The sequence below is a fragment of the Moschus berezovskii genome, chromosome 25, assembly GCF_049115385.1.
Source record: "Moschus berezovskii isolate FMDL1 chromosome 25, NW_MosBer_1.0, whole genome shotgun sequence".
NCBI lineage: Eukaryota > Metazoa > Chordata > Mammalia > Artiodactyla > Moschidae > Moschus > Moschus berezovskii.
Window position 1 is genome coordinate 248,724 of NC_142484.1, and position 121,896 is coordinate 370,619.

General features: G+C 55.7%; 4 protein-coding genes and 1 long non-coding RNA gene across 10 annotated transcripts; 2 read left to right on the top strand and 3 right to left on the bottom strand.

Moving 5' to 3' along the window:
* The first annotated feature begins 57,461 nt into the window (after window positions 1–57,461).
* B4GALNT4 (beta-1,4-N-acetyl-galactosaminyltransferase 4) lies at window positions 57,462–69,985 on the top strand. 4 transcript variants are annotated; one of them, XM_055415103.2, is made up of 20 exons: window positions 57,462–57,893; window positions 60,623–60,726; window positions 61,057–61,152; window positions 61,226–61,321; window positions 61,400–61,490; window positions 61,563–61,663; window positions 61,821–61,888; window positions 62,037–62,115; window positions 63,244–63,310; window positions 63,431–63,565; window positions 63,645–63,754; window positions 63,873–63,973; window positions 64,059–64,156; window positions 64,267–65,155; window positions 66,981–67,270; window positions 67,362–67,515; window positions 67,652–67,724; window positions 67,827–67,980; window positions 68,316–68,442; window positions 68,924–69,985. In XM_055415103.2, the coding sequence occupies exons 1-20, from the start codon at window positions 57,479–57,481 to the stop codon at window positions 69,060–69,062; spliced, it is 3,387 nt and encodes a 1,128-aa protein (XP_055271078.2). In that variant the 5' UTR covers window positions 57,462–57,478; the 3' UTR covers window positions 69,063–69,985. The 4 variants fall into 4 exon arrangements, with proteins under 4 accessions (XP_055271078.2, XP_088688252.1, XP_088688253.1 ...); XM_088832126.1 differs by having other exon boundaries at window positions 60,623–60,723; XM_088832128.1 differs by having other exon boundaries at window positions 57,698–57,828; window positions 60,623–60,723; window positions 68,924–69,984.
* A 559-nt stretch (window positions 69,986–70,544) lies between these two features.
* LOC129548589 (uncharacterized) lies at window positions 70,545–78,390 on the bottom strand. Its single transcript, XR_008684352.2, has 3 exons — window positions 78,131–78,390; window positions 73,045–73,189; window positions 70,545–72,946 (listed from the first exon to the last, which is right to left on the bottom strand). It is a non-coding gene; the product is annotated as an uncharacterized LOC129548589 (long non-coding RNA).
* A 1,270-nt stretch (window positions 78,391–79,660) lies between these two features.
* PKP3 (plakophilin 3) lies at window positions 79,661–88,266 on the top strand. Its single transcript, XM_055415104.2, has 14 exons — window positions 79,661–79,839; window positions 81,327–81,522; window positions 83,472–83,548; window positions 83,677–84,302; window positions 84,390–84,513; window positions 84,923–85,127; window positions 85,474–85,648; window positions 86,118–86,235; window positions 86,308–86,475; window positions 86,554–86,739; window positions 86,964–87,117; window positions 87,326–87,518; window positions 87,615–87,702; window positions 87,887–88,266. The coding sequence occupies exons 1-14, from the start codon at window positions 79,759–79,761 to the stop codon at window positions 87,920–87,922; spliced, it is 2,427 nt and encodes an 808-aa protein (XP_055271079.1). The 5' UTR covers window positions 79,661–79,758; the 3' UTR covers window positions 87,923–88,266.
* Window positions 88,267–89,266: 1,000 nt separating this feature from the next.
* On the bottom strand, window positions 89,267–97,486 carry SIGIRR (single Ig and TIR domain containing). Of its 2 annotated transcripts, none has more exons than XM_088832102.1 (10): window positions 97,030–97,486; window positions 93,399–93,564; window positions 92,396–92,594; window positions 91,763–91,896; window positions 91,592–91,664; window positions 91,021–91,130; window positions 90,494–90,596; window positions 90,279–90,429; window positions 89,905–90,094; window positions 89,267–89,600 (listed from the first exon to the last, which is right to left on the bottom strand). In XM_088832102.1, the coding sequence occupies exons 1-10, from the start codon at window positions 97,255–97,257 to the stop codon at window positions 89,437–89,439; spliced, it is 1,518 nt and encodes a 505-aa protein (XP_088688228.1). In that variant the 5' UTR covers window positions 97,258–97,486; the 3' UTR covers window positions 89,267–89,436. The 2 variants fall into 2 exon arrangements, with proteins under 2 accessions (XP_088688228.1, XP_055271088.2); XM_055415113.2 differs by lacking the exon at window positions 97,030–97,486 and adding an exon at window positions 95,200–95,641 and having other exon boundaries at window positions 91,021–91,164; window positions 91,524–91,664; window positions 93,399–93,561.
* A 1,776-nt stretch (window positions 97,487–99,262) lies between these two features.
* On the bottom strand, window positions 99,263–121,674 carry ANO9 (anoctamin 9). Of its 2 annotated transcripts, none has more exons than XM_088832193.1 (24): window positions 121,560–121,674; window positions 114,641–114,715; window positions 114,412–114,537; window positions 114,093–114,235; window positions 112,887–112,933; window positions 112,703–112,761; window positions 112,549–112,622; window positions 112,192–112,326; window positions 111,891–111,987; window positions 111,697–111,757; window positions 111,534–111,616; window positions 111,140–111,244; window positions 110,899–111,060; window positions 110,780–110,816; window positions 110,457–110,568; window positions 102,321–102,378; window positions 102,132–102,229; window positions 101,872–101,999; window positions 101,641–101,793; window positions 100,765–100,912; window positions 100,136–100,237; window positions 99,971–100,039; window positions 99,760–99,869; window positions 99,263–99,687 (listed from the first exon to the last, which is right to left on the bottom strand). In XM_088832193.1, exons 1-23 carry the CDS (start codon window positions 121,563–121,565, stop codon window positions 99,806–99,808), a joined length of 2,142 nt encoding a protein of 713 aa, XP_088688319.1. In that variant the 5' UTR covers window positions 121,566–121,674; the 3' UTR covers window positions 99,263–99,687; window positions 99,760–99,805. The 2 variants fall into 2 exon arrangements, with proteins under 2 accessions (XP_088688319.1, XP_055271091.1); XM_055415116.2 differs by having other exon boundaries at window positions 99,971–100,064.
* Window positions 121,675–121,896: the final 222 nt, after the last annotated feature.

A 121,896-nucleotide genomic window follows, 5' to 3' on the forward strand; every position in this document is an offset into this window, starting at 1 on the left:
GCATCTGCAGTGATTTTGGAGCCCAAAAAAATAAAGTCTGACACTGTTTCCACTGTTTTTCCATCTATTTCCCATGAAGTGATAGGACCAGATGCCATGATCTTAGTTTTCTGAATGTTGAGCTTTAAGCCAACCTTTTCACTCTCCTCTTTCACTTTCATCAAGAGGCTTTTGAGTTCCTCTTCATTTTCTGCCATAAGGGTAGTGTCATCTGCATATCTGAGGTTATTGATATCTTTCCCAGCAATCTTGATTCCAGCTTGTGCTTCTTCCAGCCCAGCGTTCCTCATGATGTACTCTGCATATAAGTTAAATAAGCAGGGTGACAATATACAGCCTTGAAGTACTCCTTTTCCTATTTGGAACCAGTCTGTTGTTCCATGTACAGTTCTGACTGTTGCTTCCTGACCTGCATGCAAGTGGGGTCCTATTTCCCCGAGCAAGTATTGAACCTATCTCCCCTGCATATGAAGGCAGATTCTTAACCACTGGACCGCCAGGGATGTCCCCAAGAAGTACTTTTTCACATCGCAGTTGCCACGGGACCAGAGCGTCCCTGACGACAGGGCTCACGGCCTAGCTGCCCAAAGACTGGAGAGACGCGGCCGCCGGAGCGAGTTCCGGTTTCAGGGCAGCTCTGCCTGCATCCCGCAGCTCGCGGCCCGGAGCTGCTGGAGGCGCCGCCTCTCTTTGCAAGCCCGCTGCCCGCGCGCCTTCCCCCCCGCGCGCCTTCCCCCCGCCCCCGCGCCCCACCCTTCCAGGTCCCACAGCACCCGGGAGACGGGTGTAGGTGCGGGTCACCCGCGAGCACCACGCGGCCCCACATCCCCGTGGCCCTCAGGAAGCCCATGGTGGGCCCTCACCCCAGCCCGGGGTTCCTGGGTCCCTGGGCCCCTGGGTGAGAGGGACCTACTGCCCACGGCCGCCCACCCACGTCTAGTGGCGGCAGGAACAGAGCTTTCGTGGCCGGCACTGGGGTCAGGGTCACGTGTCGCCTCGGCACAGTGCAGCTCACCCTGACCAGCGCGGGGAAGCCCTGTAACTGCGGCCTCGGGCCAGGAGAGAACAACAAAAACCTGTTCCCAGCGGTTGGAAAGCCCAGCCCAGTGAAGTCTACGCTCTGAATGTTGTGCGTCAGCCTGACTGAGGCGCCAGGCCCAGAGTCTTGGTCAGAGGTTATCCTGGGGGTCAGGGGGTGTTTCTGGATGAGCTTCACTTTGAAAGGTGGGCTGAGTGAAGCAGGCCCCTCCCCAGTGTAGGGTCTGTGCAGCCCCTCAGAGGGCCTAGTAGAAGATAGAGCAGAGAGACCCGCCTTATGTGGGCCTGGGCCTGGCTGCCCCCCCAGCCCCTCCAGAGCAGAACTTTTATCCGGAGAACCCTGCCTGATGAGGAGATGGAGGGGCACCCGGCTCCCGGTGATGTTAGGAAGGTGGGCCCGGAACCTAAAGCCTTGTATCCCTGGGACCAGGTGTTGGTCAGAAATACCCACCACATGCTGTTTGCTGCTCTGTGTGTTCTGGCCTCTGAGCTCAGAGAAAAGGGCTGGTGGTGAGATCAGATGAAAGGAAACAGAGAAAGTCCAGGGAGGCCGGGGTGGGAGCAGTGACAGCACCTCAACCCCAGCAGTAAAACGTAAAATGACAGATTCTCAGATTCTCCAGCTGGGGGCCACTTGCCCACCTCAGCCTGGCACGTCAGATACCTGCCTTGTGGGGTGGCGGGGGACGTGGGAGTGAAGGACAGAGGCCGAAAAAATGAAGAAAAGCAGCAGCGGGCACCGTGGGGAAAGGACTGCCAGGCGTGACTGGCACCTGAACCTTGAGCTGGAAGTTTTAACAGTTGACCGCGTATACGAACAAGTTCTCCTGTCCCCCTAAAAGGGTCAGCCTGAATCCAAAGCCTCTGTGCTGGCTTGAGACCTACAATAACCCTGGGGCCCCTGACTCTCTGTGGGGAGAAGGGGCTGGGAAAGCCTTGGGGTCTCCAAGGCCCGTGAGAACAGCAAGTGGGCGCGCCCTCCAGTCTTGCCAAGGAACGAGTGCGCCCAGGACCGGCTCCTCAGCACAGCTGCCGGGCCTGCAGGGCCACACCCGCCTCTGCTCCCTGGTCTGCGCCGCTAGTGTGGGCCTCCGGGACCCCTGGGTTTAGCCCAGAGTCCGCCCACTTGACGTGAGGCCTTGCAAGGCCTCCTTTGCCTCACTTTCAGTCTTCATGGGGCTGGAGGAGGCGTCGAGATAGTCCCCCAGGGGACAGGGGAAGGAGCACCCGAAGTCTTCTTGGGCAGGTGTGAACGTGGGGCCCCATTCTGCCTGATCCCGGTGCAGCCAGGCTGTGAGTCCCCAGTGCCCTTCCTCTGCCTCCAGCCTGGAGGCCCCTTCCTTGGTCCCTGCCTGACTGAGGGAGGCAAAACCCCGGGCCCCTTCCTCGGGGTACAGTCAGATCAGGACACAGGGACTTGGGGCTATCTGTGCCACAGCCTAACCCGTGTGTCCTGAGCAATGCACCCTTCCTAGTGGTCAGCTGGGGGTCCCAGCTCATCTCCCGCACACAGGAGACCCCAGCCTTGCTTTCATGTTTTCCCAGGCATTCTCCTGGTAGAATTTGATGACCTTAGGAAAAACAGTTGCTAACAAATCCACTGCTCCCAGCGTTTCCGTTTGCTAGTGTCTTAGGTGCTAGCTGTGTTGTTAGGTACGTATACTTTTAACCTTTCCTTGCTGTGAAATTTCACAAATACACCAAAATGCAAGAAACGTGGAAGTTCTGCCTCACAAATTGCTAGAATGCAAACGCCTGCAAAACTACCGACTCACAGGTCGCCCCCTGCCGCCACCCCACGAGGAGTCCCCTGCTGGCCCTGCGGAGCTCACCACGCTCTGGGCCTTTATGCTATGCGCGTACTTGCCCTTGTTGCGACATTTATCCCCTAAGTGGAGGTTAAACTGAGCCTAATTCAGCGCAGGCTGAACCTGAACACTAATTCGCCTATTTCAAATTCATGGGGCAGAGGAGCCTGGAAGGTTACCATTCCAGAATTCAGCAGAGTCGGACACGACTTAGCGACTAGAAACAGCAAAGTAGCAGAAACAGTGAAAGGGCTGTGCTCCCCAGTGTTCTCCATTCTTCTCAGCATCACACTCTGAGCCCTGCCCCGGCTGTAGCAAAAAAAGTAGCAGAAACAGTGAAAGGGCTGTGCTCCCCAGTGTTCTCCGTTCTTCTCAGCCTCACACTCTGAGCCCTGCCCCGGCTGTAGCTGCAGCTTATTTATCCTGCTCGGTGTTGTGTCCTCGGTGTGACTGTTCCACAGCTTGTCTATCTCCTGTCCAAGGGCAGAGCCACTTGCCATCGGTGGCCGCAAGGGACGATGCTGCTGTTGAGAGTCCACCTGACACCAAGGGTAGCTGCTCTGGGGGTTGTGTAACGCTGTCTCTTTCTGGTTTCAATTATCTATTGCCACAATAAAGTTGCATAATGACCAGCCACAAAACCTCAGTGGTATATACCAATAAGTGTTTGCTTTTGCCCAAGAGTCCAGGGACTCCCGCTGACCTGGACCAGCCTCAGTTGGCCTTGGCCGGGCCCATCATCATCTGCTACCAGCTGCGTGTTGAGGGGACAGTGCCAGCCCTTCTATGGGCACACTCATCCTTCAGCATGTCAGGCGGGGGCTTGTTCTTAGGGCCACGGCAGAGTCCCCTCAGAGACAGAGGTGTGTGAGGGGCTCTGCAGTGAGGTCTGGGGACTGGCCGTGTCGCTCCCTCCACACTTGTTAAACAGACACGTGTAGAAAGAGGTCTGCAAAAGTGGCCACAGTGGCTCCTCATCCAGGACCCTTGTTGCGGGGCTGGGATGGAGACTCGGGGCCACTTCTAGAATCCACCCACCAGAGAAGGCTGGCAGCTTTCCTCATGCTTGATGGCCATTGGCTGGAGACAGAAATACAGCCATTGTTTGTATGTGAACTTTGCATCTGGCATCCTCATCAGCCTCTCTTACTAATTCCAGAATATCTCTAGTTAGGCTAATGTTTGTTATTTTATGATTTCATCCAAAAGTGTGGATACTCCACCCCACTTTCCTGTTATCTGAGTGGGGGTTGCTTACAATGATGACATCGCTCTGAGACACTGAGGTGTCTCCCTGCCTGACGATGGGACGGAAGGCCTACCTCCCTCCTGATTATGCCATGCTTCCGTGTTCTTTAATTTCTCATTTTCTAACACACGACGATGTGATCGTTGTTGGTGCCACTACGATCGGTTGACAGACCACACACGGGTCTTGTGGCTTCTCACCCCTTCACACCCAGTCCATCCACGTCCTTTCCCTTTGGTGTGGAGAGCTCCCTTTGGTGGGGGCTTGCTGGTGGCCACAGTCCCTCAAATTTGTTCTCCAAAAAGAAGAAATCTTACCTCATTCCTGAAGAGTACTTTCACACAGTAAAGAGTTTTAGGTCCAAGCTGAACACACAGGCCATTAGCTTCTGCTTCTGCAGTTTCTGTGGCGTCAGCTACGGTGGGGCTCTTACTCCTTACCAGGAGATCTGAATCGTTACCAGAGTGTCTATGACTTTGTTCACGCCTTTTATTTGCTACAGATTTCCTTGATGTGCAGAGGTGTGGACTCATTTGCATTTGCTCTGGCAGAGGCTTCTCCAGGTGCTTCCATCTGTGGGCTGGTCTTCCAACAGCTTTAGGACCTTCTCACCCAGTTCCTCCACTCTCCACTTCCTCTCCCCCGAGAAGGCAATGGCACCCCCTCCAATACTCTTGCCTGGAAAATCCCATGGACAGAGGAGCCTGGTGGTCTGCAGTCCATGGGGTCGCGAAGAGTCAGACACAACTGAGCGACGTCACTTTCACTTTTCACTTTCACACATTGGAGAAGGAAATGGCAACCCACTCCAGTGTTCTTGCCTGGAGAATCCCAGGGACGGGGGAGCCTGGTGGGCTTCCGTCTATGGGGTCGCACAGAGTCGGCCATGACTGAAGCGACTTAGCAGCAGCAGCAGCCACTTCCTCTCCTTCTGGACCTCCAGTTAAGCACAGATTAAAGTTTTCACTGTCTCTGCGGTTTCGTCCACTGCACGGTTTCTCTCCACCCGTCTTCCAAAGTGGCGGTCCTGGCAGCAGTGCCAGCCTCACCTGGAAGCAGAGTCTCCATGAGGCCCGAGATTCACTCCAGGTGTGTTGCAGGTGTTGTAAACCCCCCAGTGAGTCCTATTTCCCTTACAGTATCTTCGGTTCTATGATTTCTAATTAGTTTCTTTTCAGTTCTGTAAAGTCACTTTTAATGGCTTACTATTCCTGGTAAAATATTTCTGTTTACCTCCAAGAGCTTAGTAAGCATGGCTGGTTCATTACCTGGAAATTCCAGTATTCAGAGTTTCTGTGATGTTTTTCCTGCTGATCCTCAACTAAGTTTTCTTGTCTCTTTGGGTTCTGGGTCCACAGTTGGTCTCAGGCCTGAGAGGGCATCTCACCCCGGAGAGGATCCTGATGATTTTGGCAAAGAATCACCTAAACCCAGTTTCAGGGACTTCCCTGGCCACCTAGTGGTTAGGACTTTCTTTCCAATGCAGAGGGTGTGGGTTCCATCCCTGGTCAGGGTATTAAGATCCCCCATGCCTCAGGGCCAAAAAACAGAAGCAATATTGTAACAAATTCAATAAAGACTTTGAAAATGGTCCACATCAAAAGAAATAAAAATTTAAAAATAAATCCAATTTCAGAGACAGAGACTTCTCCATATTTCTGGGTCTTTTCTTAATTATACCCCCTGTTGGATCTCTGTTTCTAATTCATATAGTAATTCTGCAGGGACTTATTTCTGTCATGTTTCTCATATTTGTTATTTGCTCTGCTCGCCAGTTTCTTTCTTCAGTTTTGTTGATTTTCATTTGTCGGATCTTCTTTTTAAATTTGTAACTTTCATAAGCAGTTATATTCACTCACTCACCAATGAACACTAAGCACCTACTCTGCCCGCAGCTGTTGGGTGGTGGACACGAATGCGCTGCTGTGTCTGCAGCCTCTGTCCGCTCCCAGCACCGAGCGCCACGGTCCCTGACACCGCCACTCTCTGGTGTCCCTTCTCGTGCCCTGTCACACTGGCACTGCCCAGAGTTTTACGTGGGGCTTGTATGGCTGCCCTTTTGCCCTTTGTTCCTGCCTTTTTGTTGGTAGTGGTTTGTTCCTAAAACAGGAAAAAGCTTTGCAAAGATGTTTGGCCCCTGGCTTCCTTTGTGGCTTGTGGATTTTCCTGTGTGTTTTTCCTCGTTTTCAGTTCCTGCTTCAAGAATGTTATCAATGTAGGTTTGGGAGGGGCACATTCTGAGGCTTTCTGGAAATATCTTTGTAACATTCTTACATTTGAATGACATTTTGGCTGAATATTTAATTTTATATCTTTTTACTTGTAATTCTTTAAAATATCACCCCACATCTTCTCGTATGTTTTGTTTGGAAGCCTGGGATCAGCATGACTCTTGTTCCCATGTGTGTGGTCTGGTCTTTCTCTGTGGAGCCTTCTGTTTGGACACTGTTCTCTGACCCTCTCAAATGTCACGGTGGCACGTCTAAGTGGGGGTTATGTCTTATCTTGCCTCTCCGTGATCCTCAGTCTGAAGCCCTTCATCTCTCTTCACCTCGGGGAAGTTTGGCTCCGTTTCTTCCTCAAGCATTCCGTCCTCTTATTTCCGTTCTCCTTCTATCCCAGGACATGAGGCACTGCTTTCCCAACGGCTCAACTCCCTCTTCATCCCCACCTCTGGCATGTCCACTGCCACCTCCCAGGACCACCCTAGACTGACATCCCACACACCAACCTGCCTGTCAGGGGTCCAGCCCTGTTTTCAATTCTGGTCATCACAAGAGTGCTAAGAGCCAGCCCTTCCAGGGACTCAGTCTGCACCAAACACTGTTCTCAAGGCTTCATGTGTATTAATAGGTTTAACCTCTTAACAACCTGATCAGATAACTGTGCTTATTTTCCTCATTTTTGACAAGAAGCAACGGAGGCATTAGGTAACCTCTCCAGCATCACATGGCTGGACAGTAGTGGAGCAGGCCTAGGTACCCAGGCAGCTGCCTCCAGGCTCCAGCCTGCTTATCCTAGCACCATTACTCATTTCAACAAGCCTAACACTGACTTTTCCCTAGCTCTGCATTTTGAAGCAAGTTTAGACACATGGAAATTCTCAAGGACTGCGGTCCCTCTTCAGCCAGGTTCCCCATGGTACCATCACCAAACTGGAAATTGACATGGGTACGATGCTGTTGACTAAACTGAAGACCTTGTTCAAATGTCGCCAGTATTTTCACCAATATCCTTTTTCTGTTCCAGGGCCCCGTGTTGCATTTAGTTCCAGCCTCCTCCAGCCTGTAACAATCTCAGTGCTTCCTTGCCCTTCATGATCATAATACAGCTGAAGAGCATCCATCAGTTGTTTTGCAGAAGAGTCCTCAGTCTGGCTTGTGTGGTGTTTCTCAGCTTTGGACTCGAGTTAAGCAGAGGCTTCTGATCATACCCTCATGTATACTCACTCCTACCCAGAGAGGCATGGCCCTCCATAGGAGCAAAGCCTGAGTCGTAAAGGCCTCCTGGTGGGTCCTTCCTAACCTCTGTGTGGATCCAGGGGAGCTGACCAATGCGGGGGGGTGGGGGTCTTTGTGGAAAGCTAAGGGCACAACTTGACCACCTACTAGGCACTGCCTGGCTGTGTGCCAGCATCTAGGCTTCCAACAGCCCAAGAAGGGTGATAACCACCCCAGGCAGAGGTGAGCCTAGGCCCCTCCCATCAGGGCACGTTGTTCATGGATTTGTTCACAGGGCCTGCTGGCTGTGTTTACCTGTTTCTTAAGCCAGGGGTCAATCAGGTTTTAAGCACATGTGGTAAGAAATCTTCTAGTCTGAAATAAAGTCGTTCTAAATACCTGGCAAATATGAGTGCTGCTGGAGATATTTCTTAGCTGCGGAAGCAGCTCTGACCTAGATAACCACGGGAAGCTGAGGATGCAAACACACTGAGATTCAGGTAGTTGTGTGTGATAGCGCAAGTACAATCATAGTTGGACACAGGCTAAAACAAGACACATAAGGTAACAAAGAACAAGCCCGACTCCATCTCAGATCTACTGCCTTAGCTCCAATCTTTGCGGTACTTACGGCTCTGCACCCCAGCTCCTCAAAGCTGAAAGCATGTTGCCTTGGGAATTCCTGGGTGGTCCAGTGTTTAGGACTCCATGCCCTCATTGTTCAGTCCCTGGCTGGGGACCTGAGACCTATAAGCTGTGTGACCTGGAGCCAAAAATTTAAAAATTAAAAAATAAATGAATGTTGCCTACAGCTTGAAATATACATAATAGCCCTTTCTCAAGGCTTTGCCTCCCAGGCTGGACTTTTAAAGGCATAACAATGTTTCATTCAAATAGAGGAGAAAAGGCTACAGAACAGAGAATGCACTTGTCTCACTGGGGGTTTGCAGACACATTGTGACCAGACCTACACGGGCAACTCCAAGAACAAAGGATTATCGTATCCCCTCCAAGGTCTTGAAGAAGGCTGCGACAACCCCCTCGTACGGAGGTCCAGCCTAGGCTGAGTCCAGGGATGCCCTCAGGATGAGCGGCGTCAGCCAAGAAATGAAAGCAAGGAAAAGAAAGCAAGTCGAGTCTTGGTTGAGAGCAGACTCAAGACTAATTTATTTTTTCTACATCAGTGTTTATATACCTTAAACTAGTACAATTGTAAAGGGGAGTGAACAAAGTCAGCTCAACATTACGTCAGTTTGCCCTTTACAAAACCAGAATGTTTTCCGCATACTTCTCTGTTTATGAGAGTCTTCTGTATGCTGCTGCTGCTACTGCTGCTAAGTCATTTCAGTCGTGTCCGACTCTGTGTGACCCCATAGACGGAAGCCCACCAGGCTCCCCCGTCCCTGGGATTCTCCAGGCAAGAACACTGGAGTGGGTTGCCATTTCCTTCTCCAATGTGTGAAAGTGAAAAGTGAAAGTAAAGTCGCTCAGTCGTGTCTGACCCCTAGCGACCCCATGGACTGCAGCCTACCAGGCTCCTCCATCTATGGAATTTTCTAGGCAAGAGTACTGGAGTGGCTTGCCATTGCCTTCTCCGAGTCTTCTGTATAGTAGATATTAATACATTATCTTCTGGCCTTAGGGCCTATTAACATCTTATGACCATTTCTTACAAGCTAGGTGAATGCAAAGCTGTTTTTTGTAAGCTATTCTTATTTTTCCACTTGCCTTGAGCTAAACAGAAAATAGAAAAGTTATAATCTCAAGGGTAAAGATTCAGCAGGTTGCAGCGTATTAGAAATTTAACACAATGGTCAGATCTTTCTAGTTACTACAGACTGTGAGGCTCCAGTGAGGCAGCCTCTGCCTACCATTCTTGGTTAAATATTAACAATTGTCTTATTGTTTCTACACTAGGGCTGCTGCTGCTGCTGCTGCTGCTGCTGCTGCTGCTGCTGCTAAGTCATTTCAGTCGTATCCGACTCTGTGTGACCCATAGACGGAAGCCCACCAGGCTCCCCCGTCCCTGGGATTCTCCAGGCAAGAACACTGGAGTGGGTTGCCATTCCCTTCTCCAATGTGTGAAAGTGAAAAGTGAAAGTGAAGTCGCTCAGTCGTGTCCGACCCTTAGCGACCCCACGGACTGCAGCCTACCAGGCTCCTCCATCCATGGGATTTTCTAGGCAACAGTACTGGAGTGGCTTGCCATTGCCTTCTCCGACACTAGGGCTAAACTCTTATTATTCTAAATTCTAACTATAGTAACAGTAATTTCTACATCAAGAGCAAAAACATAGCTAGGAAATGTTGATCCAGTAACAACTTCTAAAATAATATTTTTTATATATTCTAATAGGGCTTCTTCACCCCCCAAAGGGCTTTGCGCCTCTTAGGGCTTCTGTGTGATCAGGTTCTTCACGCTATTTATGATTAAGGCGTTGTGAGCAGCCATGTGCATTAGTGCCTAGGGCATAAACACGTTGATTTTATTTGGAAAGAGGTCGGGGAGGCCTTCTGCCTGAGTCACAGAAGTTAAGGAGCAGCCAGAAAGACAGATGTCATCTTTAAGGTGAGCGCCGGGCAGCTTTTTGAAGCCCCTGAAGTCCTGATCTGCCTTGCTTGTCAGGTCTTGTCCTCGTGACCTTGTCATGGGTGGGATCTCGCGTGCTGGCTCCCGGCGCCCTCCCCTTTCAGTATAAGAGAAACCTGAATTCTCACTCAGGGAAGGTGGTTCTTTGAAACATGAGTCTGACATCTCCTTCATCTGTGCAAATAAAGTTACTATGCATTGTCCCAACACCTGGTTTCTTGATGTATTGGTCCGCCATGTGGTGAGCATACAAGCTTGGACTCAGTAAGAGCTGAACTCAGGAAAAGATTTCCAAGGGGTCTTTTGTAGTTTGCAGTGACATTTGGGGAAAAGAAATTGGCCTCAGGGAGGACCAGGGGTCTCCAGAATCGGACAAATCAGAATCTTGGGTGATACGTCAGTAGTATGAAAGGCCACCCTCTTAGTAAAGCCCAGGAGATACTTATGAGGACGATATCTGTAACTGTAACCTCATCCAAGCTCACAGGACAGGGCAGTGCGTTGAGAGAACAGTGTTAGGGAAGAACCGAGAAGAGGGTAGACTAACGTCTTAAGGCCCATCTTAATGCAGCCTGCGTTCATAACAGGAACGTGGGAAGCCTGCCGAGATGAGGTCAGGAAGGGTCCACAGTCCACAGTCTTTGTTCTTGGTCAGTTGACTCGAGGTGACATTAATCTGATCTGGTCATCATGCTCCTTCAGATCAAATAAACAAATGTTTACTTTTCTTGTTCACATTTCCTTATCACCCTGTGGGTTTCTTTGAAAGGGTGCTGCCACGTACACCCCAGGCTGTGGGCAGAATTCCTTCAGTGACTAACGTGTGTACACAAGGCTGAGCAGAGGCTTATTACTCAGGGGTTAAAGCAGCAGCAGAGATGGATGCCAAGTTCCTCAAACAAGAGGCAGGTGGGTCTTCATTCCCTAAGAACAAAGAATTCTGCAAATTGTCGTGGACACCCCTTGAGGAGTAGCTCGGACTCTGTTTTTCCTGAACTGTCGTCATTACTTCCCCCTTTAACTGATTTTCCTCTGTCTCTGCATTCTCTCACTTCCCTAACCAGTAACTACCTCCCCTGCTCTTTGGAACACAGGGAGGGCCTGGGAGACCAAAACCTTTTTCAGCAGACAAGAAACAAGAGGACACAGAGGGGTATTTGTACTCCGAAGGGCCCCACGGGACCCTGCTTGGTTTCAATCCTCCCTTTTCTTTGATACCCCTGGGTCCTGAGCAGAATGGGTGGTGGGAGACAGGAAAAGGAGAAAGTTTTTGGATAGAGAGGCTCATCATAAACTCCGCAGAGAAATTCAGTTAAAGGGGGACTCAGTTTCAATGCCAGAGTAAAAGGAAAGAATAAGAAAGGTTTTGCGTTTTAGTTAGAGTCTGAAACCTTGGTCCAGGGTCCGGGTGGCAGACACGACTTCTCCTTGTCTGTTTGATCTGGAGGTCCCCAGCGTCTGCACAGGACCAGTTGTCAAGTGGGACCTTTTTTAGCTGTGAGATGTGTACCCAAGGCTCTGTAACTAACTTTGCAGTTGTGTTGGTGGTCAGTAAGGCCCCTTCCCGTGACATCAAAAGCTGTCTTCCTCTGGTGAAGTTTCCAGAAGACTCAGTCACGAGGCTCTAGACTGAATAGCTGGATTCTTTGAATTGGAGCTAGGAAGGCTTCTTCAGCCTGTTGATGACAAGCCTGAGCATAAGAACTGGAGACTTACAGTAGCTGGTGGCACTGGCACGGGGCAAAGGATCAACAGAAGTTGGGACCCCTGTAGACATCAGTCTGCTGTCTTTCTGCTGATGACTTTGCTGTGGAGTGAGTTTGTGATTACCAAATTGGGTCCTTTGAACCGTCAGCAAGACCCTAGGCCTGGGGAGTCCAGTCTCTTGGGCAAATTTATCCATTTTAAGCTTGACAATCCCTGTAGTTCTCTTGACTTTGCCTGACAATTGAGGGTGAGAGAGATGGTGACAGTGAGACTGCAAACTGGGCCTCTCTGCTCTGGTGCTGAATTGAATCTTGGAAACAGAGTTTTTCGTGAAGTAGAAAAGAATAGCTTTATTGCTTTACAGGCAAAGGGGGACACAGCAGGGCCGTGCCCGCAAAACCGTGTGTCCTGACCCCGAGGCAGTGGATCAAGGGTGCGGCTGTGCGGAGGGCTGGGGTGTGTGCAGGGCCTGCCTCCATCAGCCTGGCCTCAGGTGGCCCCTGACGAGCGTCCCTGGCGCTCAGGGTGACCAAACCGCGATCCTCTCTGGAAAGAAGGGTGCTTGTCGGGCTGACAGCTTCGTTCGTGGGGGTTTGAGTTCCATCTATCCCCTGAGGCAAAACCCCAGGCTGCACTGTCGTTCTCTTGGCTGCTCCCCCTTTGTCTCTGCACCCCGCCTCCCTTCCCTGGTTACCTTTGGGCTTCAGGGAAGGTCAAGAAACAGGGGACACAGAAAGGATTTCATGCCCAGGAGCCTCGAAGGGTCCCACTTGGTTTCACTCCCCCCTGTTTCCTGACACTCTTCAATCTTGAGGAGAGCAGACATTGGAAAAGAAAGGAAATAATTGTTTCAGACAGAGGCATTCATCATAAACTTGGCAGAGGAACTCAGTTTTAGAGGTACTGGCTTTTAATACCCACTTCTGTTTTATCTTTCCCCAGATTGTTCACGGAACAGCGTGGTGACTGCTCTGGCTACTTTCTACTGAAATGGGGTGTAGTCCCGCCTCAATCTTCAGGTGAGTTACTACCAAATTAGAAATATTTGAGTTACAAGTCCTGGATCTGAGTATTGTATGATTAAAATCTCGATCTCCTGGTCTGCCGTTTTGATGCCACAGACCCAGTTAGAAGCAGGAGGAGTGACAGCTGGAACTTTAACAGACAAATAGATCCCACTTCCTGAGGAACGCAGAAGAACAAGCCTGCAAGCCAGTGTAGAGCTTGGGAGACTTGTCGCAGTTGTCTGATTTTACCTAAGTAGTTTTTAACTTACGGTGTAACATTAACATATACCTAGCAGGGGCTATTAGCTGCTACACATCGAGTCAGTTCAGTTGCTCTGTCACGTTTGACTCTTTGCGACCCCATGGACTGCAATACGCAAGGCTTCCCTGTCCATCGCAAATTCCCGGGGCTTGCTCAAACTCATGTCCATCGAGTTGGTGATGCCATCCAATTGTCAGGAGAGTGTATGCTCTTCAGTTCTTTGTCTCGTCACAACAAAGATTTGGAGTGACGGACATTAAAGCCCACTCGGCGTGTCACATCTCTCGGGTCTTGGACAGACCGTGTTATAGGTCTCAGGTCTCGAATGGACCGTGTTATAGCTCTTAGACAAATCAGTGTTACAGCTCAGTGTTACAGCTCTATTTTATTTAGAAGATAGTCTTTGCGTGAAATGTTCCCTTGGTATCTCTAATTTTCTAGAAGAGATCTCTAGTCTTTCCCATTCTACTGTTTTCCTCTATTTCTTTGCACTGATTGCTGAGAAAGGCTTTCTTGTCTCTCCTTGCTGTTCTTTGGAACTCTGCGTTCAGATGGCTGTATCTTTCCTTTCTCCTTTGCCTTTCACTTCTCTTCTTTTCTAAGCTATTTGTAAGGCCTCCTCAGACAGCCATTTTGGCTTTTTGCGATTCTTTTTCTTGGGGATGGTCTTAATCAACCCCTCCTGTACAATGTTACACAACTCCATCCATAGTTCTTCAGGCACTCTGTCTACCAGATCTAATCCCTGGAATCTATTTGTCACTTCCACTGTATAATCATAAGGAATTTGATTTAGGTCAGACCTGAATGGTCTAGTGGTTTTCCTTACTTTCCTCAATTTAAGTCTGAATTTTGCGATAAGGAGTTCATGATCTGAGCCACAGTCAGTTATCCGGTTTAGTGTGTGTTTTTGAGTACTTCCTTGAGTTCTGACACCACAAGAGCCCCCAGGCTCATCTCGGGGGCTCCCTGTTCCAGCCCTGGAATCGGCCATTTCTCCAGGGCGCCTGGTTCCTTTACTGGAGAACGAACGGTCTCGGAAACCAAGACCCGGGCACCGTGTGCTCCTTGCCTCCTGGACTCTCAGCAGAGACAGGAAATACACGTGCGTGTCGTAACGGGTCCCACATCCTCTGCTCTGTATCTTTCTGGGTGTAGAATGCAGACTGCAAGCGGGCAGACCCACAGGGCCCTACACAACACTGCCTTCCCTTCCCTCCTCTTAATCTCTTTCTCCGACAGCGAGGTCGCTAACTTCTTCAGCCAATGCAGTCACTCAGTCCTGTCTGACTCTCTGTGACACCATGGACAGCAGCACACGAGGCTTCCCTGTCCATCACCAATTCCTGGAGCTTGCTCAAACTCAGGTCCATCGAGTTGGTGATGCCATCCAACCATCTCATCCTCTGTCATCTCCTCCTCCTCCTGCCTTCAATCTTTCCTGGCATCAGGGTCTTTTCCAGTGAGTCAGTTCTTCCCATCAGGTGGCCAAAGTATTGGAGTTTCAGCTTCAGCATCGGTCCTTCCAGTGAATATTCTGGGCTGATTTCTTTTAGGATTGACTGATTGGATCTCTTTGCAGCCCAAGAAACTCTCAAGAGTCTTCTCCAACACCACAGTTCAGAAGCATCGATTCTTTGGCGCTCAAGTTTCTTTATGGTCCAACTTTCACATCTATTCATGACTACTGGAAAAACCATGGCTTTTTCTAGATGGACCTTTGTCGACAAAGTAATGTCTCTTTTTAATACGCTGTCTAGGTTGGTCATGGTTTTTCTTCCAAGGAGCAAGTGACTTTTAATTTCATGGCTGCAGTCACCATCTGCAGTGATTTTGGAACCTAAGAAAATAAAGTCTCTCACTGTTTCCATTGTTTCCCCATCTATCTGCCATGAAGTGATAGAACTGGATACCACGATCTTAGTTTTTTGAATGTTGAGTTTTAAGCCTGCCTTTTCACTCTCTTCTTTCACTTTCATCAAGATGCTCTTTAGTTCTTCTTCCCTTTCTGCCATAAGGGTGGTGTCATCTGCATATCTGAAGTTACTGATGTTTCTCCCAGCAATCTTGATTCCAGCTTGTGCTTCATCCAGCCTGGAGTTCCTCATGATGTACTCTGCATATACGTTAAATAAGCAGGGTGACAGTATGCAGCCTTGACGTACTCCTTTCCTGATTTGGAACAAGTTCGTTGTTCCGTGTCCATTTCTACTGATGCTTCTTGACCTGCATACAGATTTCTCAGGAGGCAGGTAAAGTGGCCTTGAAGAATTTTCCACAGTTTGTTGTGATCCACACAATCAAAGGTTTTAGTGTAGTCAGTGAAGCAGAATTAGATGTTCTTCTGGAATTCTCTTGCTTTTTCTATGACCCAGTGGATGATGGCAATTTGATCTCTGGTTCCTCTGCCTTTTCTAAATCCAGCTTGAACATCTGGAAGTTCTCAGTTCACATACTATTGAAGCCTAACTTGGAGAATTTTGAGCATTACTTTGCTAGCATGTGAGATGAATGCAATTGTGCAGTAGTTTGAACGTTTTTTGGCATTGCCTTTCTTTGGGATTGTAATGAAAGCTGACCTTTCCCAGTTCTTACCCACACAGATTTACATATTTGTCCAGTTCTCACATCCACATGCCCAGACCACAGCTAGAAGGAAGTCCGGTCACCACACTTTCACACACAGCCCTTTCTGTCGGGAGCCTGTGACCTCCTGTCAAGTTCTTCTTTCCACAAGACTTGGCGAGTTTTCCCTACTCTGCCCTGTGTCTCTTTTCCACAAATGAGCAGACATATGTCATCTTCCTTCTTAGAAGAAAGGAGCTACTATAGGTGACTTTCTGTGCTTCTTCTCTTAACACAGTGCCTGGAAATCACACCGTCCACTTAGAGTGGCCTTCCTCCTTTTTCTTCAGCACGCCACTCTCGTAAGTGTGGGCATTCAGGTTGTTCCTAACGTTTTGTGGTTACAAACAAGTCTGCAGTGAATTCTCTTTGCATATCTGTTTCCCACTCTTTGAAGTGCATCTTCAGGTATGTGTGTGTGCTCAGTTGTGTCCCGCTCTTTGGGACCCCACGGACTGTAGCCCTCCAGGCTCCTCTGTCCGTGGAATTTCCCAGGCAAGAATACAGGAGTGGGTTGCCATTCCCTTCTCCAGGGGATCTTCCAGACCCAGGGATCAAACCCATGTCTCTAGCATCGCCTGCATTACCTGGCAGATTCTCTACCACTGCACCACCTGTGAAGCCACCTTCAGGGTAGGTTCCTAAAGACAGAGTTGTTGGTCAAAGACAGTGCATACACGTTTTTGTCTGACCCAATTCCACTTCAGGATTTACCCTTTGGGGTTCCCCGGGGCTGTATGAGGACGCTGGTTTCTCTGCAGCTTCAACAACAGAGAGAGTGATAAAGTGAAAGTCACTCAGTCATGTCTGACTTTTTGAGACCCCATGGACCATGCAGTCCATGGAGTTCTCCAGGCCAGAATACTGGAGGGGGTAGCCGTTCCCTTCTCCAGGGGATTTTCCCAACCCAGGGATCAAACCCAGATCTCCCACATTGCAGGCGGATCTTTACCAGCTGAGCCACAAGGGAAGCCCAAGAATACTGAAGTGGGTAGCCTATCCCTTCTCCAGCAGATTTTCCCGATCCAGGAATTGAACTGGGGTCTCCTACATTGCAGGTGGATTCTCTACCAACTGAGCTATCATAGTTTTTATTTTTTTGCCACTTTGAGAGGTAAGAAGTGAGACCTTGGTCTTATATTAATTTCTCTATTAATGAGTGATTTCAATGTTTTTTCATATGTTTAGGATTTTTTTTAATATAAACTGTCTGTTCGTGTATTTTCTCCATCTACCTACTCATCTTTCAGACTTCTTGGCATATCAGGGTTACAAGCACTTTTTCTGAGTGTATGTTCTGAATATTTGCTCCTAATTTGTCAAGTACTTGTACTTTGTATACTGAGTGTTTGTCATACAACTTTGAAAACTGCTTATGTAGTCAAATTTATTCACCTTTTGTTTTGTCCGGATTCTAAATCTTAGTTATATAAAAAACAAAATTCCACTGAGTAAATCTGAAGCTCTAACCACTTTACAAAGTCATGTATGGATGTGAGAGTTGGACCATAAAGAAAGCTGAGCACCTAAGAATTGATGCTTTTGAACTGTGGTGTTGGAGAAGACTCTTGAGAGTCCCTTGGACTGCAAGGAGATCCAACCAGTCCATCCTAAAGGAGATCAGTCCTGAATATTCATTGGAAGGACTGATGCTGAAGCTGAAGCTCCAATCCTTTGGCCACCTGATGCGAAGAGCTGACTCATTTGAAAAGACCCTGATGCTGGGAAAGACTGAGGGCAGGAGGAGAGGGGGATGACAGAGGATAAGATGGTTCGTTGTCATTACTGACTCGATGGACATGAATATGAGTAAACTCCTGGAGTTGGCGATGGACAGGGAGGCCTGGCGTGCTGCAGTCCATGGGTTTGCAAAGAGTCGGACACAACTGAGCGACTGAACTGAACTGAACCACTTTATTTGGTAATTAATGAATTGGCAGCATCTCATCCAGCAAGCACCAGGGTGCTCAGAGGAGCAGCACAAAGTGGAAGGCTTTATAGGAAGGAAGATGGGGCAAGAAGATCACTAGCTGAAGAAAGCAAGGCTACTGGAGCCGGATGGCTCCTCTTGAGGGCAGAGGGAGGGGAGAGGAGCAGCCAGATGTCCCTCGTCTTCCAGGGATGGAGAGCACCCGCAGGGCACATCACCTCCTCAGAGCTGACCGGGAAATCGTAGGAAATTCTGGGGAAGGCTGAGATGCAATCGGGTAGCAGGCGAGGTTTGGTGTCGTGGACTTTAGCACAAGCGACGCCACTTTGGGCCCGTGCTTTTTTCTTCACCAGCTACCCCAGAGGTCAAGAGGGACTCACCGTGTTCCTTTGGCGTTTTGTGTGTTTCAGATTCCAGTTCATCGGCACCCCATGCAAGAGCATCACCCTGTGCTGGGCTCAGTTCTGTTCCGTTCCCGAGGTCTGTCTGCTGCCCCAGTGCCAGCAGATCTGACTGTGGGGAGTTAGTTATGTTGACCACATTTTTCACTGTTCTGGGTCCATCTGCTGTGATGACTCAGTCAAATGCTGTCAGCCAAAGGGCTGTTTTTCTTTTTAAAGTCTCCGCTTCCTGCTCTGGGGGAGCTGCTCCCACTTCCTGGGGATCCTGGGGTGGGGGCAGGGGGAGGGCATGAGAGTAACTGTCCTCCAGCCCCGCCTGGTGGGGCCTCCTTCTCGGCGAAGCCTGAGGGCAGGGCAGGGGCGAGCCTCCTGGTGTCCAGCCAGGAGCCCAGCGGGAGGAGGAGGAAGGAAGGAAGGAAGAGCCTGTGCTGCTGCCACCGAACTGACCACTGACCAGAGGGTCCCTGCCGCCCTCTCCTTTCTCCCTTGAACACCCCCCAGTCTCTGTTCCTGGAGAGCCCTGGGTTTTTCCTGGAAAACCTCTGGGAAGAGGAGAGAGCTTTGTTCCAGATTGTGCTGTTGTGGAGCTGGTGAAAATCATACTCATCCTAGTAACCCTTGGGCCTTTTTTAAAGAGACAGACTCTGGGTATTGATGAGTCAGCCCCAGGCAGGGAGAGGAAGGCGGGATGGAAAGTGCTCAGGGGACACCCCGGCCTTTCCCTCTGCGAACTCCAGGCCCCAGAGGGGCAGAGCCATGGAAAATCCCCAACAAGTATTTTCTTCTTCAAACTGAAGGGGAGCAGGTTTTGCCACCACAAAATACTGATGCTGAAAACTGGGCCTCTGTGCTCTGGTGCTGAATTGAATCTCGGAAACAGAGTTTTTCATGAAGTAGAAAAGAATAGCTTTATTGCTTTACAGGCAAAGGGGGACACAGCAGAGCCATGCCCTCAAAACCGTGTGTCCTGACCCCGAGGTATTTGGTGAGGAGTCTTGTGGCAGTGGATCAAGGGTGCAGCTGTGCGGAGGGCCGGGGTGTGTGCAGGGCCTGCCTCCATCAGCCTGGCCTCAGGTGGCCCCTGACGAGCGTCCCTGGCGCTCAGGGTGACCAAACTGTGATCCTCTCTGGAAAGAAGGGTGCTCATCAGGCTGACAGCTTCATTCGTGGGGGTTTGAGTTCTGTACGGAGCTCAAAGACATTGCTGTGTACCCCTGAACCAGGACCCTGCCCCAGGCTGCACTGCTGCTCTTGGCTGCTCCTTCTGAAGGAGGAATTCACAGGGCCTGGACTCCATCTTAGGCCTGTTCATGCTGATCATGCTCAGCCACCTCTCCAATGAACTCTGAACTCTGTGCTGAGCGCCCATGGAAACTACAAGAGAAGGATTAAGACCCCCTCTGGATAGGGGAATCTTGAAGATCACATCCAGGTCACTCATTGCCTAAGAGGAAACATACTCTAATCACCCCTGCCTCCGGACAGATCATAAATTCTTTCTGTCTCTATCGGAGTGTAACCGCAGGCTTGCTGATTATTAACTGTTTGAACACCTAACACATGAATGATGGGGTTATTGTGATTGTATTTTCCTTGGTTTATGTAAGTCTCAAGGAATTTGGGGTGGTGGGTTTGGACACGTACGCATGGGGTACAAAAGATACTCACAAATGCTGGTCGGGGTCCTTGGCTAAGAGGAGACTCTGCCTTGGGCCCGCCGGTGTAATAAACTGCACCCCACTATCTGCACTGTCCTTCTGAGTGAGTTTGTTTCCCCGGAACGCGTGGCTACATTTGGTGGGTTGGCCGGGAAACTTCTCACTTTGAGGAGACAAGTCCCATTTGGGACTACTCCGAGGCCTTGCAGCTTGAATCTTCTAGAGCGGGGAAGGCGCCTCACCCTTCTGGAAGGATTCTGCTTCTCAACGCCCAGACCTTTCATGTTAGCAGGTAGTGGACGGCAGCAGGGGAAGCTGAGCGCTCAGGTGAGGAGGAACCCACCTGGCAGGGTGGAAGAGGGGGCCTGATCACCCCCCTGGGAGGGACTAGAAGGGGCGCGGACCCACAGGAGCCTGGAATAGGCAGGCCGCGATTGTTTGGTACACAGGTCGACGAGCGTGCTAGGGCTTAGGAAGGGAATTTGTGAAGGTCATTTAGGAGGTTTGTCCACACCATCTCAGGGAAAATTATTACCAGCAATCGCCAGGGGATTTTTACGATAGTAAACTGGTCCTTGTATGCTCGTATTCTGCCCTCCCCCAGGAGGTGTCCCGTCTGCTGTGAAATTCTTGACCCCCTTGGAGTTGTCAGGCTAGAAGGAGGGGGATACATAAGTGAGTATGAATTGGCTTTTCCGGAGATGGCCCGGAACGTGGGATATTTAACCCATCTGTGTTTTCATCCGCACCTGATCAAGCCCACCAAGGCAGAACGGACTTTAAAAGTTAAGGGAGAAACAGTCTTGGACCACGTGGTGTTCTGGTTTGGCTGTGCTGACTGGCAGGTGAAGACACGCCGATCCCCCTTCTCCCCTGGGATCTGGCAGGATTTGGACGGGAATGACCTGACCCCTCCCCCATACTGGATAATGACGCACCTGCCTCCCAGTGCTCCACCAGGACCCGAGGCCGCCTTAAAGCCCGGTCCAGGGCCAGGTGAAGTTCCTGCAGCAGCCGCTGCTCCTCCGCTAGCTCTCCCCGAGGTCTTAGAGCCGCCACCTCAGCTGACAGAGGTGACAGAAGCTTCTGGCCAGCACTTCCAGGATCCGGCTCCAGCCGAACTGCCCAAGCTGTACCCGCCTCTCCCGGTGAGCACGGACAAGAAGGGGAGGGAGACGTTGGAATTAAGCAGAGACTGCGCTCAGCCAGAGAGCCGGAGGGATGAAAGAGAACAGACAAGAGATTTGCAATGCTAGCTGCTGCTCTGGGAAAGTCTATCTCGGGCCCTCCGGAAAACCTCCTCTGTCCCAGGGACAGGACAGTCCTTCAACCGGTCCCAACGGAGGCCCTGAGCCCTGTTACACCCAAACCAGTGTGCACCGAGCTGGTGCCGAGGTTTTGGCCACTGGAAGAATGAATGCTCTAAGACATTGTTGCCAATGAGAAATAAGTTTGTTTACTCCTGTAGCGTAAAAATCCATGCTTCAGAATTCGATGAACTCTTGGAAAGCATTTTCTGCCTCCTGTTGATTGCGGAAACATTTTCCCTGCAAAAAGTTGTTGAGATGCTTGAAGAAGTGGTAGTTGGTTGACAAGAGGTCAGGTGAATATGGCGGATGAGGCACAACTTTGTAGCCCAGTTCGTTCAACTTTTGAAGCTTTGGTTGTGTGATGTGCAGTCAGACGTTGTTGTGGAGAAGAATTGGGCCCATTCTGTTGACCAACACTAGTTGCAGGCATTGCATTTCTCAGTGCGTCTCATTGATTTGCTGGGCATATTTCTCAGATGTAACAGTTTCTGAAGGATTCAGAAAGCTGTAGTGAATCAGACTGTCAGCAGACCACCAAACTGAACATCAGATATTTTTTGGTGTAAGCTTGGTTTTAGGAAGTGCTTTGGAGCTTCTTCTCAGTCCAACCAGAGCTGGATATCGCAGGCTGTCATATAAAATCCACTTTTCAATGCACATCACAATCTGATCAAAAAATGGTTTGTTGCTGTTGTGTAGAATAAGAAAAGACAACACTTCAAAACAACAAATTTTTTATTTTCGATCAGCTCATGAGGCAACTACTTACTGAGCTTTTTCAACTTTCCAATTTGCTTCAAATGATGAATTAGCACAAAATGGTCAACACTGAGTTCTTCAGCAACTTTTTGTGTAGTTGTAAGAGGGTCAGCTTCAATGATTGCTCTTAATTTGTCACTGTCAGTTTCTGATGGCCAGCCACCACACTTCTCATCTTCAAGGCTATTGTCTCCTTTGTAAAACTTCTTAAACCACCACTGCACTGTATGTTCATTAGCAGTTTCTGCATCAAATGAGTTGTTGCGAGTTATCTCTGCTGCTTTACAACCCATTTTGAACTTGAATAAAAAAAATTTGTTTTTTTATTCAAATTTATTTTTTGTCTAATATCATTTCTATAGTCTAAAATAAAGTAAACAGCAAGTAATAAGTCACTAGCAAAAAAAAAGTGAGAAATGAGCATTTAAAATGATGTAAAACATAACCACATTTAAGAATGTATTCCAGTATCAAAGGGCAAAGTTCAACAATGTAAAACTGCAATTACTTTTGCACCAACCTAATAATTGCCTGATAAAAAATACAAAGTGAAACTGTTAGTTGCTCAGTCATGTCTGACTCCTTGCAACCCCAGGGACTGTAACCTGCCAGACTCTTCAATCCATGGAATTCTCTAGGTAAGAATAGTGGAGTAGGTTGCCATTTCCTTCTCCAGGGGATATTCCCAACTCAGGGATAGAAACCACGTCTCCTGTGTCTCCTGCATTGGCAGGCAGATCCTTTAATGTCTGAGCCACCAGAGAAGCCCAAATAGTCCAAAGCAACAGTCATAAAGTCACACACCAAACTCAGAAGAAGAATGGAGGAACACAATAAGAATTTCAACAAAGTGAAAAAATATAGAAAAGAAACAATCAATATAAAACAGATATAAAAGAGAGCTAAAGAATACAATAACTGAAATAATATACTGGAGGGAATAAACTACAGATCAGGTGATGCAGAAGAACACACACACAATCTGAAAGATGAAATAGTGGAAATCAGAACAACAATAATAGTTTAAGAAAGCTCTGGGACAAACTGAGAGTATAAACATTTACATTACAGGGGTCCCAGGTCAAAGAGAGAAAGGGATATGTTGTTGCAAATGGCTACATTTCATTCTCTTTTATGGGTGAGTAATATTCCATTGTAAATATACAATACATCTTCTTTATCCATTTATCTGTTGATGGACACTTAGGCTGATTTCAATTCTTGACTATTGTAAATAATGCTGCAAATAAACATTGGGGTTGCTTGTTACCCTAGCATAGCCAGGTAGATTCACAAATGTAAAATTATTTGTTATGTATTAGACATTCAAGGTTCTCTCATACTTAATAAAGAAAGACAATAAAATTCATAATGCAACAAAGAGCTGGACAATTTCATACTTAATTCAAAACTTCCCTCAGGTAGAGTGGGTTGAACATGCCAATGAACTAACTCTTCAGAGACATCCATTGAACATTTGCCCACTCCACTCTCTTTGGTATTTAGGCTAACCACACATGTGATTGTCTAAATTGCCAGGACAGTTAGATCAAATGTGTGTACTTTCTTAGTTTCCTCCTCATGTGACAAGGGCTGGCTAATTTTATATTGTCCATGTTTTTTCCATTTTACATATTTTATCATTAAAATGGAATAACAGCCTCAATTTCTACTTATGATGGCTCAAGACTAAATTAGAAGTTTTAAACATCATATGAAAAAGACTACAAAGAACTGAAAGCAGAAAAACTTGACAATCTCATGACAGAGATGCAGATGGGAGTAAGAAATAATGAGCAATTGTGGTCATGTATGGATGTGAGAGTTGGACTGTGAAGAAAGCTGATCGCCGAAGAATCGATGCTTTTGAACTGTGGTGCTGGAGAAGACTCTTGAGAGTCACTTATACTGCAAGGAGATCCAACCAGTCCATTCTAAAGGAGATCAATCCTGGATGTTCATCGGAGGGACTGATGCTAAAGCTGAAACTGCAATACTTTGGCCACCTCATGCGACGAGTTGACTCACTGGAAAAGACTCTGATGCTGGGAAAGGTTGGGGGCGGGAGGAGAAGGGGATGACAGAGAATGAGGTGGCTGGATGGCATCACCGACTCTGTGGACATGAGTTTGAGTGTACTCCAGGAGTTGGTGATGGACAGGGAGGCCTGGCGTGCTATGATTCATGGGGTCGCGGAGAGTCGGACACGACTGAGCGACTGAAATGAATGAAATGAATGAAGGCAAGGAAGGAAGAGGAAGCTCCCCCAGGGGTGGGGCTTGCTGACTTGGAAGTGAAATAGGGCTGCCAGGGCTCAGAGATATCAGGTCTCCAAGAGCCCATGGGAACCTTAGAAGTGGGGGACCGAAACACTGGCTTCATGGTGGACACAGGAGCAGGGCTGTCGGTAGTAATAAAACCCGGGGCACCACTCTCCAGAAAGACTGCCGCTGTAACTGGGGTATCGGGAGGAGAGACGATTAAATCGTTTGCCAGCCCAGAAAATGTCAGATGGGGGGACACCAAGTGACTCATGAATTCCTCTACATTCCTGAGTGCCCACTACCCCTGCTGGGAAGAGACTTGTTCTCCAAACTAGGAGCACAAGTGACTCTCTCCCCGGAGGAGAGGCCCACCTTCCGAATGGGCACTCTGACGTATTTGCTGTCAAATTCCCCCCAAGATGAATGGAGGTTGCATGAGCCCCTGAAGGAAGAACCGGGTGGGCCGGAAGACCATGAGAAAGAGCTAACTCAATTATTCCCTGAGGTCTGAGTGGAAGACAACCCCCTCCTCCCTCCCAGGCTGGCTAAACATCAAGCCCCAGTAATAACAGAACTCAAACCAGGCACCATCCCGGTTAGAAAGCGCCAGTACCCACTACCGATAGAGGCCTGGGCCAGCATACTGCCCCACATCAATAGATTGAAACAAGCAGGCATTCTAGTAGAGTGCCAGTCGGCTTGGAATACAACAACACAATTTGGGTCTGGAAACTTGTGCCCTTCTTTAAAACAAACCCCAAGTACCTTACCTCCTCCTTGCAGATCTGTGCCATCTTTTTCAACACCCTAATTGGGTCCTATATACTGATGGCACTAGCCTGATAAAATAAGGACAATGGCAGTCAGATTAGCCAAAGTGGAAGGGGCCACCAAGACTGAAAAGGGATGGTGGGAATTGCCAAGTAGCAAATTATTGGTACCAGAAGAGCTGGCACACTGGTAAGCCAAACACACAAAGCGACCCACCTAGGCCATGCTGCCTCTCGGCACAGACAAAAACCTCCGGGTATTCAGCTGAAAGGCACGCTGCCCTTTGAACACCTGGGAGTGGACTTGACTGAAATGAAACCTCACCGACACTACCGTTGCCTGCTGGTCATGGTATGCACGTCCTCGGGGTGGGTAGAAGCTTTCCCTACCTGGCCTGAAAGAGCATCAGAAGCAGCCCGCTGCCTGCTTAGGGAAATGGTTCCCAGATTTGGATTTCCTACCACACTGGATCAGACAATGGTCCAGCTTTTGTAGCCGCTTTAGTACAACAAGTAAGCAAAACTTTAAACATCAAATGGAAACTGCACACTGCGTATAGGCCCAGAGTTCTGAGATGGTGGAATGAACCAATCAGACATTAAAGAGACTCTCCAAGTGTATCATAGAGGCTGACTGCTCCCGGGTGGACTTGCTTCCGACGACTCTGCTCAGACTCAGGATGACCCCACAGTCCCAAGCCTATTCTCCATATGAAATTGTGTATGGGAGGCCCCCTCCCATAGTAAAACAGGTGTCAACAAATTTGCCTCAGGTAGGGGGGATAGGATTTCACAGCAGATGGAACTGGGTAAGGTAATAAATCAGGTAACTAGGTTTGTACAAGAAAGGGTGCTGTTCCCCCTTGCGGAACAGATTCATGAGTTTACGCTTGGTGACCAAGCATGGGTCAAAGCTTGGAAACTTGATTTGCTAGCCCCTCGGTGAAAGGGCCCTTATGTTATTCTAACTACCCCTACTGCAGTTAAAGTTGCAGGTATTGCCCCTTGGATCCATCATACGAGGGTGTAGAGAGCATACCATGCAGACCCAGAAAACGCTGAGTGGACTGCACAGAGGGACCCCACTGACCCTCGAGAGGCTAACACCATCGTTAAAAAGAAGGAAAAGAAGATCCCAGACGAGCCCCTTGAGGATGAAGCCGCACAATCAGCTCCTGCTGCTTCGTCTCATCAACGTGCACATTCCTACGCGGACTTCACCATACCTCCAACTGCTGGGTATGCGGGGCTACGCCTCTGTCTGTGATGGACGGACTTCCCTGGTGGCTGTCACTGCTCCACCAAGGAGATTTTAAACCACTCTGCTCTTTTCTGGGACACAATCATAATCTCTCCCTGCTCTCTGGGTGTAAGCCAGACCTACAGTCAATAGACTCGGGTCATGGGGTTACATTTGATATAAATGCCAGTGTAACAAAAGCCTAACCTACCACAAGCCCCAGTAAATCTACCTTATTTACATGCTAGGTGGACAAGATCTGTGTTTTAAAGTATGAGTATATTGCTGCTTTATTCGTACCCTCTATAGGGACAACAGATATTATGATGAAAGTAGAGGCCTTGACTAATTTCACAAAACAGGCCCTCCTAGATAGAACAAAAGCCATCCAATCTTAAATGAAGAGCAAATCCAAATGAGAAAAGCGGTGATTCATAATAGAATGGCTTTGGACATACTCACAGCTGCTCAAGGAGGGACCTGTGCTATAATTAAGGCGACGCGAGAGACGCCGGCCCGGGCGCAACGAACGACGCAAAGAGGCACGGCCGTGAGGAGCTACCCCACGCCTGAGGCCAGGGCCGGCGGCCGAAAGGAGCTACCCCACGTCCAACAGGCGGTGGCTGCGCGGGCGCAGGAGGGCCGAGAGGAGCTACTCCGCGTTCAAGGTCAGGAGGGGCGGCCTTGAGGAGATACCCCTCACCCAAGGTAAGGTACAGCGGCTGCACTTTGCTGGAGCGGCTGTGAAGAGATTTTCCACGACCAAGGTAAGAGAAACCCAAATAAGACGGTAGGTATTGCTAGGGGGCACCAGAGGGCAGACAAACTGAAATCATAATCACAGGAAACTAGCCGATCTGATCACATGGACCACAGCCGAATGTGGTCCACTGGAGAAGGGAATGGCAAACCACTTCAGTATACTTGCCTTGAGAACCCCATGAACAGTAACAAAGGGCAAAATGATAGGATACTGAATGAGGATTTCCCCAGGTCGGTAGGTGCCCAGTATGCTACTGGAGATCAGTGGAGAAATAACTATAGAAGGAATAAAGGGATGGAGCAAAAGCAAAACCAATACCCAGTTGTGGATGTGACCAGTGATAGAAGCAAGGTCCGGTGCTGTAAAGAGCAATATTGCATAGGAACCTGGAATGTTAGGTCCATGAATCAAGGCAAATTGGAAGTGGTCAAACAGGAGATGGCAAGAGTGAACGTCGACATTCTAGGAATCAGTGAATTAAAATGGACTGGAATGGGTGAATTTAACTCGGATGACCATTATATCTACTACTGTGGGCAGGAATCCCTTAGAAGAAATGGAGTAGCCATCATGGTCAACAAAAGAGTCCGAAATGCAGTACTTAGATGCAATCTTAAAAATGACAGGATGATTTCTGTTCGTTTCCAAGGCAAACCATTCAATATTACAGTAATCCAGGCCTATGCCCCAACCAGTAATGCTGAAGAAGCCGAAGTTAATCGGTTCTATGAAGACCTACAAGACCTTTTAGAACTAACACCCAAAAAAGATGTCCTTTTCATTATAGGGGACTGGAATGCAGAAGTAGGAAGTCAAGAAACACCTGGAGTAACCGGCAAATTTGGCCTTGGAGCACGGAATGAAGCAGGGCAAAGGCTAATAGAGTTTTGTCAAGAGAATGCACTGGTCATAGCAAACACCCTCTTCCAACAACACAAGAGAAGACTCTACACATGGACATCACCAGATGGTCAACACCGAAATCAGATTGATTATATTCTTTGCAACCAAATATGGAGAAGCTGTATACAGTTAGCGAAAACAAGACCAGGAGCTGACTGTGGCTCAGATCATGAACTCCTTATTGTGAAGTTCAGACTTAAATTGAAGAAAGTAGGGAAAACCACTAGACCATTCAGATATGACCTCAATCAAATCCCTTATGAGTATACAGTGGAAGTGAGAAATAGATTTAAGGGACTAGATCTGATTGATAGAGTGCCTGATGAACTCTGGACGGAGGTTCGTGACATTGTACAGGTGACAGGGCCCAAGACCATCCCCATGGAAAGGAAATGCAAAAAAGCAAAATGGCTGTCTGGGGAGGCCTTACAAATAGCTGTGAAAAGAAGAGAGGCGAAAAGCAAAGGAGAAAAGGAAAGATATAAGCATCTGAATGCAGAGTTCCAAAGAATAGCAAGGAGAGATAAGAAAGACTTCCTCAGTGATCAATGCAAAGAAATAGAGGAAAACAACAGAATAGGAAAAACAAGAGACCTCTTCAAGAAAATTAGAGATTCCAAGGGAACATTTCATGCAAAGATGGGCTCGATAAAGGACAGAAATGGTATGGACCTAACAGAAGCAGAAGATATTAAGACGAGGTGGCAGGAATACACAGAAGAACTGTACAAAAAAGATCTTCACGACCAAGATAGTCACGATAATGTGATCACTGACCTAGAGCCAGACATCTTGGAATGTGAAGTCAAGTGGGCCTTAGAAAGCATCACTACTAACAAAGCTAGTGGAGGTGATGGAATTCCAGTTGAGCTATTTCAAGTCTTGAAAGATGATGCTGTGAAAGTGCTGCACTCAATATGCCAGCAGATTTGGAAAACTCAGCAGTGGCCACAGGACTGGAAGAGGTCAGTCTTCATTCCAATCCCAAAGAAAGGCAATGCCAAAGAATGCTCAAACTACCGCACAATTGCACTCATCTCACACGCTAGTAAAGTCATGCTCAAAATTCTCCAAGCCAGGCTTCAGCAGTATGTAAACCGTGAACTCCCAGATGTTCAAGCAGGTTTTAGAAAAGGCAGAGGCACCAGAGATCAAATTGCCAACATCCGCTGGATCATGGAGAAAGCAAGAGAGTTTCAGAAAAACATCTATTTCTGCTTCATTGACTATGCCAAAGCCTTTGACTGTGTCGATCACAATAAACTGTGGAACATTCTGAAAGAGATGGGAATCCCAGACCACCTGACCTGCCTCTTGAGAAACCTGTATGCAGGTCAGGAAGCAACAGTTAGAACTGTACATGGAACAACAGACTTGTTCCAAATAGGGAAAGGTGTATGTCAAGGCTGTATATTGTCACCTTGCTTATTTAACTTATATGCAGAGTACATCATGAGGAACGCTGGGCTGGAAGAAGAACAAGCTGGAATCAAGATTGCGGGAGAAATATCAATAACCTCAGATATGCAGATGACACTACCCTTATGGCAGAAAGTGAAGAGGAACTCAAAAGCCTCTTGATGAAAGTGAAAGAGGAGAGTGAAAAGGTTGGCTTGAAGCTCAACATCAGAAAACAAAGATCATGGCATCTGGTCCCATCACTTCATGGGAAATAGATGGAAAAACAGTGGAAACAGTGTCAGACTTTACTTTTTTGGGCTCCAAAATCACTGCAGATGCTGATTGCAGCCATGAAATTAAAAGACGCTTGCTCCTTGGAAGGAAAGTTATGACCAACCTTGATAGTATATTAAAAAGCAGAGACATTACTGTGCCAACCAAGGTCCGTCTAGTCAACGCAATGGTTTTTCCCGTGGTCATGTATGGATGTGAGAGTTGGACTGTGAAGAAAGCTGATCGCCGAAGAATCGATGCTTTTGAACTGTGGTGTTGGAGAAGACTCTTGAGAGTCCCTTATACTGCAAGGAGATCCAACCAGTCCATTCTAAAGGAGATCAATCCTGGGTGTTCATTGGAGGGACTGATGCTAAAGCTGAAACTGCAATACTTTGGCCACCTCATGCGACGAGTTGACTCACTGGAAAAGACTCTGATGCTGGGAAAGGTTGGGGGCGGGAGGAGAAGGGGACGACGGAGAATGAGATGGCTGGATGGCATCACCGACTCTGTGGACATGAGTTTGAATGTACTCCTGGAGTTGGTGATGGACAGGGAGGCCTGGCGTGCTGTGATTCATGGGGTCGCGGAGAGTCGGACACGACTGAGCGACTGAACTGAACTGAACTGAACTGTTGTGTATACATTCCTGACTTATCTGGCAATGTATTGACTACTTTAGATGACATGAAAAACCAGGTAAAAGCAATGTCAAATGAAAACATTCCTTTCTGGACTTCGGTCCTATCTTGGGTGAAGGGTGATTGGTGGAAAACTATATTTACCACTGTTATAGTTGCCTTGATAGCTCTTCTTTGTAGACACTGAATTTTACAATGTATTATGAACTTTGTAACCGGAAGGTTGATGTCGTTCTCCCAAATTGGCAGTCGGAGAGCCAGGGTGCAATATATCCCTGTGAGTGATGCTCATAATGTGAGTTAACAGCATCAGGAGTGGGGAATGAAGAAGGAATTCACAGGGCCTGGACTCCATCTTAGGCCTGTTCATGCTGATCATGCTCGGCCATCTTTCCAATGGACTCTGAACTCTGTGCTTAGTGCCCATGGAAACTACAAGAGAAGGATAAGACCCCCTCTGGACAGGGGAATCTTGAAGATCACATCCAGGTCACTCATTGCCTAAGAGAAAACATACTCTAATCACCCCTGCCTCCGGACAGATCATAAATTCTTTCTGTATCTACTGGGAGTGTAACCAGGCTTACTGATTATTAACTGTTTGAACACCTAACACATGAATGATGAGATTATTGTGATTGTATTTACCCTTCCTTGGTTTATGTAAGTCTCAAGGAATTTGGGGTGGTGGGTTCGGACATGTACATATGGGGTATAAAAGATTTTCACAAATGCTGGTCAGGGTCCTTGGCTAAGAGGAGACTCTGCCTTGGGCCCGCCAGTGTAATAAACTGCACTCCACTATCTGCATTGTCCTTCTGAGTGAGTTTGTTTCCCAGAACGCGTGGCTACAACACTTCCTTGTCTCTGTGTCCCCTCCCTTCCCTGATTAGCAACTGTCCAACCCTGCCCTTTGGAATTCAGGGAAGGTCAAGTAACTGGCGACACAGAAAGGATTTCATGCCCAGGAGCCCCACAGAGCCCTGAAGGAAAGCCCCCACTAACCGGTAGAGTTCAGGAAAGGTAAAAATGGACTCCACGTGTCCCACCACTTCCCGAATCCTTCTTGCTAATATCCGTCTTGGATGAGCAACGTTTGTGCCCCCAGGAAGGGCCCTGAGTCAGAGTGATTGGCCAAAGACAACCCAGAAACGAACCCCATCACCATAAAACCCGAGACTGCAGCTGCGCGGCAGGGCGGTCCTCCATGGTCCCGACTGTCCCCTCCTGCCAGACACCTGCCTTCCAGTCAAGTCTCTGCCTGTCAGCATGTCTCTCCGAACAACTCCGTCCTGAGCGTTAGACGAGAGCCAGTCTTAAGCCCAGGAAGGGGTCCCTTTTCCTGCAGCCTTTTTACCGCTTCTCAGGGCACCCAAAGGCCAGCTTGCCTGCAGGGACCAGACCCAGCAGTCGCAACCAGGACCCTGGTCCCTGGTCTCTTCCCAACACAAACGACTGTCTGGATGCCCCAACCGGGTAGAAACAATTGACTGTGGTGACACCTTTTTTTCTCTCATCCTCCTGTTCAACCCCTGCTACCCTACTTTTTCCCTTGTCCCCTGGTACTGGACGCAGGAGTCCGGTAGAAGGGGCTCAGCCTGAGCTGAGGGCTGGCGCCTGGTCACATCCGGTTGGCAGAGAACTCAAATTCTGGTTCTGGTTCCAGTCTGGTTACTGGTAGGGCCGAGCTGCAGTCCTCCCTTCCCTGGAAGCCCAGGGTCAAGTCCCATAATGCCGGGTGTCTGCAGGTGGCAGGAGATGCCTGTAAAGGCGCCCGTCCCCCTCGCTCTCCTCCCTTCTTACTTAACCGCGCCTCTTTCCCTCCCTCTGGAGACCCAGAATATTCCCATTTACTCTGCCAACATGCGGGTCTGAAGTTCTGAGTCTTCCCGAGAGGTTTCCTGAGAGACTGCCGTCTCTTCTCGTCACTCGTGCTTTCCGCTCTCGGGGAGACAATCAGGCGCTAGAACCCCTCCCTCAGGGGTTTCCATCAGTTCAGTCACTTGAGAGTTCATTTGGCTGAGTGCTTCCAAGTGCAAGTGACTGACAAGGCTCAGTACAGTCTCTCCTGGTCTTGGGAGGAAGTTAATACCCTAGACGTGTGTCTAGGGGTTCATCAGCCTTTCGGGACAAGCCCTACATCCCCACCGATCGTGCGCACCACATATACAGTCAGGTCATCTGGGGCCAGGACAGAGCTTACAACCTCAAGCCAGAGACAGGAGCATCCACCCCAGTACTGGTCTCCCGGTGACGGGATACAGGCTATGCCACCTTCGAAATGGGAACTAAGCCTAGCTTCCCTTTACACACCCCGCTGGGTTATCTTTCGGCCCACTGGGAAGGATACCAGCTGAATGGACTAGAGGAAGAAAACGCATCAAATATTACACTTGACACTGGCCTACTTCCTTCCTGGGAGGAGCGGGGAAATGGCCCCAGTCAGGGTCACGTGGATTTAACACCATTTCGCAGCTCAGTCTACACTGCAAACTCGAGGGTAAATGAAAGGAGTTTCCCAATGTCCAGGCCTTCATGGCCCGCTACCAGGATTCCCAGAAAAGGAGACAGTGCAAGCTCAGAGACCCCAACAAAGGCTTTTACAAAGTTCTTTTGATGAGGTCCGAAGCCGAGGATACCCTTGCCCTTCCTGACCCCTCAGCTGGACAGAGAGGACAGGGAAAGGGACGTTGGGGCAGCCCTGGAAGTCACGAGACCTGAGGGGAAGTCACGAGACCTGAGGGAAAGTCACGTACAGTCCCCTCAGCGCCGCTTCCATACGTCCCTTTCCCCGATGGGATTACAATCAGGTAGTAAGCTTTGCCCTCCACAGAAGGAAAGTTTACCCTCCGACAAAATCTGTCTCCTAAGAGGTGCCGGATGGGGAAGGGGAGCCATACAAGCTCACGTTCCCTTTCCTATGCAACACACTATGCAATGTAGGGAACGATTGGGTTCATATTCTGAAAAACCCCAAAACCTTAGGGACAAATTTGAGCATCTGAGTCTTAACCCAGCTGGAGGGATGTAATGGTCATTCTCATCCAGTGTTGTAACGATGAAGAAAAGGCTAGAATCCTAGATCAGGCTAGAAAAGTGGCTGAACTGATGACAGTAGGCAGATGTCAATCTGGCTCTGGCAGAAGAGGCAATCCCCTCCACAGAGCTGGATTGGGATCCCAATACAAGGGCAGGGAGAGGATCCCTAAGACACCTCACTACTTACCTAATACAGGAAATGACCTGGGGCGTCCAGAAGGCCATTAATTATAATAAGATAAAAGAAGTTATACAGGGAGAGAGTGAAAACCCAGCCCCTTTTTCGGAAAGGCTCACAGAGGTCTTTAAACATTTTACCCAGGCAGTTCAGTTCAGTTCAGTCGTTCACTCGTGTCCAACTCTTTGTGAGCCTATGGACTGCAGCACGCCAGGCTTCCTGGAGCTTGCTCATACTCATGTCCATCGAGTCAGTGATACCATCCAACCATCTCATCCTCTGTCGTCCCCTTCTCCTTCTGCCTTCAATCTTTCCCAGCATCAGGGTCTTTTCCAATGAGTCGGTTCTTCACATAGGGTGGCCAAAGTATTGGAGCTTCAGCTTCAGCATCAGTCCTTCCAATGAATATTCAGGACTGATCTCCTTTAGGATGGACTGGTTGGATCTCCTTTCTGTCCAAGGGACGCTTAAGAGTCTTCTCTAACACCACAGTTCAAAATCATCAATTCTTCAGCAGGCAGACCTAAAAAGTATTAAGTAGAGTCCTGCTAGCCCATTCCTTCATAATCCAGGCAGCCTGGGATATAAGGAGAAAATGCAAAAACTAGAAAAAGGACCCGAGACCCCAATCTCTGAGTTGGCAGAGGAGGCAAATAGGATGGTTTTGAGTAGGGACCTGGAGGAGAAAGCCAAAAGGGAGGAAAGAGAAGCTGGAAACGACAGGAGGATCTAAGAGAAGATATCAGATGTAAGACAGAGAAGCCGATCTAAGCCTTAGCCAACACACTAAAATCCTGGCTTTGGTTCACCCTACTACCATGCGAGTCACAGGGAAAGTAAGAACGAATAAAGAATCTAAAAACTCCATCCCCAGTGTGCCTACTGCAAAGAGGACGGGCATTGGAAAGGGGAGTGTCCATGTTTCCCTAAGGGAAGGTGTGTGGGGACCCCTGCAGCTGCTCTGTGTTAGTCCTGGGTGACTGGGACTAATGATGCTGAGTGGCTCGAGAACCCCCTGTGAATGATGAGCTCCAGATCACTCCTCTCAACCCTTGGGTGACCGTGCAAATAGAAGGTAAGGATACGGGGGCTGCCTTCTCTGCTCTTCTTTTCTGATCAGGACCTTAGACTCCCTGACTAAAATGGTGATGGGATAGATGGAAAACTCCAAAGCCCCTCCATTATAAGGTGGGCGATTGGCAAGGGACCCAGCCCTTCTTATACATCCCCAGTTGCCCTGCTCCACTACGGGGAGAGACCTGCTTTGTCACCTCCAGACCAGAGTGATTTAGGGAAAGCTAGAAACGAATAATAACCTTTGTCTGGTGTCTGAATACTTGCAGTCAGACATAGAAGAGGAAGAGTCCCTACCTTTCTCAGATGAGGTCAAACCCACGTGTGGGATGTCTCCTGCCCCCGGTTAGCCATAAATATTTCACCAGTAAAGGTTCTCCTGAGGCCAGGTGCTTCCTACCCTTGGAAAAGACCTTAAAACCAGAAGCTCTTGACGGCTTTAGACCACTAGTTAACACGGACCAGGATACTGGAATCGTATTCGCCTGTGAGTCCCCCTGTTTCATACCAGTCTTGCCTGTTAAGAAATCGGATGGATCTTGTCGATGCGTCCAGGATCTAAGAGCAGTCAATGAGGCTGTGGCTCCCATCCACCCCGTAGTCCTGAACCCACATACCCCCCTATCCCAGGCCCCAGGAACTGCTAAGTGCTTTAATCTTGGACCCGACAGACACTTTCTTGTGCATTCCTCTCCATCCCACATCCCCAAAGCTCTTTGCCTTTGAGTGGAGGGACCCAGGGACCAGGGAGTCCAAACAACTTTGCTGGACTAAACTAACTCAGGGGTTTTGAGATAGCCCTCATATTTTCAGAACGTCCTTGGGGAGAAAACTAAGAGAATTAACCTTAGCAAACAATAACACAATGGGTAGGTGACTTGCTCACAGCGCAGATTTTACCAGCTCTCAAATGGATACAATTAAAACCTTAAATGTTCTCTATGAAAAGAGATATTGAGTATCCCCTAAGAAAGCTCAGATTAGTTTAACCAAAGTAAGATACTGTGGATTTATAATTACAGAGGGGAAAAGAAGGCTTGACCCCCAAACCCTCATCTTAAATACCACCTACCCCCAAACAAGGAAACAGCTTAGGGCATTTTTAGGAATGACTGGATTTTCCTGGACCTGGATTCCTGGTTATGGGAATCTGGCCCAATCCCTACATGAAAAATTAAGAGGGAAAGAGAAAGGCCACTTGACCGGGATGAGACCTGCAAGGTTGCCTTTAATGCCCTGGAAGAGGCTGTCATAGCAGCTCCTGAACTCGGGAGGTTTAGGCCTCGCAACATGGAAAAGCCTTTCAGGCTGTATGTCTCTGAGAGAGTAGGAACTGCTCTTGGGATGTTAGGACAAATGTGGACGGGGGCAGAGGCGGGTGTGTGCCTGTATTACAGCCCACGGCTTACCTCTCTGAGCAACTCGACCAGGTAGCCAGAGGGTGGCCTACCTGCCTCCAGGCAGCGGGGCCATCGCTCTTATGGTTAACACTGAGCCTGGGTCAGTCCATCACAGTGTATACACCTCACAGGTGCAAGCAGTCTCGGAGACTAAAGGGGACAGGTGAACGACAGGGGCAAGGGTCGCCCAACACCACGCCCTCCTGCTTGACACTCCAGAAATATAGGTAAGGGTCTGTCAGACTGTAAATCCAGCCACCTTAATTCCAGATTCTCATACTTCCTCTTTGTACCACCAATGCATGCAAGTCATAAGTGAATTGCACGTCTCACCCTGGCCTACCCGAGACACCCTTATCTGACCCGAGGAAGAAGGGTGCACAGATGGCAGTGGTTTTGTGGAGAAAGGAGAGAGGAAGGCAGGACATGCCACAGGGAGCCTAGAAGAGACCAGGGAAAGTCGGTCTCCTCCCCCAGGCACCTCGGCCCCAAACTGAACTTTCTGCCCTGAGGAGAGCTCTGGACTTAGGGGAAGGACAGAGGGTCCACACAGACCCTAAGTGTGCTCCCCTCACCCTGCATGCCTGGGAGGAGAGGCAGTGCTCAGTGCCCGGAGCTCTCTTGTTAGACACAAAGAGCTCATTCTCAGCCTCCTGGAGGCGGCCAAACTTCCTGCTAAATTAGCTGTCATCTATGCAAGGGTCACCAAGAGGGAGAAGAAAAGGAGGCCCAGAAGAACAGGAAGCAAAACGAGCTGCTAGAGCAGCTCCTGCATCATGGCTCTCTGCCCGCTTTTCCCCAAGGAAACCCCGACTCCAGGTAATACCCCAGAGGACCGCGCCTGATGTGCCGAGCGGGGCTGGGAGATTGGGTCACACGGGGGATTCCAGACTGACGAGGTCCAAATAACACTCCCTGACTCTCAAGTCTGGAAAATTATTAACTCTTTACACAAAAGCACCCATTTTGGTAGAGATCACCTGGAAACCTTGCTCAAGCCCATTCTCTACCACCTCCAGTGGCTGAAGATATTGGGCAGATCACACAGAGCTGTGATACCTGTCTAAGAAAACACCCAAAAGCCAGACCCTTGCCACCTCCCCTAATGAAGCCTGTCCAGCATCAGGGATCATACTCAGGTGAGGACCAGCAGGTGGAGGTACAGCCACGCAAGACCCAAGGATTCTCTCACGTGCTAGCCTCTGTTGACACAGGATGGTCTGAAGCATTCCCAGTGGGACAGGGAGAGTGACAGAAGTTTGTAAAGCCCTGCTGAAGGAGACAGCACCGAGGGCTGGGCTGCCGTGATCACTTCAGAGCCACAGCGGGCCATCATCTGTGGCCACGATATCCCAGAACTGGGCCGCATGTTTAGGAGCCAAACACCATCCCCACTCATCCACAAGGCCTCAAGCCTCAGGGAAGGTAGAGTGGGCCAACCAGACTCTTAAAAGAGCTCTGGCCAAACTAAGTCAAGAAGCACATAATAAATGGATCCAAAGGCCACCCATAACCCTCATGAGCGTATGTGCAGCCCCCAAATGGCCATCATTATTAAACCCTTATGAAATGATGTATGGATGTCCATTCTTAACTTCTGATTTGTTTTTGAGAACACCAATGCACTCCTAAAACTATAATAGATCTAGGAAGGTTACAACAAGGATTCCAATGATATGGAGAGCAAGTCCTCCCCAAACCGCAGGAAGACTGAAAAGCCCCCCAAGCAAAGCCTGGGGACCAGATACTAGTGACGACCTGGCACGAGAAGGGAGTCTGCGCCAGCCGTCAGAGGCGGGGCCGGGCCATCCAGGCTGCTCTTAACCCAACTGCTGTAAAGGCGCGGCGCCTGTCTGCCGGGGCCCACAGTTCTAGAGTAAAACCCTGCAGTCCACAGGGGCGGGAGACAGGGACTGAGACCCCAAATCCAGAGGACAGCCATCCCTGTGAACCTGTTGGAGACCTCAGACTCTTGTTCAGGCGAAACACCATCCAACCTCGCGCGGAGGCGCACAGGCGTCCTGAGAAGCCCCTCCTCTTCCTGACAGCACCTCCCTGCCCAGCTGTCAGCCTCCCCTTTAGTGACGCGTGTGCTTAGTCGCTCAGTCGTGTCCGACTCTTTGCGACCCCATGAATCACAGCACGCCAGGCCTCCCTGTCCATCACCAACTCCCGGAGTACACTCAAACTCATGTCCACAGAGTCGGTGATGCCATCCAGCCATCTCATTCTCCGTCGTCCCCTTCTCCTCCCGCCCCCAACCTTTCCCAGCATCAGAGTCTTTTCCAGTGAGTCAACTCGTCGCATGAGGTGGCCAAAGTATTGCAGTTTCAGCTTTAGCATCAGTCCCTCCAATGAACATCCAGGATTGATCTCCTTTAGAATGGACTGGTTGGATCTCCTTGCAGTATAAGGGACTCTCAAGAGTCTTCTCCAACACCACAGTTCAAAAGCATCGATTCTTCGGCGATCAGCCTTCTTCACAGTCCAACTCTCACATCCATACATGACCATGGGAAAAACCATAGCCTTGACTAGACGGACCTTGGTTGGCAAAGTAATGTCTCTGCTTTTTAATATACTATCAAGGTTGGTCATAACTTTCCTTCCAAGGAGCAAGCGTCTTTTAATTTCATGGCTGCAATCAGCATCTGCAGTGATTTTGGAGCCCAAAAAAGTAAAGTCTGACACTGTTTCCACTGTTTTTCCATCTATTTCCCATGAAGTGATGGGACCAGATGCCGTGATCTTTGTTTTCTGATGTTGAGCTTCAAGCCAACCTTTTCACTCTCCTCTTTCACTTTCATCAAGAGGCTTTTGAGTTCTTCTTCACTTTCTGCCATAAGGGTAGTGTCATCTGCATATCTGAGGTTATTGATATTTCTCCCAGCAATCTTGATTCCAGCTTGTGCTTCTTCCAGCCCAGCGTTCCTCATGATGTACTCTGCATATAAGTTAAATAAGCAAGGTGACAATATACAGCCTTGACATACACCTTTCCCTATTTGGAACAAGTCTGTTGTTCCATGTACAGTTCTAACTGTTGCTTCCTGACCTGCATACAGGTTTCTCAAGAGGCAGGTCAGGTGGTCTGGGATTCCCATCTCTTTCAGAATGTTCCACAGTTTATTGTGATCGACACAGTCAAAGGCTTTGGCATAGTCAATGAAGCAGAAATAGATGTTTTTCTGAAACTCTCTTGCTTTCTCCATGATCCAGCGGATGTTGGCAATTTGATCTCTGGTGCCTCTGCCTTTTCTAAAACCTGCTTGAACATCTGGGAGTTCATGGTTTACATACTGCTGAAGCCTGGCTTGGAGAATTTTGAGCATGACTTTACTAGCGTGTGAGATGAGTGCAATTGTGCGGTAGTTTGAGCATTCTTTGGCATTGCCTTTCTTTGGGATTGGAATGAAGACTGACCTCTTCCAGTCCTGTGGCCACTGCTGAGTTTTCCAAATCTGCTGGCATATTGAGTGCAGCACTTTCACAGCATCATCTTTCAAGACTTGAAATAGCTCAACTGGAATTCCATCACCTCCACTAGCTTTGTTAGTAGTGATGCTTTCTAAGGCCCACTTGACTTCACATTCCAAGATGTCTGGCTCTAGGTCAGTGATCACGTTATCGTGACTATCTTGGTCGTGAAGATCTTTTTTGTACAGTTCTTCTGTGTATTCCTGCCACCTCGTCTTAATATCTTCTGCTTCTGTTAGGTCCATACCATTTCTGTCCTTTATCGAGCCCATCTTTGCATGAAATGTTCCCTTGGAATCTCTAATTTTCTTGAAGAGGTCTCTTGTTTTTCCTATTCTGTTGTTTTCCTCTATTTCTTTGCATTGATCACTGAGGAAGTCCTTCTTATCTCTCCTTGCTATTCTTTGGAACTCTGCATTCAGATGCTTATATCTTTCCTTTTCTCCTTTGCTTTTCGCCTCTCTTCTTTTCTGTGCATTAGTCGTGTCCAAATCTTCAGTCATGTCCGACTCTTTACAACCCCGTGGACCATAGCCTGCCAAGCTCCTCTCTCCATGGGATTCTCCAGGCAAGAATACTGGAGTGGGTTGTACACTTGCAAACCACATGCTACTCAACTTAAAACTTATTACCCCATTAATGGGAGAAGTTGAGGATATGTCCAACATATCCCAGGGTATCAACGGCCAACACTTCCAGCCCAGCTACATACTACCACTTAACGTACCCCGTCTGGTCATGGCATAACCTTTGGGTAAAAGGGGAGGAAAACTTCATGACTTGGTATCAGCAACAACTGTCTATATTTCTTCCCACGATAACATCTGCACTCTCACCCAAGCCCTTATTTTCTCTCTTGATTAACATTCCCCAAGTGACCTTCTCTATCCGTCTCAAAAGCGACTCCCTGGCAGGGGTGTCTGCGGGTGAGCTGGACAACTCGAGATGTGGAGTAGCCTTCAGTTTCAGAACTGATGGAGAAAACCAGGATCTGGAAACCGCTCTGGGGTATTATGACTTAGCCCAAAGCCTGGGAATTAGAGGTTCTGGCAGAAGTGACCTGCTACGACTATCCCCTGGCATGAAGCTCTCCTCAGATGCCATTCAGTTCCATTCAGTTCAGTTCAGTCGCTCAGTCGTGTCCGACTCTTTGCGACCCCATGAATCACAGCACACCAGGCCTCCCTGTCCATCACCAACTCCCGGATTTCACTCAAACTCATGTCCATCAAGTCGGTGATGCCATCCAGCCATCTCATCCTCTGTCGTCCCCTTCTCCTCCGCCCCCAATCCCTCCCAGAATCAGAGTCTTTTCCAGTGAGTCAACTCTTCGCATGAGCTGCTCATTAACCAGTCTCAAAAATCCATGTCCTGTTCTGGACAACCAAAAAACCACACCCTGGTTTCTAAACCGGACAGGCAACTCTGACCCCTGTTATTTCCTGGTAGCAGTCCCCACCCCTGGTGGGAACCCAAACAACACTCTCTACCTCGAGGACAAGTCCCAGGATGTCTCTCAACATGTGAATCCTGTCCTAAATCCCCTCACTGCTGCCAGCTTTGCAGCAAGTGGGGTGAAGTCCTCCCAGTTGCCAAAGGACTGCCTCTGTTCCATTATGCCACACACCAGTTGTAAGGCAGATGGAAACCTTATTCCCCTTTGGCAAATCCGTTTTGTCGCCCAGCTTGAACACAGCCATGGTGTCTACTTCATATGTGGGAATAGAGCTAACCTACCCCTGCCCTCTTGTTGGTGAGGAGCCTGCTAGGTAGGGTATGTCACACCCCACACAGAGACAACTTCTCCCAGCGTATGCCCACCAGAGGACACGCCATTCAGTGGTACTTACCCCTCCACCTGGCACTAGGATTGACCACTGGTTTGGCAGGAGCTGCCGCTAGGGCAACTTCTTTATATAAATTTCATCGACTTTCTATCAACACTGTTATAGCCATAGAAAAAACTGCAAGAACCTTGCTACGTCTGCAGTCCCAGTTAGACTTCCTAGCCACTATGGTCCTACAAAATTGTCAGGCTCGCTGGAAAAGACTCTGATTCTGGGAGGGATTGGGGGTGGGAGGAGACGGGGACGACAGAGGATGAGATGGCTGGATAGCATCACCGACTCGATGGACATGAGTTTGAGTGAACTCCGGGAGTTGGTGATGGACAGGGAGGCCTGGCGTGCTGTGGTTCATGGGGTCGCAGAGAGTCGGACACGACTGAGCGACTGAACTGACGCTTACTGACTGCAGGGCAGCAGGGCACTTGACTTTCTCTGGAGGAAGAATACTGTTTTTATTGTAACCGGTCTGAAAAGGCCCAAGAAGATATCAAAGGGCCCTTGGAACAGGCTATAGGGATCCAGGATCTGGGCTCGATAGACGTTTAGAGTCTGCCTTTACCCTCTCAGCTCGGCCATCTCTGGGTCCAGCGATGACTATTCTTTCAGGCCTCCTGTTTGGCCCCTGTATGCTCCAACTCCTTACAAAGTTTATCCACGACAGGTTCCAATAGTTTCAAATCAAACTGATGTTGCTACAAGGGTGGAAGCCGGTTTCAGATTTGAAATACTCTGACTTAAGTCAGGTAGAAAGGGACTTCTGCTCTGTTAGGCAGGACGCCGCCCACGCCCCGCGGCAAGTGGTTACAGAAGGAAGAGTATCTTGAGTACGTGGTCTCTTAGGGGGAGTTGCTAGGGAAGCACAACGACTGAAACCAACCCCACCCCCACCCCGGGCCGGCACCGCAGCAACCATTTGCTAGAATTACTCTACGACAGGAGGTCCTGGCAAGGAACACAGAACTAACAAGCCACCACCAGCCAGAAGAGTTCAGGAAAGGTCAAAAGGAGACACCACGTGTTCTACCCTCTCCCAGAATCCTTCTTGCTGGCATCCATCTTGGCTGAGCAACGCCACCAGGAAGGACCCTGAGTCAGTGATTGGCTAAGACAACCCAGAAAATAACCCCATCACCATAAAATCTGAGACTGCAAGCCACGTGGCAGAGCAGTCCTCCTGGGCTCCCTTACCCTGCTGCCCTCCACCCAGGTGCCCCTTCACATTAAACTCTCTTGCTTTGTCAGCACGTGTGTCTCCTCGGACAATTCATTTCCAAGTGTTAGACAAGAGCCCACTCTCAGGCCCTGGAGAGGGTCCCTCTTCCTGCAGGATTATTTTGAGAGAAAGGCAAAGTCCAGCAGATGCAGGAAAAGAGCTTTGCCTTCCCAACTGCCTGATTTACCGTGGAGAGGGGGCTGGCCAGGAAGTGGGTTTTGAGATTTACTGCAGAGCAGCCTTCCGGGGCTAACCTCCCCTGCCCGCCTCCCTCTGCACCCCAGGACCCACCCCGCTCCTTGTCTTGGGAAGCTACAAAAGCTGCAATTATCTGGCTGTCCTTTGGCTGCCAGGTTTTTATGGGATTCCTGTAAACACAAACTTTATTTTTCTGCTGTTAACTTGGTTTATGTCAACTTAATTATTACCAAGCCGAAGACCCTAGAACGAAAGAAGGGGAAAGTTTCCTTCTCACAACAAAACAGCCTTTTTTGATGTCAAACCAAAGCCTGGGCTGTGAGCTCCTTCTGCCAGAAGCCCGCAGACTCAGGCTGGCTTCAGCGTCTGGAGTCCATCCAGCTTTCCTGACAGCCACGCCCAGAGCCCAAAGCGGCCAGGAAGTCACGTGATCTGTTTATCGCCACTCACAATAGAGAACAGTGATTTGTTTGGGATTGTTTTCCTTCCAAGTACTTGAAACTTGTTTGGACTTGAACTTAAGAATTTTAGTTCCATTTTTTTGAGGCTTACACTGCTTCAGAAAAGGATGAATTCTTGTACCGTAACCTCTCCGGGGATACTGGACATCGGGAAAGGTTTATACTCAAATTGGGGCTATCACAGGTCTGTGCTGCCATTGACCTGAAGGTGTAATTTCAGGTTAAGGGTAACCTGGGGTGGAAAGCAGGATGCGATGGGAACTGGCCCAGAACACAACGTGGATTTAATCTGAACAGACTGTTCCTATTCATGTCAGGGAGTTAAAGAGGCGCAAACCCCCATCCCCCAACAGCCGGTGCAGGACACCCACAAGGCTGCTGTTGGTAGGGAGGCCTGACCTCACCCTGATGGACGGTGAGCAGGCAGCCAGGCAGTTGGCTCCACACCAGGTCTAACAGGTTAAGAGAACAAAGGCCAGAATCTGGTAGGGAGGTTGGGGTTGGGGGGGCGAAGCTTGAGGGAAGGAGGGGATTGCATGCTGGGAGGAAAGGCCTGCGCTGATCTCTTCTGAGAATTTGTGAAGAACCAAAGGATCTGAGATTTCACCCACATTGCAAGCTGACAGGTGAACTCACAACAGTTTTAGAGGATGCAGACCCCTGGATCAGAGAGAAAGGACCCATTTCCTATTATCTCAGAGAAGAACCAACTCTGACTCCACGTTGGAACTCTGTCTTTGCCTTGCTTTCCGTGTTGTTATGTTGTTGTTTGCTGCTGCTGCTGCTGCTAAGTCACTTCAGTCGTGTACGACTCTGTGTGACCCCAGAGACGGCAGCCCACCAGGCTCCCCCGTCCGTGGGATTCTCCAGGCAAGAACACTGGAGTGGGTTGCCATTTCCTTCTCCAATGCATGAAAGTGAAAAGTGAAAGTGAAGTCGCTCAGTCCTGTCCTACTCTTAGCGACCCCATGGACTGCAGCCCACCAGGCTCCCCCGTCCCTGGGATTTTTCCAGGCAAGAGGACTGGAGTGGGGTGCCATTGCATTCTCCTGTTGTTGCTTCAGTTCAGTTCAGTCACTCAGTCGTGTCCGACTCTTTGCGACCCCATAAACCACAGCACGCCAGGCCTCCCTGTCCATCACCAACTCCCGGAGTTCACTCAAACTCATGTCCATCGAGTCGGTGATGCCATCCAGCCATCTCATTCTCTGTCGTCCCCGTCTCCTCCTACCCCCAATCCCTCCTAGCATCAGAGTCTTTTCCAGTGAGTCAACTCGTCTCATGAGGTGGCCAAAGTATTGCAGTTTCAGCTTTAGCGTAAGTCCTTCCAATGAACACCCAGGATTGATCTCCTTTAGAATGGACTGGTTGGATTTGTCATGTCCAATTCTTTGCGACCCCACGGACTGCAGCACACCAGGTTTCCCTGTCCTTCACTGTCTCCTGCAGCGTGCTCAAACTCACGTCCGTTGAGTTGGTGATGCCACCCAACCATCTCCTCCTCTGCCGTCCCCTTCTTGTAACTGCCTGCCTCAAAGGACCCCGCCCCTCTGCCTGACTGTTAAAGCTCCTTTGCTCGGCTCACCTGTGACTCTGCCCACCTGTGAATAGAAGACATTAACACAACCCTTCCACAGGCTGGCCCTTCCAGGAGATGTTCTGCCAGACTGAAGGCCCTTTTTACTTTAGTTCCTCATTGCTTCTCTCTCTCTCTGACTTATATAAAGGACCTAGCATCCAGACCCAGACAAGGTGGCTACTTTAAGACATTAGTCCGCCACCTTCTCAGTCACCCAGCTTTCCAAAGAGTCTCCTTGCCTCAACAACTCATCTCTCTGATTCAGGGGCCTATCTCTGGCCAGCAGAGCCAGCCTGGACTCGGTAACAATAACAAATTCCCAGGCATCCTCCACAGAGGGGGCCTGAAGATCTGGGTTCTCAGAGAGCAGGTCTAGACGGTCAGAGGAACCTTCACCCCACGGATGACATCACAGCACCAGCACTGTGTCCCCAGTCCCCTCAGCAGCTGGCCCCCATCTCGGAAGTCCGTGCCCCCCAATTCTCACTGTGCAGGCATGCTGCGGCCAGCTCCTGCCCACCAGCAGGCTCAGGCAGTCTGAGGTTAAGGGCGGCGGTGCGGGGGGCGCCGGCGCGGGGGGCGCAGGCCTGCCTTCCCACCAACAAAGCTGGCAGGGCGCCACCCGTGGCCTCGCTTCTAAGCTGGGCTCCGACCCAGCAGCATCGCAAGCTCGACCCCCTGCCTTCGCCGGCCCTCTTCCTCCGAGCAGGCTCTAGGCGCGCCCACAGACCCACGTCCGTGACACGAGTACTTTCACCATTTCTGTCACACGCAGCTCTGCTGACCGCAGGGCCGACGGGACCCAAGGCCTGCGCCCCTCCCGCTTCCCGCCGCGGCCCCGCCCTCGGGGCTCCCCCGCCCTGCGCGCCCCCGCCCTCGGGGCTCCCCCGCCCTGCGCGCCCCGTCACTTCGGAGAAGCAGGCGGTTCGGGTGCGGAAACCGCGCTGCCGTCCCCGCCCAGGTGCCCGCCCCGCCCTCCCCTCCCCCTCCCCTCCCTCCCTCTCCCGCCCCGCGCTCTCTACCCCCTCCCCCTCCCTTCCCCGCCTCCCCTCCCCCTCCCTCCCCTCCCCCTCCCTCCCCCGCTCCGCGCTCTCTCCCCCTCCCCTCCCTCCTCGCCCCCTCCGAGGCCTGCGCCCCCGCCTCCCCCTCCCCTCCCTCCCCCTCCCCCTCCCCCTCCCCGCTCTCCCCTCGCTCCCTCTCCCTCCCCCTCCGAGGACCCCCCCTCACCTCCCCTCCCTCCCCCGCCCCGCGCTCTCTCCCCCTCCCCTCCCTCCCCCTGCCCCGCGCTCTCTCCCCCTCCCCTCCCTCCGTCGCCCCCCGCCCCGCCCCCTCCGAGGCCCCCCCCCCCGCCTCCCCCCTTCCCGCCCCCACCCGCTCTCAGACCAGCCTCCCCCTCCCTCCCCCGCCCCGCCCTCCCCCTCCCCTCCCTCCCCCTGCCCCGCGCTCTCTCCCCCTCCCCTCCCTCCGTCGCCCCCCGCCCCGCCCCCTCCGAGGCCCCCCCCCCCCCGCCTCCCCTTTCCCGCCCCGCCCGCTCTCAGACCCGCCGCCACCTCCCCAGGCGGAGCGGCCGAGGGGGAGGGAGCAGGAGGGTTCGCGGGGCGCCCCAGAGACCCGCTCCACCGCCTCCGGGCCGGCGGCCCTCGGGCGCGCCGGGAATCGCGTCTCCCCCGCAGGACGCTCCCCCAGCGGCCCCGGCGGAGCCCGCGCGGGCCTGCGGCGCCACCTGGCGGCCGCGGGAGCCCCGGGACCGCATCGGGTCCCGTTTTAACCCGCGCCTGTCGGCCCAGGGACGGGGAACACTGACCTCAGAGGGGGCCGGGGGCGCCGGCCGCTGCCGTGTGGGGGCCAGCGTCTTCGGGAGGGGACCGCCCGCTGAGCAGGAGGCCTTCCCCCCGGTGAGCTGGGGGTGCACTGGGAGGGAGGGCCAGGCCGCCCCCCGGAGCTTCAAGCAGGATACACGTCGCCTGTACCTCAGTTTCCCCAAGCCTGCCCCCCAACCCCTCCAGTGGCACCCATGATGGCCAAAGCAACCGCTCCACCTCACACAGTCGACCTGCAATCTGGCCGTGCAGTGGAAACACACGGGGTGCAAGGGCCCCCAGCTGACAGCCCCCCCCCCCCAGCAATCACACGCTCAGCCAAACTCACTGTCACAGGTCGAGGTGCTGACGGGGCTGGCACCCCGCCCACCATGTCCCACACTTGTTCCACTTGCAGGGTAAGGCCATCAAGGGAATGACCCCTGCCATACTCCCTGGATGCGGACTCAGACCCTCATGAGTCCAGGGTGGGGTGCAGGTTGCATCTCAGAGGGCCTGACGCTGGCATCAACTCAAACATGGCAGGAGGTGCTTCTCCCCTCAGCCAAGACCCGCTCAAACTGGCCGTCTGTTGTCCATCCAGACCCACACAGGTGCTGACCTCGGGCTGCGCTGTCTCACCAGTCTGGTAGGTGGAGTTCTGGCCATTACCTCTGAGCATAAAGACAAGAGTCTGTCCCCCACCCAGGATAACCTGGGGTCCAGTGAGAGAAAGTCGTTGGAGATGGGGTTACCCGGCGATAGTTAGAGGTGATGATGCCTAGAAGGGAGTGCCACCCCTACCCCACCTGCACCCCTACACACACACACACACACACACACACACACACACGCAGGGGTGTCTGAGGCCCAGCCTCCCCACATGTGTTTGAATCTCTGCCTTCTGGGTTTGCTTAAGCATGAAAGCAATGTCATGGAGCATTAATTCAAGTAGCTTAATTAATTCAAGTAGCTTAATTAATTCATGTAGCTTAATTCAAGACCACTTGGGCATGAATCAAAAAATAAGTTTCAAAGAAATTATAAGAAAAGAATTTGGACTAAATTAGAGTGAAAATACAGCTTACCAGAATTTGTGGGGTGCAGTGAAAGCACTGCTTAGAGGGAAGTCTATACTATAAATGTGTATATTAGGAAAAAAAGAAAGATCTAAAATCAGTAACCTAAACTTCTTATTTAGGAAACTAGAAAAAAAAAGGTAATATAAACCAAATGAAAACCGAATAAAAGAAATGATAATAAACTAGAACAGAAATCAATAAAATTGAAAATAGGAAATAAATTAAAAAAAAAAAACAATGAAACCAAAAGCTGGTTATTTGAGAGAAAAAGTGAATAAGACAGATAAACTTCTAGGGATGTAAGCCAGAACTAAAAAGAGAAAAAGGGGATTCCTGTAATGAGAAATTAAAGAGGAGTCATCACTACAGTTTCCACAGACATTAGGAGATAATGAATACTATAAACAACTCTATGCCCACGAATTTGATAACTTGGATGATATGAACCAATTTCCTGAAAGACACAGACTACCAAAACTCCTACAAAGATAAATAGATAAATTAAATAGACCATATCTGTTACAGAAATTGAATCAATAATTAATAATCTTCCAAACAATAACCCTCTAAAATGCGGGAGGCCCAGGTTCAGTCCCTGGATTGGGAGGATACCCTGGAGAAGGGCGTGGCAATCAACTCCAGTATTCTTGACTAGAGAATTCCACGGACATGGGGGGCTATAGTTGTAGCATGGTGGGCTACAGCTCATGAGGTCGCATTGTTGGACACAACTGAACAACTACACTCACTTTCAAACAAGAAGCCCCAGGCCCAGGGCGGTTTCACTGGTGAATTTAAGGGAGAAATGATACCAATTCTCTGTAATCTTTTCCAGAAAATAGAAACAGAGAGAATGCTTCCTAACTCATTCTGAGGCCAGCATTAACCGACTAAAACCAAAAGCAGATAGAGACATAAAAAGAATAGAAAATTACAGATCAATATCTCCCATGAAAATAAACGCAAAAATTCTCAATAAAATATTAGCAAATTAAACTCAATGATATATTATACACCACAAAACAATTACATACTACCATCAAGTGGGATTCATTCCAGATGTGCAAAGCTGGTTCCATATTTTTTTAATCAATTAATGTAATTTATGAAATCTACAGGCTAAGAAAGAAATATAATACCTGATCAGATGATGCAGAAAAGCACTTGACAAAACCCAACACCAATTCATAATTAAAAGTCTCAACAAACTGGGAACAGAGGGGAATTTTCTCAACCTGATCAAGATTATTTACCAAAAAATGCACCACTAACATCATACTTACCTGTGAGAAACCAGATGCTTTCCCCTAAGATCAGCAGCAAGGCAATGTCGTCTCTCGTCACTCCTGTTCAGCTTCGCACTAGGAATCCAGGATAATCAGATAAGAAACGAAACACACAGACTGAGAAGGAAGAGATAAAACTCTCTTTTTCCACAGGTGACAAGACTGTCTACGTATGAAAACCAAAGAATTAACAAATCAAAAAACAGAAAACACCCAGAATGCATAAGGAATTATATATAACAAGGCTGCAGAAAACAAGTTTAATATACAGAAGTCCATTGCTTTCCTATACACTAGCAATGGACAATGGAGATTTGACAAAGCACAATACCATTTATATCAGCATCCTAGGAAATTAAATATTCAGGTGTAAATCTAAAAAAATAAAATTTGTGCAGGATCCACATAAGGAAGACTACAAAACTTTGATGAGTGAAATCAAAGATCCAAATAAAGGGACAGATACTGCATGTTCCCTGCTAGGATCTCAGTATTTTTAAGATGTCATTTCTTCACAATATGACCTATAGATTCAATGCAATCCCAATTAAAATCCCAGTAAGTTATGTTGTAGATATTGAAAGTTTATATGAAAAGGCAAAAGTCCAGAATAGCCAACATTATACTGAAAAGAATGACAAAGTTGGAGGAATGATACTGTATGACTTATCATAAAGCTACAGTGATTAAGGCGGTCTGGTATTGGCAAAAGACGACACAAACCGCTCAGTGGAACAGAATAGAGTCCAGAGATAGGTCCATACAAACACAGTCAACTGACCCTTGTTAAATGAGCAAAGGTTTAACAAAGGCCTAGGCAACACAGTGAAGAAAACTTGTGGAAATTCTTCTCCACAAACTTTATGGAACAAGTGGACATCTATGAGCAAGACATAACTAGACACAGACCTTATACTTTTTATAAGAATTAACTAAAATTTTATCGTGTGTATGCTCAGTCGTGTCCAACGCTTTGTGACTCCTTGGACTGTAACCCGCCAGGCTTCTCTGTTCATGGGATTTCCCAGGCAAGAATACTGGAGTGGTAGGCATTACCTTCTTCAGGGGATCCTCCCAACCCAGAGATTGAATCTATGTTTCCTGCGTTGGCAGGTGGATTCTTTACCATCTGAGCCATCTCATAGACCAAAATTATAAAGCTTCCAGAAGATATCATAAGAGAAAATCTAATGAACTTCGATTTGGGGATGATGTTCTAGATATACCATAAGCACAACGCCTGAAAGAAAAAAATTGATTAGCGGGGCTTTACTAAAATTTTAAAACTGCTCTGCTAAATACACCGTTAAGACAATGAAAAGATAGGCCATAGAGTAGGAGAGAACATTTCCAAAATACATATTCAACATGGGGTTGTATCCAATAATACAAGGAACTCTTAAGGCTCAACAGTAAGAAAACAAATAACCATTTTAACATTGGCAACAGATCTAAACAGACGCCTTACCAAAGAGGATATACAGATGTCACATCTGTATCTGCAAAGATACGCAACGTCATGGCCGCTAGGGATCAAGACGCCAACAGCGAGGCTGCGATTTGCAGTTCTGACAGTGCTGCGGAACGCAGGCGAGGACCCGCAGCAGCAGCAGCTTTCCTTCTGCCGGCGGGGACGCAAAATGGCACAGCCACTGTGGAAGACATTGGTTTCTGAGTTACACAGTGAGTCACACATCATCTCGCTATGTAATTCAGTAGTTGCACTCCTAGGTGCTTATCCAAAACTCATGTCCCCACAGAAACCTGCATACAACGTTTACAGCAGTTTTATTCATGACTGACCCGGACTGGAAGCGGTTGGAATGCCTCCGAGGGGGTAGATGAATGAGCCACAGTATGTCCGCCACGGGACGTTATTCAGTGGTAAAAATGAAATGGCTACCGGTTAATAAAAAGTCACGGATAAACCACAGATGCACACCGCTGCGAGAAAGGGGCCAGTCTGAAAAGGCTACACCTATCCGGTTCCGACTCTGGACCTTCCGGAACGCGGAACGAAGGACACAGGAAGGCCGCGTGGTTGCCAGAGACGCGGAGGCGGGCGGCGGGTGCGGCCTTCCGGAGCCTCGACGCTGTCGCGTTGGTGCCCTAATGGTGAATACGTGACCCTGTGCGTTTCTCAAAAGCCCCAGGACTGAGCAGCACCGAGCGACGTGTGCAGCTCGCGAAGACAGTTTGGCAGGCGCAGGACCCCAGGCGGGAATGCGGCCGCCGAAGGAGGAGCCCCTGCCCCAGGGAGGGGCTGGGGCAGGCGCTGACTGCAGCCACCCGCGAAGATCAAAGGCTCGGGTGTAAATCTAAAAAAAAGTGTACAGGATCCACGTAAGAAAAGCTGCAAAGTTTTGATGACTGAAATCAGAGATCTAAATCAGGGGGCCGAGAGTCCATGTTCGCTGATAGGATCTCAGTATTGGTGAGGTGCCATTTCTTCTGGACCGATAGATTCAGTAAGATCCCAACCAAATCCCAGTAAACTACCTTGTAGACATGAGTGGGGTCTGTAGGCATGAAGGCCCAGGATGTGCACAGAGCACTGTGCCCCGGGGTGAAGCTGGTTCCCACGGGTGCGGGTTAGCAGCAGCCGTGCCCTGGGACCACACAGGTGGCGGGTGGGGGCCGAGAGGCTCAGTGCTGGGGGGAGATCACAGGCAACCGTGGATAAGATGCTGCTGGGGCATCAGTGAGGACTCAGGTGCAGTGTAATGTGGAGCCGGGTTACACACGGGAGTGTCTGCAGTGTGCGTGTGTGCAAGGTTGGCACACACATACTTTCTTCGCTTTGTCTGCTGAGAGGGCACAGAGCAACAAGACCACAGCAGCAATGAACACATCTGTCTTCCAGATCTGGATTTCTAAGATGACTCTCCAGCAAAAGGAAGGAAACAGAGTTTCTTGAGGAAATGGCTGACCCTAGGACTGGAACCAGAAATACACAGGATGAGCCTGGAGCGTTTGCAGCCGGAAAGTAAGGAGACTCAAAAAAACAAGGCAGGAGCACACAAAGACCTGGTGTGTGGGGGGACGCGGGAGTTACCTAACTGGGTTCCCAGCGGCCAGAACTGGAACAATTTGAGAAACGAAGTCAGCAACGCAAGGCTGTATCATAACCTGAAGTATGAAATAGCATCCATGTGATCATACTGACATAACTGACCAAATAAATCAATAAATGAAGAAGAAGCACACTGGCCATGCTGACAATTCCAAATAAATTATGTGGATATTCTGCCCCCTACGTGCAGGCTGTGCGTGAGCACAGGACGGAAGGGAGGGGAGTGATTTTACAGCGGAGAAGCCTGCCGAGCACCGCTCAGCCACGTGATCACGGCCAGCGTCACCAGTAAGTTAAGTTGGCAGGAGGCACCCTGGATGTGGCAGGATGAAAGGGGGCCTTCACATCTGTTGCCTTCATCCCTCAAACCTATAAGCCCCATCAAATCCTGAAAAAAGCAACAGGCCAGGTTCTACATCCCACAGGATACCTGCCTGGTCTTTCTCAAAACTGTGCAGGTCATCAAAACAGAGGCTGTCTGAGAGCCTATCAGAGCCCAGAGGAGCCTGAGGAGACGGGACTGTGGTGTGGGGCCTGGATGGGGGCCTGGAACAGGAAAAGCACATTAGCTGAAAAGTAAGGAAGTCTGAATAAAGTATAGCCTTTAGTGAATAATAACACGTCAGTATTGCTTCACTGATTGTAACAAAGGTGCCACATGAATGCAAGGTGTTAATAACAGGGGAACTCGGGTTGGGCACCCAGGCACTCTGTCTACACGATCAATACTCGTGTAAATCCAACACTGCTTTAGAAAGCTCAGCCTGCTCGTTTTTGCAGCTGGACAGGCCGAAGTTAGCGCTTGCTCTCCTCCCCCCGACAGTGTCCCTGGGGGATCCGGGGGCCCCTCCTCACTGACCCAGGCTCTGATGGACGCTTGGGCGAGGGGAGCCCGCCCTGGGGAGTTCTCTGCAGATGAGGAATGGCACTGAGGCGGGGTCTCTGAGGGTCTCAACATGCAGAGATCATGCTATACGTGGGACCCAGGCCACGGGCAGCCTGCCTGTTCGTATAAGCAGGAGAGCTCCAGACATGAAAAACGCGCGGGTCTCAGTCTGTCTGCTCAGAGCCCAGGAGGCTGGAAGTCAGAGGCCATGGAGCCCGCGTGCCCGGGCTCTGCTGCAGACGTGTGGCCTCCGCGGCGCACACGGGCTCTCCCTGATGTGCTCCCGGAGGACCGGCTCTGGCGTCCCCTGTTGCAGACACTGACCCCACCAGACCAGCCCCACCCTCACGGCTTCATCTAACCCCAGAGACCTCCCAAGGCCTATCTCCAAATGCCGTTGCACTGGGGGTCAGAGTTTCCGCGTGTGAATTTGGGGAGGGGGACACCAACGCTCAGTCCATGACAAGAAGCCTGACTTGAAGCACAATGACAGAAACCCACAGAGCCCCAGCCAGCTTCCTGGTCCGAGCTGGTCTGCAGACCCAACGTCCTGTGGACGAGGGAGGGGCCGTGTCCTTGAGGAAGGGTCTTGCCACAGCACCAGAAACGTCCTGTGACTCTTCCTCCTGGCCTTCCCTGGAGGCCCTGAAGGGACACTTACCAGCGTCTGAGGAAGAGGAAGCAGAAACCCCAGGCTTTCCAGGGTCCCCAAACCGCCACCGGGACCACCAGTCAGAACAGGGGCTTGTGGCAGTCAGGTGATCGGCGGTGTTTGGGTCACACCCATCTAACAGTGGGGCCAGTGCACCCCGAGCCCAGCGGTGGTTGCCCCCGTCACAGATGCGATTGCTGCAGCAGACACACAGCTGGCAGCACGCTGGTCCCTGGCCCATGGAGTTGGGGCCACTGCTGTGGGAAGGCCTCCTCCTCCTCCGAGGGCGTGGACCACAGCAGGGACGCGGCCAAAAGGCACTGCGGGGGTCGGCGTCACAAGGACTCAGGGCCCAGGAGGGGGCTCCCACCATGTCCCCACTCAGTTCTCCTGGGGGGCCACGCAGAAGACGGGGCCTGGGGATCGCCAGCCAACGATCACAGACCTAACCGACGGTGACTCCTGCCACAGCCATGTTCCTGACGGGGCTTCGTGGCTGAAGCAGATCCCGGCAGGGAGCCCAGCGAGACCAGCGGGAGAGGCAGCGGCATCTGCCCACCACCCTCCTCAGAGCAGGGCAACCCCCAGAGGCCTGGCTCACTGGCCCATGACACTGGTGATGCCACGTTGTTTGAACCTGAAATGCAGAAAGTAGCAGCTAACAGCTGCCCTGGTCTGCCCAGGAGTTTCCTGGGTTTAAAATTGAAAGTGCCACATCCTGGGAGTCCCCTCAGTTCGGGGCAAGCCCTAGAGGGCTTCCACCAGGGGCCACATCAGACTGGAGGCCGCCGGACACTCGGACACTTGAGGTTCCTCACACCAGGGAATTGACACAGGGTCACCGCGCTGGTGGGGCTGGTGGTCATAGAGAGGGACTGAGTTTTCATGACAGAACTGGTGACCAGGTGGCCGTCTGGACGGCAGGAGACCGTCTAGCGTGTCTCTGAATGTCCCCAGTCCTGGAACTAGACCTTTGGGATCACCCCACTGGACAAAGACCTACAAGCAGCTGAGGTGCGAGCTGAGGACACGGGGAACGTGGAGTGGGCCGGGCACGAAGGCAAGTGGCTGTCGCAGCAATGAGAACCTCGTCCCCACATCACGCGAGGTGTGTGCACGCTACTTCCACCCACCCCCTCCCTTTTCCACTCCCCCCACCAGGCCTTCCCTGGTGGCTCAGATGGTAAAGAATCTGCCTCCATGACAGAGACCCAGGTTCAGTCCCTGTGTCGGGAAGAGCCCCTGGAGAAGGGGATGGCAATCCACTCCAGTGTTCTAGCCTAGAGAATTCCATGGACAGAGGAGCCTCGCGGGCCACAGTCCGTGGGGTTGCAAAGCGTCAGACGCGACTGAGCGACTCTCTCACTTTCTTTCTCACGTCTAACTCATGTTAACAATAGCTGATCTTGCATTTTGGTGTTTGTGTTATTAGCACTCAACACGCTCTACCAGTGCTCAAGTGTTCAACGTTCTTAAAGAGAATGTGTTTTCCAGTTGGGCTCCCCAGGTGTCGCTAATGATAAAGAACCCACCTGCCAATGCAGGAGACCCAGGAGACATGGGTTCGATCCCTGGGCAGGGAAGATCCCCTGCAGGAGGGTATTCAACTGGAGTCAGTACCACCCAAAGATGGATCCAGTGACGTGAAACCTCCCTCCACCTCTTTTTGGCCAGACACAAGTTTCATATTAAGCAGAAGCGTGATTTTGCACGTTTTTATTTGGAAGTTAAGCATGGTTTAAAGTAGAAATGTGTATGCATGCAGAGTTGCTGAGGAGCCTCTGCTGGGTGTTCTATTGTTCAGCTGGGAATCCATTTCCCAGGACCCACTTCCCCATTTGGTTCAGGTCAGAGTCGAGCAAAAGAGGAACTTGTGTGAAGCCGGAAAGGCAGGAGCGGGCAGTGGCTGCCACTCTCTGAAGGATTGTTGTAGCCATGCGTGGTCTCCAAAAGGGCAGCCGTGTCCGGCAGATGCTGGCTGCCTTCTCGCCCACCTCTGCCCCCTGCCCTTCACCCACCTGCTGCCCTCCAGGCCGCACCAGGAGCCCTCCTGGGCCTTCCCAGGCAGTAGCGTCCCCGACTCTTCCCTCCTGGCACCCACTTTCTGGTGCTTCCTTTTCAAAGGCTGCATTTATGCCTCAGATCCAACGTCACTCCCCCAAACAGTGAGCCCCTAGTGGTCACTCCGATGCAAGAAACCCCTCCTCAGTCTCCCTCACCCATCAGCTCTCTTTATCGCCTTCACAGCACTTCCCACTGTTCTTGTTCACACGTGCCTCTGCCTAGGAAAACAGGAGCTCCACAAAAGGAGGGGCTGTCTCTGCTGTGTTCACAGCTGTGCCCTAAAGCCTCTGGCTCATAAGGACCCTGGGCAGCTGTTGGCCAAATGGGCATGGGGGAGGACCAGGAGCAGAGGGAAAGCATCGCACACACAACAGCATGGAGACGTGCGTTTGTGAGTGTGAAGTTTGGAGAAAATACAAGAAACACAGCAAGATTCACAAAACTTTTGATAAGATGCTTAAAACACATACAGTTTGATGTAACCGCAATGAATGTTCAGATAACATGGATGTGGAAAGCGGACTGGAGGGGAGGGCTGAGAATGGGGTCGGGGAGGTTTGACCAGATGTGGGCGCTGCTCACAGAACAGGTGACAGAACAGTGGAAAACAGCCCCGAGGTTAAAATAAAAGGGGAAAAAGGATAGTGTAGCAGTGCTAGGACTGCAACTCCCTGGACAACCTTCCGAAGATGAGGGGGGTCCACTTCCCCTCCGCTGTAGCCTGGGGAGCCCATGACAGCAGGGGCAGAATTGGTGGGCGGGGACTCTCCAGGTGTGTCTCCCTGTTTGCTGGAGCCTAGAAGCCACCACCCCGAGTGGCCACCCCCAGGTACTCTGGTTAACCATCCCAGCCAAGCCCAGCTGTCCCTGCCAAGGCCCTGACATGAGGTGCAGAAGTCTTCAGATGACCCCAGCTCAGCCACCAGAGTCACCGCCAACTGGTCACGTCTTCCCACTTGAGGCCTGAGACGTCCTGGAGCAGAGGAGGGCTATCCTGTGGGGCCACATCTAAACTCTCAAACCACGAACTCCAGGAGCTTAACCAACAGTTGTTTTACAACCCTGATGCTGGGCCGGCTGGTTACACAGTAACAGAAAAGTGGAACAGACGGAGGGGCAGCAGTGCACGGGTGGCGGTGGCCGGGGCAGGAATGGGAACCAACCAAATGGAGCAAAGTTCAGCATCAGCCCACACCCCCCTCCCACGTCCAGCTCAGCAAGAGCCACACTCCTGGCTGCGGTCAGAAATGGGAGAGCTGGGTTCCCTCCTACCCGCTTCCAGACAACCCTGCCCCTCCTGCCTGGGCTCCTCCTCCCCACCTACTCTGCCCTCAGTGGAGCCCACCACCTCGAGTCTGCAGCCCGTGTCCACCTGGTGGCCAGGTCAGACCCTGGCCTCCAAGCTAAGTCCTTTGGTAGCTCCTCATGCCCCTTACTCAGCGTGAAGCCAGGTGCTTTGAGACCCTGCTCAGTCTTGCCTGCATGGAGCCTGTGCGCCCAAACCCGCCCCGGCTGCCCTGACCCACCACCGCCACCTATCCCCCGTGTCTCTCCCCCAGACTTCTTTTTTCTTCTCTCCACGACGTCTGAGCCCCATTCCTCCTAGCTGCATTGTCAGCAGGAGGCTCAAGCTGCAAGCCCAAGCTGCCCACATCCTTCTCCTTCGTTCCACAGGCTCGTACTGTCTCCCCATCACGACTCCCTACACCCTTGTCCCCGTGTCCCCATTGTCCCATGATCCATAGCCGGCTCCTCCCCGGCCTCCCCCGCTACACCCTGTGACCCCCAGTCCCTGTCCCCAGCACCTCGCGAGCCCCGCGTCCCCTGGTCCTATGCACTACCCCGCGCCGCGTGCATTCTCTGATCCTTGACCCCCGGCCCCGGCCCCGCGCCTCCCGGTGCACTTCCCGGCTCCTCCGTATTCCCGGGAGCCCGCGTCCCCGCGCTGCGCGGGCCGGCTCGCCCAGGTGGATGCGCGCGTTGCGTGGAGACTAGCGGCGGGCACACCCTAACCTCTGGCCCCGCCTCCCGCGCCGCGGATTGGCTCCCCGCAGGCCGGCCGGGCCGGGATTGGCTCGCGCGGCTCGGCGGCCGGGCCCGTTTCACGGTGGGTAGCACCGCAGCGTGGATGCTGCTGCGTCCCGCCGCGGCCCCCGGGAGCTTGGAGCCCGAGCGGCCGGGCGGGGCCGGGCGGGGGAACCGCCGGCAGCCGCTCCGCCGCCCACCCCGGGCCCTCGGCCAAGGGCAGCCCGGGGTCGCGGCCGCAGCCCGGGGCCGCGGGCGGCGGACAAAGGGCCATGCGGGGCCGGGGGACGCGGCGCGGAGCGCGCAGGAGTGGGGGGCCGCCGCGACGCTGCTGAGCGCGGCCCCGGGCGGGGCGGGGTCGGCCGCGATGCCGTGGTTCCCGGTGAAGAAGATCCGCAAACAGATCAAGCTGCTGCTCCTGCTGGTGCTGCTTACCTGCGCCGCGTGGCTCACGTACGTGCACCTGAGCCTGGTGCGCCAGGGCCGCGCGCTGCGCCAGCGGCTCGGCTACGGGCGAGGTACGGGAGGGGGCGCGCGCCCGGGGCGGGGGGCGGTGAGGGTCCCAAGCGGGCCCGGGCCCGGGCCCTCCCCTTGCGCTCAGGTCTCGGCGCGGGCCAGAGCTGCCTGGAGACCCGGGCCGCCCTTCCCAGCTCGGCAGTATCGGGGCAGGGGGCTCGGTTCGGCTCGACCTGGCCAGAACGCCGGATGACGTCAACCGTGACGTGCGCGACCCTCCCGAGCGTCCCCAAACCCGGGCTGACTCGGGGGTCTGGCCCGGGGCGGAGAGCGCCGGGGTAACAGTGGTCTTGGAGAGCCCTCCGCTACCAGGCCCTGCCTGCTGGGATTTCGCGGGTCAAGTCCGGTTGCGCCTCCGACTCTTCCTGCTTAGCAGAGCCTCCGTTTCCCCGTCTTCTGGGGAAGAGGCTGGCGGGGGGAGCTGACACTCGCAGTCGGAAAGCTTCCTGGAGGAGGCGCCCTAGGTAAACCTGTGATCAGGACTGAGACGCTTGTGTGTTGGGAGCGAGTCATGGGGATAGGGGTGCAGCCTGGGGAGACCCGAACTGCCTGGAGCGGACGCTCCCAGACTCAAGCTCACGCTCCAGTGGGAACAGACAATAAACCCACAAATCAGGTCCTGGTGAGTGATGTGAGGGAGAGTCAGGGGAGGAGTCCTGCCACTTTAGCTCGGGGATCTTGGAAGTGGTGACCGTTGACACATATTTTGGGGAGGAGGAGCAGAGTGCCTAGAACAGGGCAGGGGGGCGGGGAGGTTGGTGATGAGAGAGAGAAGGAAGCACTTCAGGGCAGGGAAGGTCCCAACCAAGCTGCCCCTGACCCTTCTTAAGAAAGTGAGGTGTCTTTAGGGTGGGTAATGAGAATCTTGCTTCCTAAGGACTCAGAACGATGATTTTGATCAGTAAAGTCCTGGCCACTCCCACCAAAGTGTCCAAAGCTCCCTGTTCAGTCCCACACCCAGGCCAGGGGTCAGAAGCTGGTCCCAACCTACCCCTCCCCAGAGTGCATGCATCTTGCAGCTACCACATCCTCTAGGGGCCCCCAGTTACCATCACATAAGGCAGGACCCCAGAGTGTGACCCAGTGACACAGAACATAACCAGCCTCCTACCTAGCTGCCTTGTGGTTTTCTGAGCAACCACAGCCCTCCCCAACCTGACTTCCCGAGCAGCCAGGGAGCCTAACTCAGCAGCTAGGAGGGAGCGGAGGTGTGGGAACCCCATTTCTGAGACCTCCTCTTCTCTTAGCTGGACCAGCGGGGAAGCCATCCTGCTGTTCCTGAGTGGGCAGGAGCTGTTCAAGGTTACACAGCATCAAACCCTCGTGCAGCTCCAGCCAGGAGCAGCCCCAGCTGGCGAGACTCACCTCCTGCCTGGTGACCTGTCTCCACCAGGGCAGGGCTTGTGGAAGCTGAGCAGCTGAACGTGTCTGATGCCTTCCTGACTGTCCTGTCAGCACTGTCTTCACTCCCGCCAGAAAGGCTACCTGCCCCGTGTCCAGCCACCTGGGGGGGCATAGGTCCTGGGCGGAGGGGCTGGCAGGAGGCCATCTGGATCTCACTGCGCTTGGGCTCAGCCCTGCAGGACGGTGGTGGCAGCCTGGGTGTGGCACCCCCGCAGAAGTTTTCCAGCATCATGGAGTTACCTTGGCGGGCGGGGAGCATCAGGGTCAGACTGTGGGGGATTTGCTTGGAGCCTCTTAGGGGCTCAGCTCCCAGCCAGACAAAGGACAGTGAGAAAAAAACGGAGAAAGCGGACAGGCACCACTGGGGTCTCACAGGCAGGAGACCACGCGCAGCGCCTCTCCCCCAAGAAGGGGCCAGGCCAGCTGCATCAGTGTGGGACTCTCGCTCCTGGGGTCTGGATTGAAGAGCAGGCATAGATGTTGAAGCCAGACTTGGCGCTGGAGCAGAGGGGTTCCTGGACTGGGGGTCCCTGGATGGGACAGTGAAACCTCACCTTCAGTGGCTAAGACCCAGGGTATGGGACCCCCAGGTCCACAGCTTGAGGAGGAAGTCTGGGACGTTGAGGGCATTGAGGTGTGCAGGTGGTCTGCCCAGGCTTGGGGGGTTGGGATGTGCCATGCTCTAGAGAAGTCCACAGAAGGGATCCCGAGTACAGTCTCCCCCCAGGGCCACCTTGGCCCCAGGGCCTCTGACAGCCAGACCAGCGTGCCAGTCCCTCCTCTGCCCAGGCAGGTGCCAGGGCTCCTTTGGTCCAGGACCGTGGCCTCAAGGGCAGCAGGCAGCACATGTGCCGTGGGCCAGGGCTGGTGTAGCCTCAAGGCCACAGCGCTGGCTTGCCTGACAACAAGCTCCAGCACTAACACGGGGCTCTCAGTTCTGGCAGGGGAGGCAGATACAAAACATTCCAGCACATGGGAACTATGCTGAGGGCACAGAGTAGTCCTGGGGGCCTTCCTGGAGGCAGAGTCACTGATGAGGACGCCCAATTGGTGTGCATGCCACCAGCCCCCTCACACCACTGGGGGCTGGGAAGAGCCAGGACTCAGGCAGGGCCATCCCCACAGAGGCGGGACGTGGGAGAACAGCCCGGTAGAAGGCACTTCACTGGGGGCAGAGGAGCTACCGGGCAACATGAGGGAGCAGACATGGGGAGGCGACACTTCAAAGGGGACACCAGTGGCCATCCTGCCCCCAACTGACCCCGGCAGCAGGGGCTGTGGCCTTGAAGAGCCTGGGTCCCACCCACAGCCGCTCTGCCACCCACAGATGGCGAGAAACTGAGCGGTGTGACCGACGGCCGGGGCGTCCGCGCTGCGCTGGCCACACAGAGGGCAGAGGACTCCAGCGAGAGCCGAGAGGAGGAGCTGGTAGTGAGCAGGGCTATGGGGAACAACACAGCCGCGTGTACGAGATCCAGGGCCACCGTGTGCCAGCGGCCGTGGGCAGGGGACGCGGCTGCTCACATGGCCAGGCCTGGGGGGGACGCAGGTGCTGCACGCGGGGTGGCCGGCGGTCTTCTGGGTGTGCGTGTGGCTGGGATGTGACGGATTCGGGGCTTCGTGGCTAGATGTGGAGGGCCGTGTGACGGGACCCGGCGTGTGTGGCTGGCTGTGTCGCGTGCTGCGTCTGTGCCTCTGTGTGTGTGACTTCTGGCCCTCGCACTTCTGAGCTATGACCTTGGTGCCCTTTCTCTCCCGCAGTCTGAAGGTCGGGACCCAGGCATGCTGTATCCTGGGGGCGCTGGAAGAGCCCTGGTGCTCAACCTCACCCGTCAAGTGCCGGCGTGGCGGGAGGAGGTGAGGTCCGCTGGGGCTCGGGCAGGGAGGGCCGGGGGCCACTGGGCGGCCGGTAAGCCCCGCTCCCCCGCAGTACAAGGGGCAGGTGAACCTGCATGTGTTTGAGGACTGGTGCGGGGGCGCCGTGGGCCAGCTCCGGAGGAACCTGCACTTCCCGCTCTTCCCTCACGTGAGTGCTGGCGGGCGGGGGTCCCGGGCGGGCAGGGGTGGGCAGGCACCTTGACGTCAGCGGCCGCTGTCCCCCCAGACTCGCACCACTGTGAAGAAGTTGGCTGTGTCCCCCAAGTGGAAGAACTACGGCCTCCGCCTCTTCGGCTTCATCCACCCGGCGAGAGATGGTGCGGGGGTGGGGTGTAGGGGGGAGTGTCACGAGCGCCCCGCCCGCCCCTGAGCCCTGTCTTACGGCCTAGGCGACGTCCAGTTCTCTGTGGCTTCGGATGACAACTCTGAGTTCTGGCTGAGCCCGAACGAGAGCCCAGCGGGTGCCCAGCTGGTGGCCTTTGTGGGCAAGGTATCCCCACCTGCCCCTCCGTCCACACCCCTTCTATCTTCATGGGCCTCTGTGGCCTCGGTCACCTGTCCCCTTCAACTTCTCAGGAAGGGGCACTGGGTGGGGCTGGTGCCCCAAGGAGTGGGTGAGACTCCTGCCCTTTTCTGTCGCCCTCCAGACAGGCTCAGAGTGGACAGCGCCTGGAGAGTTCACCAAGTTCAGCTCCCAGGTGTCCAAGCCCAGACGGTGAGTGGCTGGGAGCAGGTGTGTGTCTGTGTGTGAGGACGGGGTGACGTGTGCACGTGTGAGACTGCTGCTGATAGCCCTGGGACTCACCGTTTCTTGGGGGCTCCTGAGGCGTGGCGGGCTGGCCCCTGACTCCTCCTGTCCCCAGGCTCATGGCCTCTCGGAGGTACTACTTCGAGCTGCTGCACAAGCAAGATGACCGCGGCTCGGACCACGTGGAAGTGGGCGTGAGTGCGGCCGCCCCGCTGTGGGCTCTGGAGACCCCCTGCCCCGCCCCGCCCTCCTCCTGGCCAGCCCCACAGAACAGCAGCGCGGATGCTGCACCCCCTGCCAGGACTTCCCATCTGGCTGACAGAGCAGCTGCTCAGGGATGGGACTTGCGGTCCACTGCACCTGCTCAGGGGCTTCACAGAGAAAGTGGCCCCTGAACAGATTCTTGAGAGAGACGTTCACAGGGAGAGCCATGGGGGAGAGAATTTGGGGTGCAAGGATGGATTCCTGGTCTCAAGAACAGTCTTCTGGAACTCCAGGCAGTCTGGTGGCTGATCAGGCAGCGCTTCCTCCTGATAATGAGGCAATGGGCTTTGCATGTCAGGGAAAATCCTCTAGCCACTGCCTGTTGGGAAGGATTTTCACAGGTGACCATCGGTCCTTGAACCCGCAGGTCCTGTGGGGGTGGGGGGAGATGCCCAGTGATTGAGCCTGAGTTTAGCTGGATGTGGGGTGGTGACCAGGGAGGGCTGGTTGGTGTGTGGAGGGCATCACCCCAACTCAGCTTGGCAGAGGGTCTAGACGGGAGGTGCAGATTTCAGGTCATCGTGTGGAAGCTGAGGGGGTGACTAAGGGCCCAGGAAGAGCTGGGAAGGGAAGAGGGCCTGGGACAGCCCCCAGGAGCCCAGCATGAGAGGGGTGGGGGGGCCAGTCTGCAGCGGGTACTGAGAAGCACGGGGACAGAGGTAGGAAGGGGGCTGGGGAGGTCAGCAGAGAGCTGGGAGCCACGGGCCACCCTCAGGAGGCCGGCTCTGACCTCCAGAAGGGCCCTGGCCGTGGGATCACGAGCAGGTGGGGGCGGAGGGCGTAACCAGAAGGTCAGGAAGCACCCAGATGTCAGGAAAGGCCTGAAGGGAGCAGAGGAGGTCCTCACCTACCTCCAGGGACCCCAGCCTTCTGGGCCTCCACAGCTTCCTGCCTTCTTAGGGCTCCTCTCCCATCCACTCGCCCAGCTTTCTGCACCCTTAAAGGCGTTGCCCTGCTAGCTCCGCGACCCCATGCCAGGAAGCTCCTCTCCTCCCTGACCCAGGGTGTCCCCGCCGCACCCCCTTCCTTTGGCCCTGACCACCCTCTCCAACCCCCAGTGGCGAGCATTCCTGCCGGGTCTGAAGTTCGAGGTCATCGGCTCTGCTCACATCTCCCTTTACACAGGTCCGGAGCCAGTGCCTCTGGGGAGGGGGAGGCGCCTACAGGTGGTCTCTGGGGTGGCTGGATGTGGGTGAGGAGGGCTCCGTGAACTCCTTGGGGACCTCACACATCCTCTGCCCCTAGACGAGTCAGCCCTGAAGATGGACCACGTGGCTCACGTGCCCCAGTCTCCTGCCAGTCACGTGGCAGGGCGGCCACGGCAGGAGGAACCCAGAGCCGATATGCTGCGGCCGGATCCCCGAGATGCCTTCTTTCTCAGTGAGGGGGGTTCGCGCACAGTCTGGAGGGGGGGTGCCAAGGCAAGGGTCCGGGTCACAGTGTGACCTCCCTTTCACAGCGCCTCGGGTGGAGCCCTCGGATCTGGAGAATGTGCTGGAGCCCTGTGCCTACGCCCCGACCTACGTGGTCAAGGACTTTCCCATCGCAAGATACCAGGGACTGCAATTCGTAAGTGCCCCTGGCCAAGGTCTTCCCGGAGACCCAGGCCTCCCTCTCACCAGGGTCCCTGAAGCCTCCTCCAGATCCTCTGGAAGACGGCCTGCCCGGAGCCCTCTGCCCACGCCAGGTGTACCTGTCCTTCGTTTATCCCAATGACCACACGCGCCTGACTCACATGGAGACGGACAACAAGTGCTTCTACCGGGAGTCGCCGCTGTATCTGGAAAGGTGGGCGTGGGCGGCGGGCAGGCGGTGCCTGGGAAGAGTGGGCGGGCCTCGGCCAAGCCGGTCTCTGACGCCCCGCCCGCCCCAGGTTTGGGTTCTACAAATACATGAAGATGGACCGGGAGGAGGGCGGGGAGGACCGAGAGGACGTGCAGCGCCGAGCCTTCCTCTTCCTCAACCCCGACGGTGAGTGCGCCCGGGGAGTGCCCACAGCTGGTGAGTGCGCCCGGGGAGTGCCCACAGTGCCCCAGCCCCAGCTGGGAGGCCCCGCAGCGGCTCACGCGCGCTCCCCACAGACTTCCTGGATGACGAGGACGACGGAGAGCTGCTCGACGCCGGCCTGGGGCCCACCGAGGCCCCCCGAAGAAAGGGCGGCCGCCAGCTCCCGGCCCCCGCAGCCCCCTCCGAGGCCCCGACCACCCCCGCCGCACCGACACCCCGACGCTCCCGGGCACTGAGCTGGGCGGCCCGCCAGCTCCCGCTCTTCTTGGGCCGCGCCCCGCCCCCGCGGCCCGCAGCGCGGCCCTCCAACGTGTACGTGACACGCGTGCGGCCCGGCCTGCGGGCGCCCCCCCGGGCCCGGCCGCTCGGCGCACGCGGCCCGCCCCGGCCGCCCTTGCCTGGCGTCTTCCTGCGCCCCCGACCCCTGCCCAGGGTGCCGCTGCGGGCGCCCCCACGCCCACCCCGGGCTCGAGGCCACCGGACGAGCAGCCCCCCGGCCACAGAGCTGAGAGCCCCGGCCCCGGCGCTGGCCACCCAGGAGAGCCGGGAGGGCCGGGCGCGCGCGTCGGGACTCGCGGCCCCCACGGCGGACTCCAACTCTTCCTCTGAAGCGCGGGCCGTCACCTCCTTCCTGAGCCTGTCCCAGGTGTCCAGGCCACAGCTGCCTGGGGAGGGCGAGGAGGACGAGGAGGAGGAAGGGGACGACGACGAGGAAGGGGCGCCGGGCGACGAGAATGCATCGGAGGACAGCGAGGAAGCGGCTGACCTGGTGCGCGGCCGCTGGCGCGAGGACGCCATCGACTGGCAGCGCACGTTCAGCGTCGGCAACGTGGACTTCGAGCTGCTGCGCTCCGACTGGAACGATCTGCGCTGCAACGTGTCCGGGAACCTGCAGCTGCCCGAGGCCGAGGCCGTGGACGTGGTGGCTCAGTACATGGAGAGGCTCAACATACGCCACAGCGGGTACGGGGCAGGCGTGCCGTGGGAGGGGCAGAGCTTGGCCTCGATGGGACCCTCAGCTCTTCCCCAAGGTCTAACAAGGCACTGCTCTGGGAGTGGTATACACACCCCCACGCACAACCGTCGGAAAGTGCCTTCTCTCCCTTCTGGGGCCCCTGTCCTGTGTTAGGAGCCTTCCCCCTACCACCCAGGGCTGGTTCCCCTGTCCTGCACCCCCAAACCCCCCGCCTGCCACCTTGGACCTGGACTTGGACCTGAGGATGGATCTGAGCCACCCAGGTCTCTCTTTGAAATAGACTCAGGATCAAGCTAAGAACCCCAGGACCCCTCCCTGCCAGCACCGTGCTGGCTGGAGGCTCAGTCCTCAGAGGTGAGCTCAGGCTTCCTGCATCATTGCCCCCTCTGACTGGGCCCCCAGGCCCCATCAATTAAATCCTGTCTCTGCCTCAAGCAGATGTGGGGCTGGAGAGTGGGAACCCCAGTTTGCCCTGAGGGGTTCTGAGAACTATACTGAGCCCTTAAGGAGGGGCAGGACTTGCAGACAGAAGTGACAGGCAAAGGCTGGCCAGGAGGCTGGTGGGCAGAGGACAGGCCTCATGGGCATTGAAGGCCGGGTTGAGGACCCATTCTTGCCTCTGATACAAAGTTTAGAGCAGGACACGCGTTTGGCCCATCTGGATCATAGACGATGGTGTGGCAGCCTTGGAGGGGAGGGGGTGGAAGGGGGAGCCTGTGACCTACAGGCTTGGTCCAGGGCAGCGATGGGACGGCCTGGACCCTTGGCGGAGGCGGGGGCAGATTGATTCTAGGTGGCTGAGAAAGCCAGCGTACCCTTGGCTCCAAGTCCCCTGAGAGCAGCTCATTGTCCCAGCATATGAGGGCCTCTGTCCAACAGAAAGGTCATGGTTGCAGCCCCATCCTCCGAGCAGGACAAGGGTGTGAGTGACCCCAGGAGCAAAAGCACAGACCCAGAGCCTTTGGGGCAGAAAGGCCCTGACATCTGGGGAGACAGTGGTGAGGATGGGCATGGGGGAAGAATCTAGACCCCCGGAGGTCACACTGGTAGGCTCCCAGGTGAGTGATGCCGGCTGTACAGGGGGATCACGTGGCCGAGAGAAGAGCAACCTAGTGAAAAGCAGCCTAGTCAAGCGCAGGGCCCTGCTTCCCGGAAGGAGGAGAATCCACTGTTTGTGGGCAGAGTGAAGGTGGAGGTGAGGTCCCCAGGGCCGGGGTGAAGGGGAAGGGCCAGAGGCTTCTCCCCAGGAGAACAGAGTAGCCCTTGGGCTTGTGCCAGAGAGGCAAAAAGGTTTCTCAGAGGAAGTATCTAGGGCCTTGGAGACTGTGGGTGGGGAGGATCGGGCCCAGCATCCAAGGCGGGGGCAGCCGGGACAGAGCCCTCCCCCCAGAAGAGGACGCTAGCTTTTCTGCGGGACAAGATACTGAGACAAGTCAGAGACCATTCACCCGAGTTACAATTCAGGCATCTGAGCCCGATCCTGGGAGCAGTGGGTCCCTTGAAGGTTTCTGAGCCTGTGGCTGTGGACAGCAGTGGTGGCAGGGAGGAGAGAGGACCGGCCTGGGCGTGGGGACTTCTCCCTCGTGGGGCGTCGGGGGAGGAGGCGGCCTGAAATGTGGGTCTGCCCTCTGAGCCGGCACGCCCCCCAGGCCTTGGCCTTGAGGGGGGATGGGACGGGCGGGGGCTGGGACACAGGCGGGGTGCGTGGCAGCCGCCCCGCGCCCCCAGGCACCCGAGTGGCCGCTTTTCTGCGGCAGCGCTGGGTGGCCGGGCGGGGCCTCCGCTCTGCGGCTGACCAGGCTCCGCCCCCAGGCGATACGCTCTCCTGCGCATCGTGAACGTGGAGAAGCGCCGGGACTCCGCGCGAGGAAGCCGCTTCCTCCTGGAACTGGAGCTCCAGGAGCGCGGCGGGCGCCGCCTGCGCTTGTCCGAGTACGTCTTCCTGCGCCTGCCCGGGGCCCGCGCCGGCGACGCTGAGGAAGACCGGCAGAGTCCCGAGCCCGCCGCAGCCGCCTCCGCGCGCCCCGACGGCCGCCCGGAGCTGTGCCGGCCGCTGCGCCTGGCCTGGCGCCAAGATGTGATGGTGCACTTCGTCGTGCCGGGTGCGGCGGGCGGCGACACCGCGGGCTGCGGAGGGGCGGGGGCTCCACCAGCTGGGGTCCAGGTGGGCTCAGTGTCCCCATCTTCCTCCAGTGAAAAACCAGGCGCGCTGGGTGATACAGTTCCTGGCAGACATGGCCGCACTGCACGCCCGCACAGGTGACGCCCGCTTCAGTGTCGTCCTGGTGGACTTTGAGAGCGAGGACATGGATGTGGAGCGGGCCCTCCGCGCAGCACGGCTGCCCAGGTAACGGTGCCCCCACCTGCTTTCAGGGACGGTGGACCGAATCTTTCCTCCTCCCCAACAGAGATGGGTTTTCCTGCCCCCACCCCGCCCCCAGAGACCCAGGTGTGTGATTCTACCCGCTCGTCCCCTCTCCCAGATACCAATACCTGAGGCGAGCCGGAAACTTTGAGCGCTCTGCGGGGCTGCAGGCTGGAGTGGACGCGGTGGAGGTTCGTGGTCAGGGTGGGGCTGGCCGGAAAAGCCAGCTGGGCTGGGGCGGGCGCGCCCTTCCGCAGCGTAGGACGAAGGTCAGACCTCCCTTCTGCCCCCAGGATGCCAGCAGCATCGTTTTCCTCTGCGACCTGCACATCCACTTCCCCCCCAGCATCCTAGACGGCATCCGCAAGCACTGCGTGGAGGGCAAGCTGGCCTTCGCGCCTGTGGTCATGCGGCTGAGCTGCGGGAGCTCACCAGGGGACCCGCACGGTAATGCTCTGGATGCCCCCCAGGAGGGTCCGGGGTCCCACCAATGCCAGGGTGAAATCTAGGCTCCCAGGGGCCTCCCAACCTGCAAGGTAGGCCTGGGGCCCCATCAGGGTTCCCTGTAATGCCAGGGACTCCTTGTGGCATCTAGGAACCCCACAGTGCCCAGGATCCCAAGTCGCCCCCCCCAGTAACCCCAGGGTCATGCTTGGCCTCTAGGAACCTCCTCCAGCACCCAAATCATGCCCAGGGTCCGAGGTATGACCAACGTGGAGTGACCCCAAGAGCCCACTAGCCTCTCAGGATGTGGTGTCTGAAGGGCACCCCCTCCCCACCAGGTTACTGGGAGGTGAACGGCTTTGGCCTCTTTGGGATCTACAAGTCTGACTTTGACCGCATTGGAGGGATGAACACCGAGGAATTCCGGGACCAGTGGGGAGGCGAGGACTGGGAGCTCCTGGACAGGTGACCGCCCCCCCATCACACAGAGATGGATTCCACGCCCTGCCTCCGGGTGGGGAGGGGCCTGGGCTCCTCACTGCTGACGAGACTCTGCTGTCTTCCTCCCACCTCCAGGATCCATAGGCCCAGAGAGATTCTAGACACCCCCCCACTCCCCTAAACCCCTTCACAGCTCCAAGTTCCTGCAGACTCAGGGAAGCCCGCAGATCCTATAGGCCTGGTGGTGGCCCTGGGGTCCCCCTGGCCCCAGCGGGGTCCTGCAGTAGTGGAAGCCCCCACATCCAGCCCCTGGACCAGGTTGTGACCTCTTCCTTTCCATCCCACCCCACTGTTCTGTAGGTTCAAGGGCCGCCCTGACACACGTGGCCTCCCCCGCTAGGGTCCAGAATAAGGGTAGCCCCATTCACCCCAGTCCCCAGCCTTGATCACCCCTAAAGACCCTCCAGGCTACGGGGCAGCCCTGACCACCCGTCCCTACCCCCAGGGTCCTGCAGGCAGGGCTGGAGGTGGAGCGACTCCGAGTGCGGAACTTCTACCACCACTTCCACTCTAAGCGGGGGATGTGGGACGCACGCAGCCGCAAGGCCGCCCGAAAGGCGGCCCCCCGAAAGGAGGCCCCTTGAGGACCAGCAACCCCTCCCAGCCCCACCCGCCAGCCTGTGCTGGCAGCTGGAGGCCGGGCTCAGAGCCTGGACCCTGGGGACCCGGGGGACAGCCACCATCGTGCCTGCCCACTTGGGCCCCCAGGCCGCTGCGCCCTCAGCCCCTCCCAGAGAGGCGGCCTCCGTAGAGGGCGGGGCCCAGGCTTGGCCCCCACGCCCCACGCGATGATTTCTGTGAAATTTTGCCGTAGCGATGACATTGTTTTCAGGATTTCCAAGAGTTCTGTCTGTTCCATTTTTTATTCAGAATGAAATGAAATATTTTTTTTAGTTCTGACTCGTTCTCTGTGACTGGTTGTCTTGGGGGGCAGCGGGGCCTAGGTGCTGTGCCTGCTCCTGACACCCCATCCTGACCTGAGCTTTGGACGCTGTGCTGATCGCACCGTCCTCCATCCACCCTCGCGGCTTCCTGCCTCTCCAGCATCTTCCTTTTGAGCTTCGGGCCCTGAGGAGAAGGGGCTTTGGACCTCCCCCCACCACCCTGTGCGTGGAGCCGCTGGTCACGGGCGAGGCACACGGCCTTTCCACCCACGAACAAATATCCGACCATGTCCTCAGTCTCATTTGTACTGAAAACAACGTTGGATGTGAGTCCTGCCCCATCCTCCTCAGAGACGCCGGAGCACTCAGCACCCTGGGACTGGAGCACTCAGCACCCTGGGACTGGAGCACTCAGCACCCTGGGACTGGAGCACTCAGCACCCTGGGACTGGAGCGGGGGTTGGGCAGGGGATGTCCTACAACCAGGTTGGGGGATACAGTTAGGACTCAGTTGCCATGAATGGAGACCCCAGTGCAAACTGCTTTGAGTATAATGAGAGCTTTGCTTGTGTGACGTTTCTCACGTAACCCTCGTTCAAGGTCAGGAGCCCCTGGGGGGTCAGACAGAGTGGACGATGCTGTCAACAGTCAGCTCTTCCCTGGGCTGCCTGGTCCTGGGTGCAGCTGCCCACATGAGTTCCTTGTGGCTGCTGCAACAAATTTCCAGGAACAAAATGGAATTCCTGTCTTACAGCTCTGGACATCAGAAGTCCTAAAATTGAGGTTTCCAGCCTGCATTCTCTCTGGAGGCTTTAGGAATGAGTCCGCTGCCTTCCTTTCCGGTTCCTAGAGGGCACCGGGATTTCTCAGCGCGTGCGCTCCTCCATCCTCAAAGCCATGAGCTCACCGTCCTCATATCACCGTCTCTCACCTGCTACCGTCATCATCTCTCCTCCTCTGACTCTGACCCTCCTGCCTCCCTCTTATAAGGACACTTATGATGACATTGGACCCAAGCAGATAACCCAGGACAATTGCCCCGTCTCAAAGAACATCCTTCATGGATGGAAACACTCAATACTGTCATGATGTCAGTTTTCCCCAACTTGATTCAATGCAATCCAAATCCAAATCCCACCAACTGGGACTTCCCTGATGGTCCAGTGGTTAAGAATCCACCATGCAAAGTCTCTCTTGCCGTGGAGGTGACGGCCAGAGGTTCTGGGGATTAGGGCACGGACATCTTCGGGGCTGTTACTACGTGTGTGTCCTTATTCCGTGAGAAGGCAGCATGTCCGCCCAGAATTCCAAACAATTGTCTCAAGATTTACCTCACCATGGGGAGGATTTCAATGAAAGAGGGATCAGACCCTGAGAAGACCGCAGGGATGCCCGTGGCACTCAGCTCTGGCTGCCGACCAGGGCAGCCAGTGGGCGTCTGTGAGTATTAAGTCACTTGTGACTTGAACTTCACCGCAGGTCCTCCTGGTTCAGAGGGCGAGTGCCCACAAGCTGGAGGACGCAGCAGACCCGCCTCCTCAGCTGCAGATGCCCCAGCTCACACTGTCCACTCCTCCCTGACTGTCTGTGCAGAAGCAATGGTCCCCAGTCACAGATGTTTATAACAGGAAAGAACTAGCAGTCAAATTAAGAATTGTTATTCAGCCACTCAGTGTGTCTGACTGTGATCCCACGGACTGCAGCACGACAGCCTTCCATGGCCTTCATAACCTCCCAGAGTGTGCTCGAACTCACGCCCACTGAATCAATGGTGCCATCCTACCATCTCTTCCTCTGTCGTCCCCTTTTCCTCCTGCCCTCAATCTTTCCCAGCATCAGGGTCTTTTCCAATGAATCGGCTCTTTGCATCCGGTGGCCAAAGTACTGGAGCGTCAGCTTCAGCATCAGTCCTTCCAATGAACATTCAGGACTGATTTCCTTTAGGATGGACTGGTTGGATCTCCTTGCAGTCCAAGGGACTCACAAGAGTCTTCTCCAACACCACAGTTCGAAAGCATCAATTCTTCGGCACTCAGCTTTCTTCACAGTCCAACTGTCACATCCATACATGACCACTGGAAAAACCATAGCCTTGACTAGACAGACCTTTGTCAGCAGTAATGTCTCTGCTTTTCAATATGCTGTCTAGGTTGGTCATAGCTTTTCTTCCAGTGGGCAAGCATCTTTTAATTTCATGGCTGCAGTCACCATCTGCAGTGATTTTGGAGCCCCCAAAATAAAGTCTCTCACTGTTTCCATTGTTTCGCCATCTATTTGCCATGAAGTGATGGGACCGGATGCCATGATCTTAGTTTTCTGAATGTTGAGTTTTAAGCCAACATTTTCACTCTCCTCTTTCACCTTCATTAAGAGTCTCTTTAGTTCCTCTTTGCTTTCTGTAATAAACATGGTGTCATCTGCATATCTGAGGTTATTGATATTCCTCCTGGGAAACTTGATTCCAGCTTGTGCTTCATCCAGCCCAGCATTTTGCATGATGTACTCTGTATATAAGTTAAATAAGCAGGGTGACAATATGCAGCCTTGACATACTCCTTTCCCAATTATGAAACAGTCCGTTGTTGCATGTTCGTTTCTAACTGTTGCTTCTTGATCTGCATACCAGTTTTGCAGGAGACAGCTAAGGTGGTTTGGTATTCCCATCTCTTTAAGAATTTTCCACAGTTTGTTGTGATCCACACAAAGGCTTCAGCATAGTCAATGAAGCAGAAGTAAATGTTTTTTCTGGAACTCTTGCTTTTTCTATTATCCAGCGGATGTTGGCAATTTGATCTCTGGTTCCTCTGCTTTTTCTAAATCCAGCTTGTACATCTGGAAGTTCTCAGTTCATACACTGTTGAAGCCTAGCTTGAAGGATTTTGAGCATTAGTTTGCTAGCATGTGAAATGAGTGCAATTGTGTGGTAGTCTGAGCATTCTTTGGCATTCTTTGCCCTTTTGGGGGACTGGAATGAAGACTGACCTTCTCCAGTCCTGCAGCCACTGCTGAGTTTTCCAAATCTGCTGGCATATTGAGTGCAACAGCATCATCTTTCAGGATTTGGAATAGCTCTGCTGGCATTCCATCACCTCCACTGGCTTTGTTCACAGTGATGCTTCCTAAGGCCCACTTGACTTCACACTCCAGGATGTCTGGCTCTAGGTGAGTGATCACACCATCGTGATTATTTGGGTAGTGAAGATCTCTTTTGTACAGTTCTTCTGTGGATTCTTGCCACCTCTTCTTAACATCTTCTGCTTCTGTTAGAGTGTTTCTGTCCTTTATCGAGCCCATCTTTATATGAAATGTTCCCTTGGTATCTCTAATTTTCTTGAAGAGATCTCTAGTCTTTCCCATTCTACTGTTTTCCTCTATTTCTTTCCATTGTTCACTTAGGAATGCTTTCTTATCTCTTCTTGCTATTCTCTGGAACTCTGCATTCAGATGGGTATATCTTTCCTTTTCTCCTTTGTGTTTCACTTCTTTTCTCAACTATTCATAAGGCCTCCTCAATCACTTTGCCAAAAGGGGGAGAGGGGATGTAATAGCCAGGGAAAGAATGTACATCAGAAAAATAATTACCCCTGGAAGCAGAAAAAAAAAATGTCAGACACTTCAGCTAATCTAGAACACATGTATACTATGATTTACCAGCCCATTCCAACAACTACTGAGTACCCACCATGTGCCAGGTACAGACGGAAAACTGGTGAATGGAACAGACACGAATCCCTGCCCTTGTAGACTTTACATTCCAGTGAAGGCGGAGGGGGAGCAGACGATAGACACGACCAAGAGAAGTCTAATATATTAGCTGGTGGCAGCTGCTGTAGAGAAAAATAAAGCCAGGAAAAAGAAGAGTGAGTCTGAGTGAGGCTGCCATTGTAAATAGTGGTCAGGAAAAGTCTGAGACGGTGACATCCCAGCCAAGCCCTGAGGTTGTGGTGAGTCTGCCAAGGACACAGATGGGGGAGGGGAGGATGTATGTCAGTGCTGACATTTGAGCAAATTTTTAGAAATCAATGTTCAATCCTTCTCATCACTTCTTTTCAACATTATACTGGAAGAACTAGTTAATGCAGTAAGACAAGTAAAGGAAATAAAAGGTTTACAGATTGAGGAAGAAGAAATACAACTGTTTCAGTTTGCAGATAACATACTCATATATGTACAAAATCCAAAAGAATTAGCCTGAAATAAAAAGAAAGACACTCCTGGAACTAATAATCAATTATAGCAAGGTTGCAGGATACAAGGTTAACATACAAAAGTCAGTTGCTTTCCCTATATATTCAGTTCAGTTCAGTTCAGTTCAGTCGCTCAGTCGTGTCCGACTCTTTGCGACCCCATGGTTGCAGCACGCCAGGCCTCCCTGTCCATCACCAACTCCCGGAGTTCACTCAGACTCATGTCCATCAAGTCGGTGATGCCATCCAGCCATCTCATTCTCTGTTGTCCCCGTCTCTTCCCGCCCCCAATCCCTTCCAGCATCAGAGTCTTTTCCAGTGAGTCACCTCGTCACATGAGGTGGCCATAGTACTGGAGTTTCAGCTTTAGCATCAGTCCCTCCAACGAATACCCAGGATTGATCTCTGGAATGGACTGGTTGGATCTCCTTGCAGTCCAAGCAATGAACTATTTGAAATTTGAAATTTAAAACACAATAAATAGCATTTACATTAATACTCCCCAAAATAAATAAATACCCAGGTAAAAATCTAACAAAACATATATAAGATCTATATGAAGAAAACTACAAAACTGTGATGAAAGAAATCAAAAGAACTAAATCAATGGAGAGATAGTCCATGTTCATGGATCAGAAAACTCAATACTGTCACAATGTATTTTTCCCAACTTGATCTCTGTAGATTCAATACAATTCTAATCAAAACCCCACCAGCCGGGACTTCCCTGCTGGTCCAGTGGTTACAAGCCCACCTCTTAACGCAGGGGATGTGGGTTCAATCCCCGGTCAGGGAACTAAGATTTCGCGTGTGGCGGGTTCAATCCCTGGTCAGTAACTAAGATCTCACGCGTGGTGGGGCAACTAAGCCAGCCCGAGCACCACGGCTACTGATCCCATGCATCATAACTAGGGTCCATGTGCTGCAATGAAAGATCCAGCACGACGTGACGAAGACGCAACACAGCTAAGTAAGTAAGTAAAACTGCTCTGTTTCCAGAGTCAGATAAGCATAGTTTCTCCTGCAATTATTTTAAAAAAGATATCCCACCAGTCAGCTAACCAATTCTTTCCTGGAGAGGTAAAAGACACAGAAGAGCCAACATAACATTCAAGGAGAAGAATAAGCTTGAAGGACTGACAGTACCCAACTTCAAGTCCTTCTATAAAGCTACAGCAATCAAGACAGTGTAGTATTGGCAAAAGATAAGACAGATCAGTGGGACAGAAGAGAGAACTCGGAAACAGACCCACATAAAAGCAGTCAGGGCTTCCCAGGTGGCACTAGTGGTAAAGAACCTGCCTGCCAATGCAGGAAACCTAAGAGAGGCAGGTCTGATTCCTGGGTAGGAAGATTCCCCCAGAGGAGGGCATGGTCACCCACTCCAGTATCCTTGTCACAAAGACTTGGACAAGACTGAAGCAACTTAGCACACGTGCGAATGCAGTCAACTGATCTTTGACAAAGAAGCAAAGGCAATACAATGGAGCAAAGGTGGTCTATTTAACAAATGGTGCTGGGACAACTGGACAACAGAAATTAACACCAGATGACTCACAGACCTAAATGTAAAACACAAAACTATGAAATTTCTAGAAGACAGTGCAGGAGAAAACCTAGATGCCTTTGGGTGTGGTGATGATGGTGTAGATACAACACGAAAGGCTGATCCATAAAAGAAATAATTGAGGAATTCCCTGGTGGCTCAGTGGCAAAGAATCCACCTGGAGTTTGACCCCTGATCTGGGAAGATCCCACGTGCCACACAGCAACTAAGCCCGTGTGCCACAGTCATTCGGCCTGTGCTCTGGAGCCTCGGAGCCTCAACTACTGAAGCGGGCACACCCTACAGGCGGCGCCCCGCAACAAGAGAAGGCGCCGCAGTGGGCAGCCTGCACCTGCAACCCGAGGAAAGCCTGTGCAGTGAGGACCCAGGCCGGCCAGAAGCAAAGCAAAGAAGGGCTTCCCGGAAGGCTCCTGCAATGCAGGAGACCTGCGTTTGGTCCCCGGGTTGAGAAGATTCCCCTGGAGAAGGGAACAGCTACCTACTCCAGTATTCTGGCCTGGAGAGTTCCATGGACAGAGGAGCCTGGCAGGCTATAGTCCATGGGCTCGAAAAGAGTCAGACACGACTGAGTGACTTTCACTTTTCACTTTCAACTGACACACAGAACTTCATTAGAATGAAAAACTTCCATCCTGCAAAGGACAACGTCAAAAGAATGAGAAGATAAATCACAGACTAGGAAAAAGACATTTGCAAAGGACATATCTGACAAAGGACTGTTATTCAAAAATATAGAAAGAACTCTTAAAACCCAACAAGAAAACGAGTGACCCAACTGAAACATGAGCAGACAATCTTAACAGACCCCTCAGCAGAGAAGATCTGCACATGGCATCTGAGCACAGGGACAGAGGCGCCACGGCCGGTGTTCTCAGAGAGATGCACATTACAAAACAACAAGGCCTCATGACGCCCCTATTGGAATGTCCAGAATCCAGAACCGAGTCAGCAAGGACGCCACGTGCAGCAGGAGCCCACATCCAGCACGGGTGGGTCTCAGACAGAGCAGCCGCCGTGGAGACAGCTGGGCAGCTTCTTACAAAACTGCCCACTCTCACCAAGCGGTCAGCAATCATGCCCCTTGGTATTCACCCAGAGGAGCTAAAAACATGTCCACACAAAAGCCCACAAATGATGTTTACAGCAGCTTTATTCATAATTGCCCAAACCTGGAGACAACCAAGATGTCCTCAGTAGGTGAGAAACTGTGGGGAAACTGTGGTGCACTGGACAATGGAATACGAGTCACCTAACAGAAGTGAGCTGTCAGGCCACGTGAGACACAAAGGAACCCTAAATGCGTAAGACTAAGTGAGAGAAGCAAAGAGAAAGGGCCGCATACTGTGACATTCCAACCTGTGACGTTCTGGAAAAGGTAAAACTACAAAGAAAATATAAAGCTCGGTGGTTGCCAGAGGCTGGGGAGGGGCAGGGCGAGATGAACAGACAGCACGTGGAGGGTGCTCAGGGCAGTGCCGCACTGTGCACGGGCCTGTAACAACGGGCGCACGCCACAATGAACTTGTCCAACCCCTAGCGTGTAAAACACCAAGATGAACCCTGACGCAAGCTAGGGGTTCTGGGTGATGATGACTTCTCAGTGCAGGCTCATCATTGCAACAGACGTGCCAGCTGATGCAATAACGGGGGAGCTATGCCTGGCAGGGGCAGGGGTATGTGGGAATTCTCTGTACCTTCCTCTCAGTTTTGCTGTGAACCTAAAGCTTGCTCTAAAAAAGAAAGTCTCTTTTAAAAAAATCAATGACAGAAACAAAGAAAGTTAAAACTATCTGACAATACATGGGGAAAAAAATAGATGAGAAAAATAAAATCGTTACAGTGATAAAAGCCACTTTCGGGGTTTCAAAGTATAGGAACAGCTATTGTTAAAACTCAGCCAGGAACACAGAAGACACATTTGAGAGGTGCACACCAAAGGAAATGGGAAAGGACAGCTGAAAGAGGCCGAGAGGAGCCAAGGGACCCTGGCACACAGGCGGGAAAGTCAGGAAATGAAAGGGAAAGACACCTCAGTGACAGCGGAAGAAAACGTTCCTGAAGGAGAGACACAGAGGCCGCTGTAGAAAGTTTAAAACAAAAAATTGGCCATACGCGTGCACAAGAAGTCATAGGCCTTGGAGGTGCAGACCCCTGTGGGCGCCAGGCAGGCGCGCAGGCTCCTCCCCTGGGCTGGACCAGCTCTGACCTCCAGGGTGCAGGTCCTGCAGGAAAGGGAGTTGGAGGCTGATGGGTAACCCAGCCCTGATGCTGTTCAAGCAAAATGGCAACAGCAGGCCTGGGGGCCCCAGCACCGGAGAAGAGCTGCTGGTGTGGCCCAGCGGGGCAGGAACCCCTTTCAGGACAAGGCTGAAGCTGAACACCAAGAGAAGGCAAACAAACCCTGGCTCAAGCCCCGTGGAGAAGGTGGCCCAGCCCTGGGGGAATACGGGGCTTCTACTGAGACCTCACGCGCCGGCCAGCCCAGCCTGCTATTGCTCAGGGCGACCTTTTCACACACCTGACTAGCTCTGTAACTCCTGGAAACCTATTTAGCCTGCGGAGCCTGTTTCCCGGGCTGTAAAATGGAGTGGTCACAGCTCAGCCTGCTGGGGCTCCTGAGAGAGCAGACTGTGAACAAAGCATTGACCACTCTCAGGGAAACCGGCGCCTGTGGGCGGTGCCCGGAGTCTCCGTGGGACCCGGCGCGGGCCTCCTGCCAGAAGAAGCTCCGGGATTCACAGACTTCCCTCCACCCTCCCTGCCACCCAGGGGCCTCCTCCGGGTCCAGGCTGCCCGGGCACCAGCCACCGCCTCCCCAGCCTCCCTTCAGTCAGCTCACTCCCCTCCGCCCCCGCTAGAGCACCCAAAGGAAGATGAGCACCGGAGCCCCTGTTCCCTTCTGGGTCCTCCCTGGGGCCCTGCAAGGCTCCCCTCCCTCTGTCCCAGAGGAGCTCGGTCCCCCACCGTGCTGACCAGCATCACTGCGTGTGGGCCGCTCTGTCTGGGTCACACACCTGGGAAGAGCTCAGAACCAGCCCGGCGGATGGGAGGCTGAGAGGTGGGGTGGGGGTGGGTCCCACAGCCCTCGCGACCTTCCCGCCATGGGGCGCGGAGCGTGCCCGCTCCAGAGGGACAAGCGCTGGGCCGGGTATGCGAGTCCAGGTAGGCGTCGTGGAGGAGGCGGGCCCGAAGCTGGACCTGGCGGGAACGCTGGAAGGTTCTCGAGCCTGGGCGCGAGTTCCCCGACAGGAAGCGCTCGGACGCGCGGGCCGGAGCGCGAGCAGCAAGCCCGGCGTCTCCCCGCGCCCGCCCCACCGCCCTCCGCCCTGCGCTGCGCCGGCGCCGGGTGAGCGCCTGGCCCGGCCGCACCCCAGCTGTGCCGCCCGCGCGATCTGAACTTCTCTGCGCGCCAGCGCGCTCCTGAGTCCTGTTAATATCATTTTGCTGTCTGCATCGTCACCGTTTCTCCCCATCTCCACCCTCCTCCAGGCTCTCCACCGAGTAGGGTGCCAGGCCCTCTGTACCTACTCCAGTTCTGCCTGCACACACCCGGCAGCTCCTTCCCCCCTCGCAGAGAGCTCAGGGAAGCCAGGAAAGGGCCCTCCTTCCAGCCCGCCCCTACTCTGGCCCCCGCCCCCTGCTAATCCCCAACCCCTCCCCCAGAGACTTTTGTAACAACTACGTGGGGTCCCCTCCATCAGTAGGTGCCCCAACCCGACCTCTCAGCCCAGGCAGTCCTTACCTGTAAATGCTAGCCTGCCCCTTGGGCCCTCACAGCCCTTCCTTCCCACCCCCCAGGGCAGAGTCCAGGCTCCCTCACCACCGACCTCCCAAGTAAGAGCATCCCTCTCCCTTCTGGGCCTTCAGGTCCTGGGATCTCAGACTCGATAGACCACCAACGCATATTCACAGGTTTTCTAATCTTCCGCCCTCTAGGGATGCCCTCCTCCAGGAAGCCCCCCATCAAGCCGGCACCTATCGTCCTTATGCTGTCTCCCCCATGCACTTGCTCCAGGGAGAAGGGGACTCTCAGGAGCAGAAGGCTGGTCCCAAGGGTGGGACTGGGCTCTGAGCTTGAAGGGGAACAGGTTCAAGCCACAGCCAGTCCCTCAGGCCCTGCAGCGGTTGGAGGAAGCTCCCTTGGGTCCCCAGGCTCTCCCTGGACAGGGAGTCGCAAAGGGCAGAGATCCGAGGTGGGTGGTGGGAGGGGCGCACAGGTCCCCAGGAGGCTCGGCACAGCCTGGGGCCACCAGCAGCTCTCCCTGCCAGGAGGAGGGGCGAGCTCTAGGGAACTGGCCCTGGGGACCCTGCAGGCTTGGAAGACTGGGCCATAGGGGTGTCTGCCTGACCCCCACCTGCAGTCCGCCCCAGAGGCCAGCTTCCCCAGGTGTGCGGCCGGGTGGGCTGGGCCCCAGGTGGATGAGTGCAGGGCGGGCCCCAGGCCCGTGCCAGGTGACCTCCTCCAAGCGCACTCAGCGCCGCACGAACTTGTCTCTCGGGATTTTTCCACACAAAACGCGACTCCCAGGGAAGCAACCGGTCTGATGAGCTGGCTGGGTGTGCAAACGTTTCCACCCCGCCCTCCCGGTGCCCCCGCAGTCCTGGTCCACAGCGAGGCCCCAGCAGCAGTGCTGGGCCCGGGATGCAGCCCAGGACTCCGCAGCCCACAGCAGCAGTCTCTGGGGTGAGCCCCGAGGCCAGCAGTCTCTGGACCGCCAGCAGGGTAGGTGGCCCACCCTGTGCATCCCCTCTGCCCAGCGGCTCCACCCAGGCGTCACCTGAACCTCCCCAGGGACCCTCCTTGACCCCTCTCACCCCCACACTGACCTCTGCCTCCCTCCGCAGTCTCCTCCCCAGCACTGACCTCACCCCTAAGGCTGCCTCCTGACCCAACCCCACCTTACCCCTAGTCCACTGCCCCCAGCCACCATTCCCACCTGGGACCACGTCCCTTGCTTTCAGGGACCCAGGGCCCAGGGTAAGGGTGTCCCACGGGAAGGAAGGCCGGTGAGGGTGGGCCCACGGTGACTCTGCAAGGGGAGCCCAGGAAGAACATGAAGCCCCGAGCCCCTGCCCCCTAGCCCTCCTGGGCTCAGCCCTCGCCCCACTCAGCCCACCAGGGGCCTGTCCCGGATCCCAGCCAAGCCTCCCCAGGAGGCCTTGGAGCAGGCGGTCCAGCTGGTGGGGGCGCTCCAGGGAGACTTTGGGGCAAGCCCCGCTCTGCCGGGCTCTCACTCCTGCTCTGACTCCTGGGCCGCCCCTGTGTGTGCAGCTCCAGCCCTCCGGGTCCCTGCTGGCCTGGACTATGGTTCCTCCCTGCATCCCCAGCCTGGGCAGGAGGGCCACTCTGAGTCAACCCCCCCGGGCAGCCCCGCCTGCCCCCTCTGAGTTGAGCCCTGACTCACGTGTTGGGAACGGCCTCCCACCCCCACAGCCTGGGGGGCAGGAGCCTGGGAGGGGACCATAGAGGGCCCAGCCAGCCCTTCGGAGGCCTCTGCAGAGGAGGCTAGGGGTGACTTCCGGGGTCTACGGGATGGGTATCTGGAGGGTCCTGAGCCTGCGGTGGGCCCATCTAGCCTCCTGCTTGTGGGGTCTCTTGGGCACCAAGGACCCAGACAAGGACCCCATCGAGCCCTCTTCACCCTGAAGCTCCACCCCGAGCCTTCAGCCCTCAACTCAGTCCCTTGGCGCCCGACCCCTGCTAGGCCTCGCACCAGCCTCAGGTTGGCTGTCTGGTCCTTGGAGTTTCCCAGAGCACCCCAATCCCCGGGCGGGGAGGGCCCTGGCCCTGACTCCCCGAGGTGGCTGCCCTGGGCCCTTTCCCAGCACTCAGGGCAGTAGGCCCAAAGGCCCAGCTGTGGCCTGTAGGGGCGGGAAACAAAGGCACAGACCCCTTCTGCCCCGTCCGGGGATGGGCGGAAGGAGGGGAACGCGCAGGGCCTGTTCTTCCGCCCGAATCCGCCTTGAGCGGCCCCGCCCTCCCACCTGGCCCAGGTGTCCCCGCCCCTCGCTGAGCTCAGGGCTGGGCGGTGTCGGTCTCTGAGCCAGCCCTGGGCGAGGCCAGCGGGGAGGGGATTTCAGGGACAGGGCCGCGCGGGAAGAGACGGCGGAGACAGCTCTGGCTTGAGGTGGCGACAGGGCCCAGGCCAGGCCGACCGCCCCGTGCCCGCCGCCATGCAGGACGGTAACTTCCTGCTCTCCGCCCTGCAGCCCGAGGCAGGTGTGTGCTCCCTGGCGCTGCCCTCGGATCTGCAGCTGGACCGCCGGGGCGCCGAGGGGCCGGAGGCGGAGCGGCTGAGGGCGGCCCGCGTCCAGGAGCAGGTCCGTGCGCGCCTGCAACAGCTGGGCCAGCAGCCGCGGCACAATGGGCCCGCCGACCCCGACGGGGAGGCCGAGGCAGCCAGAGGTAGGCGGACGCCAGCCGGGTGGGCGCCAGAGGGCGGCGGCAGGTGGGGGTGGCCCAGGGGCGTGGTGGTGCCAGGGCTGGAGGCCGCCATGGGGCAACTCCAGGTTCAGCTCCCTGACTCACCCGGCCGCCTTGAGTCACCGCCCCGCCCCGCCAGGCGTGGGAGACGCCATGGGTGGGGCCTCTACCTCCCAGCAGGGACCCTGGGGTCCTCACCGTGGGCCAGGGTAGGCCCCACCTGGCCCCTGTGCCCTGAGCCCACTGCCCCAGCCAGACACAGGAGATGCGGCACATGGCTGGCCGGCCGGGCCCATCTCAGTCAGCAAAGCCAGGACACACACACGTCCCACATCCCACGGGCTCACACGCAGTCTCAGAGACACGATGACATAAACGTCAGTCCCCCGGAGACACAGACGCCCAGACTCTGGTGTCCACCCCTGGCCCCCTGGGAACGAGCAGACAGGATGGTGAGGGGCGGGGTCTGGGGCTTCTGCAGGAGAGCCACCGCCTGTCGGGGCCAGGGTCTCCCTGCGGGATTGAGGGGCGGGCCTGCCAGAGTGACCCAGATAAGCCCGCTGAGAACAGTCCGCAGGGAATGCCCTCGGGGCCAGGCAGCCCCCTGCGTGCATGCATGTGCGTGAGTGTTGCAGCACGCTCAGGGCACTTCTGGAAACGTCATCCCCTCCTCGCCAGGCCGCAGCAGCGGCACCAAGGTCAGGGGGGAAGAAGAGCCTGTGGGGTGTCAGGGTCAAGCCCTGGTCACAGATGCTCAGAGGCCCTTCCCGGTACTGGCCTCCAGTGCCGGTCGGGAGAAGCGGGTCAACCAGCATAGGGGCCGCCAGGTTCCTGCGTCCTCCCCGCCCTGGGCCTCTCAGCCTTGCTGGTGACCCAGCTGGATGCCCAAGGGTCATGGGGTAGAGGAGGGAGCAGGGAGGGGTTAATTACCACCCCAGCTACCCTGGCAATTAGGGGGAAGAGGATTATAATTTTGGGGTGGGGGTAAGGTCCCCAGGCTGGGGGTGTGTCCCCAGGCTGAGCCTCCCTGGCATCAAAGGGGTAATAGCCCCTGCCCAGAAGCCTCATTAACCAGGGCGGGCCTGCCAGTTCGGGGAGGCCCCCCAGACCTAGCTGAGGCAGAGGCTGGGAAGGGGCCCCTCCCCTTCACCCCTGCCCTGAGTCCCTTCCAGCCAGTCTCTGTACCCTGGCCTTGGGCGGGTGGGACTCAGGAACTCCCTCCCCATCCAAAGGCGCTGCCTAGCAGGTGAAGCCACCCCAGCTGGGCTCCCGCAGCGCTGCCTGGTGTGACCTTTGCCCTGCCCCTCTCAGGGTGTTGTCAGCGCTTGCCGCGCGCCTGTCCACCCGCATGTCCGTTTATTTGTCCCTTCAGCGTCCCTCCATCCTCCCGGCCTAGAAAGCTGCTCACGCGCCCGCTGTTCACCCACCCACCGCGCTCCAGCCGTCCAGGCTGCCCCCTTCCCTCCGCCTCCGCCCACCCGCCCTGTCCACTCACCATGCAGTCTGGCTGGCGCCTGTGCCCTGGGCTTGTGTGTGCCTGGGGGTGGGGATGTCCCTGCCAGGTGGGTCAGGGGACCAACCCAGGGACACAGCGTGTCCCTGAGCATTGCAGTGTCACCGTCGTGTGGCCAACAGCACAGGCCAGGCCCACAGGGGTCAGTGCGGCTTCCTAGGCGTGGGGGCCAGGCACTGTGCCCTGGCAGGTGCCAGGGAGCTGATGAGGGGGCCTGGCACACTCCCCAGGCTGCCAGGAGGTCAGCAGGGTGAGCGCATCTGTCCCCCGTGGGGGTGGCGGGGGGCTGTGGGAGGGGTGATGCGGCACCAGCCCCGAGTCCGCCCGGCCGCCCCGCCAGCCTCAGGGCGGAGGAGAGGCAGGAGGCCCGCACCTGCCGCCAGCCCAGCGGGTTGAGCTGCCCCTGCCCCATCTGCAGGTGCGTCCCGGGCTCAGTACCACACCTTGCAGGCCGGCTTCAGCTCCCGCTCTCAGGCCCTGAGCGGGGAAACCTCGGTGAGTGACACCCCTCTAGCCCGGAGCCCTGAGGCGGATGTTCCGAGGGGGGCTGGGCTCCGTGGTCGGGAAGAGGGGCCTGCTGAGCCCCCGCAGCCCCTCACTGCCCTCCCCTCCCCGCCCCACAGACCTTCCGGCCCATCGCCAAGCCCACCTACAGCCCTGCCTCCTGGTCTTCCCGCTCGGCCGTGGACCTAAGCTCCAGTCGGAGGCTGAGCTCCGTCCACAACGGGGGTGGTGCCTTTGGGGCCGCAGGGTACCGGGGTGCCCCACCCGCTGCACCGGTGCCCGCCCGGCCTGTGTCCTTCCATGAGCGTGGTGGGGCGGGCAGCCGGGCAGATTATGACACCTTGTCCCTGCGCTCGCTGAGGCTGGGGGCCGGGGGCCCGGACGACCGATACAGCGTGGTGTCTGAGCAGCTGGAGCCGGCGGCCACGTCCTCTTACAGGGCCTTTGCCTACGAGCGCCGAGCCAGCTCCAGCTCTAGCCGGGCTGGGGGCCTGGACTGGCCGGAGGCTACCGAGGGACCACCCAGCCGGACCATCCGTGCCCCCGCCATGCGGACCCTGCAGCGGTTCCAGAGCAGCCACCGCAGCCGTGGCATGGCTGGGGGTGGGCCTGGGGGTGTCCTGGAGCCTGTGACCCGGGCCCCCTCTGTACGCAGCCTCAGCCTCGGCGACTCGGGCCACCTGCCAGACATGCGTGGGCTGGACAGCTATGGCGGCCACCGCACTCTGCAGAGGCTCAGCAGCGGGTGAGCTGGGACGGGCTTGCAGAGGGGGCTTCTGCCACAACCCCAGCCCTTCCTTGAGTCAGCCTAACCCATCTCTTGTCTCTGCAGGTTCGATGACATCGACCTGCCCTCAGCAGTCAAGTACCTCATGGCCTCAGATCCCAACCTGCAGGTGCTGGGAGCCGCCTACATTCAGCACAAGTGCTACAGTGACGCGGCCGCCAAGAAGCAGGTGACCGTCCCGCTGACCACGCCCACGGCCCTCATTCACTGTCCTCTGGTCCCTGACCATCCTTGCTGACCCCCAAACTGACTGTGCAGACCTGGGCCTACCCGGAGCATCCCCAGCAGAGGAAGGGGGGGAGGGATGGACTTACACATGTCCGAATACACGTGCTCACACCCGCACACCTCTGCACACACCTGAATATGGACACACACGTCTCTCAGGTACACACTTGCCTACACCTGCAACCTCGGAGCACACCTGCACACCTCTGCGCACATTTGCATATGTACGTACACATCTGTTAATGTATAACCTGCCGACACCTGGACACCTTTGCGCACATCTGCATACATTTGCACATACCCATCCATCGTGTGCACGCTTGTTAACACCCGTGTGCCTGTGCCTGCAGGCCCGCAGCCTGCAGGCTGTGCCCAGGCTGGTGAAGCTCTTCAACCACGCCAACCAGGAAGTGCAGCGCCACGCCACAGGCGCCATGCGCAACCTCGTCTACGACAACGCGGACAACAAGCTAGCCCTGGTGGAGGAGAACGGCATCTTTGAGCTGTTGCGGGCGCTGCGCGAGCAGGACGACGAGCTCCGCAAGAATGTCACAGGTGGCCCATCCCCGCCTGCTCCCCAGCCCCCTCCCACCCCACTCCCGCACCTCCCGCCACCTCTTCCCTCAGCCCCCACGACCATTCCTGGGCATGTCTCTTTGGAGCCAGCCTCCACCCCAGGGCCGGTGTCCCCAGGGATTGTACTCTCTGCCCTGCTGCAGCCCCGTTACCCTCTGGGTCACACCCAGGCTGTCCCCAGGAAGGCTGGTGGGTGAGGCTGGCAGTGCCTTGCAGGGAGAGGTCAGGAGCTTCCTCCCTACCACCTGAGAAAGACAGAGGGGCCGGAGACCTCTGAGGGCTCCAGAGGTCATCCCTGACCACAACCGCGGCCAACCCGTCACAGGGATCCTGTGGAACCTGTCCTCCAGCGACCACCTGAAGGACCGCCTGGCCCGGGACACGCTGGAGCAGCTCACAGATCTGGTGCTGAGCCCCCTGTCGGGGGCAGGTGGGCCGCCCCTCATGCAGCAGAACGCCTCTGAAGCCGAGATATTCTACAATGCCACTGGCTTCCTCAGGTGTGCCGGGCGGCCGTGGGGACCTGAGGTCTGAGGGACAAGGCGGAGTCACTGGGTTGGGGGGGCAGGGACACTGGTGGAAGTGGACGGACCCAGCAAGGCAGAGGTGTTAGCCCACGAGTGGAGTGGGCCACCAGGTGTCCCCCCCCCAGCCAGATGTCAACAGACTGGGGGCTGCAGGCTCAGACTTCTTTAAATCAGGGACCTGATCTGACATTCCTCACCTGCCCCCACCCCGGACAATTTGAGGGGTGTGTGGGGGTAGGCGTGCAAAAGCATGGGAGCGACAGTGTCCAACAGGGAGCAGGAGCAGGAGGTGCTGGGGGTGGGCCCAGCGCGGGGCGGGAGTCAGGGCCCAGGAGCTCGGCCTTGGGTTCAGCTCGCCGTGGGACGGGCTTTGTTGGGGGATCCCGTGGGGTGGCTCTGCCTGGGGTCCCTGTGTGGGCCTCTCATCTGCCTCCCTCCACAGGAACCTCAGCTCCGCCTCCCAGGCTACTCGCCAGAAGATGCGTGAGTGCCATGGGCTGGTGGACGCCCTGGTCACCTACATCAACCACGCCCTGGACGTGGGCAAGTGTGAGGACAAGGTGAGGGTCGGCCCGGGTCCGGGGGCCCCAGGCGCGCCAGCCTGCCCTGACCGCAGTCCCCTCCATCCGCAGAGCGTGGAGAACGCTGTGTGTGTGCTGAGGAATCTGTCCTACCGCCTGTACGACGAGATGCCTCCCTCGGCCCTTCAGCGGCTGGAGGGCCGGGGCCGCCAGGACATGGGGGTACCCCCGGGCGAGGCGGTGGGCTGCTTCACGCCACAGAGCCGGCGGCTCCGAGAGGTGGGCCCAAACTGGGGCGGGTGGGCAGGAGCAGGATCCCGGGCGACCTCAGCTGACCCTCCGTGCCCTCCTGCCCAGCTGCCCCTCACGGCCGATGCACTCACCTTCGCTGAGGTGTCTAAGGACCCCAAGGGCCTCGAGTGGCTGTGGAGCCCCCAGATCGTGGGGCTGTACAACCGGCTGCTGCAGCGCTGTGAGCTTAACCGGCACACGACCGAAGCGGCAGCCGGTGCGCTGCAGAACATCACCGCAGGGGACCGCAGGGTGAGGCAGCAGGGCCAGGCCGGGCAGGATGGGAAGGCGGGGGCCGCTGAGCGGCAGCAGTAGCATGAGGTCAGCGCCCCAGACGGCACGGGCCTCGGCTCCTGAGGACCTGGGTTCTGCGCCGGACTTGAGGGAGGCGCCAGGAGGTCTGGGCTGGCAGGGCCTGACCTGCGGGCGGCACAGGGCGCCAAGCACCCCGCTCACCACCCCCCTCCTGCCGGCAGTGGGCGGGGGTGCTGAGCCGACTGGCTCTGGAGCAGGAGCGCATACTGAACCCACTGCTGGACCGAGTTCGGACCGCTGACCACCACCAGCTACGCTCACTGACGGGCCTCATCCGCAACCTGTCCCGCAACGCCAGGAACAAGGATGACATGTGTGAGTCCCATAGCCTGGGATCCGCCTCCCCTGTGGACTGGGCGCACGCCTGGACTCTGCCTTTACTGCCACCCTGGGGCCAGCTTCTGGGAGGCCGCGGTCAGTGGACAGGCAGGCGCGCCAGCTCCCTGGGGGAGGAGGGGAAGGCAGGTGCCAAGGGGGCAGCGGGGGGAGGCAGTGGAGACCCACCTCCCCGACCTTCTGGCAGCCACCAAGCTGGTGAGTCACCTGATCGAGAAGCTGCCCAGCAGCGTGGGCGAGAAGTCTCCCCCAGCCGACGTGCTGATAAACATCATAGCTGTCCTCAACAACCTGGTGGTGGCCAGCCCTGTGGCCGCCCGGGACCTGCTCTACTTCGACGGGCTCCGCAAGCTGGTCTTCATCAAGAAGAAGCGGGACAGGTCAGGGCCCAAACCCCGCGCCCACCCTGCCCCCTGGCTGGCCCTGCCTTCTGGCTGTGCCTGTCACCCCGCTGACCCCTGCCCTCCACCCCCCAGCCCTGACAGTGAGAAGTCCTCCCGGGCAGCCTCCAGCCTCTTGGCCAACCTGTGGCAGTACAGCAAGCTCCACCGGGACTTCCGGGCGGTATGTTCCTGTGGCCCAGGGCAGGCGGGGCTACAAGTGTGGGGCGTGGAGGTGGGACGGCAGGGAGGGACAGAGAAGCCACGTGGCACCGGAGGCCTGGACAACCGGGGGCCTGCTGCCAGCACACTGGAAGAGCTGAATGCAGGGCAGCACAGCCCTAACTCTGGGTCCCCTCTCCACGCAGAAGGGCTACCGGAAGGAGGACTTCCTGGGACCGTAGGCGACGCCTTCCTGGAGAAGGAGAACGCGATGTGGCCCAGCCTCCTAGGGAAGGGCTCAGCTCAGGGCTGCTCACCAGCCGGCCTGGAGGAGAAGGTTGAGGATGGCCCAGGGGCCTCTCGCTGGAGCCATGTCCACGTGCAACGTGAAGGCCTGGGCCACGGGGGAGGGGACGAGGGCTTGCAGCTGGGGAATTGGCTTCTGCAGGGCAAAGGGGGGCAGGGCTTGAGGCTGCTCTGATGCATGGGGTAGTGGCCAGGTCACACTGGCAGAGGTGGTGCTGTCTGTGGCCCAGCGGTGCCTTGGGACAGCCAGCAGTGGGAATAAAGGTGGCCGTGAACACAGCCCCTCGTGCTTCCTTGGCTGGTCAGGTCTGGGGTCAGGTCCAAGGACGCAAGTGTCCCCAGGCATGGCCGTGCTTGCCCCTGAGGACACTCCCCCCGGGCCCACGCACAGACCTCTCTGGTCAGGGTACACAGGACCGGGGGAGGGAGCGTCCCAACAGCAGGAGAGCCCAGGAGAGCCGGCGGAGGGCGGAAGCGGACAGCAGAGGCGGCCTCGAGCTAAATGAGACGCGTGCAGAGGAGTGACCTCTTCTGTGGCAGTGTGCCTCTGCTGACTCTAGTGCCACCCTGCTGGGTTGTGCTCACGTGGCACCTGCACCCCAGTGTCTCTCTACCTGGCCCCACCCTGGGGGTGCCCTGACAGCTTCACTCGTACTGAGGTTTGGGGTCCAGGAGCTCCCACCAAGTCAGGCCATTTGGTCGTGACGCTCCCACAGATATTTTACAACAGACTTTTCCGCAAAGCTCAGCACCTGCAGTCTGTAAGGGGCCTACCCCCCAGGGGCCATCCAGCTCATAGTGGGACTGGAAACAGTCACAGCCCAGAGCAGGGAGACCTGAAGAGGGCCCTGAGAGGCGCCTGAGCTGGCTCGGGAGGGAGAGGCAGCATGTGAGTGGGCGGCCAGGTGTGCCGACCAGGTGGCCATGAGGTGAGACAAGGCCCTGGATGCTGAAGCTCCAATACTCTGGCCACCTGACGCAAACAGCCGACTCATTAGAAAAGACCCTGCTGCTGGGAAAGATTGAGGGCAGGAAAAGGGGTGACAGAGGATGAGATGGTTGGATGGCATTACCATGATGGACATGAATTTGAACAAGCTCCGGGAGACAGTGAAGGACAGGGGAGGCTGGCGTGCTGCAGTCCATGGGGTCGCAGATTCAGACACGACTGAGCAACTGAACAACCAGGGCCCTGGAGGGCCCAGGATGGAAGTGAGGGGCCTTCCGCCCAGGACACTGCACACCCGCTTCCTGCCCCAGGGGAGAGGTGGAGACTCGGGTGGGATTCAAAAGGTCTTTATTTCTGGCACGAGGCGGACAGCTGGGGCTGGGGCCACTCTCTCTTCCTGAGGTCTCAGAACTGCAAGTAGACAGGTCCTGCTGTGTAGGGTTAAAAACACCCAGCTCTGCCCCGGGCGCCCCGGTAACCCTACTGCTCCAGGGGACAGGGCTACACGTCGTCCTCCGATACCAGGCAGTAGAAGTCTGTGCGGGCACTGTAGTTTCGGGAGCCAAGGTCCGACACATCCACTTCACTGCCTTGGCCCTCTCCAAGCGAGACCACACTTGCATGTGGTACAGCTGGTGGCTCCCCAAAGACAGGCCCTCGTACACCTGGGGAGGGGCACCGCCAGGCCTCAGGCTGGGCTGCACACTGCCTGCCTTCTGCCAGGTCACTCCCTGATGCCCTCTGCTGCATGGTGGCACTTGCGGTTCCCAGGCAGGCCCTGGGCCCAACCACCTCTATGGAAAGAGGCAGTGGGAGGTGCTGGAAGTTAAAGCCATCCATGGCTGCAGGGCACGGTCCCCACCACCTGAGCCCCTCTGGGGCCTCCTTCAGGGGCTCCTTCACCTTATGCAGCCTCCCTCCAACTCAGGCTGAGCTTCTCGGGGTCAGGGGTGGGGCTGCTGGGCATACCCAGGTCCCCCTCGGGGTCGGGGTCCAGTTCGGGGTCCCGGGTCCGGCCCTCCGGGAGCCGGCCTTGCACAATCAGCATGGGGTCCGTGTCGCCCTGCAGCCGGGTCTGGGGGTCTCCCTCCGTCGATCTGTACTGCACCTTCCGTGGCAGCGCCAACCGTAGCTCTTTCCAAAAATCGGAGGAAGGCGTCTAGAGGCAAGGTGGGGCAGTTAATTTGTGTGAACACGTGAGTGGGGTTTGGGCGGGTGGTGCCAACACAAAAAGACCCTGGCCTCCTCGGCCCCCAAAAGCCCACTCCTCTGGGCAGCTGACCACGGAGCCTCCACTCACGGGGTCCCATCCACAGCACCCCGCGCCCCCCGCCCCTCCGCACCACAGAGCCGGGCTTCCAGAGCAGCAGGGTCACCAGGTGGCGGTGCTGGCGCAGCAAGCGCAGCGCAGGGTGCGCGGGGTCGCGCCGCTGGCCCTCGAAGGTGATGAAGATGGGTCTGCGCGTGAGCTCCAGCAGCCGGCACAGGCCCTCCCTGCGAGGGCAGCACTGTCAGAGCGGGCACGGCTGAGGCCCGCCCAGCCCAGCGCGGGACCCACCGGAAGCTGTGACTGCACCAGGCCCGGCCCAGGAAGGCATCCGACAACACCACCACAAGTCGCCGGCAGCGGCTCAGGTTCACCAGGAGGTCTGCCGACGGCTCTGCGGAACCCGGGCATCAGCGCGGGCAGCAGACCGGGCCCTGGAGGGGCGGGGCCCGATGCGCGGGGGGCGGGGCCTGGGAGGGGCGGGGCCCGATGCGCGGGGGGCGGGGGCGGGGCCTGGGGCCGGGCCAGACCTGAGGGGCGGGGCCTGGGAAGGCGGGATCTGAGACCCGGCGGGGCGGGGCGTGCACCGGGACGGGGCGGGGCCCGAGCAGAAAGGGGCGGAGCCCTACTCTGGGTGGAGGATTCGCGGGGCGGGTCCCTGGGAGGGTCGGGGCCCGATGCGCGCGGGGGGCGGGGCCTGGGGGCCGGGCAAGACCTGAGGGGCGGGGCCTGGGAAGGCGGGATCTGAGACCCGGCGGGGCGGGGCGTGCACCGGGACAGGGGCGGGGCCCGAGCGGAAAGGGGCGGGGCGCCGGTACCCGCGCGCGGCAGGAGGTCGCGGTCGTCCAGAAAGAGCTTGTAGCCACGTTGCCGCTCCAACTGCGGCTTCAGGATGAAGTTCACGAACTTCCGGTCCTCAGGGCTGTCGCTGTAGGAGATGTAGGCGTCGTAGAGCTTCCCGTCTGCGGACGGCGGCGGGTCAGCGCGGCCGCCTTCCCAGCCGGGACCAGCCACCTTCAGGGTCCCCTAAACCTGCCCCCTGTGCCAGTGAAGACAGGCAAGCCCCCCAGACGAGACTCAGCAGATCCCGGCTCAAGCACCGCCTGGATTCGTCCTCAGCACCGGATTCCAGGTGGAGGCCTGGAACCAGGCTACCGTGACCCACTTCTGCCGGCCCCGTGCCCTCCTGGGCTACACAGGGACACCCCTCTTCCTGTACTGGGCACTCTCCAGAGCCCTCCAGGGACGGATGTCTCCTCACCCCCACCTGCAGAGCTGAGTCTAGGGAGGCCCCCTTCCGCCATGTCCGGGCCCCACGCACCGTTCATCTCCACCTCCCCATACTTGTCTTGGTACCAGAGCAGCACATTGAGCCGACACTTCACGTACAGCAGCGCCACCAGGAGCAGGGCCAGCAGGACCAACAGTGAGGCCAGCACCGCGGCCACATGTCCAGCCAGGCCTGGGGACAGAGCCACTGTCTGAGCTACCCCAGCACCCTCCGAGCCTCAAGTCTCCCCAGGGCTCCCTCCTACCTTGTACCCCAGTGCACCCCCTCACCAGCTCTCCAAAGAGTGAAGGAAGAGGAGCTGACGTTCTGGATGGAGCAGGTGAAGGTCCCGAAGTCCTCAGCTCTGGTCAGGTTGATCCCCAGGACACTGGACACAAGCACTTCTGACCAGTTGGCCTTGACCCTGGGGAGACCAGGCCCCACCCCCTCACCTGGAGCCCGAGAGCATCACTGGATGCCCCAGAGCCCCAGTTGTCTGGGACTCACCCAAAGAGGCTGCAGATTTGGGCTTCCTGGCAGTCCTTAGACTGTAAGCTAAGAGAAATCGCCAGAACATAAAGAGGGTATGGATCTCTTTTGGGACAGTCACCTTGATCCTGGGTCCAGGTCCTGGAGGTCCTCAGATCCCAGGCTTGGCCCAGCAGTCAATGAGTAAATTCAGGCCGTAGCACTCTGCTGGGACCCATGGCCCTGGGTGGTCTACAGTGAGTGTCTAGAGGGACCATCTGTCCCTGCAGTCACTGACTTAGTCTGATCCAGAGTGGCACTCTGCCCATGTCGTGTCTGACCAGTCACTCCCCAGCCCGTGTCCAGGTGATTTTAGACCAGAGTGTAGGTCAGAGAGGCCACTGGCTGTGGGTATATCCAGCATGTCACCTGACCCTGGACACCTCATCTCTTACCAGGAGTCCTCATGGAGGTCATAGAGGCTTCCATTGCTCAGCAGCAGCCCATCTTTCAGCCACTGTACTGAGGGCAGGGGGCAGTGGGGCCCCGAGACCACCAAGGCTGTGCAGTTCAGTGTGACCACGCTGCCCAGGGTAGGCCCCAGGACCTGGTTTCCAGACGGGGACAGGAAGTCAGGGGCCTTGTCGCAGGCTCCTGCAGAAAGAGGACCCAGTGGGTTACCTGTGCCTATGATGCCAGCCTCCCACTGTGCAAAGATGGTCGGTGGGCCAGGAAAAAACCGCGGAGGCCAGTGGTATGCGCTGCTCGGTAACCACACTGTGTTCATCCACAGGTCCCGAGGGGACAGGGCCTGGCCCTTGGCACATCTTCTCCCAGCAGCGGCTGGTTCTTATGTGTTCTGCCTGCCCTGGATGTGGCGGCCCTGTCCTCAGAGATGATGTCAGTGTGGAGGGCAGTGGCCAGAGTCATGGCTGAGGTGACCCCACCCCCACCCCAGCCCAGCAGGACCCACCTAGCTGCCTGTGTGCCCAGGACAGGAGCCAATACACATTTTCTGTGTGCACCTGTGGCCCACTCTATGACATCAAGGCCCTGGCGCCTCAGCTGGACAGAGGTGATTTTGGAGATGGGTTGGACATGCCAGCACCTTCCCACCTGGTAGAAAGTTGGGGTTCCAGGACCCTCTTCTTCTGGCCACGGGCAAGCATTCTCACCTCCCCGAGGCCTGAACTTCCTTGTCTTTAAATTGGGGTGATGAGCCCAAGCCAGCGGTCAGAGAAGAAAGCCATCATCTTGGCACTGAGGCCTCCCAGTAGCCCACATCTACCCACCCGATCCCAGTGGCCCCCACCGGTGCCCACTCCCAATATCCCTGGGCTTTACTGGCCCCCATGAGCAGGAGAGGGAGAGGGCCCATCTTAACCACGCTGCAGCGTGGAGCCAGCCTGCGGCAGAAGGTGGTGTGGAGCCCGTGCCCACCCCTCTCTGACCGTCTACCTGCCATGGTGTGGCTGGGGCCTCCTCGAGGCAGGCTGAACGCTGGTGCCACCCACAGCACCACGGGGCTCCTTAGCCGAGCAGACTGATCCCCCAAGAGCTGAGCACGATTCAATCTCTGTCCTTGTGGCCGGTCAGTCAGGGCGCCAGGACGGGTCAGAGGCTGCTGCCATCCCCAGGAGCAAGTTAAACAAGAACAGGATGAGTTAACGTGTAACTCTGGCCTTGGAAGCCCTGCCTCTGCCCCAGCTATCTTGCGGAAGCTGCAGAGCACTGGACACGGCCTGGACTGAACTTCGTCTGCCCCAGGGACACCTGATGGCCTAGGGTGGTCAGCACTCCTGGCACCCTTCTTGAGCCCAGGAGCTGGCCTGGTTCCCAGATCCTCTGGGCCAAGGCCGCCACATACGGACGGGGGCTGTGTATGGCCGCACTCAGCCTGTACTGAGGCTCCAAGGGCTGGGAGTCGTGAGTGCCCGGCGGCCTGACTGGGCCTCACTCCCAGCCTGGATGCAACGAGAACAAAGCACTCGAGGTCAAGGTGTCTATGCAGAAGGGGACACGGGGCTCAGGCTGGTCTCGGGGACAGCCTTCCTTCCAGGTCCTGTTCGGGCGCCCCCACGCATTTGTCATCTTCAGACCACAGACTTTCGTCCACATTGTCCATCGGTTCTCCAAGGCAAACCCCCACCGACCCACAGATGACCTTTCTCTCCCACACAGGGTGGGACCACCACCCACCAGACGGGCAGCAGCTATACATACACACTTCTTGATACAAAAAGCTCTACAGTGACCTGGGCTGCGGGGCAGGGCAGTGAAGCCCGAGCTTCAGAGCCTTCGAGGACAGCCTCCTGGCTCCCGGGCCTTGGGCACCTGCTCCCTGGCGCCAGGCAGGTTCTCACTGGGCATCCAGTCCTCTCCCTCCTCCCTGTGAGTGGACACACTGGGGCCCTGGCTCCTTCAGGCCCCCGGCTTTGCGGGGACGAGCTCCCCCAACTCCTTCTGCACGGGGGGGACCCAACATGGACCCAGGGTCAGCTGGAGCTCCTGCCTTGGCTGGGCTGGGACTTCTTCACAAACGGGTGAAGCACAGGTTCCCTCCCAGTGGACGGGGGCAGAGGGTCCTGCCAGGAGCCGTTTGGAGTGGAGGGCAGCCTGGGAGGTCCCTGAAACAGAAGAACCAGCCACAAGGGCTATGGGGGCCTGGGCAGCTTGCACCCCCAGCCCAGAGAAGAAGGTCCAGGGCAACTCCAGTCATGGCCCTTTGGCCTCCACACGCTGACATACCTCTGACCCCTGGAAAGTCAACCTCGGAGCCTCCTGGAAGCTAAGGCCAAACCACACGGCCAGTTGACAGGTCCCCCCTGCACACCATGCCCGGTAACGCCCGCCACAACCCTCCCTCTCTGCGCAGTCTCCGCGTTGCTCACCCACCCTCTGCACACCACTCGTGCCTGCACACCTGGCCCCCGTGCACATGTGCACACTCCCCACACCTCTGACACTATGGCGATCCACACACCTGGCACACAGCACACACTTGCAGAGTTCCCCAGGGACGCCGCCAAGAGCATCTGTGTACACCCCACACCACACACACTGCTCCTCACGCCCACCCTCGGCCTCCCATCGCCCCTCACAGGCACACTTGCCCCACGCGCACACGTGCACAGGCAGGCTGCATGCTCTGCAGGCCTCCCCTCACACAGGCCTGATTTTGAGGACAGGCCTCAGGCCGGGAAAGCCATCTGAGGACAGGGACGCAGGCTCACGCTAAGCAGGGAAGGCATGAGGTCACCTGGTTCCAGCTCTTTCCTCCTGAGGAGGGGATGCCCGTCACTGAGGTCATTGACGCAAGCTTGGGTGCGATCGCTTTGCTCAGCTGGGCCCCTGGCCCAGTCTAAAGCAGCACAGCAGCCCCGGATGCATCGCCGAGCAGGCGAGGACCTGGCTCTTGTTTGTGTGCTTGAATCAGAAGTTTCCCCGTAGCTTCCTGGCTTTGCAGTCACATCCTCTCCTAAACCTAAACCCCACCCAGGCACCCCTCCTCCCGGCGGGCTGGCGGGCAGTTGGTGGTTCTCCCCGCCAGCCCCGCCTGCCCCAGTCTTCCTGTAACTCTGAGTCAAGCGGCTCCTTCCTCCGGGGCCCGCCCCAGTCCACCGCGACTCTGACCTTCCCTTCTCAGGCTAGGTCTAGAAGGCCGGGGCGCACAGTGATATGTGAGCAGACCCCTAATCAGGGGGTCTGGTCCTGGCCAGCAGACCCCCCATCAGGGTTGTCCAGCACACCAACAAGGAGCTGGGCAGCATGGCCTGCTTCCCGGACAGCCCTGTGGTCCCGGCACCTGGAGAGGGCGGGCCCCGTGTAGCTCCCCCGGCCCCAGCGAGCATCTCTGACCTGCTGGGGTGGGGCGGGTCCCGTGGAAACTCTCGCCAATGATGGAGCCTTGAGCAGGGCTCTCCGGCCCCTGCCCTGGCCACCTCCGAGGCGTAGCCCCAAAACGGTGAGCAGTTACAAAGGGCTTGGGTTATCACGTGGACCTTAGCCCCCTTTTCTACATAAGGAAGCAGTCAGGAGGCCTCAGCGAGGCTCCTGAATCTGAGCCCAGGTGGGGGGCAGCCTGAGATCACCACAGATTCCTCTGCACCCTCACCCTAGAATGACCTGGCACTCTGAGCCCAGCACTGGTGGCTGATGGCGCTGCTCATGGAAATCAGCAGGGTCCTTTGTGGCCCCTGTCCCTGCCCTCACCGCTGGGCCAGGGCCTTCCCCTGGAGCATTCTCACCCTACGTCCTTAATCTGACCCTTTCCAAGGCGCCCTGCTAAAACACCCCCACCCCGTGGCCCTCAGGGCCTTTGGATAATGGTGCATCTTGGGCTCAGGTCCCATAGACCCTGCCTGCGCGCCTTCCCCACTGAGCCGCAGCTCCTCCAGGGCGCCCCGGTGGGCCCTGAGGCTGAGTGAGCAACATGAGCATCCGATGGACAGGTTAATGGGCGCCGGAGGTCGGGGACCTGCCCAGAAGCACCCAGGCGGAGGCAAAGAGCTCGGTAGTCCCCGGTGTTCCCACCAGCCTTGCTGCCTCCCAGAGCTCCTGCCAGGTTGCCTGCCGCCCCACAAGCCGGCCGGCGTCACCGCCTCACACCCGCGACTGGGCGCCCAGCCGCCTCCGCTCACGGCCGGCCTAACCGCCGCGTCCCCAGGCCCCCTCCCCAGAGCGAAGAGAAACCCCCCGCGCCTCAGGCGCTCCAGGGCACAGCCCGCGGAGCCGGAGCCCGCCCCCCGCACCGCCCGCCGCGCTCGGCCGCGCGCCCCGCCGTTCCTAGAAAGCCCGGCCAGGCGCGGGCACTCCGCCTCCCCCGGGCTCCATGTCGGCCCAGAGGCCCGGCCCGCGCCCGCCCCGTCCCCACGCTCTGCCGTCTGGCCGGCTGCTTGGCACCCAGAGGGGCTGAGCGACCCCTCATCTGGGACAGGCGGCCCTCTGCGCCTGGCGGTGCTTCCTCCCCGGACGTCTCTTCCGAAGGAAAGGACCGGCACAGAGGGCTGCGGCCCCGCCGGCCGAGCCGCCCTGCTGCGCCCCGCGCCCCGCACTCCCCGCCTTCCGGAGGGTGGGCCGGCCTCAGTACCCTCCGCTCCTGCGCGCGCGGTTGGAGGGCGCGGGGGGCGGGCTCGCGGGGCCGCGCGGCCGGAGGTGGCTCCGCCCGAAGACAGGTGCGCGGCGGCGCCAGCAGGCTTCCGGGCCGGCGGCGCCCTGGGAGGCCTCGGGCCTGGGCCCCGCTCGCCGTGCCGCTCCTTTTCCCCTTTCTGGCCGAGGGCCGCGGGCGGAGCGAGGAGAGCTGCCCTCGCCCCCGCATCCCCGAGGGGCCAGGACTCAGGTGAGCTTCGGCCACGCGCGCAGCGGGACCGGCTCCGAGTCGCTTCCTGCGGAACCGCACCCGTCACAGCCCAGAGGCTCCACGTGCCAAGAGGAGCCTCGGCCCCCCGGGCTCCAGGCTCGGTCCTGGCTCCTGGGAGCCGAAAACCGCCACGCAGTTCCGCTACAGGAGCAGCGATCTCCACTCACCTGCGGCCCAGACTCGAGGCCCGCGCGGCCGCGAGGGCGCAGCGGCTCACCTGGGCCAGGTGCGCAGCGGCGACAGCCCCAGCGACGGCGGCAGGTGCGTCCCCGCCCAGCGGCCGGGGCGAGGGCGGACCCAAGTGTCTCGCTTTGCGCCCGCAGGCTGGTTGGTGCTCAAGAATGTCCTGCGCTCAGCCCTGTGGGGCCGCGGCCGCCGGGCCTGGGGGCAGAGGCCCAACCGGCCCAACCAACCCGGACAGTCTTGGTGCCCCAGGGACTCCTTGGAAATTCCGCCGCCCCCAGGGGCACCTGCGGCAGTTCTGCCCCTCCCAAGCTCTTCCTCTTCCTCCAGGAAGCCTGCCTTGACTCCTGCCTTGACTCCTGCCCCTAATAGGTGCAGGCACTCCTCACTTTTCCGTGGAAGCCCACGGAAAACCAGAGGAGAGCGGGAGGTTACTGCATTCCAGGCCTTTCCCCATCTGGACCTCAGTTTCCCAGCTAACCCTGTTGTTCAGTCGCTAAGTCGGGTCCCACCCTTTTCTACCTCATGGACTACAGCACAAGTTAGGCTCCCCTGTCCTCCACTATCTCCCAGAATTCGTTCAAATACCTGTCCATTGAGTTGGTGGCACTATCTAACCATGTCATCATCTGCTACCTTCTCCTTTTGCCTTCAATCTTTCCCAGCATCAGAGTCCTTTTCAATGAGTCAGCTCTTCGCATCAAGTGGCCAAAGTATTGGATTTTCAGCTTCAGCAACAGTCCTTTCAACGAATATTTAGGGTTGATTTTCTTTAGGATCGACTGGTGTGACCTCCTTGCAGTCCAAGGGACTCTCCAGAGTCTTCTCCAGAACCACAATTTGAAAGCATCACTTCCTCAGTGCTCAGTCTTCTATAGGGTCCAACTCACATCTGTACATGACTACTGGAAAAGCCACTGCTTTGACTGTATGGACCTTTGTGGGCAAAGTAATGTCCCTACTTTTTAATACCCTGTTCTAGGTTTACCATAGGTTTCCTTCCACGGAACAAGCATCTTTTAATTCCATGGCTGCAGTCACCATCTGCAGTGATTGTGGAACCCCAGAAAATAAAATCTGCCACGGTTTCCACTTTTTCTTCTTCTATTTGCCATGAAGTGATGGGACTGGATGCCATTCAGTTCTTTGAATGTTGAGTTTCAAGTCAGCTTTTTCACTCTCCTCTTTCACCCTCATGAAGAGGCTCTTTAGTTCCTCTTTGCTTTCTGCCATTTACATGGTATCATCTGCATATCTGAGGTTGCTGATTTTTCTCCTGGCAATCTTGATTCCAGCCTGGCATTCTGCATGATGTACCCTGCATAAGTTAAATAAGCAGGGTGACAATATACAGCCTAGATATAATCCTTTCCCAATTTTGGACCAGTCAGTTGTATGTCTGGGTCTAACTGTTGCTTTTTAACCTACATACAGATTTCTCAGGAGGCAGGTACAGTGGTCTGGTACTTCCATCTCATTAATAATTTTCCAGTTTGTTGTGATCCATACAGTCAAAGGTTTTAGCATAGTCAGTGAAGCAGAAGTAGATGTTTTTCTGGAAGGCCCTTGCTTTCTTGATGACCCAACAAAGGGCAATTTGATCTCTGGTTCCTCTGTTTCTTCAAAACCCAGCTTGTACATCTGGCAGTTCTCAGTTCACGTGCTGCTGAAGTCTAGCTTGAAGGATCTTTAGCATAACCTTGCTAGCATGTGAAAGGATTTTGAGTATAACCTTGCTAGCCCTGAGGGCAGACATATCACCAGAGACTGAGAAATCTACAGAAAGTTTTTATTATAGAAAATTTTGCTGGTTGAAGGGAGCCAGGGGGTAGGGCAAGATCTGGGGTCAGAAGTCAGAGGGTGGCCCAGGAAAGAGGCCAGCCCCCCTGCACTGTGACTGCGCGGGAGCCCCTGCCACTGCCCACCTTCCCCCCCAGTTCTAAGGGTGGCAGGAGTCACTCAGAGTTCAAGTCAGGCAGTACCAAGCCTGAGACCTAACACATGGACCAGGCCTCACAGACCACGGACAAGGGTGCAGTTCACAGACACCCCAAACACACAGGGGCTCCCAGGGCCCCCACATGCACTTGGGTCTTCTTAAAGCTCCCACACACAGCCAGCCAGGCTGGGGTGGGAGGCCGTGGCGGCAGCTCCTGAGTCGTGGGCCCCCGGGCCCCCTACACGTCTGTGCTCTTGGACCTGCAGCTGGAGGCAGGAAAGGCGCTGAGTGAGCCCACCCCAGCCCCGCCCAGCGCCCAGCCAGCCCCGCCTCTCCACCTTTTTGGCTCAAGTCTTCGGTACTTCTTCTTCAGGACTTCGTTCTTCACAGACTGCGGGACGTCAGGCACGAACCAGGCCGCAATGAGCTTGATGCATAAGGCCACGTGCTGGGGGGGGGGGGGCAGAGAGGGGAGGTCAGGAGGGCTGCGCAGAGACTTCAAAGGTCGGAGAGCTGCCCCGCTCCAGGGCCCCCACCGTGCTGGCTCACCTCGAAGAGGATGAGGAAGGCCAGGCGGATCGCCAGGAGGAACCACTGCTGCTCCGAGAAGTTGGAGTCCTGAGCAGAGAAATAGTCCCGGTACCTGGGGTGGGGAGCAGATGAGGTCAGGGGTCAGGAGCTCAAAGGGTGCTCGCAGGGAATGCGGGTCCGAACCTGCACTCGGTCACATTCTCCGAGCCCTCGATTTTGGCAGGATCCTGGAAGTCTTTGGTGTAGAACACGGACAGGCTGTGGTTGACGTAGCCGGTGAAGCAGCTGTGGGCAGAGGACAGGAGCTTGATGTGGCCCCTCAGGCTTCTGGGGTGCTGGCTCGAATCTGGCCCAACGTGGTGGGGGCCGTCAGGGTGGGCCGTGGTGCAGACCCACTCCTCCACCTCTGTACACGGGAGACGGGCCCTCGGGGAGGCTGAAGGGACTCGCAGGGGATGGGGGAGTCTTCCTGGGAGAGATCCCTGGAGACCCAGCCCCCCGCAGGGCTGGAGGAGCTGGATGAGGACAGCGTGCAGACCCCACAAAGCGTCTGACTTCAGAAGGGGAGCCGTTCCTGTAGCGCTTGCTCAGAAGATGGCTAGCTCTGGGACATTAATGCCCTTCTGGGGTCCAGTCCACACTCCCAGGCTCCACCCAGGGTCTGCAGGTCGGCACAGGGCGGGGGCAGACCACCCCAGGAGAAACCGGGAGCATGGAGCCCTGCCCTGGGCTCCCCTGGGGTGGGGCCAGTTCCCCAGGGGTGTCTGGACAGTCTGAGACTCCCCAGGGGCTGTGTGGCAGCATCCCCTTACTCGACTTCAGACTGGGCCCCCCTTCGGCAGGGGCCATAGCGGTACTTGTACACCACGCGGGGGATGAACTCGGATGTGAAGGCGATGACCATCCCGTTGGCGATGACCGCCAGCACGCCGATGATCTCCAGCACCTGCAGCCAGGTCCCTGGGCCACAGGAGGGAGGGAGGCCCGGTCTGCCTACACGCCTCCTCCCCAGTCCCATTGATTCCCCAAGGCTGGGAGCCCGGATGGCCAAGGGTGTCATCACACTTATGCCTGTGGCAGCCCCAGGGCCAGGCCCCTGATGAGGACAGTCTTGGCCAAGGCCAGCGGAGGGCAACGCCACTCTCCTGCACCCCGCTTCTTGACAAGGACAGGGAGGGGCCCAGGTCTCCATCCCCCATGTTATGCCTGAACCTTTCAGCTGCCCCCAGGCCTGCTCTGCCTCCTAGGTTTCCCCCCAGGGCAGGGGCAGACCCCCTTACTGGTCCTGGGACAGAGGCCTTCCTCCCAGGTCTCTCTGCTGCTGCCCTGTCCAGTACTCCATCTCCTGGCTTCATCCCTGACCCCGTCTGCCTGGGCAAGGCCAGCCGAGGTGACCAAGTCCCTGCTCCCAGCTGCTGGACATCTCTCCCCCAGCTTCCTGCTCTGAGAGTCCAGCCTTTCTGCACCCACTTCCCAGCAGCTCTGGCCCTTCAACCCGACTGCGGGGGAGGTGGAGGCATGCCGGCCCCTCTTCTTTCTGGGGCCTGGGCTCAACCCTCAACCCAGGCAGACCCTGGGAAGGGCTGGGGGCTGCTGCGGGTGAGGGCCCCTCTTGCCCGCCAAGGCTTAGAGCCGGGGTCTCAGGGAGACCGGCCCGCGGGTTACCCCGCCCCCGGCCGGCCCCTGACCGATGTCCTTGGCCTTGCGTGGGACCAGGCGCCGCTGCAGCCGGACCATCTTGATAGCGTCCAGGCGGATCTCTACGAGGTTGCTGAAGAGCGCGAGCAGCGGGGCAAGCGGGAAGGCGGCCACGAAGATGGTGGTGAAGCCGTACTGGATCACTGCGGGGGGGGCAGTCACGCTGAGCCTCCTCCCAGCCCCTCCGCCAGCCCCTCGGCCCCCAGCCCCACCCCGCATACTCATCTCCATGAACTCGTCGAACAGGCTGAAGGTGTAGACTGGATTCAGGCGGTAGTTGCGCTGCCAGTGGCCCAGCTCAGGGTCCTGAGACGGGGCCCGCAAGGAGCGATACTTGTGCGTCAGCCACCTAGGGGCAGGAGAACCAGGTGGGGAACGGGGAAGAGCCGGGGAGCAGGGGGCCGGGGCGGGGCAGGGGGAGGGTCCTGCAGGTGCGGGACTCCCTGCGGTGGGCGGCGCCCCGGGAGGGGGCTGTCCTCACGGTCTCAGATACTCCGCGCAGTTGCTGAGCGTCTGCTTCAGACCCATGATGATGGCCATCTGCACGAACAGGTCCATCATGCAGCCGCTGAGGTGGCACTGCAGGGACGAGGGTGGGAGGTGTGCACGGGCTTGGGGGCACTGGGAGAGGCCGGGAGGCAGGGCAGTGGGGCACCCGGCACAGGCTGACCTCCTCCAGCTTCCACAGCCCCGCCAGGCGCACCGTCTTCCCGGGGTGACCGTTGATCCTGTGAAGGACAGCCAGGCTGAGGGAGGCGGCAGGACAAGGGTGGGGATCGGGGCTCAGTGGGCCCTGGAGGGGAAGGAAGCAGACCTGCCCCACAGGTGAGCAGCGGCTGGATGTGGGCCTTGTGCCCAGACACATCTGTGGGCACATGCTCACACACACAAACCACTAGACCATTCAGGCATGACCTAAATCAAACCCCTTACAATTATACAGTGGAAGTGACAAACAGATTCAAGGGATTAGATCTGATAGAGTGCCTGAAGAACTGTGGACGAAGGTTTGTGACATTGTACAGGAGGCAGTGATGAAGACCACCCCCAAGAAAAAGAAAGGCAAAAAGGTTGTCTGAAAGGGCCTTAAAAATAGCTGGGCATGGAACAACAGACTGGTTCCAAACTGGGAAAGGAGTATGTCACGGCTGTATATTGTCACCCTGCTTATTTAACTTATATGCAGAGTACATCACGCAAAATGCTGGGCTGGATGAAGCACAAGTTGCACTCAAGGTTGCTGGAGAAATATCAACAACCTCAGCTATGCAGATGACACAGAAAGCGACGAAGAACTGAAGAGCCTCCTGACGAAAGTGAAAGAGGAGAGTGAAGAAGCTGGCTCAAAATTCAACATGCAGGAAACTAGGATCACGGCATCCGGTCCCATCACCTCATGGCAGATAGATGGGGAAACAGTGACAGACTTTATCTTGGGGGCTCCAAAATCACTGCAGAGGGTGACTGCAGCCATGAAATTAAAAGATGCTTGCTCCTTGGAAGAAAAGCTATGACCAACCTAGACAGCATATTAAAAAGCAGAGACATTACTTTGCCAACAAAGGTCCATATAGTCAAAGCTCTGCTTTTTCCAATTGTCATGTATGGATGTGAGAGTTGGACTATAAAGAAAGCTGAACGCTAAAGAATTGATGCTTTTGAACTGTGTTATTAGAGAAGACTCTTGAGAGTCCATTGGACTACAAGCAGATCCAACCAATCAATGCTAAAGGAAATCAGTCCTGAATATTCATTGGAAGGACTGATGCTGAAGCTAAGACTCCAATACTTTGGCCACCTGATGCGAAGAGCTGACTCATTAGAAAAGAAAATGATGCTGGGAAAGACTGAGGGCAGGAGGAAACGGGGACGACAGAGGATGAGATGCTTGGATGGCATCACTGACTCAATGGACATGAGTTTGAGCAAGCTCTGGATGCTGGTGATGGACGGGGAGGCCTGGCGTGCTGCAGTCCATGGGGTCACTAAGAGTCGGACATGGCTGAGCGACTGAACTGAGAGTAAAGCTCACATGACAGCTAAAGAACATCAAAACAAGACCTGAATAGAGAAGCCTTGTTCTTTGACAGAAAAAATTAGGATTGTATGCTTGAGACAAACAGAATGACAGGCCCCCAAGGACATCCACATCATGATTCCTGGCATACGTTATATGACATGGCAGCATTAAGGCTGCCAACCAGCTGACCTTAAAATGGACAGAGAATCCTGGATTATCTACGGGTGCCCATTTTAATCACCAGAGTCCTTAAATGAGGAAGGAGAGTCAGAGACATGATAAAATGAAAGGGACTCAGCCTGACACCACTGGCTTTGCAGACACAGGAGGAAGGCACCAGGAGCCATGGAATTCAGGCAGCCTCTAAAAGCTGAAAAAAACAACAGTATGGATTCTCCCCGAGGGTCCCCAGACAGAACACAGCCCTGCTGACACCTTGATTTTAGTCCAGCAAGAGCCTTTTTGGACTCGGCCTCTAGAACTGTACATAATGTGTATTGTTTAAAGCCCCTAAGTTGTGGTAAAAGAAAATTAATACAGTATGTATGTCAGTTCTCCCTAAAAGAATATATAATTTCCCTGTAATCCTAAGGTAAATCCCATAGGATTTTGATGGAGTTTGACAAAAATTAAAGTTCACCTAGGACAATAAACATGTAAATAACTACAAAACAGAAAAAGTGAAACAGAAGAGAGAAAGAAAACTAATGCGAGTGCTACCTGACAGTAACGCTTCAGAGAGTCATAATCACACAGTAAGGTACTAGACTCAGATGGTCAGAGCTCACACAGAGACCAAAACATTCAGGTGAGCGATGGGACTTGACATGTGCAGAAGGTGGTGGTGGGGATGGAACAGTCGGTAGATGGTTTGGGGACAGCTGGCTGTCACTTGGAAACAAAACAAGCCTCCCTCCTGTGCCCCTTGCAGCAGAAGCAGTTCCTGTGGATCAAAGATCTGAGTGTCTAAAAATGTTGACACCATAAACATTAAGGACATCGCAGCTGAACACACTGTTAGTTTTGAGGAGGGGGAGGCCTTTTTGAGCGTGGCACGGGAAACAGGAACTGTGCCGAGACGGGCTGAGAAACCTCGCAACAAACAGAAACTGCCTTCAGAGTGAGAGCAGGCCAGGCTTTCGCCTCCTCACCCAGGAGCACGGCGGGCAGGGACTGCACACAGGGGCCAGAGTCGGGCCTCGTCTGCTCCTCCGCCTGCGCACTCTGTGACCCTGGGGGGTTTCCTAACTTCTCCGCCAACCCATCTGTGAAATGGGGTTTAGAGTCCCTACCCCATAGGGCTGTTGTGTGGATTAGAGTTGACGAACATGACTTAGGATAGAATGTGTGAGTGTCTGCGACGTGAGTTACTATTATAAAGACATATTCCATCCTGCCAGGGAAAATCAACCGAGTCCTTTGTTATCCAAAGTCAGCGGAGCGCTGCAAATCTTCAGTCGAGAGGCAAAGCAGCTATACAACAGAGAAAGACTGCGGCAAAGGAGCAGAAAGACGGACCCTTTAGGAAATGAGATGAGGAGAGGAAATGGGATTTCTCTGGTGGCCCAGTGGCCAGGACTCCGAGCCCCCAGTCCCAAGGACCCAGGCTCAATCCCTGGTCAGGTTACTAGATCCCACAGGCCGCAATGAAGACGTGGTGCAGCCAAACAAACATTTAAAAGAAAAAACTTAAGGGGAAAATAGAACACTGATATCTTCAAGAAAGTACTGTATCCATGGGAACAAGAAAAGGACACTGTAAGGGTAACAAAAGACCAAAAAACTCTTGAAAATTAAGACTTTGTCTTAAAATTCTTAACCTTACAAGAAAACAACAGAAGGCGAAAAAGACAAAGTGAAAGGACTTCATCCAGATCTGGAGCATAGCGACAGCGAGATGGAAAGACCAGGAGCACCGAGGACACGCCCAAGACGACCCGGAGCCTCACAGAGAGAAGGCAAGGGGACGGTGTTTTCAGAACCTGAGGTTAAAAAGAAAAACACTCGGTGCACTTAAGCAGGACGTGGGTGTTTTCATTGGAAGGTGCCAACAACTGCCCAGCACAGTGCATGAAGAAAAGACTCACCCCGAGGCTGCCCCGTTTAAAGAGAAGATCCTAACTTTAAACAGAAGATCCCTCTTCCAGAGGGAAAAAAGTCTAGGTCAACTAGGAAAAAGCAAAAATCAGATTTTCTGCACACTTCTCATCAACCATTTTGCATGTTCAAAGACAATGGAGCAATGTCTTTGAAGTTCTAGAAGGGAAAACTGTTTTGAAGTTAGATTTCTCTACCCAGCCAGGTCAATCATGTGCCAGGGTAGAACATGACACCTTGAGACATAAAAGAATTCAGAAAATTTACCTCTCCGATATACCTTCTCAGAATAAATGAAAGCAAAAATCAAGAAACAAAGAGGCTTGGGAATCAGGAAATGATGGTCCTAACCCAGGAAGTCCCAAGAAGACGTACAGGAGGCATGGAGAGCAACCAGCCCAGTGTGGGGGAAGGCAGGGCTCCCAAGGAGGGCCCCGTGGAGAAGGGGACTCCGTGCAACTGTCTGCCATAGGGGGCTAGACAACCCTGATACGATAAAGACACGCAAGAGGGGAAAGGCAGCTGGAAACAATACGAAAAATAAAGAGCTGTACGACAAAGAAATGGTCAAACAAGAAGCAAAATAAAATATGATGCGATTTTAGGAAACGGATAACATCAAAAGAGAACCCATTTGATCTTGAAATTATGAAAATGCTCAGATGATATGAACAGTTTATAGAAAAGGAAATTTAATGACCAATAAATATCTGGGAAGAAGCTGGATTCTCACTAATAGGTCTTAATAAGGCACCTTGAAAGACGAGAAGCCTTTGTTCATCAGATCAACAGGGGGTGCGCACAGCGTGTGTCTTTGTGAGTCACCACAGCGCTTTTGGAGGTTGCTTTAGCAATGCTCATCTCGATGTAAATGTGCACTCCCAACTTTCCATTGAAATGGCTGGCTGCTGACACCCATAGCCCGGTATCACCTCAGAGCCGGGAGGGAACTGGAGAGGCCTGCAGCCCACTCAACACATCCTGCTGGATCGAACCTGCGGGGCTGACGTCCGAACAGCCAGCAGCCCCGCCTCGCCCGGAGTACCCAGGACTTGGGCCCCTCTGGTGGGCTGGGGGCACCCTCTGGATGGGATGCAGGCCCGGCTGAACCCCTGGGCCTCCTATCTGACCTCTTTTCCCCACACACAAGCCAAAAGACAGAGACACTTCCAGGGGGTTGAACAACCAAAGAGTCAGATCTCAGGGTTGAGCCAATGGACACCGAGACCTCACGCTGACCCTTGGAGGATACCAAGGGCATCCTCCTTCCTCCAGGCAGGACACCAGGGATTCCCCTTCGGGAACTGACAGAGCAAGAGGCCCCACCAGGAGACACATGGTCCAAAGCACACTGGCACATGCCTTTCTCAATTAAAGACACGTGTCCAAGCATAAAAGACATCTAAGGAAGGTCTCTAACACCAGAATCAGAGACCAATCAACAGAAAAGCATAAAACACTCGGAAGGAACAGAAGCAACGCCAGAGTAGAAGGAAAAGAGGCCACGTTCTCAGACAAGAAAAAACCTGGTGTCCAGGTAACATGAAGAGGAGGCTGTAAAGAACCTGAAACATCAAAAGGAGTGCTCTGAAATTAAGAACATAAGCAGAAGCGATGCATTCAACAGAGTAATTCTGAGAGACTGGAAGAAGGATGGAAGGAAACCGCGAAGAAAATCGGATGATCAATTCAGAAGATCCGATTTCCAAACAAAAAGAGCTTCCCAGACAGGAAGAGAGGGAACCAAAGGAAGGGGCTATCGGACACATCAGAAAATCACCAAAACCGAAGGGCCCGCGGCTCCAGGCCCAGCCAGTACCCAGTAATTCCTTTCCGCTCGATCAGCATGGATTCTGCATACCTGGCCAGCACAGGAGTTGAGGGCTATGGAGGGAGACAGGCAGGGCAGGAGCAGAGGGAGCAAGGCAAGAGCAGGGTCTGAGGGACCAGGGCTCTGGGTCAAGTGCTCTTTAGAGGCCAGGCGAACGGCAGAAGTCAGCAGGCAGAGGCGGTCCCGGTGTGCGGCGGGAGAAGCACGAGCTGGGGAAGCCAGAAAATGGACACGACAGGGCTTTCGAAAGAAAACGACGGTGTGTTTGTGTGACAGCGGGAACCGCCAGTAGAGACAGAAACGCTGGTGTGTGCAAGAGGTAAGACTCACTGAAGCAATGCGGAACGAGAAGGAGCCACCAAGTCACACGGCTAAGAGGCTTCCGGAGACGGAGACGCTGAGAAGACGCAGAGCGGGAAGCACGCTGACTCAGCTCCGTGGGGCAGAGCTCCGGAAGCCAACTCAGCTATGCATCAGGTCTGAGGAGAGCCACATCCAACTTAGCACCCTGTCTCTAGCAGTTGCTCAGCCAGGTCCTCGAAGAGGAACTCAGCACGGATGATCTCCTGCGTAGCCTTTCTCAGGAAGCCACTGGAGAACTCGGGGTCCTCCCTGGCAGAGCGGGATGGGCTCGCCAGGATGGGAAGGCCAAGCAGAGCCCGGAGACGGGGGACAGACGCCAGGACGGCCTCTCCAAGGACTTCACGATGTCTTTGAATGACCTGGGAGGGTTTTTTCTTTTTAAAGTTCCGCTGGAGTTTGGGGTTAGTGAGTCTGAGCAAACTCCACGAGGTGGCGAAGGACAGGGAGGCTGGCGGCGCACTGCAGTCCACGGGGGGCACAAAGAGTCAGACATGGCTGAGCGACTCAGCAACAACAACAACAACCAGTGCAGCAAAACTTGAGCAGACACAGAGAGCACATGGAGCCGGTATTTCCTCCCGAAGAACAAGAAAACGCTGCTGGTTAAATCAGAACGGTAGCTTCACTGATTCGGAAGGTGAGCGGAAGTGTGCGCCCGAGCCTGGTATAGGAGACGCCCACTGCCACCTTACAAAGCTCAAAACTGGAATCAACCCAAATGTCCACCAACTGACGTCAGTTCAGTTCAGTTCAGTGCAGTCGCTCAGTCGTGTCCGACTCTCTGCGACCCCATGAATCACAGCACACCAGGCCTCCCTGTCCATCACCAACTCCCGGAGTTCACTCAAACTCATGTCCATCGAGTCAGTGATGCCATCCAGCCATCTCATTCTCTGTCGTCCCTGTCTCCTCCCGCCCCCAATCCTTCCTAGCATCAGACTCTTTTCCAGTGAGTCAACTCTTCGCATGAGGTGCCCAAAGTATTTGAGTTTCAGTTTTAGCATCAGTCCTTCCAATGAACACCCAGGACTGATCTCCTTTAGAATGGACTGGTTGGATCTCCTTGCAGTCCAAGGGACTCTCAAGAGTCTTCTCCAGCACCACAGTTCAAAAGCATCAATTCTTCGGCGATCAGCTTTCTTCACAGTCCAACTCTCATATCCATACATGACCATTGGAAAAACCATAGCCTTGACTAGACGGCCTTTGGCTGGCAAAGTAATGTCTCTGCTTTTTAATATACTATCAAGGTTGGTCATAATTTTCCTTCCAAGGAGTAAGCATCTTTTAATTTCATGGCTGCAATCAGCATCCGCAGTGATTTTGGAGCCCAAAAAAATAAAGTCTGACACGGTTTCCACTGTTTCCCCATCTATTTCCCATGAAGTGATGGGACCAGATGCTATGATCTTTGTTTTCTGAATGTTGAGCTTCAAGCCAACCTATTCACTCTCCTCTTTCACTTTCATCAAGAGGCTTTTGAGTTCCTCTTCACTTTCTGCCATAAGGGTGGTGTCATCTGCATATCTGAGGTTATTGATATTTCTCCCAGCAATCTTGATTCCAGCTGTGCTTTTTCCAGCCCAGCGTTCCTCGTGATGTATTCTGCATATAAGTTAAATAAGCAATGTGACAATATACAGCCTTGACGTACTCCTTTTCCTATTTGGAACCAGTCTGTTGTTCCATGGCCAGTTCTAATTGTAGCTTCCTGACCTGCATACAGGTTTCTCAAGAGGCAGGTCAGATGGTCTGGTATTCCCATCTCTTTCAGGATATTCCACAGTTTATTGTGATCCACACAGTCAAAGGCTTTGGCATAGTCAATGAAGCAGAAATAAATTCAAGGACATCTCTCAAAGGAATGCTCATGTATGGTTTTAAAAACAAAGCCTCACCGCCCTTGCGGACATGGAAGATACCTATTGCGTGCTTTCAGGGTAAGACAGGGAGGATAATCCACATGACAAATCACTTATGTGAACAGGTGTATCTGGGATTTCCCTGGTGGCCCAGTGGTTGAGAATCTGCCTGCCAATGCAGGGGACACAGTTTCAGCCCCTGGTCCAGGCAGATTCCACACGCCGCCACAGGGCAACGAAGCCGGGGCACCGCAAGTACTGAAGCCTGTGTGCCTGGAGCCCCTGCTTTGCAGCAGGAGCCACGGCAAGGAGAAACCCTCACACCGCAGCCAGAGAGCAGCCCAGGCCAGCACATGTACACAGCAACAAAGCTATGAATATTGTAAAACAGGTGGATCTGTGTGTACTGAGATGTGTAAAAATATCTGGGAGAAGCAACAAACAGTGTCATCTCTGGGGACACGAACTGGACAGTTGGGGGTGGACTGCATGCCTCCTTCACACATCTCTCTATTAGGTTTCCAAGTGTTCTAAGCTTGATTCATTTTAAAAATTAAAAGGAACATGTGTTTCCATTTCCAAGGCGGGGAGAAATAAGTCAGCGGGAGGCACGTGAGAGCTGCTGGCCCTTACCTGCCCAGGATGAAGGCGATGTAGACAAGGGAGGAGAAGTGAGCAAAAAACTGCAGAGTGAAGAACTTGATGGTGAACTTGCTCTCTCGCTCTGAGAAGGTCCTGGGTTTCTCTGGAATGAGATGTGGGGCCATCCTTCCCCCATCTCTCCCCGCAGTGACAGCCCACGCCCAGCCTGTCCATATCCTGAAAACTCGGGGTCACCTGGAACCCTCACCTGTCTCCCAGGTGGGATGCCCTGGCCTCTCATGGGCCCCACTTCCCCACTCCAGGGTTCCAAGACCCCCACCCTGAATCCTCCCCCGCAGAAGCCCTCCTCTCACCAAAGTCACAAAGCTTCAGGGCCACATATTTGTTGATCTGCAGGAGGGGAGACAGGGCTCACCTTGGACCTGGGCAGAGCCGCACCCTGCCCTGCACCCTCCTCTGCCCCGACTCCTACCTTCGTCATGATGAGGATAATCACGTAGTGAACCAGGGCCCCGCTCACCACCACAGCCGTGGTCACCTGCTCCCCCAGGAAGGGCAAGGCCGAGTTGAAGAGGGCCGCAGCTAGGACTCGGTAGACCACCAGGACGTGGGCCATGCCAATCATGAGGCAGATCTGGGGTGGGGCAGGATGGGCGGGGCTCAGGGAGCTGCCCCAGCTGCTCTCCAGCCCCGCCGCGGGAGCCCAGAAGTACCATCAAGAGAGACAGGACGAGGATGATGGTGCTCCGCAGGTAGGAGTGCCGGTGCAGCCGCGGCTGGTAGTCTGGATAGTTGATGAGCCCCAGAGCCATTTCCTCCTGTGGGAGGCACCCGGCTCGCCTCAGACGCGGAGCCCCCTGGGCCCTGGGACTCCGCCTCCGACAAAGGACCCCCTTGGACACTGATCCCACTCAGACACAGAACCCCTGGGACGTGGAACCCCTTCGGGCACAGGAAACTTTGAAGCAGGAAGCCCTTGGATACGGAAACGCCCTCGGACTCGGGAAACCCTTGGACACGAGAACCTTCGACGGGAAGCCCTTGGACATGGAACCCCTCGGACTCAGCAGCCTCTCAGGGCCCGAACCAGCCGCCGGTCAGCCTCACCTGGTCCTCGTCCCACCCGTACAGCTCCCACCGCAGGACCACACGGGCTCGCTCCCGCTTCCACAGCTCCAGGAACACGGTGGCTGCGGCAGAAAGCAGAGGCCTCACGGGCGTGTCCCCTCTACGTGTGTTGCTCAGGGGACCGCAAGTCCGCGCAACTCACCCCACAGCGCCATGAAGATGGCGAACAGCACGGTGCCCTCGTTGTCGAAGAGGTGGGTGAGCTGGGGGGACGGGCCCGTGGGGCTGGGGCGGCCTTCCCCCAGCCCCCGGCCCAGGCCTCCCCTTCCCTGGGAGGACCTGCTGGGCCCGCCTCCCCGGGGCCAGCGGCCGCAGGGCCCCCCACCCCACGCAAACCTTGGCATAGGCGCAGGTGTCTGAGAGCCGCTGGAACCTGCGGTTGTGGTCGCCGCGAGGGCACATGTAGATGTCGTGGGCCTTGCAGATCTCCTTGCTGAGGGCGCAGGGACCGAGCTGGCCGCAGAGCTTTCCTGTGGACCCCCGAGGGGCCTCCCTGGACCGCCCCTTCCCTGACCCCGCCCACACTGTTTCAGGCCCGCCCCTTCCCTGACCCCGCCCACCCTCGGCTTCAGGCCCGCCCCTTCCCTGGCCCCGCCCACCCTCAGCTTCAGACCCGCCCCTTCCTGGCCCCGCCCACCTTATCTGGCTGGCTTCGAATTGGGAAAACCCGCTCAGGAAGACGATGAGGCCCACCACTGCGGCGGGCACCAGCATGTAAGTGTACCAGCCAAGCCAGGCGAAGTACAGGGCCACTTTCTCTCCAAAGTAGTCCCTATGGGCACAGCGTCCCGTCAGGGCCACTCCCACCAGGGGTGACTGTCCACTGCCAACGCCTGGGTGAAGCTCGCCATGCTGGGGGTAAGGCGTGTACCGAGGGCATCTAAATTTGTGTCTAAATGGTTCGCCAGAGAGCTATTTGCTGGAGGCATGGGTGTATCTACAGAGGGGCAGCCTGCCTGCGGGGGCGCAGGTATGTCTGCGAGGGCAGTAGTACCTGATATCACTAATTGGCTGCCTTTGGAACATGCTTCTCCATCGGGCCCATTTCTTCTTTAGGTGTTCCTCACCCTGGGTACAGGTGAGACACAGTGAGAGCTTCCTGCCTTAAGTCCTGCCCTCAGGCCTCTCCCAGCCGGCCCACCCCTCACCTTGTGCAGGGGGAACCCGGCCTCAAAGACCCCATCCTTCACCAAATCCTGGAGCGTGTCTGGTGGTCAGAGGGGTTCTCGGGTCAGAAGGGGCGGGGATGAGGGAGGACCCTGTCCCGTTCTCCCCATGCGATCCCCCTCCTGGAGGGCTGCGGCACAGGCCACCTGCCCATCCAGTCCTTACCACCTGCTGCCGTCTTGTTGTTCAGGACAAAGTTGACAATTCGGATTCTAGAACACAAGAGCTGGTTCAGGAGGGTCCTCTGTCTGGCCAGGTTCCAGGCCCCTCTTCATCCTGGCAGAGCCCCCAGACCACCAGCCGGGACTGCCTGACCAGAGCCCAGAATCCAGGACTCATCTGGGAGCGCACCTCCTCGAATCCTCCCAGGGTCCAACTGCACCGTGGTTGCAGGGTGGGCCTCCCTCAGGGTGGTCTCTCTCGTCCCAGGGCCCCAGTGCTGAGCCCTACAATTGGCTGTCCAGCTTCCTCCAGGATTCCCCACCTCCAACCACACCTCCCACCTGGAGCCCCAGATGTTCAGAGCACACCCTTTATGTGCACAGATGAAGCCTCTTTACACCACTGTGAGCCACTGTGCCTACGGGACACTGAAACTCAGAGAGGGTGAGTAACCTGGCCAAGGCCACACAGCCAGGAGGCGGCGCGTCCAGGCATCTGGTGGTGGAGCCCTGCACCTCTGGAACGCCTCCTGTGAGGCACCGCCCCCAAGTGTCCCAGGGCCCTCCCCACAGCCTGCTCCTTCCAGGCCCAACAAGGTGCCGCTACGCATGTGTCTGCCCAGACCAGCCAGTTCTCCTGAGCTCGCAGGAAGCCCCCCTCCATTGCTTCATATCCAAACTCCCAGAGTGTTCTTTGTTGACCTCCTTGACTGGCCCCAGGTGAGTTCAGAGGGCTGGGGCTAGGACCAGGAAGGTGTTGGAGGTGGGGTGTGGGGAGGGCAGGTGGACTGGCTTGGTGGGCTAAATAATCAGAGTGGGGAGAAGCAGGTTCCTAGAGAGAGAGGAGGTGTGGGGTGCCTGGGAGGCAGGGACAGATGACCAGAGAAGGGCATTCAGCCTGGAGAAAAGCAGTGGAGACTGAATCCAGGCAGACAACCTCAGAACCCAGGAGGGACAGCCGGGAGTCCTCCCAGCCTCTCCAAATGCCGCCCGCCCTTTAAGGCTGGCTTCTGGTCTGCATCTGGGGACACAGTCACAGATGTAACCTTCAAGCACATTTTCCAGTATTACAGGCATGGTAAGTAAGGCACAGACGGTTGCCCCCTGTGGCCTCTGCCCCAGGACCACACCTGGGAGCCTTGCTGCCTGTCTGGACCACCCTGTATGTGGGCAGGGGTCCACCTGGCCCCGCTGTGGGCCAGCCTCTCACCTGTTGGTGACTTGGATGGAAGTTGGCCTGGACAGCTCCCCTCTGGGGACAGTATCCTCGGGCTCCATAAGTCTCCGGTACCGGTCAAAGATCCTATTGTCAGCTCGGATCCCAAAGAACTCCTTTTCCTGGTCCTCCATTGCCTGAGGGTTGGGAGCAGCATGGGACCCTTTGGGACCCTCCCCCTTCATCCAAGGCCAACAGTCTGTCCCCTCCAAGTCTGGCATGAGGCCACAGAAAACCTCCCCAGACTCCCTCCTGGGAACCCACCCAGCCCCCTGTGACCACTGCACCCAGGCAGGGCCCTCAGCCCGCCCACCTTATAGCAAAAGCCCTGGTTCTCAAGCTCTTCCAGGAACTGCCGCTGCCGCTGGACCTGCCCAGGGTTTCTCTGGGTGCGACGATCGACCACAAGGACATAGTCCCACAGCTCAGGGGCCTCCGTCTAGAGGAAAGAGGCATGGGGTTCGGGGCTGGCAGCCAGGGCAGGCCCGGTGCAGGGCGTGGGGGAGTGGGACCAAGCCCAGGAGGGGCTCACGCAGGCTCACCTCACAAGTATTGATGTCCATCAGCGGAAGGCTCTCACCTTCAGTTGGCACCAGGATCCGGAGGCTGTCTTCTCCCTGGGGGTGAAGCGCAGACAGAACAGAGGCTGGCACTCGTTGCCACAGTAAAGCGTCTCAGGCTGGGTGCTCCAGCACCAAAGGGATGGTTTCCAGTGGGGCTACGTACACACTGAGGCTGCAGCACAAATGGCTGGCAAAGGTTTGTTTCGAAACTTACAAAGAGCACCCCGAATTCATAAGAAAAGGCAGCAGCCCAGTGAAAATGGGCCAAAGATGCAAATGGCCACTTCACAGAAGAGCAGCACCCAGAAGGTGAAAATGTGGAACTCGAACGTGAAACTGTTTGGAAAATGCACCAAGGAGGCACCACCACCCACCCACTCGGCAGCAAACATTTTACGGTCAGACAGTGTTAGCCGTCCAGGTGTGGGAGTTCCTGGCAGCTTAGTGGTTAGGACTCAGCGCTTTCATTGCCAGGGCCCGGGTTCAGTCCCTGGTCAGGGAACTGAGACCCTGCAAGCACACTGCGACCAAAAAAAAAAAAAACCCAGGTGATCTATAAAAATATTGAGTGTAACATAATACTGCAAATCACCTGAAAATCATATAATATTGAAAATAAGCTATGTGTAAAAAAAACCCGGGGTGACTCAGCAGGACCCCCATGTGCTGCTGTTGTGCACGCCTTGGTGCCTGAACTTGAGAAACCTCCCAGACCTGCCCCCGGCCCCCTTTGGAGTCAGACAAAGGTGCTCACATTAGCATATTTCATACCAAAACTGTGGAAATAACCCAAACGCTCATCAGTTTTCTTCCCAGGTGGCGCTAGTGGGAAAGCATCTACCTGCCACTGCAGGAGACACAGGGGCGTGGGTTTGATTCCTGGCTTAGGAAGACCCGCTGGAAAAGGAAACAGAAACCCACTCCAGTATTCTCATCTGAGAAATCCCACGGACAGAGGAGCCTGGGGGGCTACAGTCCATGGGGTCGAAAAGAGTCGGACGTGACTGAGCGCCTAACGCCCTGTCCACTTCTTGCTGGTAGGCAGAGGGATGAAAACGCCGTGCTGTGCCCACATCAGGAGAAACATGAGGCCGCAGATGCACACGGGGCGTTGGGGGTCAGTGTGACATGGCACTGAGTTTCTGAAAAGTCAGACCAGTAAGAGCCGTGCCGGAGCGACTGGTGCAGGGCAGACGGCCAGGACAGACAGAGCGACACTAAAGCCAGGGGCAGGACCTTCGGGAGGAAGCGGGTGGTGCACAGCTTCTGAGTCTCCCTGACTCTTTGTTAACTGTTACGGCGGCGCTAATAAACGACACGGACCTTCCCTGGTGGCTCAGACAGTAAAGAATCCACCTGCAGTACAGGAAACCTGGGTTCGATCCCTGGGTCAGGAAGATTTCCTGGAGAAGGGCATGGCTACCCACTCCAGTATTCGTGCCTGGGAAATCCATTGACAGAGGGGCCTGGTGGGCTACAGTCCATGGGGTGGCAAAGAGTCAGACAGTACCGAGTGTCTAACACTTTCACTTTCACTAACAAGTGACACACGTCCTTCTGTGCTCCTCCCTCTGGGAGGTGAAATCCTCCCTGTTGAGGGTGGCCTGGACTCAGTCACTAACGAAGAAAGTATGAAACAGAAAACGAGTCCCTTTACAGAGGAGAGACCTGGCAAAGGCGCCCAACCCAAGAGACGACGGTCCAGGTGATGCGTGCAGCAGCATGTGGTCCCGAAAGCCCACAGTCCCATCTCAGCAGGAGGAGATGGCGGAGGGACCTCCAGCAGAGCCCCAGCGAGCAGACCCCCGAGTCAGGCAGCCAAGGACACGGGGGGGGGGGGGGTGGGCAGAGAGACCGTCTCAGACGGGAGGGGCCATGGGGGCTGCATGACACTCGAAGCAGCCAGTGACGTGAGTCCAGGCTGCGTCAGGCTCTTCATCTGCACCAGCGCCCAGGCAATGGGCACGGCAGGCCCTGCACTGTCTTTGTGACGCTTTAGGAAAACTTACAGACTTGCAAAAACTGCACGAGTAGGAGTCGGGGGCTTCCCAAGTGGCACAGTGGTAAAGAACCTGCCTGCCAAATGCAGGAGACATGGGCTCCATCCCTGGGTAGGGAAGATCCCCTGGAGTAGGAAATGACAACCATGGGCAGAGGAGCCTGGCGGGCTACAGTCCATGGGGCCGCACAGGGTCCCAGCGACTAAGCACACACGGGAGTGGGGGAGCGGAAAGTGCTGGCACTGGTATGCAGGTGGGAGGGGTATCTTAAGGCCTCACTGATTCCCAAAGAGCAGACAGCAGGCTCGGAGGGCTTGAGACAAAGCGACCCAGGGCCCCTCCTCTGGAAAAGCCACTGGGCTGAAGGGAGTGCGGGACACAGGAGATGGGGGACCAGGGCAGACAGGCAGGCAGGTCATCAGGGAGAGCCCCGGGGCCAAAGCAGAGGAAAGACACCTCTGCCTCCGCAGCCAAGCGCCCAGCAGGTGCCAAGGCTGTGTGCCCTCAGGCAAGAGCCCACCTCTCCTAGCCTTGCGGGGCTTGATGCAACACGGGCAGCATCCTGCAGCCCCGGGAAAGGGCTGGCTAGTGAGAGGGCCCCCAGTCATGTCCCCGCCAGCAGCTCCCCAGGGAGCACGGGCCCCTGGAGGGACAGGAAGCCCAGGATGAGGGCCTGGGGGCACTGTTCGCTTTAGCCCCCTGCCTTCCTTGAAGGGCCTGGTGGCTCCCCACCCCACCCTGGGCCCACTGCCAGCCCACCACCCACGACTGCCCCTGGGCAGCTCCGCCCAGCTCACAAGCCTGCAACACCCCCACCCCACCCCCCACCCCCCACCCCCATGCATCGCAGCGTGTCCTGCCCCGGCCCCAGCCCTGCAGCTCCCCCTGCCGCTGCCCTTCTCCCCGCGCATTCCTGCCTCCTCCAGAAAGCCTCACTGGACTGCTCCAGCCAGTCTGCCTTTGAGGGCTGCCAGAGAAAACAGAGGCCACCCATCACATTCGAATTTCAGATAAACAATAAATACCATTTAGTATAAGTTATGTCCCAATTATAGAATGGGACATAACTTATACTAAAGAAAAAAAAATACTGTTGTGTGAAATTCAGCTTACTGGGGACCTGTTTTTTATTTCGTTTCGCTAAATCCGGGACTCGACCCCAACTCCCCACCCCCAGACACACCAGAACTTCTGGGCCCAGAACCAGGCCTGGGTCTGCCCTCCTCTCCCCTCTGTCTCAGCCACAAAACGGCTAGCTCCGGGGCGCGGGACGCCAGGGTCTTCGTGTCCCGGTGCAGCCCCCGCCCAGCCCTTTGCCCCCCTTCCTGGGGAGCGCTCCCCCCTCCGCAGGCCTGCCCCCTTCTGCCCCAGCTCCAACCCCGCACCGCCCCAGCCCTGGGACCCCCGCAGTGCGGTCGGGGCCAGAGGAGGAAGCTGCCGCCTGAGGCCGGTCGGTGCGCCAGCGCTCTGGGCCGAGGCACCTGTCTCAGCAAAGGGAGTCAGGTCTCACATAGATGGGGCCAAGGGACATTGGTGCATTTCTGTCACCAGCAGCCAGTTCTGTGACTTGCCCACTGTAGGAGCGAAGCATCATGTCGGACAAATTCGTGAGTGAAATGGGTCCTCACATACTTGACCTCAGACCCAGGAGGAGGCCTACGCTTGCTGGGCCTGGACCTCCTGCAGGACAACCCTCTGAGGGTCCCTCGCTGACAGGCCCACAGGGGCTGGAAAGAAAGGCTGCCTCACGTGAGCCTGAGGCTGAAGGGTGGGCAAGACCAGCAGCGGGGAGATGGGGTCCCAGCTGGGGAGACGGGGTCCCTGGGGCGGGGAGTCGGGGTCCCAGCTGGGGAGATGGAGCCCCCGGGCGGGGAGACAGGGTCCCCTGGGTGGGGAGACGGGGTCCCCGGGCAGGGAGGGACGGCACAGGGAGTCCGAGAGGCAGGCCTTCAGGATCCAGACAGGAGGAGGGAACCTGGGGAGGACCATCCCTGAGGGACTCCCAAAGGCAGCAGCACGAGGCTAACTCTCAAGTGGCCCCAGAAATGAGGCTGGGGCAGCTGTCTTTCCTGAGACATCACATGACTTTGGGGTGTTACTCAGAGCCTCTTGGAAAAGGAGAGTCAGTCTTCCCTGGAGGCTGCTGTGTGACCTGGACCAGAGGGATCCCACGGGCACTGACCCCCATCATTGATTCTGGCCACAGGACAGGGACACAGCCCCTCTGCGGCCCAGGGAAAGGGCCGGCAGGCACGGGCGCAGCCAGGCCTCAGTCCCCTGCCTGTCCTGTCGAGACACCCTGTGCTCGACGTCTGGACGTCTGGTGCCCGCACACTCTGTGCCCAGGCCACCTGCCTGGGCCCCAGGTTCCAGGATCAGGCTGTCCATTGCCCACCTGTCCTCCAGGGAGAGAGGCCTTCACGGATTAGAACCAGACTCCCCTAACGTCACCCCCACCTCCAGCCAGACTGCTTGGTGCACCTGAAGCGACGTATCTGGGTTCCGCTGTCCCTGTCCACCAGGGCCCGCCTCCAGGAGGCCACGTGTGCCCATCAGGCTCCCAGACCCCAGGCAGGATCAGAGGCTCCCCAGGCCTGCTTGGCCTTGGGGGCCCCAGCCCCACCACGTGCAGATCTCCAGCAAGTCTGTGCACATGGACGGGGAGGTTCCAGGCGCCCAGCTCTCCGTTGTCCTCCCTTGGGGCTTCCAGCCCCCACTCCCTGCAGGCCACACACCCAGTGGGCCAGGCCCAGGATTGAGTCCAGGCCAGAGCCCCAGTCGACCCACCCACTGCCTGCTTGACTTCTTTAGAGGCTGCAGCTCCCCAGGAGACCAGCTCAGGCGTGGGGGCCAGGGCTGGGGATCTACACTCTGTCTCTCCATCCCAGGCAGCTTGCAGGTCCCCAGAAAGGAACAGGGACTGCTGTGTGGGTATGCCTGCCACCCAGCTCCCGACCCTCCTGGCCGGGCAGGCTACCTGGAGCACACAACGTAACCCCAGCCGCACACAGCAGGCATGGGCCTCCCCCCACCATCTATGGCCCGCCTCAGGCTTAGGGTCACACCACAGCCCAGCCAGCACCCCACGCTCTCCTGGCTAGGCCCTACCAGCAAGCGGTGGTTTCATCACCCAGCAAAGGGACCGCCCGCCCCCACCACCAAGCTCAGATATGGAGAGGCCTGCCCACACATTCGATCCTCCACCTGGCTCTGCTTCCTCATCTTTTGGGGGGCCACACCATGAAACATGTAGGATCTCACCTCCCTGACCAGGGATCAAATCAACGCACCCTGCAGTAGAAGCGCCAAGTCCTAACCACTGGGCCTCCAGGGAAGTCCTGGCTTCCTTGTCTTCCAAGTCCTGCCATCTGCCTCCCTCCTCCCTTGGACCCCTCCTTCCCAGCATGCCTCCCACTGTCCATCCATCTCATCTGTCAGATCACATGTCTGTCTGGTCATCCACCCCAGATGCGGCCTGCTGTGAGCGCAGCCCTCACGGGCAGTGCCCAGCATGAGTGGACATGGGCCTGGAGGGGCAGGTAGCTGCTTGGCAGGGAAGGGAGCCCAGAGCTTGCCCTGGGAGTGAGGACAGGGCCTGAGGGGCAGCACGCAGCTGGTGTCCAAGGACCTGCCACAGAGGCTCAGGGACTTGCTAGCGTAGAGCCTCGGTGCTCAGCACTTCAGCTCTGCAGAAGTGTAATGGGCAAGGGGGCAGCTGCCAGGAGGTGAGACCAGGGGTTCCCAGAAGCGAGGCCAGAGGGCTTCTGAGCTGCGGTGTGGAGAAGGCTCCTGAGAGTCCCTCGGACCACAAGGAGATCCAACCAGTCCATCCTAAAGGAGATCAGTCCTGAATGTTCACTGGAAGCACTGATGCTGAAGCTGAAACTCCAATCCTTTGGCCACCTGATGCGAAGAGCTGACTCATTGGATAAAACCTTGATGTTGGGAAACATCGAAGGTGGGAGGAGAAGGGAATGACAGAAGTTGAGAAGGTTGGATGGCATCACCGACTCAATGGACATGCATCTGAGCAAGCTCCAGGAGTTGGGGATGGACAGGGAGGCCTGGAGTCACAGAGTGGACACGACTGAGCGACTGAACTGAACTTAGACCAGGGGGCTGCACAGGAAGCGGTGGAGCCTGGACTGCAGCTGGGGGCAGGGGTGCGAGGTGGGAAACGGAAGGGATTTGGGCAGGGGAAGGGGATGCTCATATCCGGCTGGGGCAGAGCTCTCTGCTGTCTGTGTCGGCCTTTGCCCAAAGGCTGATTTTCTCGCCTTAGCTCCCTCCCCACCCGCAACCCCATCCCCAGGCCACCTCCCCGCAGCACAGGGCTGGCCTGGGAACCAGCCTCGGCTGCCAAGGCTGCACAGCCCTGCAACGGCCCAGGCGGAGTGCGAGGCCGCCTGCCTGGCCCACACCTGGGAGCGCCCGGAGGAGGGCGACAGGGAGGCGGGTTTCGCTCTCCACCTCAGCTCGGGTCTCCTCCCGGCCACGCACGGCTGCCCGGGCCTCGAGTCCTCGTCCCTGGCGGAGGAGAGGCAGTCCTCCCGAACGCTCTCCGGCTCTGCCCCCGGACTCCGAATCCAGCAGCCTTGCGCGACTCCCACCCCGGCCCAGGCAGAACCCCCAGGGAGGAGGGCCCCGCCGGCCGCCCCGGGTCTCCCCAGCCCCCTGCCCGCCGGGCGGGGCCGCGAGGTCTGGGTCCCGCTCCCGGCTCAGCGCCGCCCGCCTGACCCCGCTCTCCCCGGGCCCGGCGCAGGGGGCAAGCCCTTCGCTCCGTCCCGCCCCAGCCCCGGGGCAGCGGGGGAACACGACCCCCGGCCGCTCCGCAGGAGACGGGGGCGCGGGCGCGCGGCAGGGGCCCGTCCCGGCGGGCGCGGCTCGCGCGGACTCACCCGCATGCCGGCGGGCGCGCTGGGCTCAGGGTCGGAGGGTCCCGCGGCGACGCAGCCCCAGCGCCGCTGGGAACCCGAGTGTGGCTCGGAGACCGCCCAGCCGTCCGACCTGACTTCCGCGTGGGGCTCACCCCTCCCTCCTCCCCGCCCTCCTCGTCCTCGGGTCCCGGTGCCGCCGTCGGGAGCGGCCCGTGCCCGCCGGCCGGAAGGCACACCCCTGCCCGAGCCCCGGGGCCAGGGACGCCTTCCCGGCCTCCGGCGCCCACCGGAGGCTCTCGGCTCACCTGCAGAGGGGCGTTCCCCTGCCGTGTGAGATCGGCGTCCTTCAGAGGGAGGG

What these genes read in the sequence shown, in the direction of transcription:
- B4GALNT4 (XM_055415103.2), top strand. Translation starts at nt 57,479, where the DNA reads ATGCTGCTGCGTCCCGCCGCGGCCCCCGGGAGCTTGGAGCCCGAGCGG. An exon ending in TCGCCGCTGTATCTGGAAAG is followed by an intron (nt 63,974 to 64,058) that starts GTGGGCGTGGGC and finishes CGCCCGCCCCAG; the next exon opens with GTTTGGGTTCTACAAATACA. An exon ending in GGTGCACTTCGTCGTGCCGG is followed by an intron (nt 67,271 to 67,361) that starts GTGCGGCGGGCG and finishes ATCTTCCTCCAG; the next exon opens with TGAAAAACCAGGCGCGCTGG.
- PKP3 (XM_055415104.2), top strand. Translation starts at nt 79,759, where the DNA reads ATGCAGCCCAGGACTCCGCAGCCCACAGCAGCAGTCTCTGGGGTGAGC. An exon ending in CCCTGAGCGGGGAAACCTCG is followed by an intron (nt 83,549 to 83,676) that starts GTGAGTGACACC and finishes CCCGCCCCACAG; the next exon opens with ACCTTCCGGCCCATCGCCAA. An exon ending in CTGCAGAGGCTCAGCAGCGG is followed by an intron (nt 84,303 to 84,389) that starts GTGAGCTGGGAC and finishes TTGTCTCTGCAG; the next exon opens with GTTCGATGACATCGACCTGC.
- SIGIRR (XM_088832102.1), bottom strand. Translation starts at nt 97,257, where the DNA reads ATGCGGGGGCGAGGGCAGCTCTCCTCGCTCCGCCCGCGGCCCTCGGCC. An exon ending in CGACCTCCTGCCGCGCGCGG is followed by an intron (nt 90,597 to 91,020) that starts GTACCGGCGCCC and finishes CGGGTTCCGCAG; the next exon opens with AGCCGTCGGCAGACCTCCTG. An exon ending in TGGTGCAGTCACAGCTTCCG is followed by an intron (nt 90,430 to 90,493) that starts GTGGGTCCCGCG and finishes CTGCCCTCGCAG; the next exon opens with GGAGGGCCTGTGCCGGCTGC.
- ANO9 (XM_055415116.2), bottom strand. An exon ending in CATCTTCATGGCGCTGTGGG is followed by an intron (nt 111,617 to 111,696) that starts GTGAGTTGCGCG and finishes TTTCTGCCGCAG; the next exon opens with CCACCGTGTTCCTGGAGCTG. An exon ending in ACGGGTGGGACGAGGACCAG is followed by an intron (nt 111,245 to 111,533) that starts GTGAGGCTGACC and finishes TGCCTCCCACAG; the next exon opens with GAGGAAATGGCTCTGGGGCT.